The 105323-nt window shown below is 45.7% G+C and overlaps 4 protein-coding genes across 14 annotated transcripts; 2 read left to right on the top strand and 2 right to left on the bottom strand.

Annotated features, from left to right (window-relative positions):
- Window positions 1-2992: 2992 nt before the first annotated feature.
- On the top strand, window positions 2993-25485 carry PODNL1 (podocan like 1). Of its 8 annotated transcripts, XM_083483033.1 has the most exons (12): window positions 2993-3111; window positions 4436-4573; window positions 10767-11015; window positions 12174-12267; window positions 12656-12720; window positions 14764-14873; window positions 17060-17216; window positions 17848-17963; window positions 18135-18792; window positions 20444-20592; window positions 23020-23188; window positions 24207-25485. In XM_083483033.1, exons 3-11 carry the CDS (start codon window positions 10872-10874, stop codon window positions 23168-23170), a joined length of 1644 nt encoding a protein of 547 aa, XP_083339159.1. In that variant the 5' UTR covers window positions 2993-3111; window positions 4436-4573; window positions 10767-10871; the 3' UTR covers window positions 23171-23188; window positions 24207-25485. The 8 variants fall into 8 exon arrangements, 6 of the variants coding, with proteins under 6 accessions (XP_083339159.1, XP_083339160.1, XP_083339157.1 ...); XR_014520782.1 differs by lacking the exons at window positions 2993-3111; window positions 4436-4573 and adding an exon at window positions 7594-7861 and having other exon boundaries at window positions 20487-20592; XM_083483034.1 differs by lacking the exons at window positions 2993-3111; window positions 4436-4573 and adding an exon at window positions 7606-7861 and having other exon boundaries at window positions 10764-11015.
- On the bottom strand, window positions 25347-75721 carry CC2D1A (coiled-coil and C2 domain containing 1A). The gene is made up of 30 exons (XM_083482931.1): window positions 74655-75721; window positions 73004-73112; window positions 69599-69731; window positions 68310-68419; window positions 67126-67200; window positions 65262-65399; window positions 63757-64129; window positions 61972-62096; window positions 61574-61646; window positions 59819-59935; window positions 58184-58314; window positions 56821-56893; window positions 54652-54770; window positions 54030-54174; window positions 51928-52100; window positions 49626-49748; window positions 48579-48637; window positions 47327-47443; window positions 46447-46520; window positions 43677-43735; window positions 43059-43110; window positions 40721-40820; window positions 39581-39671; window positions 37859-37990; window positions 36067-36122; window positions 32710-32776; window positions 30153-30279; window positions 29189-29265; window positions 28945-28992; window positions 25347-27490 (listed from the first exon to the last, which is right to left on the bottom strand). The coding sequence occupies exons 2-30, from the start codon at window positions 73058-73060 to the stop codon at window positions 27470-27472; spliced, it is 3045 nt and encodes a 1014-aa protein (XP_083339057.1). The 5' UTR covers window positions 73061-73112; window positions 74655-75721; the 3' UTR covers window positions 25347-27469.
- Window positions 75722-75748: 27 nt separating this feature from the next.
- On the top strand, window positions 75749-90187 carry BRME1 (break repair meiotic recombinase recruitment factor 1). The gene is made up of 9 exons (XM_083483013.1): window positions 75749-75802; window positions 76933-76981; window positions 77799-78006; window positions 79738-79798; window positions 83072-83170; window positions 84337-86049; window positions 87725-87849; window positions 88283-88375; window positions 89593-90187. Exons 2-9 carry the CDS (start codon window positions 76951-76953, stop codon window positions 89738-89740), a joined length of 2478 nt encoding a protein of 825 aa, XP_083339139.1. The 5' UTR covers window positions 75749-75802; window positions 76933-76950; the 3' UTR covers window positions 89741-90187.
- Window positions 90188-90268: 81 nt separating this feature from the next.
- Window positions 90269-93406, bottom strand: NANOS3 (nanos C2HC-type zinc finger 3). Of its 4 annotated transcripts, XR_014520841.1 has the most exons (3): window positions 92624-93406; window positions 92116-92175; window positions 90269-91284 (listed from the first exon to the last, which is right to left on the bottom strand). XR_014520841.1 is itself a non-coding variant. In XM_083483262.1 (2 exons), exon 1 carries the CDS (start codon window positions 93061-93063, stop codon window positions 92635-92637), a length of 429 nt encoding a protein of 142 aa, XP_083339388.1. In that variant the 5' UTR covers window positions 93064-93406; the 3' UTR covers window positions 90269-91284; window positions 92624-92634. The 4 variants fall into 4 exon arrangements, 1 of the variants encoding a protein (XP_083339388.1); XR_014520839.1 differs by lacking the exon at window positions 92116-92175 and having other exon boundaries at window positions 92550-93406; XR_014520840.1 differs by lacking the exon at window positions 92116-92175 and having other exon boundaries at window positions 92555-93406.
- Window positions 93407-105323: the final 11917 nt, after the last annotated feature.

The raw sequence follows: 105323 nt of genomic DNA, 5'->3' as shown, positions 1-105323 counted from the left end.
CTATGTTGTGAACCTCCTTTCGTCTGTACAGAAAAAAATGGGTGATATTATCATTGTGGTAATTATACAGAGTTGTGCGGAAGTTGCCCCAGGACATTTGGCCTTTTGAATATGTAGTTCTCTTTTTCCCTCCTAGAAGAAAACAATGCAACACACTTGGTTTTAAAATTTAAAAATAACATATGACTTTTACTTGCTGTACTTGCTCGTCAGATTGAATGTACAAGACAGGCAGGCAATACTTACGGTAAAGGTAAAGGTCCTTTAGAGGTCCAGTCGGGACCAACTCTGGGGTTGCGGCGCTCATCTCGCTTTATTGGCCGAGGGAGCCAGTGTACAGCTTCCGGGTCATAAGCATGACTAAGCCACTTCTGGCGAACCAGAGCAGCGCACGGAAACTCCGTTTACCTTCCCGCTAGAGTGGTACCTATTTATCTACATGCACTTTGACGTGCTTTCAAACTGCTAGGTTGGCAGGAGCAGGGACTGAGCAACGGGAGCTCACCCCGTCGCAGGGATTCGAACCGCCAACCTTCTGATCGGCAAGTCCTAGGCTCTGTGGTTTAACCCACAGCGCCACCCGCATCCCAATACTTACATTACTGAAGAATATTTACATTAATTTGTACCTGAGACTGATCAGTATTTACTGACTGACTCTGAGGCAGACAGCAGCATAGCACACAACATGCTTGCTGCTCTCACAGTTAAAACTCACACAACAGTTGATAACTAACTTGGGGGGGGGACTGCCTAAGGCAGGGGTCAGCAAACTTTTTCAGCAGGGGGCCAGTCCACTGTTCCTCAGACCTTGTGGGGGGTCCGGACTATATTTTTTTGGCGGGGAAATATGAACAAATTCCTATGCCCCACAAATAACTCTAAGATGCATTTTAAATAAAAGGGCACATACTACTCATGTAAAAACACGCTGATTCCCGGACTGTCCATGGGCTGGATTGAGAAGGTGATTGGGCCGGATCCGGCCCGCAGGCCTTAGTTTGCCTACCCCTGGCCTAAAGCATTTGGCATTACAATATTCTATGCTACAGCATTAACCCTTTAGGGTGCACCATTCCCAAAATCATTTCAGTGCTATCATCAAGTAGTATGTTGATCTAGGATTCTACAAGGCTACACACTTTCTGCCATAGGCGTAGCCAATGGGGAGCAGGGGGCAGCTGTCCCCCTAACTCAATACAAATCTTCAGATGAAGAAAAGTACTTCCAGGGCCAGGAAGACTGCTTGAGACATACCAATTTTGGCAGCACAAGTTTGATGAGGCAGAGTAGTAGATAGATACATAATTTTCAGGAAGTGTCCCTTGCACTTGTAAGTTGGGTTTTGCTGTAGATGAGAATGAGAGTGAGAATGACTAACTTCTATGGAGAAACTGTCACAGGTGTAAGCAAAGCATACTGTGTGTTCATTTGACACTGTATGTGTGCATGTGTGACATGATGTCTGACAGAGAATTTGTGCAGCTGGAAAATCTGCTTTTAAAACCTCCTGAAGGGATGCTAAAAAAAGAATTTGAGGAGCACATTGCTAAACAAAAACATGAAGAACACCACCAACAAAAAATCATTTAAATACATTAGTAGCAGGAGATTGGCTAGGGTGGGGTGTTGGACCTTTAGATGACAGCAGAGTAAAAGGTGTGCTAAAGGATTTTTTGCATCTGTCTTCACAGCAGAAGATATAGGGCAGATTCCTGGGCCTGAACTTTCACAAGAAGGGAGTCTGAGGAATTGAGGCAAATAGAAGTGACAAGAGATGAAGTTCTAGGGCTTCTTGATAAAATAAAAATTGACAAATCAATTGACTCTTCTAGCAACATTTCCCCTTACTTTTTAGGAGGGAAAAAGTGAGCCTTATAGAGCAAAAAATACGGTAATTCTTATATAGCATAAGTACTGTGAGTCACCTTGCTCTCTTAGGTTCAGAATGAGTACAAATCTAAACAGTGACAAAAATTAAACAGAAAGCACGGGCATAGCCGGGATTTTTGTTGTGGTGGCAGAACCTCAGATTTGTTGTTTTTCTCTTTGACATCTGGTGGGAGGGGGTTCCACAGGGCGGGTGCCACTCCCGAGAAGGCCCTCTGCTTGGTTCCCTGTAACTTGGTTTCTAGCAGCGAGGGAACCGCCAGAAGGCCCTCGGCACTGGACCTCAGTGTCCGGGCAGAACGATGGGGTTGGAGACGCTCCTTCAGGTACAATGGTACCTCAGGTTACAGACGCTTCAGGTTACAGACTCCGCTAACCCAGAAATATTACCCCAGGTTAAGAACTTTGCTTCAGGATGAGAACAGAAATCATGCTCCAGCGGCGCGGCGGCACCGGGAGGCCCCATTAGCTAAAGTGGTACTTCAGGTTAAGAACAGTTTCAGGTTAAGAACGGACCTCCCAAAGGAATTAAGTACTTAACCCGAGGTACCACAATATACTGGACTGAGGCTGTTTAGGGCTTTAAAGGTCAGCACCAGCACTTTGAATTGTGTTCAGAAACGTACTGGGAGCCAGTGTAGGTCTTTCAAGACCGGTGTTATATGGTTTCGGTGGCCGCTCCCAGTCACCAGTCTAGCTGCCGCATTCTGGATTAGTTGTAGTCCCTAAGAAAACTATACAGTGAACCCACAACTTGAGCTCAATTTACTTAACGCCATTGCAACCTTATGTGGGGTGGAGGGGAATGAATAAATAAATGGAGAGCGGAGAAACCATTTATATGTCCTCCCCCACATGTGCACCCAGCAAGTTTTCCTTGCTTACTGGGCTCTGGGAAGCTTTTATATTGTGGTATACTTCCTTGCAATCGTCTGATGACAGGTGGTCTAGAAACAAAACCATTGATGACAAGGGAGCACGCCAACCCGGTAATTCTACCCTATGTGCTTTTCACTGAAGTGCATGGCACTGTTTATATCTCAGATTTTGCAAGGGCAGAGTTAAAATGTCCTGTTTTTCTTCCCTTTTTTATTTATCTCAGCACTTCTTGGGCTCGGACTGTGCCTTCGTGTCATTCTAACTGGAGATGGAGCCCTGGCTGTGCTGTGTGCCCCAGCCTGGCACAGAACTGAATACGATGGCAAACATAACAAGGAAGAGGTGAGGGAACCAATAACAAAACAATAAACAAAAAAAGTTTATATATCCATCACTTAAGCCAAGCCAGGAAAGGAAGCTATAAATAGTGCTTTTAAGCCAGCTAGTCAGATGTTACTGTTTGGCAGTCTTCAAACAAAGAACTGTGTCCTTTTGCTGCCAAGTTAAGTTCAGCCCTGTAACACTTCTGTTTTTCTCCAACCTAGATAATTTTGCATATCAGATTCTTATGTGTCTGACAATCTGGTAGGCTGGAAGTATGCAGTCAAGACATTGAGGCAGGCTGTCTGCAGCAACAGAGAAACTGAGTTCCAGGAAAAATGATAAACCCAGAACTAGATTTTGAAACAAATTCTACTGTCTGAAATAAAGCACTAAAACTAAGCACATGTCTTGGGCTCAGCCCTGGTTCAAATTAAGCCTTACATGTAGGCCAGATCTGGAAGCTTTTTTTGGCCGAGTGAAGTGAGTCCCTTCCCATGGCTTCACAGAATTCCTCTATCTCATCCCAACGACATATGGGAAACTACAAGTGATCCATTCCAAAGTCACTGAAATATTCCTGGAATCTGCTTTCAGAGCTGTATAAATTTGCATGACAATCAGAAAAACCAGAAGCACCTGCTCTTGTTTACCAACTCTTGCATTGCATAATTCAGGGTTCCCCAAAGTGGGGACATGAGAAGCCTGTAGGGACGAGTGATGGGCAGACAAGTATGTTTTTATTCAAACTGCACCATCACAAATCTGAGTAGAATGCCATATTCCTTTTGGGGGCAAAGCAAGTTACTTTATAGTTGGCTTTTTCTGTGATGGTGCTGCTACTGCCCCACAATCCAAAATTCACTATATCTGCGCATTTGTTAAAGGCACAGATGTTGTCTTTCTAAGGGGATGTTGACTAGAGTGCATACAGCCCTGCTGGATCAGACCACAGTTCCTTCTGCTTTAACATCTTGCTTCCAGCAGTGGCCAGCTTCCAGGAAGTCCCCAGTCAGGGCAGGAAGGCAACAGCCCTACCCTTCGCTAATCCCCTAGCATCTAGTGTTCAAATATACACTGCTGCTAAGCACCTATCATGACTAATACCTGCTGATAAAGCCGCACAAGTTGTCTGCATAAACTTGTCTAGCCTTTTTGTATCTAAGCCTAAGCCAACCCCACATCTCATGGCAGCAAATTGCATAAGTGAATCATAAATTGTGTGAAAAAGTACTTTCTTGTTCCCTTCCTGAATCTACTGCTCATCCATTTCACTGGATGGCCTCATGCCTTAGTGTTATGACAGACAGATAAATGCCTACTCAACTTCCTGTTTTCGTTGCAGCTGTCCCGATTCCTGAGTTCTCCACTAGAGCCAGTTTTCCTTGAAGATTCAGTGAGTTCAAGTCCCTCTCAATATGTTTTTGGAGACTTGTAGAGAATGGGGAGACAAATGAAGATTACCAGTTGATAGGAATCACAGGTGGGCAGTAATAATAATAATAATAATAATAATAATAATAATTTATTAATTTATTATTTGTATCTGGTTGGGTTTCCCCAGCCACTCTGGGCGGCTTTCAACAAAGATGAAAAATACACTAAAATGTCACATATTAAAAACTTCCCTGAACAGGGCTGCCTTCAGATGTCTTCTGAATGTCAGGTAGTTGTTTATCGCTTTGACATCTGGTGGGAGGGCGTTCCACAGGGCGGGCGCCACTACCGAGAAGGCCCTCTGCCTGGTTTCCTGTAACTTGGCCTCTCGCAGTGAGGGAACCGCCAGAAGGCCCTCGGAGCTGGACCTCAGTGTCCGGGCAGAACGATGGGGGTGGAGACGCTCCTTCAGATATACTGGACCGAGGCAGGTTACTGTTGTGTTCATGCCCAGTGTGCAAGCTTCCCACTGGTATCTAATCAACTACTGCAAGAACAGAATGCTGGACTAAATGGGCCATGGACTTGATCCAGCAGTCTTTGTCTTACGTTCCTATGAAGACCACCTCAGAACCTGCTCCAGTTGGACTTTTCCCCACACCACAGGGTCATCTACAGTCAGGGCTTTACAGCACATGTGAAACATAGTCTCCCCCTCCAATACTTCTCCATGCTGTAGTTTCAATTCCCAGCAACCCCTAACAATACAGGCAGCAACCATTTTGCATATCTCCAATTGATGCGCAACCACCGACACCTGGGTCCTTTTGGATCTGGAAGAGGGCAGAATGGGAGCATAACAGGGTGAAGTGGACTTACGCGTCATCCACCAATGCACAGAGGAGCCAGGAACGAACCCCCCGTGCAAAATGGTTGCCACCTGTGCTTCAAAGACCACCTCTCCCTACATCTGGACCCTGTGGTCATAATCCGAGGCCCTTCTTTGTGTGTCCCCTGCATGAGAGGTCTGAAAGGCAGCAACACAAGAGCGGGCCTTTTCTGCAGTTGCTCGCTATTTGTAGGATGCTCTCCCCAGGAAAGCTTGCCTGGCACCTTCATTACATACCTTTAGGCGCAAAGCAAATACATTTCTCTATAACCAGGCCTTGGGCTGATAACATTCTGTGGCCTTTTAAAAGTGTTTATTATGTATTTTGTGTTTTAATTTTGTGTTTTTATGTTGTGAACCACCTTGTGATCTTTGGATGAAGGGTTGTATACAAATTTTATTACTAATAATAATAATAATAATAATAACAGTAAGAATAAAAAACTACAGTACCCAGAATTCTTTGAGAAGGGAAATGTGCTTTGAATGTGTAAGGAGCCCAGTAGAGAGAGGGAGGCAGGTGAAGACCACCTTGGCAACTATCCCATCTGGACTGTCTCCTTTCAAGACAGACACATTCTACCATTAAGTGCCCTGTGGGAAGGATGACTTTTTATACGTTGCTGTTGTTTATTGTGGTAGTTTAAAAATGTAGTTTAATATAAGCTGCCTTTGAAGGAATTGTATCCTGAAAGGCAGGATATAAACAATGGGCTAGCGCAAGGATAATAACAGAAACGAATTTGTTTATATCATGGTCCACATACCCTGTTAAAGCATGTGGGCATCATTGTCATGTGTGTGCAGGAGCCAGGCCCTGTGACCAGGACTGGGGCCTTCCTAAGTTTGTTCTGGAGAGGCAAGGCTCGACCGCACAGGTGAGGCCGATTGGTAACTCACAGCACCTGGTGGCAAGAGCTGGGAAGGGATATAAAGTCAGCATTTTCCTTCAGCTCTTTGCCACAGCAACATGTTCCCTGCCTTGCTGTGTTTGGTGCCTTGACGCCTTGCACCCCTGCCTTTGTGACTCCTTGCTCCATGGACCCCTGCCTTCGTGACTCCTTGCTTCTGGACCCTTGGCTTCTTGACTCCCAGCTCTCTGACCCTCGGACTCTTGGCTTCCCAACTCCTGGCTTCTGGACTCCCGTTCCTGCTCCCACCCTGCCATCTTGCCCCCGGTCCCGACATCCCCAGCTGGGACTTCGATCGCCCGTGAACCGGACCATGACAATCATCCTGTCCTGTTGATTTCTCCAGTTTGTTCAGGGGGAATAAAATCGGGGCATTTTGCAGCTGGACAGAGAATGGAACTCAACTTGCCCTAACTTTGTGACCCTGGAACCAGGTAGTCTTTAAGTGTTTGGCAGTTTCTCTTCCCAAGGTAAAAAGCCGCAGAGGAAGACTGGTGGCAGCCACTGGATAACAAATTGCAGTCCCAAAAACTGATTGCTGGTGTGTGGGTCTGAAGTACAAACATGCAGATATTCCAGAGAAGTGCTGTAAGTGTCCTGGGAGGTGGGCATGTGTGTGAGAGGGGGGGAAGTCATTTTGAAGGTCAAATGTCTGTCATTCAGATTGCAGCTGATAACTTTGATGTAATATCCTTAGCCTTAAAGGTAAAGGGACCCCTGACCATTAGGTCCAGTCATGGCCGACTCTGGGGTTGCGGCGCTCATCTTGCTTTACTGGCCGAGGGAGCCGGCGTACAGGTTCCGGGTCATGTGGCCGGCATGACTAAGCCACTTCTGGCGAACCAGAGCAGCGCACAGAAATGCCTTTTACCTTCCCGTCGGAGCGGTACCTATTTATCTACTTGGACTTTGACGTGCTTTTGAACTGCTAGGTGGGCAGGAGCTGGGACTGAGCAACGGGAGCTCACCCCGTCGTGGGGATTCGAACCGCTGACCTTCTGATTGGCAAGTCCTAGGCTCTGTGGTTTAATCCTTAATCTTATCCTGACTTAATTTTTACAGTGCAAGTTTGATATTTGACTCTGTGAACTTTGCAGCAGCCTTTGCTTGAAACCACAGCAGGGCCCTCTGTGCATGGTCAGGGGGCACACTGTTCCCTGTGCCAAGTCTCATGTTTTTCTTAGGTGTTCAAGTAAGACCAGCCTTGAAAGTCCTGGGAGAGCGCGGGGTGCCGCTGCTGACAGGTTAACTGGAGGAGATACGAGGACTAAGGTGGGCGCGCTGCAGAAAGATATGGAGAAAGCAGTCAGTCGGCGGGCGCGGCGCAATTGATCGGCCCCTGGAGCGTTGCGCCTCGCTGGCATTTCACCCACCTCTCTCCGCGGAGGCAGCGTTATGCAATAGCCCGTCTTAACTTTGATCGGATGGAAAACAAGGAGACGCAACAATTCTTTCTCTCCCCCCCCCCTTCCGCCCCACTCCCACGCAGAAACAGCGGCGACAGGTCCGTCCCGGTTGCCTTTGGGGGAAGAAAGGGGAGGGCTTTCCCCCGGCTCCTTCCCCTTGCGCTCCTTGGGCTCCTCCGCAGCAAGAGGTTGGTTTCAGAAGGGAAAGGAAGGCGAGCGAGCGAGCTAGCGGGGAGGGCAAGGGGTGCCGCCCCGCGCGGCTCTGGATCCCATTCGCGACCCGCGGCATCCTCCCGCGGAGAGGCGCCTCCAACCGAGCAGGGCGATGGTGAGCGAGCGAGGACCCGGGCGCCGCTTCCCCCCGCGTGGCGCCCCGGAGCGCGCCGGCAGGGGGCGACGCGGAGGGGCCGAGGGGCGGGGAGGTCCGCCGGCGGGCGCGGGGGGAGTTGCCCCTTTCGCGTGGGAGGCGCAGTGGCGTAGCGTGGGTTGTCAGTACCCGGGGCAAGGCAAGCAATTTGCGCCCCCTAACCCGTGGGTTTGCGCCCCCTAACCCTAACCCCCAGATGTTGCGCCGGGTGCGGCCGGCCCCCCTGCACCCCCCACGCTACGCCACTGGGGAGGCGTCCGGGATGCCGGGGAGTTAAGACCCGTGTCGCGCGGGGTCGAAAAGGTCGTGTGCATGCTGCGCCTGGGTGCAAAGGGGCCACCGCGCGGGTTAAGGGTTGTCCAGCCCGAAACCTAGGGTTATTCAGCATTAATGGATGCTGCAGGTATGCTTTCTGTTTGGGTCTGACTAGGAGGGGAAATCGTTGTCTCCTGCGTCTTTAACAACCGCACAGCAGGCAGGTTGGGGTGGTGGTTGTTGATTATGATAATGATGCTCTACATGTGCAGCTCTTTCTGTCGTGGAGATGAGAGTTTCTAATATTATGATTGTTATTCCTGCATGATAGAAAGTGTGTGGCGCGGGAAGAAGGGTAAGGAGGAGAAACGTCCTTCCAAATATTGTTTCTTCTTTTTTTCTGAGTACAAAAGCGAAAGCTAACAAGCAGACAAGACTCCTTGGCTCAGAACCAAGGGCTTCTAGCTTCTATCTCTTCTGTTTGACAGACTGGTGTCCGGTGGTAAGGAGACAAGGACTGGTTGTTTCCTGCTTTGAGCAGGCTTCTATGGTTCCCAAGATCGATTTACAGACATGCTGGAAAGAATTCCCAAAGGAGCTGAACGCAAACCCAGGCGCACCTTGCCAATGGCATAGTCCCTTGTCCTTGGGGCAAACTGGCTTCCTGACCTTCCAGCTGGCCAGAGATACCAGATTGCCCCTGGAATGGCATTGGGTCCCTCCAGTATTGGCCACAGGGATACAATCAGTGCCGTTTCAAGGTCCATTTCCCCTCCCCTCCTTCTGGTCTGTTTGGGGATAATCCCTAAAATCCATTCTCCTTGGTTTAGTGTACAGTGGTACCTCAGATTAAGAACTTTATTCATTCTGGAGGTCTGTTCTTAACCTGAAACTGTCCTTAACCTGAAGCACCACTTTAGCTAATGGGGCCTCCCGCTGCCGCTGCACCGCCACTGCACAATTTCTGTTCTCATCCTGAAGCAAAGTGCTTAATCTGAAACACTATTTCTGGGTTAGCGAAGTCTGTAACCTGAAGCGTATGTAACCCGAGGTACCACTGTATTCTTATAGCACCTTGGAAAGTCACTGTATTCCTGTGGCAATATGTTTCAAAAAAATTTAGTTGGCATTATCTATGTGGAGGGAAGAATACCAAGCAGAGATGGTTAAAAACATGAGTCCTGCTGGATCGGGCAGAAAGGCTAGGCCAGCATATACCTATGGGAAGCAGGACGTGAATGCAACAGTGTTCTCTTGCTTGGGATGCCCAGCAATTGGCGTTCAGAGGCACACTGCCTCTCAAGACTACTTGCAGCCTTTCTCAACCTGTGGGTCCCCAGATGTTGTTGAACTACAACTCCCATCACCCCTAGCTAGCAAGGCCAGAGCTCAGGGATGATGGGAGTTGTAGTCCAACAACATCTAGGGACCCATAGGTTGAGAACCACTGCTACTTGCTTCTGAAAGCAGCTGCTCTGTACAACCTCAGAAGTGCAAGCCCAGGGCTCTCTCCAGAGGAAGAGAGGCTTCTGGGCCACAACTCTCAGATTAAGGGGCTGCTGAAAATATTACCAGCCCATGTGACTGGTTGTGCTATCAAGCGCTCATGAATGCCACAGATTAGGGGTGGAGGTGGATTGCCGGGCAGCTCTGCTTTCTGATGGGCAATCCTGAACCCATTTCAGGACCACAAAGCTCAGCTCCCATTCATTTTAATGGGGCTGTGCATTGACTTAACTGATAGGAAACGATGACGTATGGATTCTTCCACTTCTTGGGCCTGTCCTGAATGGGGCATGCTGGGACGAGAGTGGGGAAGTGATTTAAAGGATCCAGGCAACCTCAGGCCAGAGGAACCCTTTGAATGCTCCCAGTCATCCATCCTCCCTGCCGCTCCCCCCCCTCGCCGCTCCCCCCCCCCCATGCACAATTCCACATCCCGTTCCTCAGCTCCAGCTCTCAGACTTGTTAGGCTCAAACTGTTCACAGTTTTCTTCCCCCAATAAATGCTGGCCCAAAAAAGCCACTGGTTTGCACGGCAGTTTGTGAGTAGGCACCCCACCTTCACTAGTCAGCAACCGTTTACGAGCCCACACACATCTTTGACACCCTTCCCCATGCACAGGAACTCTACCCAAACATTTACAACACAGGCTGCCCTGTTTTATTTCATTTTGCCACCATGCGGTGCTTCTCCCGTCTCCCATGCAGCACACTCATTCGCCTAGCTCCCCGCTGGAAGAGACAAGCACCCCCTTGTGCCTTCCATCTCCCCCTCCAAATAAATGAGGCGTTTCCATACTTTTAAGGGGCTCTGTCTGCATTTCCAGTGGGGATCATGGGGGTGGGGAAAGAAGGGGGGCTTCCTGGCCTACCTGGTGAAGCAGACAGGGGAAGCATTGAGAGAAAAGCATGTGCAGGGTGGTTGTATAGAGCTCCTATTGACTAGCCCTGACCTCTGCCCCCAGCAGCTGGGCAGTGGCCGTCTTCTACTATTCCTGCTGGCGAGCATCCCTTGCAGCTTCCTGCTCGACAGCCTTGATGACGACGAACTGCTGCTGGCGACGTCCCAGCCCATGGGAGGCATCCCAGCCCAGAACGTGCCTGGCTGCCCAGCCAACTGCACCTGCCCAGCAGAAGAGACAGTGGACTGTGGTGGCCTTGACCTGCACATCTTCCCCAGCAATATCTCTGCAGGCATCCAGCATCTTTCACTGCAGGTGGTGGAGGGGATCCTGGGCAGAAGCGGAGGGTGGCCTTGTTGGGTGGGAGTATGTCAGGGGCTGGCAGGATGTTGAGGACTGTGCACTGGGGGGAAGAGGGGCTGGATTCTGACTCGAGAGATGAGGGCAGTGGGTTGTGGGGGCTTGTACAAGCCAGGAGGCAAGAATCCAAGGTAGGGGGAGCTTCAGAGCTGGAGGAAGAGGAGGCAGGCAAGGGAAGGGGTGGGTGCTTCCCTACACTCTCCTGCACCACTGTCTCCCAGAACCAGGAGAGTACTGAAGCGGGAAGAGCAAAGGCAGCTTTCCACACAGGCATAGTCTCCAGTTGCATGTGTGCAGCCTGTCAGTGGAAGGTAAATAAATGGGTGGAGGGGGAGCAGTCCCTAGTTGCTGCAACTGCTCCATAGAGTGTGGGCCTGGGAATAGCTGCCTAGACACTAGATTGGTGTATCCAGAGCTGTAGAAGCAACAGCAAGTGTTATCTTTGACAATAAAGTTACTGTATTTTTCGCTCTATAAGACGCACCAGACCATAAGGTGCACCTAGTTTTGGGAGGAGGAAAACAAGAAAAAATTATTCTGAATCCCAGAAGCCAGAACAGCAAGAGGGATCTGGCTTCTGGGATAACCGCGCCAAGCCTCTTCAGGGCAGCGGGATTAAGGCTTCCCCTGCCCGAAGAGGCTGCGCATGGCTAAGGCAGAAGCCAAGACAGGCGCATCGCTGAAGGGAGAACTGTGCAGTGCCCCTTCAGCGAAGCTAGAGAAGGAACAGAAGGAGACCCTTCTGTTCCTCCTCTGGCTTCGCAGGACAGGTGCTGAGCAGAGAGTGAGAGCTGCGCAGCGCCCCTTCAGCGAAGCGGGAGGAGGAACAGAAGGGTCTCCTTCTGTTCCTTCTCCCGCTTCGCTGAAGGGGCGCTGTGCAGCTCTACCTCTCTGTGCAGCGCCATTTGCTCCATAAGACGCACTCACATTTCCCCTTACTTTTTAGGAGGGGAAAAAGTGCGTCTTATGGAGCGAAATTACAGTAACTTACTGCAATGGGCTTTCTTTTGCCTAGGAAGTATGGAACTGCAGGAGATCAGGAGCCACCCAGATCAGAGTCCATGTGAATGCCTTGCCACTCATTCTGACCACCTGCTGGTTTTCTTTCTGCAGAACAACCAGTTGCGGGAGCTGCCCTACAATGAGGTGTCCCGACTGGCTGGCCTGAGGACCCTCAATCTACACAACAACCACATCACCTCTGAAGGTGAGCAGACCCAAGAGAGCAGGGTGTTCCCTGGCATTTTGAAGGATTGTTAGCTTTTCAGGGGACCCTCAGCCCCTCCCTCCAATACATGAATACTTGTCTCCTAATTGACCAAAGATGCTTGTTCCCTTGAGAAGTGGATGGGTTGATTGTTGTAAGGAAACAGTTCATGCTCAGTCTTTGACCCTTCCATCCCTTGGAGTTGTGGTGCTCCAAATGAAGGAGCTGTTAATTAGCAACCCCCTTCAGATCCAGAGCTGGCTGCACGTGAACCAGCAAGAGATCGCAAGACCATCACTGCTGCTGCTTGGGCATATATCTTGTGGGTAGAGTCGGTAGAGGGCATGAATCCCAAATCTGCCTTTTTCTGATGTGTCCCGTTTTAAAGGTCTCCCAGATGAAGCCTTTGAGTCCCTGCAATCGCTTCAGTACATCTACCTGGCCAACAATAAGGTGAGTTGTGTTTTAGGAAGGGTTTGATCTTCATAGCCACTGAATTCTGTTGCTGGTAGGATTCACTAAGTGATGGGTAGGCAAGGTTTTGCACCCCATACGTTGCTGAACTTCAGTTCCCATCATTCCTGGCTGGGGCTGATGGGAGCTGGAGTCCCATAACATCTACGTGGAGAGATCGGGAGGTTTCCCATCTGTGATACAGTCCAGCGTTATTTGCAAGAATCTCAGCCACCAGCGGGCACTTGCCTTCTGCACATCTTTTTCAGAATGCTTCCATCTTTGTTGGATATGTATCTGAGATGCTTCAAGATATTGTGAGAGGGAGCAAAAACACATTAGTAAATTCCAGAGGGGCAGCCAAAAAATACATGCCTAGATATAGAGAAAAAGGGTCACAGAATGCAAGACGACATCTTTGACATTTCTGTGCAAAGCTCCAATATATTCAAAGTAAGAACAGTGATCATTCAAAGCAGGTGTAATTGGGGATAATTTATTACATTTTTATCTTGCCCTCCATGAACTCGGAGCAGCTTCCAAGATTCACCCTCCAGGAATGCACAAGTCCTTATGGAAGGATGTTTTGAGATACGTGCGGTCGGTGCTGTAAGAGAAGTGCTGTGCATGAACAATTAAATATATTGTCTTGTAGGTTCACTGAAACAGGAGACCATGTGAAGATAATCATGTTATGACTCTTCATTATTCAGTGTGTGTATTATATTATAATTAATTAATTAAATTTCTATACCACCCTTCATCAGAGGATCACAGGACAGTTTACAGTATAAAAAACAATGTGCATATGTTTGTTGGCACATCCCATTCTACCACCTTACAAGATAAGTTAGGCTGAATGGGTGGGGAGGGGATTGAATCTGTCCACGCAAAAGTGAATTCCATTGAGAGGGAATAATGGGAACCATTCACTTCCATGGAAAGGAAGCAAAGGGGGGCACTCAAGGATAGCACTGAGGTGCTTATCATGCTTGGTATCCCAGCACCTTTGGGAATCAAGCCTGCTCCTCTTTGCGTAGCCCCATCCTGTTTCTTGTTCACTCCAGAGCAAGGTTTCCCAAACTTGATTCTCCAGATGTTTTGGGACTACAATTCCCATCATCCCTGTGGAAGAAGACTGGAAGAAATTTAAAGACTATTTGCAGAAATACTGTAAAATTAATGAATGTTAAAATGATGTTGGACTGAAAATAAGTGGTTTTGGTATTAAGGCTAATAAGAATATGTAAATATAGATAGTTATATGGATGGAAATATATAGTTATAACAGGTTAAGAATACAGAGTAAAGGTAAATGAAAGAGGGTAAGGATTTGCTGAAAGGACTTTGTAAACGGGAATACAAAAAGGGGAGGTGTGAGGAGGTCAAGGAAATAGGCAAATGAACTTAAAGATATTGAAAAATGGATTATTTCTTTTCTAAAATAAATTTTCTTTCCTTTTTTTATTTTTTCAACTACCTGTTTTTTTGTATTTTGTATGTGTAATTGTTGGTTTAATTATTTTTAATTTTTAAAACCTATGTTTAGTGTAAAATCTCAATAAATATTTTTAAAAAAATACAATTCCCATCATCCCTGACCACTGGCCCTGCTAGCAAGGGATGATGGGAGCTGTAGTCCAAAAACAGCTGGAGACCCACGTTTGGGAAACCTTGCTCTAGGGTATTGGAATGTTGAGAAACAGCTTCTGTATGTGGGAGGCTTGTTCTTGCTATGGCACACAGTTCTAAAACGTGGTTTTGCATTTTCTCCTTGAGTCTTCCACGGAGCAGGCAAGCAGGCTGCATGTTTTACCACCACTTTGAAATCTGAAAGGACCTTTCTGCAGATGTGTGGCTGGGCCTGGCCGGCCAGTTCTTAGTCTGCTATGTTTCTGGCTGCTTCCCCTCTGAACAGGCCGTGGGTGGGTGTGGATGTAGGAAGCTGGAGTCAGTTCAACATCTTTCTGCATCTCAGGGTGGATGGCCCTTGCGGTCCCTTCCGCCTTTTATTATTTTGTGAATCTATGTGTTTATTTCCAGCTTTCGGTGGCGCCGCAGCTCCTACCCAGCACTCTGCGGATCGTGGACCTTGCAGCAAACCACCTGACTCGTGTCTACCCATTTACCTTTGGGCATAAACCTGGCCTCAGGTAAAAGTGGGACAGAGGACTGGTACACATTCCAACATAAGCAAGACCACAGAGTGTTGGCAGACACCCTTTGGCATGATATTGCTTATTACAGGGATCCCACTAAGAGAGAAAGTTGTACTGTACTTTACTTTCTGAAAATCAGAGACGGCTAGAAGCCACACCCTCTGCTCAAGAGGCTTGCTGAGGTTATGAAATGAGGAAGAAAGGCACTCTGCATCTGCTCAGAGGCCCCCTCTACTGCTCCCCTTACATCAGGTTACTTATTTCTCACTTGCAGGTAGGGTAGCAGCAGGGTGACCTATGGGGTTCCCCCAGGGAGGAAAAGAGCTTGGAGAGAGCACACAAATGCTTGGCAGGGAAAGGGTGAAGCAGCTATCCTCTCCCTTGTCCCCCCCCCCCCGACCCCAATCCAGCCTGAAAGCCACAAACAGCTGCCTTATATCAAAATAAAATTGGAGGTGGGAGGGTTCTTAGGGAATTCTTAGATGCAGGTATACATATGAAGAATATGCTGTGTGAATCAGGCTTGACCCATTTTTGGGGACTTCCGGGGTGGCACCATCGGTAATGGCGGATTCCCTCTGATCCGGAGGGACTGGCTCCATGGAAAACGGGTCTGTTCTGCTACGGCGAAGCGGGGACCCTTTAAAAAATCACAGGCGGATGAAGCCTGTGACCATAGGACTCGGGCACCTTTCGCGCTCTTCCTTCAGGATCACCAGCCCAGTGTCAAGCTCAGGGGATAGTGTTAAGTTGTGGGTGAACATATCAGACGACACAGCGATTCTTCAGACAGCTCTTGTTTATTCACAGGCCAGAACAGAACTGAACTGAAGGGTTCAGTCAGCCTGCTTATATAGAGCTCCAGTACAACAATTTTCTAAAACTATCCAATCACTAAACGTCACTTTCAATCCCTTATTTGCATAACTATCTACAGTACAGTGGTGCCTCGCAAGACGAAATTAATTCGTTCCGCAAGTTTTTTCTTCTTGCGAGTTTTTCGTCTTGCGATGCACGGTTTCCCATAGGAATGCACTGAAAATCAATTAATGCGTTCCTAGGGAAACCGCCTTCAGACCAGGTCCGGGGACAGTCTGTCCCCCGACCTCTTCTGAAGGCTGGGGGGGGGGGAACAAGGGCTTTTCTTCCCACCCCCAGCCTTCAGAAAGCTGTTCTGAAGGCTGGTGGTGGGAAGAAAAGCCCTTCTTCCCACCTCCCGCCCCGCAAGCTCCGGGGACAGGAGGGCTTTGCTGCCGACCGCCAGCATTTTAAAAGCCCCTGCTGTCCCGGGGCGATTTTAAAATGCTGGCGGGCGGGAGCAGAGAAGCAGCCCCCTGCGACCCTCTCCCGGCTGGAGAGGTGACGCGCGCCTATGGCAGGAGCCTCCATAGGCGCGCGTCACCTCTCCAGCCGGGGGAGGGTCGCAGGGGGCTGCTTTAGCCCCGCGCGCCCTCTCCCAGCTGGAGAGGTGACGCGCGCCTATGGAGGCTCCTGCCATAGGCGCGCGTCACCTCTCCAGCCGGGAGAGGGTCGCAGGGGGCTGCTTTAGCCCCGCGCGCGCTCTCCCAGCTGGAGAGGTGACGCGCGCCTATGGAGGCTCCTGCCATAGGCGCGCGTCACCTCTCCAGCCGGGAGAGGGTCGCAGGGGGCTGCTTCTCTGCTGTCCCGGGGAGATTTTAAAATGCTGGGGGTCGGCAGCGAACGCTTCGCTCCCGCCCGCCAGCATTTTAAGATCGCCCGGGGCAGCGGAGAAGTCTCCGCTGTCCCGGGAAGGCAGGCGGGGGGAGCAAAGACTTTTGCCCCCCGCCGGCCTTCAGAAGAGGTCCAGGACCTCTTCTGAAGGCCGGCTGTGGGCGAAAGTCTTTGCTCTCGACCGCCAGCAATTTAAAACAGGTCCCCGGAGATTTCCCTATGGGCTTTCGTCTTGCGAAGCAAGCCCATAGGGAAATTCGTCTTGCGAAGCGCCTCCAAAACAGAAAACCCTTTCGTCTTGCGGGTTTTCCGTCTTGCGAGGCATTCGTCTTGCGGGGTACCACTGTATCCCCCTGCTGGCCCAGGGTGAGAACTTCAGTACATAACAGGTAGCATTTAGATCCAGGATGGGGTGCTGCCCCTAGGACTCAATGAGGCCAGCCCCCGAGGTGGCACTCCTAACCTGTCCCTTACCTTTCCCCCCACAGGTCTGTTTATATGCACAACAACCAGCTGAACAACACAGGTCTGCCCTTTGATGCCTTCAACGGCTCCGATGCCGTGAGCACCCTCATCCTCTCCAGCAACCTGCTCACTTACGTGCCCCAGAACCTGCCCCGTGCCATCGTCCGCCTCCACTTACAGGTTGGCAGCAGAGATTTCCCACCTGGATGGTGTAGAAGCAGAGGCTTGCTTCAGGCAGTCAAGAGAACAGAGCCCATCCATGAACTGGGGAGCTGAGAGAGAGAAGGGGAATCGGGAGTCCCAGATTTTAGGTCAAGGAGGATGGGGCCCAGCAGTTAAGACAGGAAAGTTGGAGTACTAAACCAGAGCCTTTGTTCTCCTGACTCTTCAGTACCAAGCCCCACCAGTTGTGGAATTGGATTGTTTTATGCTCATTTAGAACATTTTCAAAGGCACTTGCCCTTAATCTCACAGATGTTTAGTGAAAAACAAATCCCACTTAGTTCAATGGCATTTACTCACATTTACTCTACCGCTGGCCTGCCCCCAAATAGTTGGTTTTTAGTTTTACTCAATAGGGTGGGTGGGTGTGTTTTACTTCCCTACAAAAAAAAAACAAAACTCTAACAATAAACCTCACACACAACTCCCTACAAATAGAAAAGGGCAAATCTTTGCTCCCTGACATAATGGAAAGATAATATCTAAAAAATATATCCTCTCTTAGCATCTATTCACATCCCAACGCCTAGGCTGGTGGGGTGGGAGCAGTGGAGGGGATCCTCCTTAACCACTAGGCTCCACTTTGCAGAACAACCGCATCTCCCGCATCCCGAAAGGGGCCTTGAGCAGCCAGTGGCGCCTCCGAGAGCTCTACCTGCAGAACAACAACCTGTCCAATGATGGCCTTGACCCCTCCACCTTCAGGTGACTGTTTTGTTTTGTTTTTAATGGGGCTCCCCTGGTGGGTATGAGTGACGGAGCCAAGAGCCAGGGCTGCTGGGTTTCCCGTGGCCAGCTCTGGGGAACTGGAAGACTACAGGAGAGCGGATGCTGTTTTGGTAGGTCTCCTAATGTTCAGCTCTTGATTCTCTATAGCCGGCTGAAAAGCCTGGAGTACTTGGATCTTTCCAACAACAACCTGACGCAGGTGCCTGCCGGCCTCCCCCCAAACATTGCAATCCTGCACCTGGGCCGGAACCACCTGAGCCACCTGCCCCCCGAGCGCCTGAGCCGCGTGCGGGGTCTCCAGTACCTCCTGCTGCAGAGCAATGCCCTGACCGCCTCGGGAGTCCACCCCGAGGCCTTTGCCCGCCTACGTTCCCTCCACACGCTGCACATGTACAACAACCGGCTGGAGCACGTCCCGCCCGGACTTCCGCGCAGGGTCCGTTCCCTTATGCTGCTGCACAACCAGATTGCGCACATTGGGCTGCAGGACTTTGCGGCCACCTACGCCTTGGTCGAGCTCAATCTCAGCTACAACCACCTCTACAGCGCCCACATCCATCGCCTGGCCTTCCGCAAACTGAGGCGCCTGGAGACCCTGGACATTTCAGGCAACCAGCTCACGTTCCTGCCGGCGGGGCTCCCCTCCAGCCTTCAGGTCCTCAATCTTCAGAAAAACCAGCTCAACTCCCTCTCTCCAGAGCGGCTGGTCAACCTCACGATGCTCAAGGAACTACACCTGGCCCACAACCGCCTGCGGATCAGCGGCATCTACCCAGGCACTTGGCAAGAGCTGCATGGACTCAAGGTGAGGCTGCCGGCAGGCAGGTGCCCTTCTGTGTGCTCCAGTGGCTCAGAAGCTGGTTTTAGGACAACAATAACACAACTGTGAGGGTCCACAGTAACAGTCTCTGGGCTGGATCTTTTCCTAATCTGGGCATGGGGCGATCTGCATGGAAACCAGGAGCCATCCCGGGAAAAGCGGGAACAAGTGTAAGGCAGGGCTTTTGTCCTTGGCTACTAAGAAAAGCATATTTTTCTCCTCCTAGAATTTGGGGTCACCTAAAGAAGTTGAATTGCCATCAGTTCAGGGCAGACTAGAGAAAGTGCTTCTTCACACAATGCAAGACAAATTTGCAGGATGCACTGGCACAAGCCATGGCAACGACTTCACACTTTGCAAAGGGATTAGACAAATTCATGTAGGATGACAACTATTAACCATGACCATGAAGAGGACTCTCCATACACAGATGATGCAAGTTCTCCCTCTGAATATTGTATGCTGGCGATGGAGAGGGGGTGTTGGTCTCCTGTGATGGCTTTTCCCTGGAGAAACATGGGTTTTATCTCCCTCGGAATATGCCTAAAACCTGGATTTGCTGCAATATAATAATTGCATGTGCTTGTTACTCCTCCATCCCCTGCTTAAAAGTACTCAAATTCAGCATGTTTCTATAGTGACTGTTTTCCCGCTAATGTGGGCTTCTGCTCCCAGCTACTGGACTCTGAGCTTATCCACAGTTACCTTTCACCCTGCTCTTTCAAGGCACAGGTCCACGCTTAAAAGCTGTGTGTCTGAGCAGTTTTATTTTAACACACACATACCCCCGTGCTTTCTCTGCAAAAACATGCTCTTTAGCGCTCAGAGTTCAGGGTTTCCACGGATTGCCATTTGTCCTGACTGAGCTTTAAAGAGCAGATTTTCGAAGTGAAAGCTCTGGAGCAAAAAAGAAGGGTGCTCAGACACAGAAATTTAAGGGGCAGATGATGCCTGGAAAGAGCCAAGGAAAGGTAAGTGTGGATAAGCCCATTCTCTCTTTCAGTTGTTGTTTTAGTAACTGTTGGAACACAGGCAAGAGTATGGGTCCTACAAATCCTGCTTAAAGCATTTGGATGCCAGAATCATGGACCTATGTTTGAGCCCTAAGGGGAACTATTCACCAGTTGTTCTCCTGCACTGGCCCACTTAGGGCTTCAGTGCTGATTTCACCAGCTGATTTCAGTGTGGTGCATATACAGTGGTGCCTCGCAAGACGAAATTAATCCGTTCCGCGAGTATCTTCGTCTAGTGGTTTTTTCGTCTTGCGAAGCAACCCTATTAGCGGCTTAGCTGCTAAAAGGCTATTAAAGGCTTAGCGGCTTAGAAAAGGGGGGGGGAGCGAAAAAAAAATCTCAAGACTTGCAAGACATTTTCGTCTTGCGAAGCAAGCCCATAGGGAAATTCGTCCTGCGAAGCGCATTGAAAAACGGAAAACCCTTTCGTCTAGCGGGTTTTCCATCTTGCGAGGCATTCGTCTTGCGGGGCACCACTGTAGAAGAAAACCAAATGATTGTGGTGTTGTCACCCACAACCTAAGACAGATCTGCCTATGTCTAGCACCTACAGTCCTTAATGATGCTCCAGATCTGGCAGGAATCTCTGGGACTCCAACATTTTATTGGTTTTGCTTTCCCAGCTCCTGGATCTGAGCTATAATGAGCTGTCCTATGTTCCACCAGACCTACCAGAATCACTAGAATATCTATACCTGCAGCATAACAGGATTGCTGTCATTATGGCTGAGGCCTTCCTCACAGCACCCAACATCCGTGTCATCACTCTCAGGTAAGGGAAATGACAATTGACTACAAGAGTTTGGATAGACACTCGGGTATGGAGATTATATTACATTCCCACTGCTCATAAAGGAGGAAGGGTGTGTGTGTGTGTGTGTGTGTGTGTGTGTGTGTGTTGCGCTTTAAAATACAATGTAATCCAGGGGTCTGAATTGCTATTGTCTATATTTTAAAGGTGGAATGCATCAAACAAAATGTCATGCCTGTGTTCTTTGCACATTTAGTCTACACTTAACATCTGCAGAAATGCAAGCCAAATTCTACACCAAGAAAAGTTAGAGTACCTGCTTGAATTAAACAAATTACTTCGCACAATTTATTCTGCAATTTTGCCCACTAATTCTGATTTGTTATTCATGGAGAGGGCCACTGATACTCTATCCTCTAACCTCTGGAAAAATTACTTCCTTCCCAAGACTTGCATCTTGAGTTTTTGCAGGAGGCTAAGAGTCATATATTCACCTTCACTATAACATCTTCAAAAGAGGTTGATAAAACATTTGGGACAAACTTCTTTGTGACTGAGAGCATCATACATAGTTCAGCCCAAAATATCCCCATAACAAGTGGGTGGCAGGACATTTCATCTCTCTCTCTCCCACCCCCCTCACTAACTGATACCTGTCAGTATATCCGTATATCTGTGCATTTGCAGATTTCACCAGATGTTGGACATTCACTGTAACATTCAATCATTTACTAACAAACGAAAACAGAAATAGTGAACATAAAAATTGTGACTGGAACTAGATGGAAAAGTAGTTGTAAAAAAACCCAATAAAATGCTGTTGGACTCCGTAGTTAATTATGATACTCATACATACTGTGATTATATGATTATATAATATCAGGTATTTCATAGGATGTTGATAAGAGATTTTATATTCTTATTCTTATTAGATTTGCATATCATCCTTCATCGAAAGATCGTAGGGCGGTTCACAAAAAATACAAAATGGGAATACAAAATGCATAAAACAAAAATAATCCATTCTGCATTAGAAAATAAATGTTTGTTCATCATGAAGCAGTAAACCTTTCATTGTGTCTACCATAATAGGTGTTGCTTTCTCTGTTGAGTGAGGGCTGTTTTCTGTCCCCTCCCTGCTTCCACAAATACTGTGCTGCTTGCTGACATGAATCAAAACTCTGAACAGAAGATAATGAGTGTGATGTTAACATATGAGAGTGCTGGTGGTGAAATAGTTAAACAGGTTGCCCAATCAGAACCCAGGTGGGTGGAGTCAGAGGGACTATAAAACCAGCTCTGGAAGGGAGAAGAGAGAGTTCGTTGGGTGGTTGGTTGGAGTGGGAGTGAATTGGGATAGAGTCTGTGGGGAGGTTGAGTTAGTGTAGCGAAATAAGCTGAGTCAGGAACAGTTAGGAGCTAGGAAGACAAGTAAATATCTGAGAGGTGGTTTAGTGAGTGAGAGCAGATAGCGGAAGTTATAGGTCTGGATAGGCACCCCATGAATGTAATTGACCGATACAGTTTATGAAACCTCACACTTGTTAAACTGCAATAAATAAACAGAAGTTTATGTTCCAATTTAACCCTGACTGGACTCACTATTGTACCAGGTAGGGCCTGGGTGGTGGCAGCGAGAAATAAAGTGGTGGCACAGGGATCAATAGATGGTGAAACGTCTGGGGACCCTGTGTGATCCCCACAATGAGTTTATCTGGATCTTGGTCACAGATTTCATTAAGTGAATTTAGATACAGGGGTACCTAATTTGAGTGGTGATGCTGCTTGGGCAGTCTCCTGAACTCTGCTCAGGGAAATCCAGTTCCTTGTTTGGAGAAGAAGCTGGCCAGTCACAGCTCCAATTGGTTGATTGGTGACACGACAAGGAAGACCTATCTATAAAGCACCCAGAGAACTTTACAATCTGGGGCAGCATGGAAATGTCATACGGAAAGAAAAACGTGCTTTAAAACAGCATGAATGAATACGTATTTAATTTACTGGATATGCACGCAGCACTTTCAAAATATATTTGGACCAGAATTCCTCAAACTCCAAGCCCCGTTTGGATTTCAGAACCTTTGTAAACCAGCAAATTCATTAAAAAGAGTAAAAGTTACAAGCTATATTTTAATTTAAGAAGTCCACCAGCTGGAAAGGCCATTTAACAGAAAATGGATGGCAATTGAGAAAAGCAGATACTGCTGCTACAGACAATGTTAAGGCTGTTCACATTTGCAGTCAAGTTGGTGCATTGCTTCCTAATAAACATGCATAGGGTTGTGCTGTGACAGAATCACATTTTTGACTCCTTTGAATTAAATCCATCCTCTGGAGCTGTTTCAAAATCCCAGGAACTGTGTTGTTGCATTTTTTTTTTAAAAAAACAAACACTTCACATATCAGTGCTTTCCCCATTTCACACACAAATCCTCCTTTGTTTTCTAGATCCAACCGTTTGTTGGCAGCCAACGTGTCGGAAGCTGCATTTGCAGACCTGAAACTGCTGGAGGTAGTAGACACTACCGGGAATCCAGAACCTATCACCATCTCTCTGCTGCAAGCTGGGCACTGGGTCCGCACCCAGATGGGTACCTAAGGAGGTTGCCTAGAACAGGTTAGCCTTTGAGCTGTGGCAAAGTGTTCATTCGTAAACTAAGTCACTCTAGTTTCCAGCTTTTGCTGGGATTGTTGACCACTAAGAATGTAGTGATCCGAAGCTCTCCAAATATAAACTTGTATTACACGTCTGCTGTATTTGTGACTAACACAAGCTCTGTGATGAATTGTACAAGGGCTGGAGCAGTAGTTTGGCTTCTGCAGGAGCAAGTGGTTAGAAACAGGTATAGCCCACTATTTTCCATCAAGACCAGTTGGTGCAGTATAGCTGCTGCAGGTGAAGCCATCTGCTGCTTAGCACACATTCACTATAGTGCTTGGGTTGGACACCATTTTGTGACTCCAAAATTGAACTTTTGCTAAAACACTTTCTGGGACTTTTAAAAAGTGCTAGAACATCACACACTAAAATGCTAATTCACTGTGGTGTTATAGCAATATTACACAATATTACGCAACTCAGGACAAAAGGGAGAAGTCCCACCCAGAAACCTATGTCCCCACAGTGGAAGGATGTGTGGCTCTAGAATTGGCCTCCACAGTAACTTACAGACTCACTGTTAAGGCTGTGTTCGTGGAAGACAATCTTACTCAGCTACGAGTGATCGCCAAAGAAGAAAATGTTATAGTGTTATACTGTACTTTTTTCATAAAAAGCTCATAGTATAAAGTATCAATTTTATTGATCATAAAATGGTGACCACCACAAAAGCAGTAAGAAAGATGTGCCCACAGCTGTGATCATTGCCCAGAAGAGTAACTCTAAAGGCATCATCAACACCTGTGGAGAATGTGCTACTTTTCCATTCTGAAAAAGTCTGTGTTCTGAGAAAAGACAGAAGAACCAAAGGAAAAAACGAAATAGGAATGACTGGATGACAGTGTTGTGTGTACTCACTTTAAAAAGAGGACTTGCTTTTAGTGTCTTGGCTACATGATGTCCCCACTGTCATTATGAACATGGTCATCCTCTGGGGGGTGTCAGATCCAGCTGACAGAACCTCTTTCTTTTGCAGATCACCATCCTACGCTTCCTTTCTACCGCTGCCTGTCCTCGGGCATCTCTACCAGGATGGCTCTGCCCACCTGCAGTCTTCTGGAGAGGTTTGCACTGCCCAGTGTTTGTCCTTCCACCTTCAGCCAGTTGCATGGAGCAGAGCCTCTACAGTATGCCCTGTCTGCTTCTCTAAGGTGCAGGACTCAGCTACAGCTTTTCAGGTCGAGAGAGACAAGATGAAGATACAAGATTTCTCCAATTCTAGCTACTTCTGGAGCCTGATCTTCAATGGATCTGTGTTTAGCCTAGGGCTAAGCAATGGCACTGGCAAAGCTGAAGTCTCCGTGGACTAGGACCCAAGAGGCAGCCAAGGCTAGCTAAAGGTATTTGCGTGCCCCTGCTTGGCTCCCGTTATTTGGAAACAGTTGCTTAGGACAACGCAAGCATCCGCCAGGGCACCTGTGTTCTACTCCTTCTTCTGCCTTGCTCCTCAAACAGGTGCACCCAAACCATCCCTGTTGGGTGACAGAGGTGTTACCTAATCTAGACAACCAAGTTTATCCCTTAGAGTAAATGCAAACTTGTTTCCTGCGTGTCACAAGCCCCAGCGCCGGTCCAGCTCTTCTTCGCAAGGGAGGAGATGAATAGAATCCATCACACAGAACCAGCGGGCAGCTTCTGGATGCCCCACATGGGCAAATGTTTGAGTAAATCTCAAGACAACATGGGGAGGGGAGGCTCCATAGTTAAGAAACTGGGTTTTGAGCCCAGATTCATCACAAGCCTTTGGCTTCCCCTGTAGAAAGGCCAGGCAACATCACCCTAGCCAAGATCACATGAGTCACAGCTGGAACAAGAGGGAATCCATGTAGGGAACCAGGAAAGACTTTATTCATCCTGAAAGTCAACGTCTACCTGCTTTTCAAGGCCCCACCCTCCTCTCTCTGTCCTCCACACCATCTCATCTCACTTGAAACTAATGTTGGCTTAGTGGATTGTGCTAGGGCTTTTGTGGGGGCACAGTTTGCACCTTACTTGCAGATTGCTGGGAAGCAGGAGATGTTTCAGTTTGAAGTGAGAAGAGGGATGACTTGCAAGATTCCACATGAATGACCATCTCATTGCCCAGATGACCCAATCAACACAACCCAGAAGAAAATGAGGTTTCAACAAGGTTTATTATTGGTGCAAGATGCCAGTACGTCTTTTTTTACAGAGGTGTTTAGAACTCCCCCCACCCTAAAAACTTTATATATTTATGTCACTCCAAGCATAAAATAAAAGCCGTAACATAGTCAGATTCACGGCCTCTGGTTTTTAGCATTAGCTTTCAACGCCTCTGGCTGAGCAACAACCATGGAGGTAGGCACTTGTATAAAAATCCAATTTCCCTAATACCAAAGAGGGGGTGGTAAGAATGGGGGTCAGGAAAGAAAGGCTGCCTGGAGCATTTGTTTCCCTTTATCGTTCCTCTGTCCAGGGACATGAGAAGTTAAATTTTGGTTTAAAAAGGAATTGGGCAGGGGCAGGAGTGCAAGATCTCACCCGCAGCTCGTCACCTCAACCATCCTGAGCAGCAGCAACCCTGAGTTAATTTCTTACCCTTTAAAACGTCTTTAACCTAATATAGGAAACAGAACACTTTCATAAAAGGTCACATTTCCAGCTGCCCAAGGGGAGCCCAGACCCCCCACAAGGCCACACCAATGTGCCCCAGTGCAGAAAGAGGACACCCCACAGGCTACAGCAGCATGCCTCCCCCAACTGCAGGGACTACAGAGAGGATGCGGGATACTCCATCCGACACGCCAAGAAACTGGCAATTACTTAACACCCCCCCATCAGGAATGACACATGGTCTGGGCCAGGGGCCAGCACAAGCCCTGCTCCAAGCTGCAGCCAATGGACTGTGTCCTACAAGTCTTTGCGCACCAGAACAGAGCTGGCGCTTGAGCAACCTAGTTGTCAACAGGCCGCTGCTGGGGGACGGAAGCCTCCTCTATGTTCTCCCTCACCTGTCTCTTATGCTGTTCTCTAGCAGGGGCAGGTAGCCTCAGCCCCGTGTTTCTTCCTTTGGCAGCCCAAACGCAGTAACATTAATTGCAACGATAATTTAAAAGAGCAGGCAGCCCTCTCGGAGATCAAGACCCAGCAACAGTTGTTGAGCTCAGTCATTTTTCTTACTTTGAAATGGCTGCACAGATAGCAGGGGCAGATGCTGGTCAAGAAGGATGCCCTCTTTGCAGGGTCTTCCACCACAGACATCTGAAGGAACCCAAAGTAGGTTCAGAGGCTGGGTTCTCACGGGAGCCGGCAAGCAAGGCATCACGCCAGCATCCTGCTAGGTCCTCTTGGCCACTCAGGAGGGATCAGGACAGTTAAAAGCAGCGAGCTATTAGCTCTCTGCAGCCCCCAAAGAAATAAACCCATAGAAGGGCAAAGAAGCAGAGCTCATGAGAGGTATAGGTGCAAAGTGCCTGGTGCAATGGCGGATTGATGTGGAAGGCGTAGAGGGGCAGCAAAGGGGGCAGTGAGCTGAGTGCAGGCCACATAGGCTGGGGGATATACTAGAAGGTGCCAAATTCCTAAATGAGTCAATTCGGTGCATGTTGGATAATGTGGGGCCTTCTCCTCTCTGGGGCTGAGGAGGCAAGACGCTCTGAGCATATCTGCAGTGCAAGTTTAAGAGAGCTGCAAGCTTCTCTCTTGCTGACACAATAACTCTGGACCAAGGAACTCTGGGCACCAAAGTTCCATCAAGGGGCTTTTCTACTCAGCACTCTCTCAAAACTATCACTCCCAGGTTACTATGTGGTGGGGGAGCCATTGGAGCTAAACCTGTTTCAAGCTGTAAATGAGGGTGCACCCAGCAGCTGCCGCTAGAGCAGCTGGGAAAACAAGGAGAAAGGGAGGGGGTTTCTTTCCCTTCTCCCTGCTGAGAAAGTGGCTCATTATGGACCTTGGGGAGGCTGGGCTGAGCCAGAGGACAGAGTGCCAAGGCAACCGTCACACGGATTGTCTCCAGCTAGCAGTGTCACATGACCTGCTCCACTGATGGGGAAACTAAAGGAGTCTCCATTCATTCGTATTTACCCAGCAAAGGCTAGAAAGAGCCCACCGCCAGAGGTGCTTTGCAGCATTGCCGGTCCATCAGCATACATGGAGCCCTCCCCACCCTGCTCTCCAAACCCCCGTTCTCCTGCAGCGGGGAAAAGGCCACGTAGGAAGAGAGCAGTTGCTTGACCCGGCGATTCCAAGACTTCCACATTTCCGCCACTTTCTTCATTTGCGAAACTTCTGCAGCTGGAAGGCAAATGGGTTTGCCAGTCAGTGCTTCTGCCACCATGCTCTTTCAGGAAAAGGAAGGGCACAAACCAGGGAAGGGGAACCTGCGGCAGCCCTCTAGGTGCTGTTGGTCTCCCAGCACCTGGTCAGCAGGGCCAACGGTCAGGGATGGCAGGAGCTGTAGGCCAGCAACACCTGGAAGACCACAGGACCCCCAGCCTTGGCACCAAGAGCACCATTGATTGATTCTGGACATTTATAGATTGCCCTCTCATCAAATTTCCAGGGTGGGCCACAAAAAAGGAAAGCAAAGCTGCATCCTGTTGAGTAACAAGCAGCCAATAAGTCTAATTAATCATCATAAGCTGCCACCCAGAGTTTCTTGGAGGAAAGGGGGTGAATATATGAAGTAAATCAATAAAAACAGTGAATGTTGCAATGCAGATCTCAAAGCAGCATAACAAAACAACAGAATCCAATTCAAACTAAGAAGCTTAGAACAAAAAGATGCCAAAGAGACAACAGCATCCTAGGTGCCAGAAGAGCTCCCTCTGGGAAGAGCATGCTAACACTGAGGGGCCACTATGGAAAAGGCCTTTCTCCCTTTACTTCCCATGGCAGTGGCACCCATAGAAGATCTTAATATACAGGTACACATGGAGATAGGTGGTGGATCCCGTAAGTCACCTGGTCCTAAGCTGTCAAGGGCTTTAAAATGAGCACATTCAAGTCATGCAGTCCTTAACATTGGGAGAGGTGGAGGAAACATTCTGAATCACGAGGATCTAGGTCTACAGAGAGAGACAACAGAAGGGGGAACAGGGCGCCTCAGTCCACAGAGCACTCTGCCCAAAAGCGATTTGGGAAACGAACCACCTAGAGAGGCGGCAGCGCCAAACAAGCCAGAAAGTTCCAGCTGTGTGCTGCTGCAGGTGCTCAATTTGACGGCACTGCTTAAAATCATTCCAGAAAGCTCTCCCAGGCCTTGTCCAGACTTTCTGTTGCACCATGCTTTCCAGGCACAGGTTTGCTCTTTAAAACTCCATGTTCAAGCGATTTTCTTTCTTTTTTTTGTCCAGGCATTTTCTCTGGGGAAATCCACATTTTCCTGCTGAATTGGAGCAAATGGCAATGGAGTTTTCTGCAGATTGCCACTTGCTCCAATTCAGCAGTAAAATGTGGGTTTCTCTGGGGAAAGCGCCGGGACAAAAATAAAAAAACAAACCAAAAATGCTCGGACACGGAGATTTAAATCCCAGACCTGTGCCTAGAAACATGGCACAAAAGGCATTCTGGATGAGACCTCATTCACCCTGCAAAAAACCAGGGGATCAGTGAAGGCAGGACCAGTCTAGGAAACGCTCCTCTGGTCCCGACGACTGACTCATTCAGCCTGCTTTGACTATTCTAGTGGGAGGTGACTGAGTGAGAACAGCAGAAACAACAGCTTGCGTGACAATAAGCACACTCACCTCACCCTCAACCAGATTGCGCTTGTAAAGGGCATCCTTGGCTGCATCCTGCCAAATAAACACACACAGCAGGCAGTTAAGTAGATACAGAGGCTCTCGTTGCACCAGGCAGGGGTGCTCCTTTAAGCAGGCAGGCATTGGTGCAACCAAGAGGCTTTAAAAAGGGGATCTGAGGTCTTTTGCTCCCCCAACACATCCCATCTAGATATAAAATGGAGTGGATGGGGGGACTGAGGAACCATACCCGTTTTCCTTCACTGCCAAGGCGCCGTGCTGCCTCTGTATACCACTGCTGGTACCGCTCCAATTGGGTCAGGTATTCTGTGGAGTAAAGATCAGACATGACTAAGGAACAGCTCCGGTGTCCAAGTGCATCCCCTTCACCTCTGCCCCCTCCAACCCCAGAGGTTGGGACTCTGCCTCCTTCCTTGTGGTGCAGTTTTGAGAAAGCTAAAGAATTAATATTCCAAGGGCTTACAGACACCGAGATGCAATTACAAACTGCTGAGATCAAGATCTGTCAATCTAACAAATTGTAAGCTTTTTAAAAATTATTCCATTGTATCCATCCCTGCCAAGATATCTGGTAGATTTGCCAAATGTTAAAACGAGGGTAGTCTTTGCACAGGCAAGACTAAATGTCCTTCTGTTAGCAGATTGGACGGGCTGACATAAAGGAATTCCTAAGAAGGATAGAATTTGCAGCTGCAACTCTGTGTCAATAGGAGACATAACTCATGTACTCTTTCAATGCCCTTTTTATAATGATCTTAGAAACAATTACATCCGCCTGTTGTTGAGATCGCAGAAGGGAAAGACATCCCTTGCAAAGACCTGTTTTTTGTTGTCTGATGTAGAGAGGGATATATCCTTTAGAACATACAAATTTCCTTCCAAAGCTTTACAAATTTGTGTAATAAAACTTAAAGGGCGGGGGTATGAGAAATGATTTATCCTGTAAAGGTCGGGGAGCAGAAATGTAAACCACTATTATTAGCAGTATTCTTATTCTTGTTATTTTCATGTGTGCAACGGCTGCTTGCTAAACACAATAAATCAAAGTGAACTGAACCCCCTCAATGAGCACTTCCTGCTAAGGCAATTTAACACACCAATTCAATATGAACCGACAGAGAAAGGGGGGAAATGTTCACTTGCCCAAGCATTCGGAATGGGGCCTTCGTGGCTGGGCTTTCATCGCAAAGTACCTTTCATGACTGCTGGGCCTCCGTGCTGAAGCTGGGACTTCTGCCACTGGATCATCCGTATAACGTTCTGGTGCTGTTCCACCAAGTCGTTAGGAGGTCGCTGGCCAACTTGTTTGTATCCTGCCATCTGCCAGCAAAGGAAGGAGGGTTTGTGTACGTTCTCAGGGAAAGGACAGAGCACTCAACTTCAGGGGTAAGAAGTGGACCTGCTGGGACTAAGTTCTGTCTGGCTGACAAGTGCATGCACAGGCTGGGAAAGGGCTTTTCCAGGGCCACAGCAACTGTGAGCAGCACACCTGAACAGGTGACTAAGAGAGAGTTGGTCACCTGAGAGATCTGGCCACATAAACGGAGAAGGAAGGCAAGACTTCACCATATGAATTTGCCACACAACACTTCTCTTTTAAATTGGACCGGAGTCTGCAGACCTCAGGGGGGACTCCTTCTGCAGAATGAAATTAAAGGCTAGATTTCTTTTTTCTAAAATAAAAAGGTAGTTTATGAAGCCGAAGCAGGCAATAATAGCCCAGAGAGAGCAAAATACACGATTCTTCCAGTCGACTGCCCTTTTATTTGTTTGTTACTCAGCCGAGACAGGAATGCCAAGCAGGGCCCAAGGGTTATGAGGGTTGGGAAGAAGACATCATTTTAGGTCATTTTGAAAGGACATCACTCACACATTCCCTAGAGATTTGTCTTGTCCAACCTTGGGTGTTTTTGCTGTACTGTAACACTTCAGCTGACTACTGCACTACTAAGGTAAGCAGATTTTAAAATCATAAGCATTATACGCTGCCCTAAGGAAGCACAGCAACTTGGAGACAGGGCTGAGATTTCTGAATGAACTTCCTGCCCCTCCTCCAACCAGTAGCTTTGTAAGTTAGACATTCTTAGAGCCTTCAGCCCAAGTACAAAATGTCTCAGTCAGTTTGCAGGAGTCAAGATTCAATGTTTGCTTGCAGTTTTGCTCCCATCAAGCCCGTGCCTTGTTCTTTTGAGGGACAATGAACACAACTGTTCAGAATGTAAGACATACCAGTGTCTCACTTGTCAAATTTGTGTCTCCTATTTCCTCCCATCCTTTTGTTGTCCATTGCACAGTCTCAAGATTTGTCTGCAAGCACCTTGAGGTGGAAGGGACGTGGGTGGCGCTGTGGGTTAAACCACAGAGCCTAGGACTTGCCAATCAGAAGGTCGGTGGTTCGAATCCCTGTGACGGGGTGAGGTCCCGTTGCTCGCTCCCTGCTCCTGCCAACCTAGCAGTTCGAAAGCACTTCAAAGTGCAAGTAGATCAATAGGTACTGCTCTGACAGGAAGGTAAACGGCGTTTCCGTGCGCTGCTCTGGTTCGCCAGAAGCGGCTTAGTCATGCTGGCCACATGACCCGAAAAAACTGTCTGCGGACAAATGCCGGCTCCCTTGGCCAGTAAAGCGAGATGAGCACTGCAACCCCAGAGTCGGCCACGACTGGACCTAATGGTCAGGGGTCCCTTTACCTTTACTGTGAGGTGGGGAGCCTGACTTCTGGCCAATGTTACGCTAAAGCACCATGTACAGTGGTACCTTGCAAGACGAATGCCTCGCAAGACGGAAAACCCGCAAGACGAAAGGGTTTTCTGTTTTGGAGGCGCTTCGCAAGACGAATTTCCCTATGGGCTTGCTTCGCAAGAAGAAAGCCCATAGGGAAATCTCCGGGGACCTCTTTTAAATGCTGGTGGTGGGGAGCAAAGCCTTTCCCCCCCTCCGGCCTTCAGAAGAGGTCCAGGAAGGCCGGCGGGGACCGAAAGGCTTTGCTCCCCACCGCCAGCATTTTAAAAGCAGTCCGGGATAGCAGGGAAGCGCTTCCCGCTATCGCGGACAGCTTTTGAAGGCAGGCGGGGGGGAGCAAAGACTTTCGCCCCCCGCCCGCCTTCAGGAGAGGTCCTGGACCTCTTCTGAAGGCGGACGGGGGGCGAAAGTCTTTGCTCCCCCCTGCCTGCCTTCCCGGGAGAGCGGAGAAAAGCAGCACGTTTCTCCGCTGTCCCGGACGGCTTTGGAAGGCAGGCGGTGGGGAGCAAAGACTTTCGCCCCCCGCCCGCCTTCAGAAGAGGTCCAGGACCTCTTCTGAAGGCGGGCGGGGGGCAAGAGTCTTTGTCCCCCCTGCCTGCCTTCCCAGGGGCTTTTACATCGCCCCGGACAGCGGAGAAGTCCTCCGCTGTCCCGGGCGATTTTAAAATGCCGCCCGCCAGCATTTTAAGATCGCCCCGGACAGGGGAGAAGTCCTCCGCTGTCCCGGGGTTTTTTAAAATGCTGGGGGTGGGAAGAAAAGCCCTTGTCCCCCCCCCCCAGCCTTCAGAAGAGGTCGGGGGACAGACTGTCCCCGGACCTGGTCTGAAGGCGGTTTCCAAAGGAACGCATTAATTGATTTTCAATGCATTCCTATGGGAAACCGTGCATCGCAAGACGAAAAACTCGCAAGAAGAAAAAACTTGCGGAACGAATTAATTTCATCTTGCGAGGCACCACTGTACATGGAGATGCTGGAATTAGTAACTACCACCCTGATAAACATTACTGACCTTTTTCTCCAGCCTCTCCTTGTCAAAAGCGAGGACATTGAAGCTGTGCAGAGTGCAGACAGGCTTGCTGCAAGGAAAGAAAGTGCAGCATGGTTAACCTCAGAAGAGGCCAGCAACAGAAACACAGCACAGAGAATGAGGCAGAGGCAAGCAGGCAACCGCCATCTTGGAGAAGCAGATATGGATTGGGTGTGTGCCTGCCAACTTCATGCCCAACCAACAAAAGCATGGCTGGCTCCTGCCAAGGCAGGGGGGCAAAAACCAGGCACATCAGCTGCAGCAGAGCCCCCTAGCTTGGGGACCAGAGTTTGGTGGGCAAGCAGACGGAATTGCTGCCCAGGATCCCTGGGGTTCTAGATTCAGGAGCTGCTGTGGGCTTCTTCCTGACAACTCTGAGAGAGAAGGCAGCCCAGCATGCACACAGGGACACTCCTGATCAGACCTGTTGGCAGGCAGCGTGCTAATTTCTCATTTGCTAGAATGCCACAGGACAAGTTTTAAAGGACCACAAGAGCAAGATGAATAAGGTTGGGTTGGGTTTGAAGATTGACTGGCCAAAGGAGCGAGGAGAGCTCTGAGGTTTCATGCCCGGTGCTGTTTCTCATGCTGTTCTCAACCCAGGACAGACAAATCCAGTCTGGTAAACAGCTACATGGCAGATTTGAGGCAAGAGAGACACTCTTTGTCATTTGCATTCAGAACAAGAGAACCTTCCAGACAAGATTTTTCTGCCTTACACCTTGGCCTCAGCACCCCCTTTTCCTTTCAGAATGCCTCCAATCACATTCAGGAATCTTCCTTGCTAGCCGGTTGGTTCCGACTTCTCTCCCATCTTAGGCCCTACCCCTGGGAACATGAAACTCTGCCCTTGTTGCAAAGCCTGCACAATGCCCTAGTGCTGCTCTGCCTGTTCCTCGTGCTCTTTGTTTCTCAAGCCTACAGGAAATGCCAGGCGGTTATCAGACCAAAAATCTATCCTGCTAGATTTCCTGTTTGTTTTGAGTGGTGCCATCCAGATTGCACAGTTTCACAAGACAGGCACGGTCTATCCAGGCCGCTCTTGAATGCCAGTTCGAGATATCTTTCTCTCTCCCTGCTCCTTCAGTTACAGGAGAGGCTCTGCTTCTGCCTATGGCTAACTGGGAGGAGGCCCTACCATGAGAACAGTTAGGAAACTGTCTCAACCCATTGATTCAGGGCATCATCATCAGAGCGGGAGACAAACCCATCTGTAGTATGTGGCACAATCCACCTTCATGCCCTCCTGCGCAGGCCCCACAGAATGGGACCTGAAAGAGGCACAGCAGTCTCCCATGTTACTCGATGGAAAAGGAGGTGACCTTTGGATCTCCTGCCTCAGGCACCAAAATATCTTGGGTTGGCTCTGGGCTCGTTATTCACCGTGCAAAATTGCACCTGTTCTTTCGAAGCTTTAACTACTTTGCCTTCCTGCCAATTGCCACAAAACCTTTTGTGCCCATACAACCTCCCAGAGCTCTTTGCCCTCTCTAGTTGTCCTACATTTCTTTCCTTGTCCAGAGCCGGCAGGAGCAAACCATTCTCTGTGCAAGGGAGCCTTCGAGGCCTGAGAGAAGGAAGGTCCAATCAGAGCTGGCTTGGCTACAGCAGGGAGCAGATGGATGTTCTGGAAGGGAAATTAGAAGAGACTATCAACAGCCACTGGCAGAGCAAAAGGTGCTGGGCTGGAGACCTGCCTCTGTGCACACCATCCAACTGTCCATCATGCTCCCTTAACAGGGAATTCAAATATCAAAAACCCTACGCGATGGTAACTGGTGTAGTTTGGTGGGCAAAGCACTGGGCAAATCTGGGAGACTTGCTTATGGGCTTCTCAAAGGCATCTCTGGCCCCTGTGGCAAAGAGGATGCTGAATTTGTTAGGGTTTTGTCTGATCCAGCAGCAAGGCTCTTCTCATGCTTTGTCTCAGCCACTGACTCATTGTGTGGCCTTGAATAAACTGCTTCACTTACAGTGGTGCCCCGCAAGACGAATGCCTCGCAAGACGGAAAACCCGCTAGACGAAAGGGTTTTCCGTTTTTCAATGCGCTTCGCAGGACGAATTTCCCTATGGGCTTGCTTTGCAAGACGAAAATGTCTTGCGAGTCTTGAGATTTTTTTCCGCTCCCCCCCCTTTTTCTAAGCCGCTAAGCCTTTAATAGCCTTTTAGCCGCTAAGCCTTTAATAGCCGCTAAGCCTTTAATAGCCGCTAAGCCTTTAATAGCCTTTTAGCCGCTAATCCTTTAATAGCCGCTAAACCGCTAATAGCGCTAATCCACTAAGCTGCTAATAGGGTTGCTTCGCAAGACGAAAAAACCGCTAGACGAAGATACTCGCGGAACGGATTAATTTCGTCTTGCGAGGCACCACTGTACTGCCTCTGTTCTCTCTACTGTACAGAAGACAGATGAGGCTTGGAGCTTCCCCTGCCCTGTGTGCCAACTTTACAACAGGTATGGTTCTTATACACTCTCCCAAGGCACTAAGGGCCTACGCAAAGAGGCTCTTGTGGCATCAGAAGCTCCATTACAAAATCCTCACAAGAAGCTACATTGCCACTTTTGAAAACTTGGGCTATTCAATTCCTGTTTATTCACAAGTCTCAGTAGCCAAGAACGATGCAGCTTATCTGTATGGTCACGGCAAGCTGTCTCCTCAGCAGAACTGCTATTTGACGGAGGCCTTTCTATCAGAAAGTCAGACCGGTATCATGCAGCGTTACGCAGTCAGGAGAGCAGAACTGATCCATGAGGTGCAATCCACCAGGAAGGTCTTCTGCACAAGTTAAACGAAAATGAACTACAGTGGTACCTTGGGTTAAGAACTTAATCTGTTCTGGAGGTCCGTTCTTAAGCTGAAACTGTTCTTAGCCTGAGGTACCACTTTAGCTAATAGGGCCTCCCACTGCTGCTGCACGATTTCCGTTCTTATCCTGAGGTAAGGTTCTCAACCCCAGGTACTATTTCTGGGTTAGCGGAGTCTGTATCCTGAAGCGCCTTTGGTAAAATAATACTCAGAGCAGCTTCCAAATAAAATCCATGTCAACAAGGCTTACGCAGGAGAACTTCCTGGTTAACTGTGACCTCCAAGACAGATTGCCCTGTCTTTCCCCACCCTGCTGCCCCCAAAACACTCAAAAGCAGCTCCCTGAAGCAGGCACACCTGCCCTACTGCTTTTTTGTGAGATGCCTTGGGTCTTGCATGTGCCTTCTTGAGCCGAGAGCGAAGTAAGAAAAGAATGAAAAGGAGAGCGGAAGGACAGGAGTTAAGATTTCCCCACAGATTATGCATGGAGCTAACTCTCAGGAGACCCCAGCAAAGGCACAAGAACATACATACCTACTGCCCACATCCTTCCCAGGAGCGATTGCTGGCTTGGGTTTGGGAAGAGCAACCTGGGTAAAGAAAACAAATACTGTTTTGCTCCTGTATGTCTGGCATAGCCATATTTATTTCGACAATGCAAGGCTGGTCAAGGTTTTCAGCCCACTTTCCAGAGGTGGGGTGGGAGCTGACAGCCGAGACCAGGACATGATCAGGGTTATGAGCATGCCAAACAATTCTATGAAAGTGTAGAAAAGTCATAGCACACGGTATTGTCTACAGAGTTTGGCTCCCTAAGAATCTCAGCTTTCATTTGGGTGGGGGAGCAAGCTCTTATGAATTGTGAAGACCTAGCTGAAACTGTGTGGGACACATTGGGCTAGTGATTTTGGGTATAATATCCAACTTTCATCTTGGGAAAAGTTGTGGGGAGAAGTAAAATTTACAGCATGCTATGCATTGAAAGAAAATCAAATGAAAAATGATGTACCGTTGGTACCTAACACCAAGTAAGATTGCAAAAATGTATAAAACTAAATCAAATGTGTTGGAAATGTAAAGAGAAAGAAAGTATTTTTTTCCATATGTGGTGGTCATGTTGTAAGGTAAAAAGTTTCTGGGAAATTATTTATAATGAATTAAAGAAAATGTTTAAAAATACATTAGTTAAAAAACCAGAAGCCTTTCTTGTTTAATAGGGGAAGAAGATAAAAGACTTTTTATGTATGCAATGACGGCAGCGAGAATGCTACTGGGAAGAAGAAGCAATACCAAGAAAGGAAGAATGGCAAACAAAATTGATGGATTATGCAGAAATGGCAAAACTGATGGGGAAGATCAGAAACCAAGAAGATTAAGTATTTACTAGAGACTGGAGTAAATTTGTAGTTTACTTGAGAAAACCCCTGTAAGTTGTTAAAAACATTGGTAGCGTTGTAATGACATTTGTAATGTGAAATTGACTATGATAAAATAGGGATACATAATAGTTGGAAAAATTATAATAAGCAAAAAAAAATATTTTTAATTTAAGAACCCATGGAAGGGAAGTCGGAAGGTTCAGGAAACCTTGTAATTAGATATATGTGAAAGATAACATGTATAAAAATGTGAAAACTAATAAAAATTTACTTTTTTTTTTTAAAAAAAGAAACTGTGTGGGACAATGGCTGGTGAAATCTGAGGGGTCAGAGGTTGGGATGTCATAATTCCTTGCCTCACCTCACCAGCAAACTCAGAATAAAACATGCAAAATAGTTTACGAACGCAAAATAAATTACTTAACAAAACATTTGCCAAATTTGTCCAGGCTGCAAATTGCCCTCCCCCCCTCGTTTAATATATTTTTTTTAAGCAGACAGTATGCACAGGGCTGGACAATCATCTGCCTCTTCCCATCACAATATGCTGCTCCTGTGGACAGAAAACCAGCATCTGAATAGCAACAATTGCTGGAGACATTTCAAGCCACGCTTAGTCATTAGCCACGCTTTTGGCCCACATCCATTTCTGAAGAAACCAAAGTTTGGACTCTGGTAACACAGCTGAAATTCATTTCTCGAAAAGAAAACGGAGCCACAGAAACGAGGTGACGGAAGGGGCACAGTAGGCTGGATACCCTCTAGGATGAGCACTAACCACAGATTCCATATGGTTCGTATTCTTGCCAGCCTCAGCTGAGAAAGGGCTTGGGCACAGGGCCAGAACCTTTGCAAAGCCACACTCAGAACAACTTTTCGGGTGCCACCCAAACCAGCTTTGCCTTGATGGAAAGCTTCTGGGACACAGAGAACCGCTTGGCTCTTACTGGTGGCATCGTGAGGGGGTCAATGACCAGCCACTTCTCCGTCGTCGTCTCCAGTTGCTGGGAGGTCAGCGGCTCTCTCAGACGCACAATGACTTCCAACTTGCCCCCTGTGGGCCGCCGACCATCCAAAAGCTAGGCAGAGAAAAGAAAAAGAGAGATGCGCCCCAATTAGTGTGAAGCCACAACGCTCTGAACTTCTCCCCGCCAGCACCAAATGCGTCCCGCTCATTGTTCACACTTGTCAATCTGTACGGCAGAACAATGCAGCCTGTTCCTTTTGGCCCTCAGGGTGCTGAGGGAGGAACTGGCATCTCTGTCTTTTCGACTACGTGGCAGATGGCAAACCAAAGCCTGGAGAAACTGCTCTCCACAGGGAGGCTGGCTGAGCAGGCAGCGAAGGCTAGTTCAGAACTCTGATCCAGGCCACTCATTTATTCACAATCATATAGAGGTGCACATGGAGTTACAGTGAGGGGGGGAAAGTATCCCCTGCTAAATTTGCCCGTTTGTTCTCTGACGAAGAAATGACCAGTTCATAATTTTAATGGTAGGTTTACTGTAGCTGTGAGAGACAGAATAACAACAGGAAAAACCCCAGAAACCCAGAAGACAAAAGTCAAGAGATTGATGTGGGGTTTTCCTGTTGTTATTCTGTCTCTCACAGCTACAATAAACCTACCATTAAAATTATGGACTGGTCATTTCGTCGTCAGGGGGCAAACGGGCAAATTTAGCAGGGGATCAAATACTTCCCCCCCTCACTGTAAACAACAACATTTAGAAAGATCAACATTCCTGAAGTCCTCCACTTCTGAAAACTGTAATTGGGCCTTGAAATGTTTTTGAGGTGATGGGTTTTTGGTGGATGTGTGGATACCTCCCTTAGCAGCTAATTGCATTGGTGGTGTGAATGTCTGTCAATTCCGCAGGTGGAATGTTTTTAGCCGTTATCTCAGGAAGATCTTCAAAATGGGAGCTTATCCAAAAGCCTGCCTGCAGTCACCTGCTTAGAGCATTCTTCAAATGCAATATTTTTGTGTGTGCTATATGGGTTTTTTTTTTGGTAATCCTCGTTTAAATGTTCAGTTGGCAATCCTCATGATAGCTTGTTTACTTTCTTCCAAACTTATTCTCATTAATAAACTGTTGTCACAGTCCTTTTAGCACTTTTTGTGGCCGTTATATAGAACTGTGGCCTTGCACGTGATTTCGCATTTAACTTCAGTACAGAAGGTGGCAAAGTGGAGTCACTCCTGATGCCCTGATGCAACAGGGATGCTGAAATGGGTGTTACGCTCCCCAAGACATGCTGAGCCCAAGGCCTTGAAAGGCAGTGACATTTCTTCCAGCAAGCATCACAAAGGCATGGTCTGTGGTGAAAGCAAAAGTCTGATTTCACTCTAGCCTCTCTCAGTTTTGCTAGAGCAGGGGGCCAGTCCACTGTCCCTCAGACCTTGTGGGGGGACGGACTATATATATATTTTTTGGGGGGGAATGAATGGATTCCTATGCCCCACAGATAACCCAGAGGTGCATTTTAAATAAAAGCACACATTCTACTCATGTAAAAACATGCTGATTCCCGGACCGTTCGAGGGCCGGATTTAGAAGGCAATTGGGCTGGATCTGGCCCCCGGGCCTTAGTTTGCCTACCCATGTGCTAGAGGGCTTGGTTTTACATGCACATCATGTCTGAAAAGAAAGGGAAGGATTCAGGCTTACCTCCAGAATCTCCCGAAGCTCGCAAGCTGTCTCCAGGGCATCCAACTTCAATTGTGCAGTTCCAACTACACGGTCAGTTTTGAACAGCCCTCTGGAGAGAAAATGGAAGTATTAGACTGATGACCTTATTCAGAGAGTCACAAATTTCATTCTGGTCTGACTTGCTGCCTTTCAATAAAACTAACACTTAGCCTTTTCAAAATAACCATACCACAAGAACTGCTGCAAGGTTACAGCAGAGTCTCCCCAACATTCCTGTAGTAAAACTACTCATAGCTTGGATGCCTCTTTTCAGCTTAGTTATGGCTTTGAGTACATGTGGATCTGAGCTATACGTTGCCCACCTGTCTTGCCTGTGTGTGTCAATGAGCCAACCTGAGTTTCTTCCTCCCATAACAAACATTTCCCAATCTCACATCCTGGGTTTTCTACTAATGTCCTGCCACCACCACATTATAGAAGTGAGACGTGGAAGATGTACCTTGTGTGGAATGAAAGCCACCTGGTCTCAATTGTTTTATCACTCTTTTGATAGCACTTTGAAGCCTGTTTCAGTTAGTGCCTCCTTGACCGCTAAATATCCTTCCAGTCTCCTCCATATTTTTTGTGCTTCTGCCAATAGCCCTGAAAGAATGTGCAATCTCAGCACATTCACAGACACTAAGAACCAAACCACACATTCCAAGAAACATCCTGAAATACGTAACTGGGACCTGCCATTTTACTTTCTTAAGAAAAAAAATCAAGGAAGGGGCAGGGGGCATGGATCATGACCACCATGTTAGGGAGGGAGGTGTATTCCTTTCCCCTGTATGCTTCCCCACCAAAAATCCCCACCTCAAGCTACTTGCTTCCGAAGGTGTTATTTGACAGGACTATTCCAGAAGGAAGCACAGTGGTTATCCCAACAATATACTATTCTTCTGTGCTTCCTGCATTGCATATTAAAAATACATATGTCAGGTTTAATTAAAAGCTCAGTGATTTCATGGAAGTGTTGAAAACGCTCATATTAAAGCTCTCAGGCCACTCAGACATGCAGCTTCCATGTTGAAGGTGGCCCACTCCAGTCAGTTTGACCACAGCAGGAAGGTCCCTATGGGTTTCTGGCAGTAACAGTCAAACCTCCATTTTGCTCACCCTTTATGGACGACTTCAAACTTGATGGCTTTTGTCTGGATGGCTCTCTTCAGCCCACGGTGCCCCCGATTAATAAACAGCTTGAACTTCTCTTGGAATTCTGCCAGAGGGAGATACCAAATAGGAAGGTTACTGGGCGTCAGGTGAGAGCCAAGAGCAATCATCACTGAAAGGAACAGCCTTGCATTGTTGGAGGGACTGGGGTCCCTGCAGTTTGCTTCAAGCCCCCCCCCAAAAGCTTGGGAGGGCTCAAATCCAACTCCTGAGCATTTACACAGTTGTTGTGCATCATGTTCATCCCATCACAAACACCCTAGGTAAAAAAGGTAAAAGGTAAAGGACCCAGGACAGTTAAGTCCAGTCAAAGGTGACTATGAGGTGCAGTGCTGATCTCGCTTTCAGGCCGAGGAGGCCGGTGTTTGTCAACAGACAGTTTTCTGGGTCATTTGACCAGCACGACTAAACCACTTCTGGCGCAATGGAACACCGTGACGGAAACAAGAGCGCACGGAAACGCCGTTTACCTTCCCGCTGCAGCGGTACCTATTTATCTATTTGCACTGGTGTGCTTTTGAACTGTTAGGTTGGCAGGAGTTAGGACAGAGCAATGGGAGCTCACCCCGGATTTGAGCCACCAGGCTCCTGATTGGCAGGTTTAGACCACAGCGCCACCCGCGTCCCTATGCAAGCACTCCATGCACTGGTAAAAGCAAATCGTGGTAGGATCAGGTTGTACAACATTGGCCATAGCGATGTTTCAGCACAACAGCAAACCCCTCCATTTGCTTCTTGGTTCACCAGAAGCACTTACACTGAGACAGCCAAAGACTGTACAGTTCTGATGCTGCCACTACTCCTTGCCATCAGATACCCTAAGATGTCAGTCAGCAGATTCTGTAGGAGGGAGGGAGGCGGGGGAAACCTGGCAGCTATCCTCACGCTTTTTCCAGCTTCCTCCAAATCATGCTTGCTGTTGCCAAGAAGGAAGTCTGTGCCACAATATACTTCCACCAGACACCTTCGCCTTCGAACCTGTTTGCGCTGCAAGCTGACATATTCACAGAAGCAACTTGCACATAAGGACTGAGAATATTCTCCACTAGAATCCAGGAGCCAATACTTCTTGAAACCAGCAGCAGCCAATGGAGCAAAAGGACCAATCATTTTCCAGAGTCACCTCTGATGATACAGGCTTGCTACTAACAAGTCTTGCGGTATCTCTGGCTGCTGAGCCGTCAAAAGCCCTGTTCTTCAACTGGTAGCCTGTAGCAGAGTTTCAGTCTGCCAAGCTTCTGTGGCGACAAGAGAAGTCTATCCTCACCTGCTCTCCTCCCTGTCATTGTGCTTTCTTTGCTGTCCCCACTAAAAGCCTGGCAAGGACATTTACTTCCAATACTGCACAGCTAGCTCAGTGCTTGGGACAAGGGAGGCCTCAGAAAACAGTCGGTGATGAGGGTCTAGCATACCCAGACACAGAACTAAGGGACCAGCCCAGTATACCAGTGCTTCATGGCTCTGTCCAATACCTGACCTGCAGCATCTCCCTCTATTCCAGGTGTGCGGCTGTCCCTGTGACTAAGGGCTAGACCACATGCAGTGCTGTATAGGTCACTTGGAAGCCAACCCATTAAAAAAATATAATAGTATGCAAGTGTAGGGCAGGTTTAACTCTTCCCTCCCCAGCCCTGATATTCACCTCCCATCCTCCATTTGCCTTTCTGAAGCTAATGGCAGAGGGGATTTTATTAGGCTAGGGCTGTCATACATGTGGCGTTTTGTCCTGGATCTTAAGTCAAGTCAATTGTAAAAGTGTGGGGTTTTCTTTTTTTTTGTTAAAAAAGAAAAGAAGAAAAAAAGAAAAAAGAAAAGCTCAACAATTTTTGGGGGTCTTCCTAAAAAAAAGGATTGCAGTAGGGGAGAGAATGGTTGAACCGCCCCACCCTTGCATGCTGCAGTCCCGTCCCCCCCCACAACACACACAGCCTCTAATATATTGGTACCTGGGAAGTCGAACGGCTTGGCTCCCAAACAAATCGGCTCCTGAACGCCACAAACAAGTTAGTGTTCCAGTTTGCAAATGTTTTTTGGAAGCCGAATGTCTGACGCGGCTTCCTGAGTGCAGGAAGCTCCTGCAGCCAATCGGAAGCCACGCCTTGGTTTTCGAACAGATTAAGTTTGACAACCAAGGTACTACTGTATTAATTTTACTTACAAGAAAAACAATACTGATGGCCTTCCTGGTGATGTGCACATGCTTTGGCCCTGAAGCTGTCAGGTGATTCTCCCCCCCCCCCCCAATCTGTCTAGCATGGCCTAAAGCTCACAAACATAAATTTACCGGGAGAGTTGGAATTCTTGATCACGTTGGTCTTGTCTTTCTGCGCTTCCTCCTGCAAATACAGAAATGTGAAAAGAAGCAGTAAGAACCAGGCGCCTTACTGCCGGAGAACTGATTCAGAGTATTTCAAAGCAGACCCCACCACCGTCCTCAAAGCAGCTTCCCGCATCAGGCTTTTTCGACACCCGCGTTACAGGCAGCTGGCTATTGAAAAGGCAGTTTCAAATTGTTACAGTCATACTTCGGGATAAATATGCTTCAGGATAAGTATTTTTGGGTTGCGCTCCGTGGCGACCCGGAAGTAATGGAGCGTGTTACTTCCGGATTTCGCCGCTGCGCATGCGCAGACGGTCAAAATGACATCACGCGCATGCGCGGAAGCAGTGAAACGCGACCCGCGCAGTCGCATCTTACATTCTGTTCAGGATGCAAACGGGGCTCCAGAACGGATCCCGTTCACATCCCGAGGCACCACTGTATTGTTATTTTTCTTTTTATTAAAATACCACCCCATATCCATAGATATCAGAGCGGTTCACAACATAAATTTACAAATCCAGGCGGGAATGATCATTGGCTGCTTCCCACAGGCTAATGAAAAGTTAACATATGACTCACCGCATTGGGATAGGGGAATTCAAAGCGGACAAAGGCATCCAGGTCATTCGGAGACATGCCTGAAGAAGGGAAAAACTAGAGTCAGGAAACATTTTAGGTCAAAAATCTCAAAGCTAAAGGACAAGGAGGAGGGGCTGCTCTCAGAAGGCTCCACATGGAAATCGGCTCAGCCTAGTTCCTTGTATGCAGCCCTTGTAGCACCTGCAAAATCAGGCCTCTCCACGGAAGCTGGGGCACAAGTTTGGCCTTTGCATGACTGCCTTGCCCTGCAGTGCCCTGGAAGTCAGCATGTGGGGCAACAGGCCGAGAAGTGGGCAATTCAGAGTAAAGAACACTCCTTAGAAACCACCTCTGGAGAGAGTGTTTGCCTATAGTACAAAATGAAAGGGGAGTGGGGAGTGAGAGAGAAAAAGCAGGCTTCAACAGAATTAAAGTCACTCTCAACTCCAGCCTTTTAGTCTTTCTCCCCTGACAGGTGGGAAGGTGGGGATTTCACAGAATGGGTCAAGAGAAAAGGGAGATGAAAGGAGGGAGGAAGCGCCCTCCCCAATGCACACACACCTGTTTGGGGGGTTGGAAGTACAGTGGTACCTTGGTTCTCAAATGCCTTGGTTCTCAAACAACTTGGAACCCAAACACTGGAAGCAAGTGTTCTGGTTTGTGAACTTTTTTCAGAAGTCGAACATGCTCTGTTTTGAGTGCCACATTCCATTTTGAGTGCCACACTTCCGTTTTGAGTGTTGCGCCGAGATTTTTGCTATTTATTTTGTGTTTTTGTGGCTCTTTTTATGTATGTGTGACTGTGTGGAACCCAGTTCAGCTCCTGACTGACTGACTGTGTGACTGCAGTACATTGTTTATTGCTTTCATTTTATGGATTAATGTTCCTGTTAAATTGCTGTTTTAAGGGTTGTTTTTAAAAGTCTGGAACGGATTAATCCATTTTGCAATACTTTCTATGGGAAAGTGCGCCTTGGTTTTGGAACGGACTTCCGGAGCGGATTAAGTTTGAGAACCAAGGTACCACTGTACTCAAGAAGCACACAAGATCCCTTCCCTGGCACCCTGGCTGAACACACGACTTAGGAAGGTGGTTGCAGAAGTGGTGGGGGCTGTGTGCTCCACACAGCCAGCTTCCCAGCTGGCACAGAAATGACCGGGAAGCGGGGGGGAGGGGGAGGGAATGCAGGTGGGGGCTGCTTCCCAGCTGGCACAGAAATGACCGGGAAGCGGGGGGGGGGGGGAATGCAAACTTTTCAAACAGGTTATTCTGATACCCTGTCTCAGCCAACCACACATCCTGTCTGCTTCACACAGCAGCAGATCCTTGATCTCTCTATAAATTTTTCTCTCCCCTTCCTCTCCTACACAGGCTCTTTGCTACTCCAGTAACCAGATTTCTTCCAGTCTTCTCTTTCCTGATAGGCTCTTTCCGAAGCAGCAAATACCTAAATCACTTTTTAAAACCTTTTAACTTATCGCACAGTAATTTGCTCTGGGGCGTTCCTGCGAGGGCTTGGCTTGTAAATAAATAATAACAACAACAGGATACTCTTTCTGGCAGTGCTTCTGACGGCTACTGAAATTACAAGCAGGCAGGAGAGCCAAGCAAGCCGGATCCAATCACTTTTTATGGGTTTTACTGTCATGTTATTATTGCTTTGATGCTGTTAGCTGCCCTTGAGTTTCCATTGGGAAAGAAAGGCAGGGTATAGACTGAATGAAGTAACGAATACAATGAGAAGGAGAAGGAAGACAACAATAGAGATAAAGTCCTTTGTTCAGGATGCCAATCTGCAATGCTATTTTCAAAAGCCACGTTTCTTCCTCCACGGACAGGACAGTGTAATAGTGATTGGGATTAGCTCTGCTCACTTAGACAGTGGCTTCTGCCTTCCTCAATAACACACAGGGACCCAAACATATAAAATTGTAGGAAAAACAAAGAGGAATAAAAGTTCTTTAGTATTCTACAGAACAGATACAGCTGGGGAGCCTGTGGGCCTCCAAATATTGTTGGACTCCAGCTTCCATTAACCCCAGTCAACAGGGGGTGATGGGCATTGTAGTCCAGCCATAACACCCATGAGATAGGCCCAGCAATGTTACGAAGAACTCAATTTTACACTAGGACAGGTCAGCCCTTTTGCACATTTCAGAGGAGGGGAGAATTCTTAATTTTGAGAATAAATGTTAGAATCATCTTGCTGGATCAGGCTCAACTGTTCCTCTAGCCCAGTGTTTTCGCTCCAGTAAGGCCCAGTCAGATCCTGCTAGGAAATTCACAAGCAGGGCATTAAAGACAGCCGCCGCCCCTGTTGCTTGTTGTCCCCTTCATCTGGTAAACAGAAACCATTTGCTGCTCTGAACAAAAAAAGTCCCACTGGCATAATACTTTGAATAACTGGTTGGGGGACATAAAAAAGAGAAAGGGAAACATTGCATCCCTTCTGCCAACACAAACAATTGTCAATAACTTTGGGAACACTTCACCATACTTGTTCTAGCAGACACTTAACTTTCTTCTGCCCGCCTAGCCTCCCCCCAGTTTGGCTTTAGACCAAACCTCCTGATGTTGCTGAGCTTCAGCTCCCAGCCAGCATGACCAATGGTCAGGGGTGAAGGGAGCAGCAGTTCAGCAATACCTGGGGAGTCACAGGCTCCCCAATCCCAACTGCTTTGTTCAACTTACAAGTAATGGGGGCAACAGGCATAGCAACTCCCACCCCCAAATTACGTTTTCAGAAACGGAAGCCGTTTCCTGCATTACCTGGAGGAGCTGGCAGGTTGATTCCTTTCACGACAGAAAGAACCATGTCGTTGCTGTTCAATTCTGGGAAAATCCTGCGAGGGGGGAAAAGGAGAGGGCCAGCTTCAACTGAGGTGCTTTCAGTGAACAGGCCAGGATCTCACCATCACCAAACAAAGCGTCTGACTCCACCCACCTATTCCTACCATTCCAAAAAGAACACTCTGAAAGGCTTCATGTCTCTCTCTCTCACACACATATAAACATACATGCTCTGGGCAAGAGCTGAGGTTTGAAACAGGTCAAGGCCCCGTTAATAAATCTTGGTTTGGCCTATGTGGGATTTTTAAAAAAATCCTCCTTTACTGAGAGCCGGTGTAGTGGTTAAGAGCGATAGACTGATAGATAATCTGGGGAACCGGGTTCGCTTCCCCGCTCCTCCACATGCAACTGCTGGGTGACCTTGGACCAGTCACACTTCTCTGAAGTCTCTCTGCCCCACTCACCTCACAGAGTGTTTGTTGTGGGGGAGGAAGGGAAAGGAGAATGTTAGCCGCTTTGAGACTCCTTAGGGTAGTGATAAAGCGGGATATCAAATCCAAACTCTTCTTATTGTTGTGGCTCTGAGAGAACCTAATCCTGCAAAGGAAAAGCCTGACCAATGGCTAGGGACTCAGCTACATGCATAAACATAAATCGCTTTATATGTGTTATAACACTGTAACACCAGATGGCGCTGTGGAGTCCCGCCTTTCACCAACGGGATTTCCCTGCATGAAGTTTACAACACGTGTAACTGAATCGCTTATTTGATGTGTTTAGATCTGGCCTAGGAAGGAGAGCCCCGAAAGCATTTGGCATCTAGCATTTGGAGCAAACTGCAAAGCAATGGCCCACATACTTGACCACACTGAAAGTCCGCTGCTCATAGTGATATTTGGGCAGTGGAAACCCCTTGGCGTGGGCTTGCTTTAAGATCTCCATGTTCTTTTTGCAGTCTTCAGCCATCTTCTCAAATCTGGAGAGGGGCAGATCAAAACAGTCAACTTAGTTTACAGGGTGATTCACGGAGTTCAAATAAGTTTTCTTAGCACATTGTAGATAACTTTGAGCCATAAAAGAAGAGCTATGAGAACTTTGTTAAGCATGAAGAAATAGTTGGAGTAGACAGGATGTGTTGGAAAGCTTCGGCCAATGAGAATTCAGAAACAGCTGGGATCTTGGTTAAGCAACAGCCCAAAGAATTCAGCACAAGAGAGTTAACTTGGATGCTAGCAAACAGAAGCAGTATTTTCAGAAAACAGCCAAAACTGGAAGCCCTCCAACCGTAACTGACTGGCAGCACACACAGATGTCTGGGAACAAGCTATGTTTTGAGAACAGGGTCAGAAAAATAGAACATTCCATGCAGAACAGCTAGCTTTGCACTAGAGTGCTGGTTATGGATTTCATTAGGCAGTAGCAAAAACAAATTGCGCCATGAACTGAGCAACGTAGCAATGAGCAAAAATGTCATACTATAAAAGTGATGTGTGGAAATGGACTTTAAGAGGAGCAGCATGTGGCAGACATTCTATATTCCCTGAAGGAAGAAACGCATGTAACCTTAGATATAAATCATGAAAGCTTGTTCTACTTGCGACCTTTATTTACCCCCCTCTTCAATGAATTCCCATCACTTGCTTTGGGAATCCTCTTGCTTGTTTTAAAACGCAAATGAACCTTTTCAATGACTTGCCTCAGCCTAGATGCAGAAGATACAGGGAACCAGGCAGAGGGCCTTCTCAGTAGCGGCACCCGTCCTGTGGAATGCCCTCCCACCAGATGTCAAAGAGAAAAACAGCTACCAGACTTTCAGAAGACATCTGAAGGCAGCCCTATTTAGGAAGGTTTTAATGTTTGACAGACTATTGTATTTTAATATTTTGTTGGAAGCCGCCAAGAGTGGCTGGGGAAACCCAGCCAGATGGGTGGTAAGTAAGTAAGTAAGTAAGTAAGTAAATAAATAAATAAATAAATATCATCATCATCATCATTATCACCATCATCTAAGGAGAGTACCTGCTGCGGGTGTTCCTGGCCAACACAGGCCACAGATTTAGCCGAGAGAGCAGAGGAAGGGAAGGATATTGCTCAGTTGCCATCACACTTACTTGGTAGTTTCTGCGATGTTTCCTAAATGGGTGAACTGCTTGGAGAAACTCACGCACATCTGGAACAAAAAAGAAAGGAAAAGGAGGGAGTCACATCAGGAGCAGGCAGGCACGATCCTGGCTCCCTCCCATGGGTCATGCACCTTTGCAGTCAAATGCCTTAAATTCCACCCCTTAATAAGCAAGTTCCAGCCCTTATATGGCCAGAGTATGCAGACTATCATCTCCAGGAACCCAGAAGCCACTTGCATCTTAGTAATATAGCCCATCCATTGCTCATCATTTACTTAATACTCGGGTAGCTGCAGGAAGTCCATACCGGGCCACGCCAACAGTCCCTTCTGATGTATATATTCAAACACACACATACACCCCCCCCCTTATATGTAAATAGGAGAGAGATGCAAGCAAGAAATACAGCTGCTGCCATTATGTCAGGTTTGCCCCCTCCCTCCCTTGCTGGATCAGACCTACAGTGGTACCTTGGGTTAAGAACTTAATTCGTTCCGGAGGTCCGTTCTTAACCTGACACTGTTCTTAACCTGAAGCACCACTTTAGCTAATGGGGTCTCCTGCTGCTGCCACGCAGCTGGAGCACGATTGCTGTTCTCATCCTGAAGCAAAGTTCTTAAACCAAGGTACTATTTCTGGGTTAGCGGAGTCTGTAACCTGAAGCTTCTGTAACCTGAAGCGTCTGTAACCCAAGGTACCACTGTATTAGTGTCCGTCTAATCCAATATCCTGTTTCCAACTTTGCTCCACCGACCAAATGTTTCCAGGAAGCCCACCAGAATGGCATGAAGGCCACAGCCCTCCCACCTTATTTTGCTCCCAGGATACGGCAGGTGTAACAAGTGTGATGATTTCAATAAGAATGATTGACTGCCATCCTCGTATGCCTTGTCTCGCATCTGGTGGGGCTTCCAGGAAAAGGAGGAAGAAAAATTTCTAGTTTAAAAAGATAGCCCTGTTCTCCCCGATTCCTTACTAATCTCCTCCAAAAGAGAGACTTTAACATCCCTTAAAGCTTGCCTGTGCTCCACTTACCTCATGCTGCTGCCTCATAATTTTCACAAGCTCCATGTACTGGGCAGCCGTTTCTGGGGAGATGTTGGCTCCACGACGCTGCGCAAGTGTGAAGTCCTCCTTGTTCACTGGGGCTTGAGGCACCTGAAGGGAGAAAGTGCGTATTTGGGGGTGGGGGAAGTTAGTACCAGAATGAACCACTCCGAAAAGGGCTGCGTCACCTCCATGCACAAAACACAAATCAGCACAGAGTGATCCTCTGCCTGTCAAACAGACCAGGGTTTCCCACAAAGGGAGCTCCCGATCCAAAACTGTGTGGATCTATAAGCTGGTCTGAAATGGGAGGCTCGCCTGCTGCCATCATTATACAGTGGTACCTCGGGTTAAGAACTTAATTCGTTCTGGAGGTCCATTCTTAACCTGAAACTGTTCTTAACCTGAGGTACCACTTTAGCTAATGGGGCCTCATCCTGAAGCAAAGTTCTTAACCCGAGGTACTATTTCCGGGTTAGCGGAGTCTGTAACCTGAAGCATCTGTAACCCAAGGTACCACTGTATATCTTTCAGCAAAAGGCAAAAAAACACTTTATAACCAGGCCTTAGGCTTTTAACTAACTGGCCTTCTAGATGTGGGTGGGGGTATTTTTAATGCAGCTCTTTTCCCTCTTGGTTTTAATATAACTATGTGGGGTTTATTGTGTTTGGCTGATTGTAAGTTGCTTCAGGTTCCCTTGGGTAAGAGAAAGGAACTCTCAAATTTAATTAATTCATTAATAACGAAGTGCCCCATGCCAAGCTTAACTGGCCCTCATTCAGCAACAGCACTAAGTCAAATGGGAGGACCGAAAAATTATTTTGCCCCACGCCAGTGGGTTCAAGAAGGGGCATTAGAGCAGGTTTTCCTTGGACACAGGCCAAACTGTCAGTCATAATGTAGCATAAAACAGAACAAAAGACCAGGCCTCCTGGATCAGACCAAGGGTCCATCTAGTAAATTTTCTGACTGGTATAATGCCTCTGGGAAAATCCTAAGCAGTGCATGAAGGCAACAGTCCCGCCCCCCTGCTATTTCCCCAGGATGATGTACTCAAGAGGTATACTCCCTCTGAACACAAATATTAGATATGATAGCTAAACAGAACCACCTACTTCCCACATATTTGTCAAATCCCATTACGCTCAGAATACAGACACTGAGGAATGCAAAAGATTGAAAGCATCAGGGCAAGATTTTTGTTCCAGCGCTCCACAGATGAGACCAGATTTATTTTTATTTTTAAAAATATGTCTCTCTGGCTCAGAACTCAGGTTCCAGAACAGGGACATAGTGACTGAAAAACAACATTCATGCACTTCATGAGCTTTGAGCTGTTTTCTAACACAACTCTTTGACAGTACTTCAATAATAATAATAATAATTTATTATTTATACCCCGCCCATCTGGCTGGGTTTCCCCAGCCACTCTGGGCGGCTTCCACAGAAACCAAAAACACTAAAATATCATACATTAAAAGCTTCCCTGAATAGGGCCGCCTTAAGATGTCTTCTGAATGTCAGGTAGTTGTCCATCACCTTGACATCCAATGGGAGGGCATTCCACAGGGCGGGCGCCACCACCGAAAAGGCCCTCTGCCTGGTTCCCTGTAGCTTCGCTTCTCGCAATGAGGGAACCGCCAGAAGGCCCTCGGCACTGGACCTCAGTGTCCGGGCAGAACGATGGGGGTGGAGACGCTCCTTCAGGTATACTGGGCCGAAGCCGTTTATGGCTTTAAAGGTCAACACCAGCACTTTGAATTGTGCTCGGAAACGTACTGGGAGCCAATGTAGGTCTTTCAAGACCGGTGTTATGTGGTCTCGGCGGCCGCCCCCAGTCACCAGTCTAGCTGCCGCATTCTGGATTAGCTGTAGTTTCCGAGTCACCTTCAAAGGTAGCCCCACGTAGAGCGCATTGCAGTAGTCCAAGCGGGAGATAACTAGAGCATGCACCACTTTGGCCAGACAGTCAGTGGGCAGGTAGGGTCTCAGCCTGCGTACCAGGTGGAGTTGGTAGACAGCTGCCCTGGATACAGAATTGACCTGCGCCTCCATGGACAGCTGTGAGTCCAAAATGACTCCCAGGCTACGCACCTGGTCCTTCAGGGGCACAGTTACCCTATTCAGGACCAGGGAGTCCTCCACACCAGCCCGCCCCTGTCCCCCAAAAACAGTACTTCTGTCTTGTCAGGATTCAACTTCAATCCATTAGCCGCCATCCATCCTCCAACCGCCTCCAGGCACTCACAAGACATTTCCCAACCAGAGAGAGAGAGAGAATATGATTGCCTTGGTTATGTCGACCGGGAGCCCACTCTGCGATGCGTCAATCATGGGGTCCAGACCCTTGGCTTGACGCAAGAACATCTTGGCTCCCTCAATGTCATTCTGCTGCTTTGCTCTGAGAGCCGCCTGCATCAGCTGTTTCTTCCGGGTTTCCAGGAAAGTCAGCTGCTGTTGAGCTGCAGGGAGAAAGGAGACCCATCAGGCATGCCTCAAAGTCTCTTCTAAACAGAAAATAAGGAGGTCTCAAATGGGCAAGGGTGTAAATCTTATTTCAGTACAGTGGTGCCCCGCAAGACGAATGCCTCGCAAGACGGAAAACCCGCTAGACGAAAGAGTTTTCCGTTTTGGAGGTGCTTCGCAAAACGAATCTCCTATGGGCTTGCTTCGCAAGACGACAATGTCTTGCGAGTTCCTGCTGGTTTTTTTCCCTTCCCCCCCCTTTTTCTAAGCCGCTTATCAGCTGATCCGATCAGCAGACAAGCCGCTAAAAGCGCTAAGCCGCTTATCAGCTGATCCGATCAGCAGATAAGCCTCTAAAAGCCGCTAATAGCGCTAATCCGCTAATCCTTCAATGGGCTTGCTTCGCAAGACGAAAAAAACCACTAGACGAAGAGAATCACAGAACGGATTCTTTTCGTCTTGCGAGGCACCACTGTACACTAACGTATGTCTGTGCATAAGCAAAACAGTCACTTTTTACAAGTAGCATCCTGGTAACATGAAAAGCATGTTTGCTCAGGAGACAGCAATAAATGCAGAGCCTATAATGAGTCTAGGCAGCCTTAGAAATAATAATAAAAAACCAGCCATTATCTTATCTCCAAGAGCAGCCAATAATGAATGCTACATTACACCAATTAAGAAATGGTCGTTCTCCTGTTGGGTTGGATTCCAAAACAGCAAAAAAAGAGGAGCTGTTTGCTTCCATTGGAGAAAGTTTGGGGCTGTTGCAGAGAAAACAGTCCAAGGAACAGAGCCCAAGCTTCTCAATCTGATGTTAGGTGGTCACTGCAAAGTCCTACCCACATGGCAGTGACTTTTGGGCTGTAAAATTCAGGGGAAAGTGGAATTGGGAAAAACAAAGTACCTCAATCAAAGAGGCACCAATCAGCCCAGGGATTGTTGCATAAATCAGGAACGCGGAACGTGCCACCAACATAGATTCTGTTGTTGCCTGACCTGCAATCTGGACCAACAGGAATCAATGTCGCCCAAGAAGCTTGAATGCCTGATACTGGGGAAAAAAAACCTCACACTGCTAATTTGAAAACACTCTGTCTGAGGAGTGACCAAATCACTTGTAAACTGTGGCTTGGTTTTGATGTCAAGAGCTCCTGTACAGACAGAATTGCCAAGGCAGAGAAGCTCCCAATGATTAAACCGTTTGTGTATCTAGGATGAGTGTGTCTACAAAATGAGTAATTTTATTCATAAAACACTACCCTGTCATTCAGTACTTGTGGTAAAAGGTAAAGGGACCCCTGACCATTAGGTCCAGTCATGGCCGACTCTGGGGTTGCGGTGCTCATCTCGCTTTATTGGCCGAGGGAGCCGGAGTACAGCTTCCGGGTCATGTGGCCAGCATGACTAAGCCGCTTCTGGCGAACCAGAGCAGCGCACGGAAACGGCGTTTACCTTCCCACTGGAGCGGTACCTATTTATCTACTTGCACTTTGACGTGCTTTCGATCTGCTAGGTTTGCAGGAACAGGGACCGAGCAACAGGAGCTCACCCCGTTGCGGGGATTTGAACCGCTGACCTTTTGATCAGCAAGTCCTAGGCTCTGTGGTTTAACCCACAGCGCCACCCGCGTCCCCAGTACTTGTGGTACTTTACAATAAAAAGCGAAAAGGGACACCACATAATCTAAACATTTCCCCCACCAGCCTATACACCTCCACACAGATGAGATCAAGCTTCTCTGAAAAATTGTCTCCTGTCACTGATATTCAGGCTGGTACATGAATTTACTTATTTTCCTCTTCCCTCATTGCCTCTCTTCTGTTTCGTATCAAGTCTCCTCACATCATAAGCCACTATTTTATATTATAAACCATGCTTATATTATGAAAGAAAGGTAAACCAATAAATAAAAGTGGGGGTACCTTTTGTGTTGACCTTTGAGGCACTTTTACCTGCCCCCGTTGCCTTTGGAGCTATAGGGGCGACTCGTGAGCCTGGCTGGGGTGGCAGCTTAGGCTGCGGTGAGCTGGCTGGTTTGGATGATGCAGACTGGTTTGGATGGTCAGGCTGAAAAAACAAGAGAGGAGGTACATCTCCGAAAACATTCCTTGGTGCAACGAAAGACCAACCTGACCCAAAGGGAATCACGTGGGATATCAAGGCAGTTGGAGAAGTCTAAACTCTGTTCATGACATAACATTCAATCTTAAAACCTTGACTGCACGACCAGCACTTAAAAGTAATGCTGTAGCCAGTACAGGTTCTCCCCCCCCCGCTTTTTTTACATTTTTAAATTTTATTTTAAATTTATTTATTTACATCATAAATCCACCGCAACTCAAATAAACAAATCCACCACCATTGGACATAAACATAAACATAACATAAAATATAACAAACAATAAAATAAAAGACTTCCTTTTTGGCCTCCTTGCTTACTTCTTATGAACTGTTTCCTTTATGAGTTGCTAATATGATTTTTTGAATTATGACTTATAAAAAAAACAAACCACAAATTCAATCAGGACTAGCACACAACCCAACCTTTTTTGCCTCCTCAGCATCTTCATCCTCCTCATTGGCTAGTTTCATGGCTGTTTCGAGGATCCCCACAAAGCTTTGATCTCCTGGTGAAGATTCCATTCCTTGGATTGGAGGGAACCCTGCCAAAGATGACATAGTGACTGATTAGAAGGCAAAAGCTACTGCTAAATGTCTGCAGGCATATACCAGAGGTTGCTGTATTACAATTCCCATCATCCTGGGCCACTGGGCATGCTTGCTGGGGTTGATGGGAGATGTAGTTCAGAAACATTTTATTTATATCCCGCCCTCCCCAGCCGAAGCCGGGCTCAGGGCGGCTAACAACAATAAAACAGTACAAAAGTACAGCACAAACAACACTCTAAAATCATTCATTATAAAATTAATTGGATCTATGGCACCCAGAAGTGTGTGTGTAAGCAAAGGATTTGGTACTGAGTGAAGAAGTCAGCTTCTTTGGGATCTGAGACCAGTTCTTTAAAAATTAAACACATTTCCAGCCCATGGCTGTAAATATACAGTTTGAAACTGAAGGCAATGTCTACTTTGCCTTTGAAGACAGGAGGAAACAAGATTTCAAGTGGCCAAAGATTTCACAGCCCCACTGTTCCTTGCTCCCTTTCTACAAGTAACAGAAATGCAAGCACATTTGTTCGAGCAAATGTGTAGTAAAGAAATCAGAGTTTGCAGTTATTCTACAGGAGTCAATGTGGAGGACATGGCCACGATTAGCACACTGTATTTATAACTTCTTTCCAACTACCTCTCAAAGCAGCCTATGCAAAATCCAGCAATGATATATTAAAGATAACTGGGCATGTTGACGACAGTCCCTTCAATGTACATCAGGCTTCCTCAACCTCGACCCTCCAGATGTTTTGAGACTACATCATCCCATCATCCCTGACCACTGGTCCTGCTAGCTAGTCGTCATGGGAGTTGTCAGCCAAAAACATCTGGAGGGCCGAGGTTGAGGAAGCCTGATGTACATGGTCAGGCTGAGTTTTTTTGCTGGATACCCCCCTTTCCCTTCTTTACGGAGTTTCAGCTTTCAGCAAAGCAAACACAATGCTAAAAACCCTGACCCTAATTGGGATAATGTGAAATAGGTGCCACTCACTTCAATGCGTTTTCCTTCCAAATAATTTTGCTTAGGGCTGCCACCTTCATCTGCAATCTTATCAATTGCCAGCAGAGCCCTTTGTCTCATTCTGGAGGGCACAAACTTTGCAGTTAGAAGCATAGGGAGGAAATCAACACAGCACTAAGCAGATAGCTCCATCAGTGCAAGCATTTCTTGCTTGCCTGATGGAATCATCTGACCTCTCCTCTTTCTACACGCTGTTTTGGGGGTTTTCCCAACTCCCCAGAGCCAACTTGGGGGGATGAGTTGGGGTGGGGAGCCCTCTTGTGCTAGCAGAAGCTAGCAGAAGTGTGATGTCGGCATCTATTGGCGGGGCTTCTTATAATGCCCAAGATCTCCCTGTGTGATGGAAGCTTAAGGTGGAAACCAAGAAGAAAACTCAGAAGAGCCATCTATTTAGATCAGGCATAGCCAAACTTGGCCCTCCAGCTGTTTTGGGACTACAATTCCCATCATCCCTGACCACTGGTCCTGTTAGCTAGGGATGATGGGAGTTGTGGTCCCAAAACCTCTGGAGGGCCATGTTTGGCCACGCCTGATTTAGATAGAGTTACTTTGGAGTTACTTTGGGACGCGGGTGGCGCTGTGGGTTAAACCACAGAGCCTAGGACTTGCCGATCGGAAGGTCAGCGGTTCGAATCCCCGCGATGGGGTGAGCTCCCGTTGCTCGGTCCCTGCTCCTGGCAACCTAGCAGTTCGAAAGCATGTCAAAGTGCAAGTAGATAAATAGGTACCACTCTAGCGGGAAACTAAACAGCGTTTCCGTGCGCTGCTCTGGTTCGCCAGAAGCGGCTTAGTCATGCTGGCCACATGACGCAGAAGATATACGCCGGCTCCCTCGGCCAATAAAGCGAGATGAGCGCCGCAACCCCAGAGTCGGTCACGACTGGACCTAATGGTCAGGGGTCCCTTTACCTTTTTTTTTACTTTGGGGTAACCTAACATGATGTTGCCACAAGAGGGCAGCATTTGCCAGATGCATCCTTGCCTCCCCAACTTCCATAACAAGATTGCAAGTTACATACCTGGGGGAACAGGGAGGTCAGCAAACTCAACAGGTTTTCCTGCCTTGTGAGCTCTGATGGCCTCTTGATATTGCTGAAGAGGGAAACAAAAACAGAAGCTGAAATCCCTAATTTGGGAGCATGGTCATTCTAGAAAAAGGGTGGGTAAAGCTACTTTTCTTGGGATAGTTGCAGCAAAAAACAAGGTATGAGAGTATGCATATTTGCTTACTTATTATCAGGAACATTGTTAATCAAAGCAATTGTTTGCTTTGTGTACACTCATTAAACACCTGTGCTTTAAATGGCAGTAACTTGGGTGGGTCTCATCCTAGAATCACCCAAATCCTTAGCTCATACCAGCTTGCTGCTTCTGGAGTTGTAAGTAGAATAAGTTCATCTTTTGGTATCTCTTGCCCTGCATTTGAATTTCTATTTTTTAACTTTGCTCATTGTGAACTGTTCTTTCAGTGCCACTTGGGTTTTAACACTTTTATCTCCAAGTCCTACAGATTTTACAAGTGTTGCTCATTTTTAAGCAAAGCACAGACCGCATTGTTTAGCTGCTGTTTGTTTTTAATCTACCAATGAAATTAACAGAGGGCTTATAGTCAATCAGGAATTCTGTTCTTGAGCTAAATTAGATAGCAGCACAAGGAGAATTTCAGAGCAAGTGAAAACTAGCTTTGGCTCTAGTCTGGCCTGCTTTAATCAATCAATCAAATTATTTATATACTGCCCTCTCATAAATATCAGGGCTGTGTACAACACCACTTATACAATAAAATATAGAAAACCATTTAAAAACAGAACAAATTAATTGTTAAAATGACTGGATGTTAAGGGGTTTTAAACCTTTTGCTGCAATAATACCAAGATGACATTAGCACACACCCTTCTGCCACATCCTGCTCGCTGAGGATGGGCAAGGAGACTCCCTAAATTATAGTAAACTAAAAGCAGAATGGGTGGGAAGAAAATGTTGAGACCTACGACTGCTGTGGGGGGTGATCCTTGAGGATTTCTCAGGGCCAGTAATTTCCTCCAAAGAGTTACACAAGTGGTATGTGTGATGCAAATGCTCGTTATCGATCACAATTCCCGAATATCAAAATAAACAGAACCAACATTTTAATTCAGTTTCTACACCTGGAAACTGTGATTTTCTGCAAAAATCATCACGATTTTGTATCCGTTCATTAGGCGGCAAGAGGAAAATACTTATTAGCATATTCCAGCCACCATGAACTCAGTTATGCTGCAGCAGGAAGCAAGTTGCTTTTTCTCTATTTGCTCCTCGTAAGTATTGCCACAAGATCTGTGCTATGTAACATTTGAGCAGGAAAGCTAGCGAGCAAAAGCGTAAAGAAAGCAGGTCCCTCACCTTCACAATTCGCTCGTGCATCCTAGCCTTCCTGTCATCTCCTTTGCTCTTTGCCTGGGCTGCTGCTGTCTTGTATCTGTCCATCCTCTGCTGCAGTGCCTCCATAATATCTCGAGGAGGCGGGGGCACATCTGGAAACAAAGCAGGCAATTCTATATCAGTCCATTCTTGCATGCATGAAAGTGAGACTAGGAAGGGGTGGGTGGGTTGCTTATCTCAAACAAGGTGAGTGCCTTGAAAGTTTACCCTATCCCTTCAGCATCGCAGGCAGATGCATGGACAAATGTTGCTTGAGGAAGAAAAGCTGCAGAATATCCCCAGCAGTTGACGTCAGTACCTGATTAGCTAAATTTATATTCCTGGGAGTTTAGGATAGGAATTACTGCTTCTCATTCTTCATGGGTGGAAAGATGAATGGGTTCTCCTCTTATTTATGACATCGTTTTGAAGATATATAAAAAAAGAGACAATATGCCATACTCCTCTCCAAACCGATCTTGCCTTCTTTAGAACCAAAGTTCTCAAACTGGTCTAAGCTCCATTCAGAAGGTCCGCTGAAATGCTGCGCAATAGCCCATAATATCTGTACCTGGCCCTGCACATGACTGGTTTTTTTCTCCTGAGAGGGACCTGGGCCTTTATTTTTACCAAGACCAAATATATCAACCAGAATGACAAGGCACTGGCTTTTCCAAATACAACACTCTAATTTTTCCCTAAAATTTAACCAGTCAAAGAAGTTCTTCACAGTGGCCTGACGGAAAGCCTATGATTTTCCATTATACGGCACTGTTTTTAATTATGATGCTGGCACTATTTTTCTTTATCATTAAACCAGAAGCATAACCATCATCTTAGAAAAGTTAGCTTATGGCTGTTAAAATATGAGTTTATTAGGTGGTCTTGTGAGGCCCTAAGCAATTTTCTATAGGTCAGGGGAGGGGGGAGGAGATTGAAAACCACTACACTAGACATAAAACACTACGTTCATTTAAAACTTCTATGTTGGGTCAAGATCAAAAGTCTCCTGGATCCTTTATTAGACTTGTAAGAGCACATCAATCATCTTCAGTCTGTCAAAAATATGCTTAAGACCGAACAGTTTCCACACATGACATATTTGTTAAAAAGATGGCCTTGATGAAAACTATTCTTTGAATTTGGGGGTCAGTGATACAAGGCAGATTTTTTTTTGCAGTTTTCTATTTTTCTGCCAAAATAAAAAAATCCTTTCAGAAGTTCATTAGCAACAGTGAGCAGATGCCAGCTGCAAATAATACTAGACAAACTTGGCAGTTTCAGTTTTAAAGCTTTATTAAATACAAGTAAAATAAACACGCTAAATCAGATCAGGAAAAATACCCAAATTCATCATGCAAAGTCCTATACAATTCTAGGGAATCAGATCTATTAACTCAGCAGAACTAGGCAAGTGACGTAAGAGGCCAGGTCTACTACAGGGTGAAGGCTGCACCCCAAGAGAACTTTTCCCACCTGCAGAAAAACTAGCAAGCAAAGCCCCAAAGAAAAAAGATGCAGAACGCCTATACAAGAAGAAGCTGAGCTGCAGGCTCTGCACAGTGAAGCAATATTCTCAGGACAACTAGAAGCAAGAAAGCCTTACTGGGTTCTTACCTCCTGCACTTGAGACTCCCGGTGCCAGTGGGGTTGCAGCCTGTGCAAGAGGTGTTGTTGCTGTAGCTACAGGGGATTGTGGAACACTTGGGGACAACATCTCCTTGGGCAGCTGATCTGTGGAAGAAAAACAGCTAGCAGTTGCATGACAATAAGCCGATTCACAATAGGCTGGCAGTGCCCTTCCCTACTGAAACCAGCAGTCAATGAGTCTTTCAGCAGGGGCTCTTCAATATAACACTTCTATGTTGCATTCTACCACCACCCTGCCCCAAACACCCATGGAGTGCTGAGCTATTAAGACCAAATGTTTGCAATGCCCCTGCTCCAATGCACTTTGCCCTGAGGGTTCAGAGCAGAAGAGAAACACACCCTGGCCCCTGCCGTCAGCCAGGAGACCAAGAGCTGTTGAGTAGCAAGGGGTTGTGGTTTGTGTACAAGTAGTGTGAGTATTACTGCAAACGATTGCAAGCCGCCTTGGGGATCATTCAATCCAAAGGCAGGGTAGGCCTGAGCTGTGAGCGAATCTCAGGGATTTTGTCTCCCTTTCTCAGGCTACAAGAAAGGGCAAGTCTCACCACTGAGCAGTCACCATAGAAAGGCTTTCCTGTTTGTCTGAATGCCCCACCCCAGAAACAGAAAGGTTAACAAGATTAAGACACAGACCAAACATTTAGAACAAGTGGAATTCATCTTGCTCCTGATAGTCCTTAAGACAAAGGATAAACACTCTCCTAGCCAAAAACATGCAATGATCTGGGATGTAACTTTTCACCAACGTAAGCAAAGATGAGATTCCATCCTTTTTAAGCAGTCTCAAGCTCCCTTCATATGACTAGACCGTGATCATTCTGGAGGATGACCAACATGCCTTAGCTCTTCGTGTTAGCTTTGTGAGTAGAATAGTACAAATAAAGCACTTACAACTCGTTCCTATGCATGTCTATTAAGAAACAAGTCCTACTAAATTCATTGAGACATTCCTAGGTAATGTATACAAAGCTTCAGCCTGAGAGGATCCTTGGAAGAATTTGGCTTCCTGAAGACTGTGAAGCCAGTACTGGCTGCATCAGCTTTCCCTTTGCACCTGAGTTAGTAACCTTGAATGGGGGCTCAACTGGGGTGGCTGCTGCCATTGCCATCTTACCACCTTGCCATCTTTTCATGTTTGATGTTTGATTATGTTTTATATGTACTGTAAGCAGCTCAGAGTGGTTGGGGAAATCCAGCCAGATGGGAAGGGTATACAGTCATACCTCTAGTTACTTCCGGGTTTCAGCAATCGCGCTTTGCACATGTATAGAAGCACCAAATCGCAACCCGTACATGCACAGACATGGGTTGCGAACGCTGTGGGTTGAGAACGTGCATCCCGCATGGATCACGTTCGCAACCCGTGTCCACTGTAAATAAAATTATTATTATTACTACCAGAAGTCTTGTTAAGTTACCTGAATCAGGAGTGACTGTCCCACAAGGATTATTCTAGAATTTTTGTAATGGCATGTGTTTCAGGTTGGGAAGACAGGAAACATCTGATTCAAGAGTTTCAATTCATAAAATATAACTGGGATTACATTTTGGATTAGCTAGCTATTTCATATTATGGAATTAATCAATGCACTTCTACCTGCTTTTTACTAGAAGTAGAACTGGTGTGCCATATCTCTACAAGGAAGTTTGGTAGCAAATGATATGGAGAGAACCAAAGCTCATGCACAGGGGACACAACTTGGAAGACCCAACTATTCTTACCTGGAGGTGGAGGCAGGTGACTGAGATCCACCGCCTCTCCTTTACCCACAGATGCTAAAAGAGGGTCAAGGCTCTGAAAAACATTACCATAAACGTTACTTGTATAAATTCCCTATACAGGATTGCTTTCAGACGGCTCTGGGGTCGGATAACTCCACACCCTCCAACATTTCTCCAATGAAAATAGGGACACCCCAAGGAGAAGCCAGGCATTCTGGGATCAAATCAGAAATCGGGACAGCTTCTCTAAATCAGGGATGGCCCTGGAAAATAGGGACACTTGAGAGGGTCTGCAGAAAGAGATAGCAACTTTGGTGACAATCGTTCTCCCCACGGACCACTGTTTTTCCTGCCCTCTTGCAAAAAGGACCTCTGTCTTGCTGTAGAAGTGCACTTACCTTGGCTATGCGGTAGTACTTAGTAGCCATTTCAATGCTGCCTTCCTGTTTAGCCCGCAGAGCAGCCAGCTTGTATTCCCGCTGTCTGGCTTGCAGCAGCACCTGGGTACTAGAGCTTTTGGAATCTGAGGAGAAGCAGATTTTGCAAAGCATTTTAAGTGTGTTCTGTAGTCAAAAAGGCTCCCGGAGCAGCTAACAGAGATCACCACTAGCAAGACAGTGATGCAGAACATGCTGTTGCACATCCCTGTCAAAGCGATCTGACAGACTGGGATTCCAGAGAACAACTTGGGCTGTGTGTCCCTGTGAGATTCTTTTTCAGTCCTCCATCCCACATGGCATTAAACAAACTGCTCTTGAGGTTCCCATCAGTTTCAAAAGCAACTTGCCACGAGGATCAGCCGTTAGAGAAACACAAGGCAAAATGTAAGTGATGTGAGTGCATGCAGCAAACTGAAGGACTCTTGGCATCCTTGCCATTATGTTTGGGGCACAGGTTGTCTAAATAGGGTTTTAATTAATGTATCTCTAATTAAAATTTCTGTCCTGACCTTCACCTTTAGGTCACGGGGCTGGTTACAGCATCAAATGACATAAAGAAGAAATACAGTCATTAACCATGATGTATTAGCGTGGGGTTTTCTTTTCATTCATGTCATTCCCCCACACAATCCAATCCAAAGCGACTGGAAGTGGTGACACCACTTTTTAAAGTGTTGAAACTAAATTGTACCAGCCAAAACACAGCTGACTAGAGCATGAAAAATAAAAGGATAGCTCCTATTCATTGGGGCAGGGCAAAGAAAGAACCAAAGTTACATGATATTTGTATATTTTTAAAGAAAATAACTTTTTTCCATTTTCTCTAGTGCTTCAATTGGTTTTGATTCAGTTTGTGATTTCTTGTTAGAAATCACAAAGCCCATTCCTACTGAGTTCTCTGACATCAAAGGTGGGTTGAAAGACAGTAGAGTGTCCAAACCCATCCAATGAGCACCGTAAGAATTTGAACCTGGGGTCCCTGTTTAGGTCCTGTTTGTGACACCTACTTGACTACCAGGCTAAAAACAGTTCTGAAAAACAAGTCAAGGCTAAACATAGCTTTAACCTAGAGGTGGGGACCCCATAGCCCTCCAGATGTTGCTAGACGACAACCCCTATCATCCCAGTTGCTGGCTATGCTGATGGGACTTGAGTCCAAGAAACACCTGGAAGGCACCCCATCATTTTGCCCGGATACTGAGGTCCAGTGCCGAGGGCCTTCTGGCAGTTCCCTCGCTGCGAGAAGCCAACTTACAGGGAACCAGGCAGAGGGCCTTCTTGGTAGTGGCACCCGCCCTGTGGAATGCCCTCCCTCCAGATGTCAAAGAGAAAAAATACTTCCAGACTTTTAGAAGACATCTGAAGGCAGCCCTGTTTAGGGAAGCTTTTAATGTTTAACAGACTATTGTATTTTAATATTTTGTTGGAAGCCGCCCAGAGTGGCTGGAGAAACCCAGCCAGATGGGCAGGGTATAAATAATAAATCATCATCATCATCATCATCATCATTACTTGGCAACCCCTCCTTTAACCCATGGTGAAATATGTTTGTTGTCGTCGTAGTAGTAGTAGTAGTAATAATAATAATAATAATAATAATAATTATTATTATTATTATTATTATTATTATTATTATTATTTATACCCCAACCTTCTGACTGGGTTTCCACAGCCACCCCAATCACCCGTCAAACATCTCTCTCTTGATCTTTTTTATGCTGCATGTTTGCATTAAGTACTAACCCAAAGAAGGGGAAGGTGCCACAACGGCAGATTTTTCTTGTGGAGCCTCCGGGGATCTAAGTGACACAGGAGGAGCTGGAGAAATCTTTGGTTTTGGAAGTACTGGTGGTGGCAGCTTGGGGGATAGTTCAGGTAGAGGCAGTGTTCGAGAAGGTGGTTGCTCAGGAGCCGCAGGAGTTGACTCTGGAGGAAGGTGATTGGCAGCAATTGTAGTTTCATCCAAGGCGGAGGAGACCTGTGAGGCTGGAGCTGTCTCCAAAGGAGAGCCCTGCTGCTGGGAATTTGAGACCTTTCCTGTAGACACTGGTGGAGGAATTTCATCTTCGTCAATCTTTTTGCCCTTCTTCACAGAAGTCAACAAGTTTTCCAGAGTCTGAGGGAAGAATGTATATAGTGTAACATGCACATTTCAGAAACTTAAAACACAAGCTGAGAATGAGAGGGCTTTCCCCACTCAGAAACCTATGTATTTCACACATACCAAAATATTTTTCCCCCACATCGCTCTAAAGCCTCCATCTGCGTCTTTAGAAAAATTTAAAAGAAATTCCCACTGGCTTCCTTTAAGTCTTCACATCCATCACATTGTTGCCCCTACCTTCAAGACTTCAAACTCTTGCTCAAACCTTTCCATTTTTTTTTACATCCTTGCTCATCTAATCAGACACAAGATCTCCTCATGTTTGGTACTGCTGCCTCCTATTTCTGCCAAGGCTGTAACTCTTTCCTTACACCCTAATGGTAAGGGCCAGTGCAGGTGTAATGGCTTACTGTAGCTTAGAGATCAAGAGTGGACCCTGAGATTGCTTTCATCTCTCCCCTCTCACATTCTAGTGCGAACCGGCAACAAGGTGCAGAGTCCTTTAAACCTCTCCACTGATGGGTGGGACAGAGCCTGCTTCTCACCGCTAGCTAGCAGGAGCTGGTAGCAAGGTGCGTATTTACTCAAGTCTAATGCTCCATGAGACACGAGTTGCACTGTGGTCTAAACCACAGAGCCTAGGGCTTGCCGATCAGAAGGTTGGCGGTTCAAATCCCCGCAACGGGGTGAGTTCCCGTTGTTTGGTCCCTGTTCCTGCCCACCTAGCAGTTCGAAAGCATGGTCAAAGTGCAAGTAGATAAATAGGTACCGCTCCAGCGGGAAGGTAAATAGCATTTCCGTGAGCTGCTCTGGTTTGCCAGAAGCAGCTTAGACATGCTGGCCACATGACCCGGAAGCTGTCTGCGGACAAACGCTGGCTCCCTTGGCCTATAGAGCGAGAAGAGCGCGCAACCCCAGAGTCGTTCGTGACTGGACCTAACGGCCAGGAACATTACCTTTAATGTTCCATTGAATCTGATGTGCACCCAATTTTTGGCAGCATCATTTGGCAAAAAAAGTGTGCATTAGACTTGAGTAAATACGGTATTAAAAAATTCAATTTCTGATAGTTTTTCATACAAAACCTAGAAGATCTGATTGCCAAATTTCAAAATTATATTTCGGTGAATATCTGGTGGCTTACCTTGATCCCCCTTTCATAGCGACGCACTTTGGAGCTTTCGTTGGCTTGCTTTGCGTTAGCAGCTGCAGCTTTGTACATGGCCAGTCTTTCTAGCAAAACGGATTCCGTGCTGCTGGAATCAGCAGGGGTATTATTTGTCTGGGAAAGCACGAAACAGACCATTTTTTCCCAGGGAAAAAACAAACCCAATCCCCACATTGGTCCACTGCTGATCTGTACAAGACATTGCACATCTGATGCCATGCCCCCCGCCCCAACAGTTCCAGACGCTGGGCAAGGAAGTAAGTGGCCTTGTCCCTCCACGCCCCTGCAGAAACACCCACCTGTCTGTGCACTATAATGCAACTGGAGCAAGATCATTTTATAGAAGGAAAAAGAGAGCATACTCTCAGTATGAAAAACAGAAGTCATTACCTCATTGTCAAAGCTGCAATCTCTTGCTATCATCCTAAGCCTTAATTATTATTATGGATCTACTATATGAGGCTGTTTTAAGGATTTGGACTCCCTAAAGCTCTCTCTGTTAGCTATTAGTTAACAGTTATTCTTTAATAAATCATTAAATTATTATTATTAGCACCACTCTCTTCACTGGCCCCGTTTTGCACCCTAAGTGCCTACTTGAATTCCAATAACGCCTCTTGTTTGTCTGAATGGAAGACAGAGAGGAATGTGAGAGTGTGCTTAGAAACCGAAAGTTACCATTTACCTTTGCTGCCATGCCCGCTTTTGCCTCTGTCCCTGCCCATCACTAGCATGTGGCCGTGGGAAGGTTGCCCAGAAGCAAATGCAGCCCTCCCTTTGGTTTAAAAAGGGGGCCCACTCCTGCTGCAGAGAAGTCCAAAGCACTTCACGCACATGCACACTATGTCATTAAGCGTTACAGCAACTGCCCTGTGGTGTAGAACACTGTTGCCATTCCTCTATTACAGCTGGGTGAGGATAAGGTTGAGAAGTCTATCCTGTGGTCCTCCAACTGCTGTTGGGACTCCAAACTCCCATCAGCCTCAGTCATCATGGCAAATGGTCAGGAAATATAGGAGTTGTGCCCACAGAAGGAAGAAGCCACCACCAAAGAAGATAAAGAAGGTTGGCAAAATAAATTAGTGAACTATGCAGGACAAATTAGGTAATTTGAAACCCAAGAAAGAAAGGACTTTGATTTTTTAAAAAGGGAAATATTTAATGCATTTTTAAAGCTCTGTGTATAGATTTCTACATTAGTTGAACTTTTAAAAGCCACTTGTAATGAGATGAATAAGGTTTTAAAATTGGACTGTCAAGAATATAAGGCTTTATGGACGTGCATGAATAAGAAGAAAACAATGGAACCGAGAGGGGGAGTGGAGGGAAGTCAAGGGTATGGTGATGTTGTGGTTTGTATATACAGATGAGCTAAAAATTATGGTTTGATTTTTTGTGTGGTTATTATAAAATTAATACATTGCATTAAAAAAGAAAATATAGGAGTTGCAGTCCAGTAACTCCTGGGGGGCCACGGGTTTGCTCCCTCCCCTCCCTCCCTTAGTGCAAAGACCAACCAGCAAGTTCACGACTAAAGCAACATTTGAACATGGGACTCTCCAGATTACAGCTCTTCCCCTTAGCTGCTACACACGTTCTTAGCAATCTCGACAGAGCTTTTTGTTTTATGAGATACATGAGAGCTGGAAGTCCTGCTTACTGCTCCCTTGTATTTACAAGCAAGACTGCAAAATTGGCTACTGGCCTGTGGGTTATCAACTAGTGCTAACAAGTCCAAGGGAAAGAACGAAATTCTTCAACATCAGTTTCATCTGCAATTTAAAAAGTGCCCAACAAGAAGAAAAGAGGAAGAAACCCAAGCCGGAAGGGAGGTTTGCACCTTAACAGGAGCAGGAGAAAGTGTTGGAGCATCCTTGGTTTCAGCATCTTCCTCAAGGACTTCATTGAGTTCAGCCTACATGGAAGAGAACAATAGTGATAATACATTCAAATTTTGTAGTCTTCAAGGAAAGACTGACAAAATCTGAAGCAAAGCTTTATCTGCCCCCATCTTTCCCCTTTTCATCCACCCAGAACTGTACCATCCACAGCCATCTTTCCCATAGGGCTTAGTGGTGCGTCGCACCAGGGCACCAGCCTCTCAGTTGGGGAGCTGTGCAGCTTTGCTGGCGGCCTCCCCTTTCCCCGCATGCCCACCAGCTGCGCCCCGCCAACCATAAGGTTGGCAGGCATGCAGCTTGCCTCCCAAGCCTCCTCAGGAGGAGAGTGATCCCCGCAGAGGCTTAGTATGGAAGCATAGCTGCCAACCTTCCCTTTTTTTGCGGGAAATTCCCTTATCTCAGCGCCGTTTCCTGCTGCTTCTCCGGATTGTTAGATATCCCATAGACTGTCTCCGGGACAGGTGAGGCCGCTGATCCCTTATTTTCAAATCCGAAAGTTGACAGTTATGCTGCTGATCCCTTATTTTCGAGGCTGCTGATTCCTTATTTTCAAATCTGAAAGTTGACAGCTATGGATGGAAGCTGTGCCCCGCCAACCATATGGCTGGCGGGCACGCAACTTCCCTCCCAGGCCTCTTCGAGGATCGCTCTCCCGCAGTGGCATGGGGGAAGAGTTGCCCCCCCCGATGGCTGGCAAGTGTGCAGCTATGGCCACCCAAACACTACCTATGGTAATTTGGGGACGCTGGGCGGATATTTGCACCCCGGCGCCACATCTGCTAAAGACGGCCCTGGTACCATCCCTAGTTCCTCTCCTGCACATCTTCCCCAGAACACCCAATCGACTTGCGATCCATAATACCAACTGAAACTGTCTTTCCTGCACCCACAAACCACTTTTGTCTCCTCTCTCATTAATGCTTATATGCTTTCTATTATTCTCCTCCACGTGCCCAGAACAACCTCCAGTTCTCCATTTAGCAGGCTTTCCCCTTCTTCTCAGAGGATCCGTCTTAGCCTGCCCCTGCCTCACCACTTTGGCAATTCCCTTCTCTATCCACGTAATACCACTGTCAGTCTCCAACCGCCTCCTCCCCACAGTATCCTCCAAGAATTTTTTTACCAAGAGTTCGTCGTCATCTTCCAAATCTTCCTCTTCTACCCCATCCTCTTCGTCGAGGTCCTTCATGCAGAAAGCAGCCATTCTTTCAATAGCTTCCATTGGCAAAGGAGCTAGAGAGAAAAAGCAAACAATGGACCGTTATCACATGTCACAAAATCAACTCAAGATTGGTCCAAAAGGGATTTCAGAACAGGTTTTGAAACAACTGCAAATGCTTAGCGGAGAAAAATAATAATTAAATAAACAACAACAGAGCCATCAGAAGACCAGGGAAAAGGAGTACTCAGAGGAAAAGATTCTAGTTGTTTGAAACTTGCAAATTTTTAATAGATTCTTTCATCAAGCACTTGGGAGTAGTTGGACGTGTCTACTGGCTTTGCTTCAAAATGATAAAGGAGGCCTTTGGCAATGCCAAAAGTAGAGTTTGAATGGGGGGGTGAAGGGGTGCCCTCACTTGCAGTGAGGCCCCAAGATGCATGACTGGGGTCCATGCTGATGTGGGGAGAGGTCAAAGGTGGTGGTGGCCAAGCCTAAGGTGAACTGTGGCATCGCCATTGAAGTAGCAGGTGGCCAACTGTTCTTGACAGTTACCCCAAAAAAGTAGTACAAAGTTCCTAGTAAAGGTAAAGGTACTGGACCATTAGGTCCAGTAGTGGCCGACTCTGGGGTTGCGGTGCTCATCTCGCTTTATTGGCCAAGGGAGCCGGGCATACAGCTTCCGGGTCATGTGGCCAGCATGACTAAGCCGCTTCTGGCGAACCAGAGCAGCGCACAGAAACGCCATTTACCTTCCCGCCGGAGTGGTACCTATTTATCTACTTGCACTTTGATGTGCTTTCGAACTGCTAGGTTGGCAGGAGCAGGGACCGAGTAATGGGAGCTCACCCCATCGCAGGGATTCGAACTGCTGACCTGATCGGCAAGTCCTAGGCTCTGTAGTTTAACCCACAGCGCCACCCGTTTCCCTAGTACTGCAGCCCAAAACAATCACTGCTCAGCAGCATAAAGGTGGGGGCTGAGTGGGAAATTTGTGCAGCCTGAAGAGCCGTCTATAATATCCAATGGGAGGGATGGGAAATTCAGGCTATTTCAAGAGTTCAAAGGAAGCACAGAGATAAAGAGGAAGGGAAGGACATGTTATAGGTAGCTCCCCCTTTTAGTGCAGAGTTGGGTGACAGATTGTGTCTTGGGCTCAAGATGCACCCCATACACACAGTCACACACTCCATAGCGCTCAAGTCACTTTCTTAAGCAACAGGCAACACTACAAGGGCCTGGCAACCACTTACTTTTTCCATTTGGTTTCCGTTTTGGATCTGGCTGGCCTCCAACAATGGCCAGGAATTCAGCCTCCAGTTCGTGATCATCCTCCCCATCACTGGCCATCAAACCTTCGGGTGAAAAATCCAACAGCAAACCCATCTACAGGAAATGAGGTACAACTTTGTCATGAAGAGTGCTGTAGACTTACTTTGTGATGTTCATGCTTTATGGATAGTATTTGTTGATACTGATCTTAGAGGGCCTTCTCGGTAGCGACGCCCACCTTGTGGAATGCCCTCCCATCAGATGTCAAGGAAATAAACAACTATCTGATTTTTAGAAGACATCTGAAAGCACTTCTGTTTAGGGAAGTTTTTAATGTTTGATCTTTTGTCATGTTTTTAATATTCTGTTGGGAGCCGCCCAGAGTGGCTGGGGATAAATAAATTGTTGCTGTTGTTGTTGTAAACTAATGACTGTATTAGCAGAAACACTGCTTGTGTGCATGTTTAAGTACCAGCATTAGCCTCCATCCAAGCTGGGGAAGACAATTTTCCTCAGCCTTTTTCCTTTTGTGTTTTGTTTTTTGGATTGTCTTTTAAAATTGATTACAGTGGTACCTCGGTTTACGAACTTAATCCGTTCCAGAAGTCCATTCTTAAACCAAAACCATTCTTAAACCGAGGCACGCTTTCCCTAATGAGGCCTCCCGCCACCGGTGTCCTTCCACCATTCGGATTCCGTTCTTAGACTGACGTAAAGTTTGCAAACCGGAACACTATTTCCAGTTTTCCCGAGTTTCTAAACCAAATCGTTCTTAAACTGGACTGTTCTTAAACAGCGGTACCACTGTATATGTAAGCCACTCCGGGAACCTTTTCAGCTGAAACATTGGGCAGAGGTACGTATGTATATAGCTTATGTGTTTTTGATTTTGGTGACTATTCCTTTGATTTAAAACAAACCAACAAAGAAAGAAACAAATCTTCATTACGTTCTAATTCTTTCATTTTCTTATGAAATATCAATGATAGCCACAAAAGGATATGACCCCGTGCAGCATTTTTCAAACTTCATACCATGTGGGAACTCTCACAACATTGATTTGTCTGCCAAGAAACCCCTGAGCACCAGCCACAGATTCCTTGCATCTTGCAGCGCTTTCTGGGGCACAGTCTTCATTCACATTCATGTTGTGTCTCATCACTGCCCAGGCATTCCCTGGAGCATTCCCAACAGGGTATGCCTCCTTTATCCCCCGCACCCCCCAGGTGTACATACACACTTTAGTTTTTAAAAAAAATAATATAATTTTTATTAAATTTTCTGTTTTACAATTTCAAATAAACATTTTACCTACTTAAGATATCAATGACTTCCCTTCTTCTCTTTCCATGGTTAATTTTACATATCTTATATCCCCGCATATTTTACAAAAACTATACCAATCTGTTTTCCATTATTGCATCCATCAAAACTTATTTACACTGTTGAATTTATCTTAATGCTGACAGCGTTTTCAGCTGTACACTGAATTATTTTCCATATAGTCAATAAATGTTTTCCGATCTTCTTTAAACGTATTTTCTTCCTGTTCTCTTATTCTATATGTTATGCATCCTTTATCTGTGAGTTACAGAGAAGACTAATAATGGTAGACAAACTGCCTTTCTGGTAAGATATTGCCAGCATGTAGAACCCTGCAGCAGGGTATAGAATGGCAATAGATGGAACGTGAGATGAAGTCTTGCCCCAATGGAACTTAGAGTTTCATTTCTCTGTAACAAGAGTAGTGTTCCTTCATAACCACAGAAGTAACCACACAAACCTGCCTGAATAATGTGCATGTTAGATCTAGAGATGCCAGAGAAATTATGTCAAGCTTGGATACAATATGGGGGGGGTGCGTCTGAAGCTCACCTCAAAGAAGATATGTGTTTTACAACCCCTTTAGCTTTTCTAAAAAATACAGATTCCTTTAACTACCTCTTGCAGTGTAGAACAGAGACTTCTGCCTTAAATATTATTAAGCAATAATATGTGAGCATATTGTATGGATACTTATTGCAACAAAAGTACTAGTTCTCATGGGAACATAAATGACATTATGAGTCTACTGACAGAATTATATGTTATTTTTACTATCAGAATTGATGCTACTCTACTGGCTACCATATTATTGGGGGCGTTTCTAACATTTAAATTGTCCTAACGTTGTACTTGATCTATTAACTGAACTTTCATTGCATCACAATTTTTACTTGTTGCACAGGAGCCTGGTGCCCTAGGCAAGTGCTTGTTCCCTTCAACTAGGGCCTATTTACTCAGCCCTTATTAATCCACCAGCTGAGGAAACAGCCTTCAGAGATTTCTCTATTTGCTAAGGAATGCTATGCCACTGTCACATACGTGAAGGATTTTCAACAGCGAGACTACACTGAAATATAATTGCCCTACATTATGCTGCTTTGCTCTGCCTACTGGAATCTAAAAGGGTGGACTAAACTCAGAACACACCCAAGTCACACCCACATTAACATCTTGGAAAACAGCTCCAGAACAAGGAAGCATTTTGCACAATAATTCCTCTCGCAAGCAGGCTATGAACGAACTTGTTGCTCTGCCACACCTACCGCCAGTTTACAAAGCAGTGAAGAAGGCTCATCACACATTCTCTCCCACTTCTCACTCTGTCCTCTAACCACAACACAGCTGGGTCACAACCTTGCCAATTTTTTATTGGTGCAGCATCTAATGATACTGTTACAATTAAAATGCATCTTGTATCTTTAAACATGGTTTCAGTAAGCTGGAAACCCTAAAAAGCAGAAGCACTAGGGACAAATTGTGCATCTGGCAACCCAGTAAGTTAACATTTGTTAGAGACATTTATGCTTATGACAGAGTCATATACAATGCTTTTAAAAACATTATCAAACTTCTTTATTAGAGTCTATGCTCTTATTTTAAAAAGGTAAGTAAAGTTGTATTTTTAACCCAGTTAGATTGACTGTTAGCTTCGCAGGTTGTACAACCTGAAAAAGTTATGTTATTTGCAGATTTGCCTCTTTGGGGAGGGCCAGCCCCTCCATGCATGCATGGGGAATAGTGAGGCTTACAATAGGCTTAAGCTGGTATGGGCAACTAGAAACAGAAAGACTACAAAAGTCTTTCTGCAACATAAGCATGAGGAGACATTTACTCAGGAGCATTTAGAATTATATTGCTACAAAACAAGATTTCCTGTGGCAGAAGGATTACACACTATGGGCATAAAACAAGAGTGGCAGAAGAGGACCTGTTGTGTGTACACATTGTTATTTCATAGTGCTCAAGATGTGAAAGTAGCATCTAACAGCCTAAAACAAAGTGATTTCAAGAAAGAGCACCTAAGACAGATCACACCACAGAAAAAGAGGATAGCAACTTACCTGTCTAGGTGTGGCAGCGCCTTTGCCTCCTGAAGGTGGCTTCCTGTTCCTGTTCATTTCTCTTTGTTCTGTTCTCAGTCAGTGCAAGACAGCATCAGGCCAGATGGAGCTGGATATTTTAATGGGATCAGTCAGAAGTTGTCCCTGTTTCCCTCATTCCAGTTATCCGCATTATCTCCCTTTTCTGCTGATGGTTGCCCAGCCCCCACTGCTTTTCCAAAGCGCTTCCGGAAAACCACAAGAGTGTTGCACACAACTAAGTCATGAAATATGTGCCACTATACCTCCTCTGTTTTTCTCTTCTGTCTGGTGCCATGCAGCCCAATCCTATGTGTGCTTACTTGCAAACAAATCCTGAAGCTCATTGCAGTGCCAACACTAATCACATACATTGGTTCCATTGAATTCAGTACGGCTGAAATCACCGGGAATAAGCCTCAATAGGATTTACTGCCAAGCTAATGCACATAACATCAGGCTACTAAGCCCACTGCCACTGCTTTCCATCTTACTCGCCTCAAATGCCTACACTACTATGCCTGTCTTATCTGTCTGCCCACATCACTCCTAGCCAGCCACAGTTTTATTATTTGTTTGTTTGATTGACTGATTTATATACCACCCTTCATCCAAGGCTCAAAGGGTGGTTTACAGAATAAAAACACAAACAACATAATAACAAACACAACACTAACCCCACATACTTTCCCTCCCCTTCTTTCACTCTTAGGAGAAAGCCTCACCATCCCTGCCATTAATCTTAACAATGTCTAGAATGAATACGTATACAGTGGTACCATGGTTTACGAACTTAATCTGTTCTGGAAGTCCGTTCTTAAACCAAAGCATTCTTAAACCAAGGTGTGTTTTCCCATAGCAGCGGGGGGGGGGGATCAATTTACAAATGGAACACATTCAACAGGAAGTGAAACATGTTCTTATTCCAAGCCAAGGTTTGCAAACCAAAACACCTACTTCTGGGTTTGCAGCGTTCTTAATCCAAGTTGTTCATAAACTAAGCTGTTTTTAAACTAAGGTACCACCGTAGTACTTTTGAGTCTGTTTTTTTAAAAAATATGTGTCCACATTAAAAAAAATATGCTTTCGAGTCTTCAAAACAATTCACAATGCATTAAGTTGATACGATTACAACATTATTATAATCCCACTGAAGGTGGAAGACAGTGGCTTGCTTAAGGAGAGATTTTTAATTAGAACACTCCATAAAACCCATCGGGGGCGGTGGGGGGATGTTGGACAATGTGTTCCATGGGACTTATTCTCGGGTAAAAAAATAACTACCAAACTTTTAGAAGACATCTAAAGGCAGCCCTGTTTAGGGAAGCTTTTAATGTTTAATAGGTTATTGTATTTTAGTGTTTTGTTGGAAGCCGCCCAGAGTGGCTGGGGAAACCCAGGCAGATGGGCGGGATATAAATAATAAATTAATTAATTATTATTATTATTATTATTAACATGCACAGGGTGACAGCCAAAATTATAGATCTGGACATTGTTATCATTCTATACTTATTTATTTTTACCCCACCTTTTCCCCTGACCAGGGACTCAAGGCGGCTTGCAGATAAAACATCACCGGTTCATGTTTCTCCCGCCGCTTCTCTTCCTAAAAACAATAATGCTGGCCTACCTTACGGGAGTGTTGTGAGGATAACCGGGCCGCGCATGCGAAGGGACTTGGAAGGCTGCGCCGCTAGCCAGAGAGTGGCAAGGGCCCCTGTCGCTGCCCGGCTCCTCGGCCTTCGCCCCCGACACCGCACGCAAAAGTTGGGGTCCAGCCCTTCTCGCTCTCGCCACACGCACTTCCGGCTTCTTTCCGTGACTAGCCCGTCAACCCCGACTTGCTTTACGGCTCCGTCGCGAGCACGACACCGCGCGACGGCGCCCGTCGGGCTTTACGGCAGGCTTTTCCATTCGCTGTCCGCAGACAGAGATCGCGGAGGGAAGCGTGGCGATGTCAGTTGCTGAAGCCTGGCAGGCCAAAATTTGGAACAAAAGGCAGAACATTGTGCCTCCCCAACCCCAATGCAAGCCGTATTTTACTGCATTTAGTTAGTAACTTTTTTTAATAAATAAAAAAGGACAATATTGCTTCGCAAGTGCTTCCTGCACTGGGCGGGGAAAACTGCCCTAAGAACAAAATAAAAAAAAATCCTTCCAGTAGCACCTTAGAGACCAGCTAAGTCTGTTATTGGTATGAGCTTTCGTGGGCATGCACACTTCTGCAGCCCGTGCGCAGAACCTGAGCGCAGGAGCAGCTCTTTTTCCCGTTCTTGATTCCCAGCAACTGGCAGCCGGAGGCATCGCTGCCTCCTTTTTATCGCTCTCCGGTTGGAAATCGGAGCGGGGAGGCCAGCTGAGAGACGTTGCAGCCGCGCTGCCATAGCCTGGCATAGTTCAGATTTATTTCCCCGCTATTGCAGCTGGGCAGGCTGAGGCTGAAGGATACTTCCTTTCACCAAACCTGCACTTTTGGCCACGCGTCACTTTTTCTCCATATAGCAGGCGGTAAGGCAGAGAAGAAGAGCAGTTTGCAACGAACACTGAAAGATACAGCGACAGGATAAACTTGCTCTTAGCTGCTTGCGGTTGTCTGTGTGTTTTGCCACCCTTGGAAAAGGGTCCCCGAATAACACCAGAAACCAAGAGGTGTTCGTTCTACCCTTTTTCCTAGCTCTAGGAAAACCGATGGTGGGGGCGAGGCGGGAGGAGTAGAATTGGCGGGAAAAGTCGTTAGGGAGTTGCCTTCCTTCGCTTTTTGTGCTGCTCAAAAGGCAGGTGCTCCTTTGAGTTCCTCTCTTGGCGCGCTTTTGTATTTAGTTGTATTTTTCCCCTCATGACTTTTGTTTTATGGATACAGCAAACATCGACAGCACAAAGCAATAACGTTACTGCTGGTTACATAATTTTTTCCCATTTTTGAATGCTTCAGCCCCCTTGGCTTAATATTTTCCCTCCCATTAACGTTGCATATCATAGGTCCCAACTCCTAGGGGCTCCCCAAAATAAAATATTTGATAGGGCCGGGCCCCCACAAAGTTGATAGGCATTCCCATTCAAATAGTGTGTGTGCACTGCATCCATGTGATTGATTATGCAGGGCAGGGATTAAAATCCAACATCTCAGTCTGGATCTGATTCTCCCCATCATATTAATATTTTTTAAACAGCTGTATCATTGCTGGTTATGTTTTCTGCTTTGTGTTCACAGAATTATTATTTTTTGGGAGAAGGGGGCAAGGTCTTTCACTTGAAGCTAAAGGTCGACTTGTGACTGAATCTTCCTCCCTATTTATTACATGGTGTTGAAGAGAAGCAATGCAAAACAATGGCGGCTTTGCTCTGCATGGGATTAAATGTTTTAGAACTGATTTCTGACAAATGGCTTTTATCATCCATTTAATGATAACGCAGTAAGATACTGTTGAGACGTAGAGTCCACTGAACCAAGAGTAATGCAGGCAGCCCTGGACTCACGGTGGGGCAAATGGGTGCTTGGCCCATGCCTCAATTTTTTTAGTTTAAGATCTTCTAATTTGTGACTTGATGGACAGTGAGGGCCTCCATGTAAAGAATAACAGGAGTGATTTCAGAACAATTAGCAAATAAGACACAGTGAGTGCATAACAAAAGCCTCATCTGGAAGAGCCCCCAAAATTTGCTAACTCAATACTTTCCTCTGACAGGGCGAGTTTTTGATTATCACAGCCAGCTTATAATTACTAAGGGATTCTGAAAGAAACAGCCTGTATGGTAACGTGACTCTTGAAGAGTTTAGTATGCATGAAAATGTCTCAAAACAGCATATGATTAACTTTGGCTGTCAAAACACCATGATATAACATCTAATAATGCAATATATTTTATTTTAATAGAAAACATTGACCTAAACTGATATTTCCCTTTAGATCTACCAAGCCACTAAAATGAGTAAAAGGAAGAAGGGACAAATTCCAGGTAATAGAATCACACTGTTATTTTTGGTTTTTATGTAAGACTTCCCCCTCCTCCAATTTTTCCAAGGCATTTCCATATTGTGGTGCTTCAAGACAGGGGCTTAATGTCACTAGCAGATTGTGCAGATCTGATTTTCTGTGTACACAAATGGCACGTGACAATTCACACACTCAGTTCTGTGTATTCTGGATCCTCCCCCCAGCCACTACTCCCCTGCCCTCAACTGCCTTTTTTGTTCTGGGCAGATGCTCAGGTGTGTCTTTACCTTTGTGCAAATCACTCCCACCCCCAAAATGCTAATCTGTGCTTGGCCTAAATTTATCCTCAATTTGTGGATGTGCACAGAAGTGTCATGGTCTCAGTTCAATAATACATAGATGATGAGGTAGATTGTTGCTTATGAAAAGTTTGCAAGCTTACCTGGGAGTAAGCCAGTGTAACCATTTGCATATCAATTCCAAATCTGTCACATTGACTTGGAACCTAAGCTAAGTTAACTTAATGAAGTTCATGGGAGAAATGTTTCTAGAACTCGCTTCCCCCCTGATTAAGCATGTCTAGGTTTGCAGTGTACGGTAAGTCGTGAGAGCATGTGCTTCAGTAAATTAAGCAGATCCACTTAAATTAAGTACAATTAAACCTTCTTATTCATTAGCAGACTTAAAGCATGTGCATTGAAATCAATGCCTATTGAAATCAACAGGATTTAAAAGTGTTCGCCTTTAGGTGATTAATGTATTTTATTATAAAGTCAGTATTAATTGCTGTATTTATTTTGCATAAAAGTTGATTAATATTTTTTTTCCCCAAATAAAAGAAGAGAACAAGGAACATGGCCTATCCAAAGCAAACAAGTTCCTTAGGAGGAAGCTTACAGAAGGGAATGATCCAGAAATGCCAGTACAGAATTTTCATTCGGACAATTCTTCCACAAAAGTAATTGTATCAGGAACAATTCAAGAATGTCAAAGAAATAGCCTAGCAAACATGAACACAGAAAATTTGGCAACAGACCTGGATACAAGGTAATCAAGTTTGATTCAAAGCAGAGTATGAAATGACTGAAACATGGTTGGACTGGACAGAAAAATCAAGGGATGTCAACTGATAAGAGAAAGACAACTGACTGCTCATATGATTAAATTGTGATTGTTCTAGAGTAAGGCTTCTGGACAAAAGTTTTATTAAGCATGCAAATTCACATGGTCAGATTATAATGATGCAACTAGAGCAATTATACCAGGACCCATTCCTGCAAAGGGCTTCATATTCTGTACTTTCAGTGTGTAAAACAGTAAGTCTCTAACTGTCCTGGAAGTAAAGTTCTAAAGCAAAATGTGCAGGCAACTTTCTAAGTGTTTTATGTGAAATGAGTCAGCCTGGCTGCTCCCACTTTTCAATGTTTTTAGCCCCTAGTTGCATACTTTGCCCTGGGATGCAAGTGGAAGTCACGCACCGGCGGCACGGCAGCAGCAAGAGGCCCCATAAGCGAAAGCGCGCCTCATGTTAAGAACGGTTTCGGCTTAAGAACGGACCTCTGGAACAAATTAAGTTCGTAACTGGAGGTACCACTGTAATGTAAACCTTTTTGATAACCAACAAAAATATCACAAAATACCGAACAAACTTTCAAGCTGCCCTGCATGTTTAGATTTCAGGTAAGATTTCAGTTTTAAAAAATAATGGAGGAGAATAATGTCCATTTAATAAGCGCCCAGCAAAGTCTCTTCATTAGAAGATCTAATGCCATCTTCCTTCAAGTTCTAGGATCCCTTTCTTTGACAAAGTCCCCATGATATTTTTGTAAGGAAGCTGGTAAAATGTGGGTTGAATGAGGTAACTGTTATGTGGATTTGTAGCTGGTTAACTGACCGAACTCAAACTGCTCTTAATGGTTCCTCGTCATCTTGGGAAAAAGTGACAAGTGAGGTAAAGCAGGGTTTGTTCCTGAGCACGTTGTTAAATGTATTTATAAACGACTTGAACAAAGGAATTGTGAGGGTACCCATCAAATTTGCAGATGACACCAAACTGGGAGGGGTAGCTAATGCCACAGAAGACAGAATCAGGATTCAAAACAATCTTAACAGACTAGGGAGCTGAGCCCAAACTAACAAAATGAATTTTAAGAGGGGAAAATGTATGGTTCTGTGCTTAGGAAGGAAGAACCAGCTGTACAAATATAAGACAGTGAACACCTGGCTTACTAGTAGTACATATGAAAAGGATCTGGGGTCTTAGTGGACCACAAGCTTAACATGAGTCAACAGTGTGATGCAGCAGCAAAAAAAACCTCATGCTATTCTAAGCTGCATCAACAGAAGTCTAGTGTCCCAAACAAGAGAAGTAATAGTACCACTCTATTCTGCCTTGGTCAGACCACATCTGGAATACTGTGTCCTGTTCTGAGCACCACAGTTTAAGATTGACAAACTAAAAGGTGTACAGAGAAGAGCAACCATGATGATCAGTGGTCTGGAAACCAAACCTTATCAGGAATGGTTGAAGGAGCTGGGTATGTTTAGCCTGGAAAAGAGGAGACTGAGAGGAGATATGATAGCCATTTCCAAATATCTTAAGGGCTGTCACATGGAAGATGGAGCATGTTTGTTTTGTCTTGCTCTGGAGGGCATTTTGCAAATAGAATAAACATCCTGGGATTTTCAAACATACTGGAATTTCCTATTTACTGTATTTCTATTACTAATTTGCCTTTCCTAAACTTGAATGTACATATATTTGTTGTCTTTTAACAGCAAGGCTTCATTTGAGAGGAAAGAGGAAGATAATATGAAGGTTTCTGTACCTCTGTCTCAGGTAAATTCCGTCTCAAGTAACATTAGCAGTATATTTAACTGTAGGGTAGCTTTTAGTAATTTCTTGGTTAGGTAAAGTAAACTTACAAAGTATAGCTGAATAGATTTCCTTTGTGTTCCTTATGTGGACATACTACTTGAACAAATCCAAATCCTTGATCAAATCCAAATCCTTGCAGTCTGTATCCTTGCAAGAGAGGACATCAGATGTGACTGATATGCAGCAAGATTTACCTGGTAGATATTGGGTAATTGACCGACACCTAATATGTATCTTAAGCATTGTATCAGGCAGTTTGTTAAGGCTACAAGGGAATAAACCCCATTGAACCCAATAGCCTTACTTCTTTGGTTTGCTCTGTGCATAGGTTTGCTCTGTGTAGAGAGGATGATTCACTAAACCTCCTTACACATTCTTTCAATGTGATGTCACAGGATTGCAGTGGCTAGCTTCTACCAACTTACTAGCTGGGCATTCAACAGCCAGAAGAAGAGACCACAAACATGCACATATATATATATACACCTATTGCTCCTCTTTGCATATATTTCTACGCGTGTGTAGACCCTTCATATAGTCCCTTCAGCCTCCTTATGTATTGAAAGACTGTATGAGACAGTCCAAATGGACTTTCTCCCCTCATAAGATCTTCAAAATATGTGAGCTAATCCACATGGCTGCAATGCAAGAATCTGTGAGTTTGTTGATCATGTGTTGTTGTTTTGGCTAATAGCCAATAATACTTCACCTTTCAAAATGTATACTAGCAGTGATTATATTGCATACTTCTGTTTGTCATGGCTGAAACACCTAGGAAAATGAACTTAAAAGCTTTTTTAAAAATCCAAGGAAGAGTTGCTGTGATTAGGGAAAAGGGCAAGGCTCTTCCACATTCTCTGCTTCTACAGTGTATCAACCTACCAGTGCTGGAACAAGTACCACGGTGGCAGTGAGCGAAATGAAAGTCACTCTCTTTAGTCACAGAAAATAATTTGTACAGATGGCGAACATTTTGTGTGCGACCTATTGATGTATAGCTAGGCCCGCATCAGGATTTGAAAAGTTGCTTAGAATTTCAAACAATGAGAAGTACAATGCAAACCCAAACCACCAGTGGGCACTCAAAGCCAGAGAGAAATGAAACCAGGGCAACAAGCCAAGATGCTTTTGCTTGCACAGCTGCTCAGTCCTGACCTAAATACATCTTCAGCAATGGTCTGTCTAGCTTTTTCTTGAAAACTGTTATAGCCAGAAGCCAGAAGAGCAGCCTGTGTCGTTCCGCACAACCTTCCTTTGAATTCATAAACTTTATTGCTGCGTGCAGATTAAGACCAAGGGTTGCCCCTTGTACATTTTCCCCTAGTGGAGTTGTAGAGCACATACTCTGAGAACAGAAGGCCCCAGGTTTGAACCCCAGCATCTCTAGTTAAAAACGTTGAGTAGTCATGAGTGAAGATGTCAAAGACCTCTGCCCTGGATAGCAACTTCCAGCCAGAGTAGACAATACTGACCTGGTATTAAGAAACACCCTGAACTCCTAATGCCACCCCACCTCTTTATTGGGCCAAAGAGAACCCAGGAGTCCTGACTCCTGGCCACCAGTTACCTGCTTCAAAAAAACCACTCAGTTTACTCCCTTGCGGAAAACATTAAGTTAAGCACTCCCTTTGGGCAACAGCTTCCTTCCTTCCTTCCCTTTATATTAAATATTTGCAGAGCCATAGCTGTGGGGGGCTAGCTGGTTTTTTTGCCCTGGGTGAAGGCACCAGGGGCACCATTAAAGCTCAAAACCTCTCTCTCTGTGTGTGTATGCAAATGCACATGGGGGGACGCCAAACTGGGTCTTTGACCCGGGTGAAATAAAACCTGTTTGTGTTTTTAACAGTTAGTTTGGCTGTGGTGGCAGCAGCAGGGGGGGTGGGGGTGGAGAGGAATCCCCCTGCCAGGAAAGTTATGAGACAAAGGGAACTTGGACTGCCAGCAACTGGGCAATCACATGCGGGATGATTCCTGCCATGCTTGGCTCTAAGAGGCACTGGGGCACTGGTGCTTCACTGTAGTGGGTCTCCGGAAGACAGTGTTTTCCTGTGGAAATGTGGACACAATGGTGTAGGACCACTTAAGGCCAGCCCAAGACATCTTGATGCCCAGGGTGGGAAAGGAAATTGGCACCTGCTAATTAAAGCAGGATATAACCCACCAGGTACAGCTGCGAACTATGTGGCCCCTCAGGTGCCTGGGCACCCACAAATTTAAAATGGAGGTGTGCCCCCCAAGATTCCACTCGGTGGTGTGTGCACACCATGGTGATGTTGGCATGCTCTGGGCACCCACTGTGGAGGGGGCAAGGTGGCATGCCTTCCACCAGGAAAGTCACCTGCTGAAGCCCAGCTGGGTGGGGGGAAGACACACCCCCCCCGATCCTTTCATTGGGAGAAGTGCAAGATTGCCAAAGGTATTTTGTTGCTTGAGGCCAAGGTCAAGATGGTGGCCCTTTACTTTCCATTAGGTGCTAAAATCTCTACATGTAAACACATAATCCATCGATATGATCAAAATCAGATCATTTTTCTTTTCTTTTTTCAGTGCAGAATGTTTTTTTCTTAAATGTGGGGTATACTTAAGAAGTTATTGTATTTGCATTTTAACCGTTATAGTAAATTACTGTTGTTCTTTCACTTTTGTGGAATTATTTGTTGCTCACAACGTCTTTTAGTTGACAGTAAAATAAATTTGAACTTCTGGTGCTTCTCATTTTGAGTGAAACTACTACCAATACTTGTTCAATAATTCTAATAATTTGAATCTTAAGTTCCTCTGAGTGGAACCCCACTTGCAGATATGATACTTCCATGGAGTACCTTGAAGATACTATTTGACAATTCCCTCCAGGAGCCCTCTGTGCCCTTAAGATCTGCTCTGGAGGGTTGGGCATCCTCCCAGAGCTGCAAGGAAGGTGACACTGGGAGCTGCAAGGGGAGCAAGAAATCAGTGAAAATTGTTTTCTGCCTGTGGGAACCTCTGTTGGATCACAATGCCTTCCTTTCAGGATCCAGCTGATGAGGTTTTGTCCAATTTTATTCCTGTGCAAAATCCTCAGAAATTTAGGGCAGTCTCAGTAGGTCAAAAATAATTTTCTTTGTTGAGCCTGATAAATCCAATCTCTTGATGCCTTTTTGCTTAATTTTGGAAGTTGCTGAGGATAGGATACTCTTATTGAGTATAGGATACTCTTATTGTTATTTTTATTCTTACTCTTATTGTTGGTCGTAGGGAGGAAAGTTGGTACCAAAGTTTACGAAGCCAAGAAAAACATTGACTGAAAAAAAGGAAGGAAATTTTGGAGGAGCTGTAACAACTGGGACAGAAAAGGTACAACAAGCCCTTCCTCCTTATCTATATAATGTAATCTATACCCTTGTGATTTAGAGAAGTGTTTCCTTATGGCTGGACATGGGGAAAACACTTTCGTTTTTGTACTGATAATTAAAGACAAACTACACTCTTCTAGTTCAAATTAAGCACACTGAAAATTTCCAGAGGGCTTTTAATGATTAGTTTTAATCAAGATATACTGACATGTTATTTAAGGATACTGTTAGCTGTGCTGTTTTATTTGTATATACTATGGTTTTTATATTTGATTTTAATAACAACAACAACAATAATAATTATAATAATAATTCTAAGTGACATTCCCTAAGAGGCATATAAATAAATAATAAATATAAATAAATAAATAAATAGTTTTAATGGAGTAATCCCCCCCCCAAATGAAAAACTCACGTTTTAGTTTGTCTTTCAGCTAAGGCACCTGCACACTCTCAAGCACATTAAGGACACTAGCTTTGGCAAGACAGGTGGGTCTAGCAGCACCCCCACACTGCAAAGTTGCTTCTTTAGAGGGAGCACAAGCCCATCTAGGAATTTAAAGAGTTCCACTGTGTATACTCCACAATTCACTGTTTAAACTAGTAAGCCAAGGGCAGATAAAAATAGAGTATTCTTTGGTGGAAGATGATAACTTGTGCAGAACTGCATATTCACACATTAAGTTGCCTGTATACTTAGATAATCTTTGGTGTCCCTGCTCCCTTCTTTCAATAAGGTTAGGCAAAGGGCAAATGAAGAAAGGGCCTTCTCAATTGGGTCAACTTGCTTATGGAATGCTCTCCTCAGGGAGGATTGCCTGACACGTACTCTAATGTCTTTTCAGCACCATGCAATTACTTAAAAAACAAATATATTAAGACTTTTTACCTGAACTGGCTTTTCTGCTGTTGAATATGCCTTTCATTATGTCAGCTGTTATTATTTTGATTGTTTCAGTATTACTGTAAGCAAACTTGGAAGTTCGCTTGCTTGTTATAAGCTGTAAAAAGATTGTAAAGGCACTCAGAATCTGAAGGGGCAGTATATTGATGGTTAAATACATAGAAATGCACTATTAAATGGGAACTGGCAGCCATAGTCAGAAAATGCTAAATGTTTGTGCTACTTTTTTCTACTGACGCACAATTTTGTCAACTTCTTCAAAGGGTGATGGTATGGATAGAAATGTTACCAGCACAGCAAAAAATTATGTCAAGAACACTGTTGCTTCTTCACAGACACCAGAAGCAGCGGATTCATTGGTGACAAAAGTGAAGGATGCTGGAGATCAAGTGATCATTCATTGTGAAAAATTAAGTAAAAGACTGGATGTTAAAATGCAAGATGAGGACAAGATTGGAAGGATAAACAATGATGGTGCAAACTCAGGCTTAGCTGATTCCTGTCAAGGAACGGGGACAGCATCCAATTTACAAGAAAGTATCTGTGAAAAGGAAGTGTCAGGTAATAAGGATGTAGATGGTCTGTCTCTAGAGCCATTTAAATGCCAATTTGTTAAGGAGATGAGCATTAGTATGTTGGCAGACGACAGTGTCACTGACCATATTAAAAGTACCCCACATGAAGAGCATCTTGATACTTCAAACAAGTGTGTGGATAAAAATAAAGCTTTCCATGATATCACAAATTCAGATGATGTAAAAGAAGCAAACTGGGCCAAAAATAGAAGTTGTAAAGATGCAAGTCTTACTGAGTGCATGTTCAGCCAAACCCAAAAGGAGAACAACAGAACGTATTTCCCACTGGAGACAGGTCTATCATTTCTCACACCTGGAGAACAGGGCAAACATCTAAATACAAGCAATTTATCTAGAGACGGAGATACTGATGTCAAAAAAGCAGACCAGGGCCTTTCATATAGAAGCGGGGAAATTGAAGAGCAAAATGTCATTTGCAGCAATACTGAAATTTCAGAACACCAGGTCACTTTGTGCAGCTCTGCAGTGAGTGAAAAGGGGACAGACAAGCAGAACCTGTGGTCAAGTGGCAAACCTGTAGAGCAAAATGGTATGAGTAAAACTGCAAGCCAAAGCAACCCTTGTACAGAAGAGACCATAGTTGCAGAGCAAAACAGTGTACAAGGCCAGAATACTTCCAGGAAAGACGTTCTAGATATTCAATCTATGAGTATTTATTTGGAAAAGAAAGCAGATCTTTCTGAATCAAAATGTGAACAGGTTTTTGAAACAAGTGATATGTTCTTGCCACAGCCTGATGAGGATGTTCACCCTGAGAGCAGCACAATCTCAGTGCAAGCAGTGATTTGCAGCGAAGAGACAGGGAGGAATAAAAAAGAATCTGAAATGAAAGCAAGGCCAGCAAAAAGCACCACTGGCTCACCTGACCCAGAAGTTCCAGTTTTACAGACCCAAAAGAAAAATGGTAGTGAGAGATTGGTGTCTGATACAAAACAGTCTGAATTCATCAGATGTGATTTGAAACCAGCTGAAATTAGGGAAGTGCTGTCAGATATTTCCCAGCAAAATTTGACTGAGACTGCCAAGGCAGAAACAAACCCAACAGAAAACTCTTCTGCTGACATCTACATGGAGGGAAAAGAAGAAATGGTAACCTGTGAGGACAACAAGAACAAACCTGCCCATGAGGAAAATGGCCTCTCCACAGTCAAGGTTATTCCAGCACCATTGGTGGTGGATGATCCTGGTAGAGAAACGAATGCTGGTTCCGAAATGCAGAAGTCTCTCCTTGCATTAGGTACAGGTTGCAGCAGAAATGCACCAAGCGGCCTTGATACTATGACCCAAACATGCTCTCCTTGCACAGATTCCCTTTCTCTGGATATGGAAATTCTGTCTAACAGTCAGCTACTGGGCATCTTTGAATTTCCACCACACAAGGTGAGTCACACAAGGTTGATCATGAATGACTAAATTTAGAAAGTGATAGTTTTACTTCTTCATATGACAGTTACTATTCAACAGAATCAATAAGACCTTAGCACTCCAGCAATCCTTTTAAGATTGCATTTATAAATGCAAGTATCAGTACCCATCATATGAATTTATGAAGGAATTGGCCTTGCACTACTACCGGTACATACTTTTAGTGAATTAGTAGATTTACCGTATTTTTTGCACCATAACACTCACTTTTTTCCTCCTAGAAAGTAAGGGGAAATGTCTGTGCGTGTTATGGAGCGAATGCCTGCGGGTGGCGGGGGAGATCTGCTGAAGTCGTGAGCAGAGGATCCATGGTTCCCCTTCCTTCCTTCCTCTGTGGTTACAAAGCATGGATCCACATGGATCCTCAGGATTTTTGTATTGGGCTACTCCAAACTCATTGTCAGATCACATGTCTGTGGCCACAGCATGAACCACAAAAATCATATATCCACTATTTCGTTTAGAATATAATTTTTCTTGTTTTCCTCCTCTAAAAACTACGTGCGTGTTATGGTCTGGTGCGTGTTATAGAGCGAAAAATACGGTATATCCCACTTCCTTGCCGGAGTCCTTAAAGCAGCTCATAACTTAACAAAAACCAGTGGATTCCAATTTTACTGTAGTTTGAATAATTTTTAATGGTGTTACAGTGCAAAATAATTGTAGCAACTGAAGTGCATCCCAGTAAAAATATTTGTGAACCAATTACAGTAGTATATAAAACGGTCATTTCCAGATCTAACAAACCCATTGTAACTAGTACTGATTCTGTAGATTAACTGAAGCTGCAACAATGGAAGCAGTGGCTTCCATTCTAGTTCTTTAAAATAGTTTGTACTTGCCTTTGTGGCTCCTCTGGACTAAAAAACCTGGATAGAGCTGGGAGGGACTTTGGAGGTCAACTGGTCCAATCCTCTACTTAATGCAAGGTTCGCAATGGGGGATGCAACTATAGGAGGCCTGATTGATGGACATCCCACCTCTGCTTAAATACCTGCTGTGAAGAAGTGTCCCACATCTTCCTAGTTATTCTGCTCTCCTGTCAACTAGCTCTTATCCTTAGGAGGTTTCTTCCAGTGTTATGCCAACATCTGTTTCCTTCTAATTTCTACGCATTCATTTTAGTTCTGTTTATGTTATGTCTCACAAGGATGTGGGAGGAAATTCTTCGCTGTGTGCATGGAGCAGGTGCCGGCCTGTTGCAGAGGGAGGATGGGGATAGCGGCAGTAGCAGTGGTGGTGGTGGTGGGGAGAAAAGGGGCTTGCCAGCAGAACACACTGTAGATGAAGAATGGTGATCTGTCCCCTTGCCCTCCCCAAAGTAGCTCAGGTTACAAACAATCTCTGCTTGCTTGCAGGAGGCTTCTCTTAAAATTATATCCATCACATCTAGCCAAAAGAAACGATAAAAATTATTTGCATAAAGTCTAAAAGCTAACTAGTGGATATGTTTATGTATCAACATACTGAAACCTCTGTGTCTAATAACCCAATTATTACATTAATTATGAAAATTATTGCTGTAGATTTCTCCCTACCTGGTTGAGATTGTGATTGAACAAGTCCTTCACTGCTGCTTTTTACATAGAGAACATACCTGTGTCGCTAAACTGCATTTCTATCCCTTCAGACATCCTTTCTGGATAATCCACATAGCCCTTCCAAGGATAAAAGTGATCAGTGTGCTGTAGGAGAACAAAGTGGAATCAAAACACCAGTCCCAGTCATTAATCTGATCTATCCAAATAGTGACAGGTGGGTGGATTTCCTAGTAGGAGCTTTCTTGGTACTGTATTTTGCATTCCAGTTGGTATTACTAGGCCTACATATGTTGCTTTGCATGAATGTGTACACACACCTGAAACACCAGAGCTAATGGAAGTGGATGATTTTTATTTCCACCTCAAAAGCTTGGGGCAGGCAGTTTTAAGAAAAAGTGCAATAAAAATAATAATTAAAACCTATATTCTACATAAATATTTAATACGTCATTTGTTAGCTGTGCTTTTTGTAGGATGGGATTGGAATCCTAGGTCAAGGGGTCAGTGACTATTTGGAGCAAATATAATATCCTTTGATGTTTGAAAAGGCATGACACCTGGAAAACACTCACACTTTTAATATAGAAAGATATACAGTATATTGCTGATCTCCTGCTTCTGTTTTCCTTTCCCCCCCCAAAAAACAGGAATGAGGTGACTGAGGGGATTTGTGATCCATACAAACAAGAAGATGCAACAGATGTTGTTTGTGGACTGATTAAAGAGCTCTCTAATCTCAAGTAAGAACTTATTTCTGTACCATATCCAATACTTCATAAAAAATGAGGTTCTTGAAGGCCTGAGATAATGTGGTCACTGTCATAGCATCTACAGCAATTACATAGCTCCCACAGGAATCCTAGTGTAACATTCTTAGCTTAAATGTGCCTGATTTAAAGACAAAAAGACATGTTTGGCCTAGCAACCACTATTAGGCATGGTAGTTAAATTGAATGTCTATGTGTTTTATACCCCAGCATGCCAGATGCTGAGGACAAACACTGAGGAAAAGCTATTGCCTTTTATGCCTGTTTGTGATCTTCCCAGAGGCATCTGGCCCAGGACTGTTTTAAGGGTTTACTGAATTGCTAGTCCTATCACAATTAGTGGGATATATGCCAGATCCCAACGACATCTACTGGGGTGTAAGTCCCACTGATTTCAGATAATTTTATTTTCACATGTGTTTAACCTTTGGGTTAAAATGACTTTTAGGAATGCCTTGAATATTTTTTAAATGCCAACATGGCTATGCAGGTGCTTCAAACATTCTGATTAGCCAGTCATTTAAGGATATTGTTTTGTGCTGTTTTGTGCTGTTTTTTGTTTTATCATTGTTTACACTGCCTTGATTTGTTATAGTGGTATATAAATACTTGTATAAATAAATAATAAATCTCCCTCCCCTCCAGATCTGGATTTCCTCCCTGCCCACGCTGCTGTGCCCATGCTGCTGCTAACCCCTCCTATGGCAATTGCACCAGAGTAATGACAGGGGTCAGATCTGCTGCCTGAGGCAATTTTTTTTGCCTCAGGCACCAGATCTGACTTGCTTCATTAAAGTGCCAGCCTTGCTGAGGGCTGACCGGAGGTTGCCTCTTGTGAGTGCTGCTAGGAGCCATGAGGCATATCAGCCACAGCGAGGAAGTAGGAGGTATTTTCCCCTCCCCAGTCACTTTTCCAGCCTGCTACAGCTCTTAGACTGAGAACTGGAGAACATGGCACATGAACCCTTTCAGCTACCTTGAATTATTTCAGCTCTTTGATAAATCAAATTCCTTGCATTTGTTCTGGAGCAAAAAATTATAATTGTTGGAACCTGCTTCTTTAGATAACAGTGACTGAATTGTTCTGCAAGGGGTTGCAGTCTATAATTTTATTTCTGCAGCTTACTTGAGAAGTGCCTTGCTAACATGGAACCCACTGTGGTGTGGTTGGGTTGTTTTGTTCTTCCTAGCCGACTTATCATGAGTACACACAGAGACCTGGATTCCTTCAAGAGACTGAAGTTCCGGAGAAACAGACAATCTGGGAAGCTTGTACCTCATAGCGTGAGCAATGTGACAAGCACACTTTGTACAGTCAAAAAGAAGAGAGAGATTTAGCTAGTGAATTCTGTTCCTGCTTTGAAAGTTTGCTTTGTTATGGCTTTCTTTAGCTATTTCATTTAGCAGTGGGGTCATTTATGCTTATCTGCATCAAAATAGACTGTTAGATGCAGAATAAAATTAATAAAATGAGTATAATTAGTCATCTTCACATCCCACTAACTATCACAGCAATGTAAAGGACCATTATAAATAAGAACTGGGTCCAATGTCTTGGTGCACAATCCAGTAAGTAAAGTTACCTGTATATAAGCTGCGATCAATATCCCTTTCACCACCATCTCTTAACAAACTCTTAACATAACTTTCTGGGTGTGAACTCTTGTCCACAATTGTGAAGAGTTGCCCTATGTTCAGGCATGTATCTATAGTTCTTCCTCCATTAGGCCAAAATATATCTTATGGAATGCAAAAATAAAAATAAAACCTTAAACTTAAAAGCCAGTTTTACTATGTAATAATGCCATTATTTATAGGATTCTGGTGCAACAATTTCATTGTTTATAAATGAACTAGGTTAGTGGAATGAAAATGCTGTATTTTGGCTAAAAACTACAAAATTGAGTAACTTTAAACCTCACTTCAAGTGGAAGTTATGTGTGTACTTAGTTGAAACCAGTAGAGCTTAAAATGCTGTGCACTTTCATTCTTGCCTACTTTATGGTGTCTTGTGTGTTTTGCATTCTACACAGGCAGAACAATTCTAAAATTGGGGAAGATTCTGTGGTGGTGGAACTGCTGCTTCCCAAGCCCTGCTGCTCACTCTAGCTAGATGGAAGTGGGGTGGGATGCAGCCCTTTCTCACTTAAAAGAGGGCAATTAACTACACGAGCTGCAAGTCTGGTATAATTCTTTGCCCCTTTATCACAGTATGCTAAGACCCCTCATCTAAACCCCCTCAACTGCCCCTCCCTAACTTCCTTGTCCAAGAGTAAATCCTTACATAGCGATTCATTTCAAAAATGACACATCTTTGGTTTAGGGTTTTTAAAACGCTGTATTGCTTTTGTGTAACAAATAAATAACCATATAAAGTCATAATATTAACAAAACAAAGTAATTATTGACCATACGTCTTAAGAACCAAATAAAACCTGGCCAACAAATATCACTTGAAAAACAAACATGCATTTAAACAAAACTTTAAACAAATACAAACATTGGGAGACTTCAGACTGGTAATTTGGGAAATTAGGTAACATTTGTCTCAAGTGGACACTCTTCACACTGAGTCAGACATCTGTAATAACATGAATGTGAAATAATTCAAGCAGGAAGAGTAGCTGGATTAAAAAACAAGAATAGAGAGTCAGTTGATTGTGATAGTACTGAGAGAATTCATTTCCAGGCCCTTGGTGTGATGTACCAGTGCCACCTGAAGTAAATGTTGCCATCCTGGACTATCTTTCCCTCTCTCCTTTTTCTCTCCAGGTCTGAATATTTTAGTTGATTCCTGCAGACCAACCACTTGGGGTGTATTAGATCCGAAGTTTCCCTTGACTTCAAGAAAAGTGCTAGCTCTGGTACAGCTGCAAATGTACCTGAAAGAGATGAGAAAATGCACACAATCCCAATCACATTTTCCTCACCAGAAATCTATGCATTTTTTTTCCTAATTTGTATTCAGCTGTAATTGTAGAAATACCCCACCCCAAGTCCTTTGAGGCTAAATACTGGAGAGCAGGCATACCCCAGGAGCATGGCCAGTGGCGAGGGATGAGGGGAACTGTATTCCAACAACACTTGCATAGCTTCACATTGGCTACCCTTGCTGTAAGAGTAGCAGTGGCAGGCAATGGCTGCTTATTTACATTTTTTACTCATTTAACCCAGGAACCTCCAGGTTTGAAAACCACTTCAGGGTGGCAGGTTGCTGTGGCTTGCAAGAGAGAAACAAGCCACAGATCCTAGTTCAGAAGTAACAAAAAACCAACCCTTTTCTTGTCCTGCTTGCACTAGGAGTGAAGCAAGAGCAACTGAGCATTTACCAGCATGCTACGAATGCTCAGGAAAACTTCCTCCCATCTGGTGCATATGTCTCTGCCTCAGTCACACATAGTCAAACACTTTCCTCCCAGACACACACACACACACACACACACACACACACACACACACACAATCTGAGCACTCTTCTCTCCCCCCCCCCCTTTCTAAGGGGCAGGGAAGGAAGGTTCAAATCCCCTCTGGGCCATGAAGCTCACTGGGTGATCACGACCCCTTCCTCTCTCTGCCTAACCTACCTCATAGGGTTGTTGTGGGGATGAAATGAGTAAAGGGAGAACTGTACGCTATCAAGCTCCTTGGAAGAAAGTAGGCGAATATAAATGGGAGTAAATATAATAATAATAAACTGCCAGGCACACACATACAGGAGGTGTGAGCTAGGATGAAAAGTAACTCATTCGGCACCGGAATGTCGCTCCATCACTCTTGGAGGACGAATAATAATAATAGTAGTAGTAGTAGTAGTAGTAGTTATTCTTTATACATTGAATCCACCTTAGTCTTACTCAGACCCACTAAAGATCACAAACTTAGCCCTGTTCATTTCAATGGGTTTACTTTGAGTAAAAGTTACTAGGACACAAAACGGTGACAATGATGCCCACAGAACTAAACTCTCACCTTCCAACTCTCCATCCGCCTCCTTTTCCTTCCCCGACCCCAGGGGGCCTTCCTTCTCCTAAACACCCAGACAAGGTATGACCATTCCGGATAGTGGGATTTCAGAGTTTGCTTTTCAGATGCGCTTAACAAACAGGCGGCCTGGGGTGGTGGGGATAGAAAGAGGAAGAATACTTACGGTACCACCAGGTTGGAACCTTTGCTGCTGAAAGAGAAAACGAGAGAGAGAGAGAATAATATTCCCCTTCCCACCTTTTTATTTTTTAAGTTTTAGGATAGGCTGGCTTCGTTTTGAAGTGGCTTGCCTTCTTCCCGGCCGAATTCCGGATGCAGCTGTAGACGGACGTGTAGCCCTTGTTGGTTAAAGGGCAGAACTTCCTCGTGTGCGCCCGATCCTGAGATGCCCCGCACTGAGGGCAAGTGTAACTTCTCAGGATCGGGCACTGCACCCTCCCGGCTGAGTCCTTCAGCGCGTGCGACGCGTAGATGGCCCTCGACTCGCCGTTGTGCTTGCAGAAGGCGCAGTGGCGCGCCGGCCTGCTAACCCCGGCAGGGGGCGCCTCCTTGCGCGGCGGCGGCGGCGCCTGGTCCGCGAAAGCCCCCGGCCAGCTGCTCCTCGCGCTCCGCCAGCGCATCTCTTGCACCACGCGCGCCAGCTGGAAATAGTCCCTCCACAATTGGAAAGCCGCCATGATCGCCGCAGCCTGAGCTGGTCGCCGGAGCCCTGGGCGCTCCTAAATGCAGCCATGTGCCGTTGGGGCCTCCGCCCAGAGCCAATAGTCTGGGAAGCTCTTCCCACTGCCCCCCACCGTCAAGGAGCCTGGAGCCAAGAAGTCTGGCTCGCCCCACGGCCCCCCACCCCGCCGCTTGTGGGTCGCCATCCTGGCAAAGTTGAGGGCGTGGCTGCGAAGCCGCAGAAAAGTGTCTCTCGCCGAATGTTAAACGATCTGCAAAGAAGACTATGAATTGAAAGTGGAGGCAAGAGATGTATGTACCTTTCCCCGTCTCTCTGTTTGCTTTGTAACACAGATAAACGTAAGACTGAATGGAGGTGGGGGGGGGGGAGAGAATCGCCAACTAAGAAGCGCAGCCTTCAAGAGTTGCTTCTTGAGTTGCTTCTTTATTGCGTGGCTTCAAGAGTTGCTTCTTTATTGCAACTTGCAAAGTTGCAAGTTGGAAGTGTCTGTGCGAGTCTCTCTCTCTCTCTCTCTCACACACACACACTGCCGGATTTACGCATAAACTGAACAAGCTCTAGTTTAGGGACCCACTCTCCTGCCCCCCCCAAAAAAAATAAAGGAAAAAAAACTGGATGTACTTTGATAAAATACATATTTTGTTCTGTGCAAATGGCTTTAGGTCCATAAGTTAAAGGTAAAGGGACCCCTGGCCATTAGGTCCAGTCGTGACCGACTCTGGAGTTGGGGCACTCATCTTGCTTTATTGGCCGAGGGAGCCGGCGCACAGCTTCCAGGTCATGTGGCCAGCATGACTAAGCTGCTTCTGGCGAACCAGTGCAGCGCACGGAAATGCCGTTTACCTTCCCGCTGGAGCGGTACCTATTTATCTACTTGCACTTTGACATGCTTTTGAACTGCTAGATTGGCAGGAGCAGGGACCGAGCAATGGGAGCTCACTCTGTGGATTCGAACCGCCGACCTTGCATAGCTTGTCAAAATCATTTCTCCTGCACATCCCCCCTCTTACCTTAATACCACATGTCAATTTATTATTAATAGCTTCATCCTCTTTTTTTAAGCCATCCAAATTGCTGGCTATGCCATGCTAACTGCTGGCGCTCAGTCAGGGTAATAAGCTGGCCTTTCAACAGCAAAGGAAAACACAGCAATGCACAGCTGCATTGTATTCAGGTCTGGTTGGTGGCAAAGCACAATAAAAGCATCCACAATGGAAGGCGAATGGTTTGGCTCTGTGCCAGAAACTAAGCAGACTAGCAATTACCCCCCCCTTTTTTTTTTTGGTGCCACCATGAATATACTGTACATGAGGTTAGTTAGGTCCTGACCATTTTAGCTGCACTTCGTTATCATTGGCACCAACAGAGTTTAATTTAGTCCTTATTAAATTTCCAGACAATTACAATGTTAGCTTAACTGGATTGAAGTTTGGATTCAACCTGTAGTGTCTGACGGGGTTTTAGAAGCAAATGAAATAAAATGAGGGCATAATTCATGATCCTGTCACTTAAGGAGCTTAAATGCAACAGCAGGGAAGAGATTGTGACAGGGTGGGGAGGGGGAAGCAAGGGGTTAATGTGAGCAGATGCAGTTGCAGGAACTTTTAAGGTTACCAATGTAAACTGACCTGTCCTGTACACTGTAAACTGTACTGTTCAAATATAATTATGGTGCAATTCATTTTTTAAATGTATACAATTATTACCATAACATTAATGTGGGGCACAAGCTAGCCAAAATTTAGCATTTTAAAAGTACACTTTATTGAAATACTTAGAAGTGGCTTAATCAAGTGCTGAAAAGTGCCTGAATCAAGTGTCTGAACCTAAGCTGAGTGGAATTAATTCCTTTTATTTATGTATGTATTCCTTATTGAAAATGTTGAATTATAACCAAAAAGGCAGACAAATTAACAAGGTGTGTAATCTTATATCTCGAATTATACAGAACAGTGCAGCCCTGCTAATATCATGTATTGTGCATTATTTTGATTGGTACGGGTTGCAACAGAATGGAATTAATTCTCCAGAGAGTGTGTTGGGTTTGCAACCTTCACAAAGACTTATGTTTGACTGGATCCTGAGCCTGTTTTTTCTGTGCAAGGAGCCTCAGATTTTAGTTTTAAGGCACAGCTAAAGTAGCGCTGTGGTCTAAACCACTGAGCCTCTTGGGCTTGCCGATGGAAGGTCAGCGGTTCGAATCCCCCTGACGGGGTGAGCTCCCGTTGCTTGGTCCCTGCCAACCTAGCAGTTCGAAAGCACACCAAAAAGTGCAAGTAGATAAATAGGTACCACTCTGGCGGGATGGTAAATGGCATTTCCGTGTGCTGCTCTGGTTTCGCCAGAAGCGGCTTAGTCGTGCTGGCCACATGACCCAGAAAAACTCCCGAAAAACATCGGGAGCGCCACAACCCCAGAGTCATTTGCGACTGGACTTAACCGTCAGGGGTCCTTTACCTTTACCTTAAAGTTAAAGGGTCTTGGTTGTAAGTTGCAGTCATAAGATCTTTGATGTCAAAAGGGGGGGGGGTAGAATTTTGTACACTGAAAAGCAGCTTCAGATGCTCATCAGCATTTTCTTGGCTCATGGAATTCCCTTCTTATGGGAATACTTTCACTAATTGTACAACGCTGAGTGGAGGAGAATGCCTCTGCTTCGTCTCTCCCACAGCAAGGGCAAGGAGCCTTTTCTACAATGATTTCACTAAAATGTAGCAAAGCTGGAATGCTCACACACCTCAGAACTGAGCGGGGGCATGAAAACTGTAATTTTCAAAACTACAGCCAGAATTTTCATTGGAGTGTTTATATTAAAATAACAATTGCTCCCCCCCCCCCCGATTCTCTTGATATGTTGCTTTATACTGTTCATTAATAAATGAGTTTGGATTTTATTGTTTAATATTATAGATATGCAAATAACTGAGCAGGAATCATTTGTAGGAGGGGGTGGAATTACAGGATTAAGGACATGCAAATTGCCTATATTTTAACACAGGACATTTGAGGCGACTCAGGGACCACCACAAAGGCAAAAATGGGAAGGGGTTTTGTGTGTGTGTGTTTTTGTCTGTCTGTTTAAATGGAAAACTACCCCAAAGTGCCATATCTGCCAAATCAGGAGACACTCAGAGGTCCATGGGCCAGGAGTTAGTCACCCAGCACTAAATGAATGGTCAATACACATTTATTTGTTTATTCAAACTACAATGTGGAGAACTTGGCCAATAACACTTTCAGCAAATACACTGAGAGGTGAGTGGTGGTGGCAGCAGGGGGGGGAGCTCCTGTGTGAATAAACCTGGGGGTCTTATAGGAAATGTGCTAAAAACAGCAAATACAAGGAAATCAAGTGGGGAAATTGAATATCATGGTTCAGGAAAGCTTTTTACCAGGTTAACTGGGTTCAAATCCATTTGTGAAATGGAGCAGTGAAATGTATGAACCACAGAGACGGGTTCCTTTTGTTATTGAATAGTTATTGTAAGAGTACTCCATTGGGGTATTCTGATTTTTATTCCCCCCCCCCCCGCTTGCCCCTTGCTTTGTGTAACATATTGCCCAGTGAAGAGCTCTGGAGAACCAGGAAGCTTGCTGTGATTTTGTGAGATTTTTGGTCTGTTCCATACCTCATATTACGTCCGCTTCATGTTACGTTCTTTTAGGTTACGTCCCGCAGCGACCTGGAAGTACCGGAACGGTTTACTTCCGGGTTTCGCCGCTTGCGCAGATGCGCAAAATGACATCACGCACATGCGCAGAAGCGGTGAATCACTACCCGCGCTTGCGCAGACACGCCGCTGCGGATTGCGTTCTTTTCATGTTGCAAACGGGACTCCAGAAAGGATCCTGTTCGCAACCAGAGGTACCACTGTATTGCATCACTCCAAATAGTGGTGGGGGAGAGGTGCCCTCCAGACACTGCCGTTATTGCTCCTTACCTGCATGATGATTGGGGAAGGTCAGGGGTAGGCAACCTAAGGCCCGGGGGCCGGATACAGCTCAATCGCCTTCTCAATCCAGCCCACGGATGGTCCGGGAATCAGCATGTTTTTACATGAGTAGAATGTGTCCTTTTGTTTAAAATGCATCTCTGGGGTATTTGTGGGGCATAGGAATTTGTTGCTGACCCCTGGGGAAGGTGGTGGCAACTGGGCACTGTCCCTGCCCTGGCAAAAGCACCCAATTGGCAGCAGCTGTCCTGCTGGTACAATTATGCCGTGTGGCCTTTCCTTGCGCCAGCACTATCCAGGTAAGCAGCAGTAATATTTATATTCCACCTTTCACTTAAATGTCACAATGCCACGTACAATGATACCAAATATGTGGATGGCATCGGGGGGGGGGGGTGTCTAACTAGCAATAGTACCCTCCCACTGCCCAAAGGCCTGGTGCAACCAAGAGTGTTCTAAGCTGGCTTGCCTTGTACTAGTTTTTTTTTTAGTGGGGAGCATAACCCCAGCCAGAACAAGTTATGAACCTAGGATGGGAAGCCCAGAAACCACTAATCCACAGTTCCTCTGTTCTCTACACTGCTATAAGAGGTATAATCAACCACACCAAATGCTTTTTTCTTTTTTAGTGTTGCTCTTCTTGCAGTGTACAGATCTATTTGCAGGATACTATGCATGAAGTGGGCTCACTCATAGAATCATGGGACAATTGAGTTGGAAGGCAGCACAAGATCCATCTAGTCCAACCCCTGCAATCAGTGTCAGAAACTGAGATATGGAAGCTAGGAGCTAAATGGCACCTTAAACCTAGGTTATGGGCGCAACAACAGAATGTCTAGGTGCACTTCTTTATAACAAGAATTCAAAGCTGAAAATGAACGAACTGCAGCTAACATATTATGTTCATTTTTCACATGGTCCAGTCCCCAGGGGTCAGCAACCTTTTTCAGCCATGGGCCGGTCCACTGTCCCTCAGACCATGTGGTGGGCCAGACTATATTTTGAAAAACAAAAATGAATGAATTCCTATGCCCCACAAATAACCCAGAGATGCATTTTAAATAAAAGGACACATTCTGCTCATGTAAAAACAACCTGATTCCTGGACCGTCAGCGGGCTGGACTGAGAAGCCAATCTTGGGGTTTTCTTTTCTAACAAATCCTTATATCTTATCCAAACATTAAACAATGCTTTTCTAACAATATGATTTTTAAACGCTTTATGTGCTTTTACCTTATCGTACCACAAATATGCATGCCAGCCAAATGCATTATTGAAACCTCAAGAAGCAGCCATTCTCTCAGCCAGCAAAAAGCAGCTGATTCGTAATAAAGTTTAAGATCTGGCAGGGCAAATCCACCTCTTTCTTTGGCTTCAGTTAATATCTTAAATTTTATTTGAGGCTTCTTGCCCTGCCAAACAAATCTGGAAATATCTTTCTGCCACTTCTTGAAACAATCCATCTTATCCAAAATTTGCAATGTTTGAAACAAAAACAACATCCTTGGCAACACATTTTTATCACAGCCCACCCCCCTAATATTCTTAATATTACGACAGAGCTATTTGCTGTATTATGCCTCAGTAAATCTCCAAAACATGCAAAATTGTTGGTAGAGCCATAGGGATCCATTAGGGAAGAATGTGAAACAACCAAAGCCACAATATGGTGCTATATTTACTAGTATAACTAAAAAGGTTACAAATAGTTAAGATTTGCCCATGTCTTCAAGCTGGACAAAGCAAAGATGGTTGTGGAGGACAGAGGACATGGGGTGAAATCTGGGCATAGTGGTAAGACCCCAAATTGTGGTATGGTATTTGCAACCTTTTTTTAAGTCTACAAAGGTAAAGCACTTTGTAAGAGTCTTAAAATGTGATGTGCAGGAAGTGTTGTATCCAAGGTGTATAACAGATTCTGTGTCACAAGAAAGGCAGAGCAAATCTGTAGCCTCGCTACAAATCGTAAGACTTGTCGTCTTTTCTTCTTTTAACTCCTCCTCCCAGCTTTTTTTGTCGTTGCTTTTAATATCCAGTCTGAAATAGAGTTCTGGAGAATTCAAAAGCTCCCTTGCTATCTCTATACAACTGGCTTGTTGTAACAAACCTATTGCTTATTGCAGCGTCACAATAAATCTGCTACATCTTCTTTTTGCAAAAGACAAACCTCTGGATTTATTTATTTTTAATGAACATCTTTATTGAAGAAGTTGCATGTGAAAGGATGAATTTTATAGCAAAGTAACAACGAAACAAAACACCAGTACCACCTTTCAGTCGGTATCTAAACTTGGTAGTACAGTAATAGCGTTATGAGCTTGTGGGTGCCAGACCTCTAAATTCCTGCAACCAGCCAATGTTAACAGCTAATCCAGCCAGGCCTAGCCTCCTGGTGAGGTGCAGAGACCACAGAAGGAAGAAAGCCAGAGTTGAGAGTTATCAGTTATGTGAGCTGGAAGCAGGGTGCAAAAGTGGCAGGCTGGAAAAGCAGAAAGAGAGGGAGCCATACTTGAATCCAAGGCTGTGAGCATTCCTCTTGGGATGCTGATGCTGTGAGCCCCTCCATCGTAGGCTCAGGTGGTATATATGAGGTATTTATTGGTTTGCTATGTTTTTGTTTTCATTACGTATTTTTTTATCTCACATTTTTATGCTGCCAACCGTCCTGAGATCTACAGATGAAGGGCAGTACAGTGGTACCTCAGGTTAAGAACTTCATTCATTCTGGAGGTCCGTTCTTAACCTGAAACTGTTCTTAACCTGAGGTACCACCTTAGCTAATGGGGTCTCTTGCTGCCGCCACGTGATTTCTGTTTGTATCCTGAAGCAAAGTTCTTAACCCAAGGTACTATATCTGGGTTAACGGAGTCTGTAACCTGAAGCGTCTGTAACCTGAGGCATCTGTAACCCAAGGTACCACTGTATACCAATTTAATAAATTATGATGATGATGATGATGATCGCAGGCTCCACAGTGCCTCATTTCCAAAATGAAATGAATGCCTAGAACAGGGGTCAGCAACCTTTTTCAGCTGTGGGCCGGTCCACCGTCCCTCAGACCATGTGGCGGGCTGGACTATAATTTGTAGAGAGAAAATAAACGAATTCCTATGCCCCACAAATAACCCAGAGATGCATTTTATATAAAAGCACACATTCTACTCATGTAAAAATGCGCTGATTCCTAGACTGTCTGCAGGCCGGATTGCGAAGGCGAATGGGCCACATCCGGCCCCCCGGCCTTAGGTTGCCTACCCCTGGTCTAGAACCTATGGGTGAGCGCCTGGAACCCCTGGAATCTCACCCCACTTGGAGACTGGGGTGGTGTGCAGCAATAGACCTGAAATTTACAGCACAGAACAGCCCCCACTGCAGAGGAAAAAATATTATCAGTCATCACCTAATTTCCCCTTCGACACTTTACTTACCTAGTACAGTGCTACCTCGGGTTAATTACTCAATTCGTTCTGGAGGTCCGTTCTTAACCTGAAACTGTTCTTAACCTGAGGTACCACTTTAGCTAATGGGGCCTCCCGCTGCCGCCACATGATTTCTGTTCTCATCCTGAAGCAAAGTTCTTAACCCAAGGTACTATTTCTGGGTTAGCGGAGTCTGTAACCTGAAGCATATGTAACCTGAAGCGTAACCTGAGGTACCACTGTATCTGAAAAATCGTCCTCACCTTGAGGGCAGAGGAGTAGCAGGACTTTCTTCTCCACTGGGTCAAAACATGGATAGGAGTGGGCCAGGGTTTCCTGACCACATTGCAGGACAAGGGATCCCCCTAGATGTTTCTACACCCCAAGCTGTTTCCATCTCTACTTCTGAGGCAGAACCTGTCTTTGGGCAAGTCCTGCCCTATGGAGGTGAACACCCTAACAATATTAAGTTAATAATCACTCATGGAAAACAGACTTATTTAGCATATTCCACGAGAACAGACCTGTCCCTCATTTCTAAGGCTAGCAGAAAGCCTGCATAGCTTTTAGGCAGGCTACTGAGCCACAGAAATATTGAGGAGAGGGAGTCTTGAGATATTTCAGGCCACTTCTGTGCATTTTTACCTTTAGTCAAAAAAGGGTCACATATTTCTTTTATGTATGGTGAAACAAGCAAAAAGATGCAGAGACGTTTGCAACTCTCCACTACATTTGTTAAAAACAAACGTTAGGAGCTCTCCTGTCGTGCCCACAATACATGAAATCTGGCTCTCCGACACTACATTGACCACACCTATTGGCCCTCAAGGCTGAGTTTTGGGGCTGGATTTGACCCAGAACTCTCTATATATGTATGTCCCGCAGAGGACCCTAAGGCCTATGAATAGTAATAGCTTAAAGGTTCTGGGCCCTAAAGCAGCCAGACTACCCTCCACCAGGGCCGGGGCTTTTTCAGGGACTGCTCTGTCCCATGAGACTAGGGCCCTGCAGGACTTGATCTCCTTCCGCAGGGCCTGTGAGACAGAGCTATTCCACCTGGCCTTCAATTTGAATTAGCCTGATCCTCTATTCCCTTTTCTTTTCTATGAAGAAAACCATCTGGGACCCCACATTTAAACTCTTCCCTGGTCTCCTTGCTGGCCCTAGTAGGACCAACCTGGCCAGTTAGCCCTGGTGATCATTTGATGTTTATGGATTGGGGGGGTTCCCCCCCCAAAAAAATGACCCCTGAATTTTATTGACATTGATGCTGTATTTATGTTGTATTTTATGTTGTTTTTAAGTTGCATTTTAATCAATGTTTTATACAGTGGTACCTTGGGTTAAGAACTTAATTCATTCTGGAGGTCCGTTCTTAACCTGAAACAGTTCTTAACTTGAGGTACCACTTTAGCTAATGCGGCCTCCTACTGCCACCACGATTTCTGTTTTCATCCTTGTCAGGGAACTGACATCGGAGCTAGAGGCGGAGGGAAGGCTCTCAAATGATGCTGGAGAAGGGCCCAGCAGGGAGAGAGGCAGCTCCGCAGATGGGGAAGCTAATCAGCGCAACACCAGGGATATAGAGGGGCTGGTGGGGGAATCGGCGAGAGGGCTCCAGGACTCTTCACTGGACACCAGCGGGGAGAGCACAGGTCCTCCGCTACCCACGCCCACCCTGCGCAGAAGACTTCCGCGCAGGGAGAGTCGGAGGAGACTGGGTGTCAAACAACTTTTATGTTGGAAAAGGTTTAAGAAACGCCCACTGACGGATTCTGCTAGCGACTGAGGCAGCCACGAAGTGAAGGGCTGCCCAGACAGAAAGGTTTAACCAGGCAACATAGGCAGGAGAGGCGGCAACTTACGCACGAGCAACCCATCCTCATTACAATCCTGAAGCAAAGTTCTTAACCTGAGGTACTATTTCTGGGTTAGTGGAGTCTGTAACCTGAAGTGTCTGTAACCCGAAGCATCTGTAACCCGAGGTACCACTGTATTTGCTGTTAGCCGCCCTGAGCCCGGTTTTAAACTGGGAAGGGCAGGGTATAAATAAAATTTTATTATTATTATTAATGTTGACTCATTCTTATAGGATCTTGAGGCAGTGCAGGACTGTTCTTGAACTGTATGTGCAGGTAGGAACAGTCCACTGAGGAAAGGTGGCCTTGTGGTGAGACTGTTTTTGCCCCGTCCATCTTGACGCACTGCAGTCTCCTGGAACATGCTGGTCCTGTGTGTGCCTTCCAGCCACAGTTGCATTCACTGATCAGTGAGCTTCTCCTCCAGCATCACAACCCACCGACAGAATGAATGTTGATTGTGACTTTCTAGCTTTCCAAAACTCTGTCTGAAGAGAGCCGGTGTCCTGGTGACAGGATTTTACAGAGAATCACATGGTGTGTGTGTGTGTGTTTTAAAGTGCTCCAGTTCCTGGGGAAGAAGCCAAGGCCTGAAGATGAAAAAGAAAAACACCTGCCCCTTTGAATGTTTAGAAAGAAACAAGGGGCATAATAGAATCGCAGCCTGCAGAACGTTCCCAAGTTCTGGTCATGGAAAATCCTGGCCTTGGTGGCTTCAGCCTGGTTTGTGTCTGGGGCACATCGAGATTGGTGGGACAGAATACAGGGAGTCCAAATGAGACGTGGAACCTAAGCAAAGGACATTCAGAGTCAACTAATGCTAGTTTTGCCCCCATCCTCTTCCCTGCTGAGCTCTACAAGGAAGACCCGGAGACTAAAAAGCTGACAGCCAGAGCGATCTCATGAATAGGTTAGAAGACAGGCAGGTCATGGGTGGGTGAGGACAGACTGAGATTGGGCAGTGCCCCACTTGACCTATTATTATTATTAATAATAATAGACCAGTCTCCACATCTCTTGAATGTGGCCCTCACTTGAAAAAAGGTTGCCCACCCTTGTTGTAGGTCATCAGAACCAGTATAAGAATTCAGGGTTTAAAACAGGGTTTATTTTATCGGGGAAGGCTTTATGGAGGGGGGGGGGCAGAACAGAGTTATCTGGGACGGAATTATTATTATTATTAGTTGAATTTATATACTGCCCTATACCTGGAGGGTTCAGGGCAGTTCACAGAACAAAATCAATATATAAAACCACAAAATATATAATCAAAATAAAAACAATAACCCAATAAACACCCCCCAAAGAAAACCACATTTTAAAGGGGCATAGGATGCTAAATCAAATCAACCAAAGGCCTGGTTAAAAAGGAACATTTTTGCCTGGCGCCTAAAGGTGTATAATGAAGGCGCCAGGCGAACTTCCCTGGGGAGAGCATTCCACAGATGGGGAGCCACTGCAGAGAAGGCCCCGTTCTCGTGTTTCCACCCTCCGGACCTCTTGAGGAGGCGTCATACGAAGAAGGGCCTCAGAAGATGATCTCAGGGTCCGGGTAGGTTCATATGGAAAGAGGCGGTCCTTGAGGTATTGGTCAGTTAGTTAAGTATCTTTATTTACTTGGTGGGGAGCAACTGCACCCCCCTGGCTAGGCCCATGGTTGGGGAAGATGTGGTGGTGTTAGCAATTTATTAGTGTCTGCTTTGGCATGTGCCAATGACCCTGCCTTCTAGTGTGGTGTTCTGGTCAGAGGCAGGGAGGGCTACTGAAAATCTCTGCGTACCTTCTTGAAGGTTTGAGGAACCACGGCTGCCTAGGCTTCCACTGAATCAGAACAGTGTAAAGTGTCTAGGTTGCAAGAGGGCAGAACTGGGAGCCCTAGAGATGTATGGGTCATGCACAGACCCCTCTGATGATATCACGTAAGCAGATGAAGTTTACAAACACACCTTGACATTTTCATCCATGGAGCTTAAATCACCTTCTTTTGCACTATTGATGCAAATATCTGGCTTGTATGAATGCACAGGGTGAAATGGAAGAGAGCAAGTTGCATCGTGACAATGAGCATCCTGGCGAACGTAGGTTTGACATGTCCAATTGAAATAAACTGAAGCAAGTCCTGCTTCAGATCTCCTTGCAGACATACCTGTCACACAACTTTACATTTCTCTAAGCTGAGCACCCGCTGCTTAGCAAGCCATTTCTTTGCACTCTCAACTCCGCCAACTCGGCTGTCCTTTGGCTGGTAGCTTCCTTCGCTTCCAAGTGCTGCACAGGCCACAAGGTACACTCAACAGTCGATGGTTTGACCCCAGTGACAAAACTCACCGACAGCGTTGAATGTTCCACGAGACCCTCTCTTTTGCTTCGTGTACGAGAGAGAAAGAGAGGGACAGACAGACAGAGAGAAAGGTGGACGTTAAAACAGGTGATGATGAAGCAGATTGTATAGGATGCTGTATTAGCCTCAATGCTACACATAGGAGGAAAAAACAAAAACAAAGCACACCTACCTTTCAGGGCTCTTGCAAGAGTGAAGGAAATAATAGATGTATCACCATAAACGTTCCATTCTGCAGCCTCGGCTACTTTGCAGAATTGTGAGCAGGCTCACACAATTCTTTTTGTGACAGAGACACTGTGGTTTTTAACATCTATAGGATGGGCAACAGAAAAACCCAAACCATCTTAGTCTGGCAAGGGCAAACAACATCACCTCTTGAATTTCTGCCTGTCATGTAGCTGTGTGTAGATGACATCTAAGCTGGGGAGCCACTCCTTGCAACTCCCTCTGAGTTCCCCTTTATGTAACTCTTGCGCCAAGCAAGCCAACTGCCCTTTAGGGAAGTTGAAGAATCCGGTTTGTTGTTTTCACTGGGGGATGCTGATGAAAGGAAAGCTCTCAGCCTTCTTTGGATCAGGACCACTGGCTGTCATGTGATTCTCTGGCCCCATATCTGCACAAACTTATTATCCCAAAATATAGACGTGCTTTTACACTTGCAAGACTGGATGTTCTACCA

The sequence above is a fragment of the Podarcis liolepis genome, assembly GCF_965112155.1.
Source record: "Podarcis liolepis genome assembly, chromosome: 17".
NCBI lineage: Eukaryota > Metazoa > Chordata > Lepidosauria > Squamata > Lacertidae > Podarcis > Podarcis liolepis.
The sequence above is the reverse complement of the archived record's forward strand: the minus strand, read 5'-3'. Positions and strand labels throughout refer to the sequence as shown.

Bases quoted from the DNA above. Each gene is read 5' to 3' on its own strand.
- BRME1 (XM_083483013.1), top strand. From the start codon at position 76,951: ATGAGTAAAAGGAAGAAGGGACAAATTCCAG. The intron at 78,007-79,737 runs GTAATCAAGTTT...GTCTTTTAACAG, and splicing joins GCAACAGACCTGGATACAAG to CAAGGCTTCATTTGAGAGGA. The intron at 83,171-84,336 runs GTACAACAAGCC...ACTTCTTCAAAG, and splicing joins TAACAACTGGGACAGAAAAG to GGTGATGGTATGGATAGAAA.
- NANOS3 (XM_083483262.1), bottom strand. From the start codon at position 93,063: ATGGCGGCTTTCCAATTGTGGAGGGACTATTTCCAGCTGGCGCGCGTG.
- CC2D1A (XM_083482931.1), bottom strand. From the start codon at position 73,060: ATGAACAGGAACAGGAAGCCACCTTCAGGAGGCAAAGGCGCTGCCACA. The intron at 54,175-54,651 runs GTTGGGTTGTGT...TTGTTTTTTCAG, and splicing joins ATGCTGAGGAGGCAAAAAAG to CCTGACCATCCAAACCAGTC. The intron at 47,444-48,578 runs GTAAGTGTGATG...GCCCCTCTCCAG, and splicing joins AACATCGCAGAAACTACCAA to ATTTGAGAAGATGGCTGAAG.
- PODNL1 (XM_083483029.1), top strand. The intron at 11,016-12,173 runs GTGGTGGAGGGG...TTCTTTCTGCAG, and splicing joins TCCAGCATCTTTCACTGCAG to AACAACCAGTTGCGGGAGCT. The intron at 12,721-14,763 runs GTGAGTTGTGTT...GTTTATTTCCAG, and splicing joins TCTACCTGGCCAACAATAAG to CTTTCGGTGGCGCCGCAGCT.